General features: G+C 37.4%; 9 protein-coding genes, 4 long non-coding RNA genes and 1 pseudogene across 31 annotated transcripts; 6 read left to right on the top strand and 8 right to left on the bottom strand.

The window, feature by feature from the left end:
* Positions 1-10,980: 10,980 nt before the first annotated feature.
* LOC148868743 (L-type lectin-domain containing receptor kinase IV.1-like) lies at positions 10,981-13,396 on the top strand. 2 transcript variants are annotated; one of them, XM_088971891.1, is made up of 2 exons: positions 10,982-11,406; positions 11,707-13,396. In XM_088971891.1, the coding sequence occupies exons 1-2, from the start codon at positions 11,034-11,036 to the stop codon at positions 13,161-13,163; spliced, it is 1,830 nt and encodes a 609-aa protein (XP_088828017.1). In that variant the 5' UTR covers positions 10,982-11,033; the 3' UTR covers positions 13,164-13,396. The 2 variants fall into 2 exon arrangements, with proteins under 2 accessions (XP_088828016.1, XP_088828017.1); XM_088971890.1 differs by having other exon boundaries at positions 10,981-13,396.
* Positions 13,397-22,586: 9,190 nt separating this feature from the next.
* Positions 22,587-23,612, bottom strand: LOC148868742 (uncharacterized). Its single transcript, XR_016106707.1, has 2 exons — positions 23,402-23,612; positions 22,587-22,912 (listed from the first exon to the last, which is right to left on the bottom strand). It is a non-coding gene; the product is annotated as an uncharacterized LOC148868742 (long non-coding RNA).
* Positions 23,613-33,064: 9,452 nt separating this feature from the next.
* LOC148868741 (uncharacterized) lies at positions 33,065-33,951 on the bottom strand. The gene is made up of 2 exons (XR_016107711.1): positions 33,786-33,951; positions 33,065-33,561 (listed from the first exon to the last, which is right to left on the bottom strand). It is a non-coding gene; the product is annotated as an uncharacterized LOC148868741 (long non-coding RNA).
* Positions 33,952-34,779: 828 nt separating this feature from the next.
* LOC148868740 (uncharacterized) lies at positions 34,780-39,332 on the bottom strand. 2 transcript variants are annotated; one of them, XM_088972167.1, is made up of 5 exons: positions 39,189-39,332; positions 37,148-39,018; positions 35,449-35,653; positions 35,143-35,342; positions 34,780-35,068 (listed from the first exon to the last, which is right to left on the bottom strand). In XM_088972167.1, exons 2-5 carry the CDS (start codon positions 38,922-38,924, stop codon positions 35,001-35,003), a joined length of 2,250 nt encoding a protein of 749 aa, XP_088828293.1. In that variant the 5' UTR covers positions 38,925-39,018; positions 39,189-39,332; the 3' UTR covers positions 34,780-35,000. The 2 variants fall into 2 exon arrangements, with proteins under 2 accessions (XP_088828293.1, XP_088828294.1); XM_088972168.1 differs by having other exon boundaries at positions 37,148-38,964; positions 39,189-39,327.
* A 295-nt stretch (positions 39,333-39,627) lies between these two features.
* LOC148868739 (uncharacterized) lies at positions 39,628-48,503 on the top strand. Its single transcript, XR_016107710.1, has 2 exons — positions 39,628-39,776; positions 48,104-48,503. It is a non-coding gene; the product is annotated as an uncharacterized LOC148868739 (long non-coding RNA).
* Positions 48,504-51,386: 2,883 nt separating this feature from the next.
* On the bottom strand, positions 51,387-55,733 carry LOC148868738 (uncharacterized). The gene is made up of 5 exons (XM_088972166.1): positions 55,596-55,733; positions 53,489-55,425; positions 52,117-52,318; positions 51,832-52,031; positions 51,387-51,724 (listed from the first exon to the last, which is right to left on the bottom strand). The coding sequence occupies exons 2-5, from the start codon at positions 55,338-55,340 to the stop codon at positions 51,606-51,608; spliced, it is 2,373 nt and encodes a 790-aa protein (XP_088828292.1). The 5' UTR covers positions 55,341-55,425; positions 55,596-55,733; the 3' UTR covers positions 51,387-51,605.
* Positions 55,734-56,065: 332 nt separating this feature from the next.
* LOC148868736 (glucose-induced degradation-like protein) lies at positions 56,066-67,649 on the top strand. The gene is made up of 8 exons (XM_088972181.1): positions 56,066-56,139; positions 56,913-56,968; positions 60,494-60,637; positions 66,169-66,242; positions 66,416-66,470; positions 66,538-66,600; positions 66,688-66,815; positions 67,360-67,649. Exons 1-8 carry the CDS (start codon positions 56,094-56,096, stop codon positions 67,436-67,438), a joined length of 645 nt encoding a protein of 214 aa, XP_088828307.1. The 5' UTR covers positions 56,066-56,093; the 3' UTR covers positions 67,439-67,649.
* On the bottom strand, positions 64,854-74,431 carry LOC148868734 (uncharacterized). 10 transcript variants are annotated; one of them, XM_088972171.1, is made up of 5 exons: positions 74,120-74,319; positions 73,965-74,011; positions 73,611-73,842; positions 72,906-73,480; positions 64,854-64,970 (listed from the first exon to the last, which is right to left on the bottom strand). In XM_088972171.1, exons 1-5 carry the CDS (start codon positions 74,235-74,237, stop codon positions 64,917-64,919), a joined length of 1,026 nt encoding a protein of 341 aa, XP_088828297.1. In that variant the 5' UTR covers positions 74,238-74,319; the 3' UTR covers positions 64,854-64,916. The 10 variants fall into 10 exon arrangements, with proteins under 10 accessions (XP_088828297.1, XP_088828300.1, XP_088828301.1 ...); XM_088972174.1 differs by having other exon boundaries at positions 64,855-64,970; positions 74,156-74,317; XM_088972175.1 differs by having other exon boundaries at positions 64,861-64,970; positions 73,611-73,838; positions 74,120-74,138.
* LOC148868737 (uncharacterized) lies at positions 66,343-67,378 on the bottom strand. Its single transcript, XR_016107712.1, has 2 exons — positions 67,215-67,378; positions 66,343-67,100 (listed from the first exon to the last, which is right to left on the bottom strand). It is a non-coding gene; the product is annotated as an uncharacterized LOC148868737 (long non-coding RNA).
* On the top strand, positions 69,024-71,438 carry CYCD7;1 (CYCLIN D7;1). Of its 2 annotated transcripts, none has more exons than XM_088972169.1 (7): positions 69,024-69,248; positions 69,346-69,652; positions 69,766-69,852; positions 70,021-70,119; positions 70,214-70,418; positions 70,579-70,712; positions 70,806-71,438. In XM_088972169.1, the coding sequence occupies exons 2-7, from the start codon at positions 69,368-69,370 to the stop codon at positions 71,133-71,135; spliced, it is 1,140 nt and encodes a 379-aa protein (XP_088828295.1). In that variant the 5' UTR covers positions 69,024-69,248; positions 69,346-69,367; the 3' UTR covers positions 71,136-71,438. The 2 variants fall into 2 exon arrangements, with proteins under 2 accessions (XP_088828295.1, XP_088828296.1); XM_088972170.1 differs by having other exon boundaries at positions 69,122-69,248; positions 69,343-69,652.
* Positions 74,432-78,589: 4,158 nt separating the features above from the next.
* On the top strand, positions 78,590-79,279 carry LOC148868733 (syntaxin-111 pseudogene; annotated as a pseudogene).
* Positions 79,280-84,176: 4,897 nt separating this feature from the next.
* Positions 84,177-94,285, bottom strand: NDP1 (Tetratricopeptide repeat (TPR)-like superfamily protein). 6 transcript variants are annotated; one of them, XR_016107708.1, is made up of 14 exons: positions 93,875-94,260; positions 93,667-93,799; positions 93,462-93,535; positions 93,323-93,369; positions 93,078-93,231; positions 92,939-92,983; positions 92,654-92,849; positions 92,484-92,545; positions 92,113-92,213; positions 91,725-91,779; positions 86,669-86,716; positions 84,967-85,177; positions 84,573-84,834; positions 84,177-84,467 (listed from the first exon to the last, which is right to left on the bottom strand). XR_016107708.1 is itself a non-coding variant. In XM_088972164.1 (12 exons), the coding sequence occupies exons 1-12, from the start codon at positions 94,071-94,073 to the stop codon at positions 84,656-84,658; spliced, it is 1,293 nt and encodes a 430-aa protein (XP_088828290.1). In that variant the 5' UTR covers positions 94,074-94,285; the 3' UTR covers positions 84,435-84,655. The 6 variants fall into 6 exon arrangements, 2 of the variants coding, with proteins under 2 accessions (XP_088828290.1, XP_088828291.1); XR_016107709.1 differs by having other exon boundaries at positions 84,435-84,467; positions 92,939-92,980; XR_016107706.1 differs by lacking the exon at positions 84,967-85,177 and having other exon boundaries at positions 93,875-94,285.
* An 18,606-nt stretch (positions 94,286-112,891) lies between these two features.
* Positions 112,892-120,042, top strand: TOC75-III (translocon at the outer envelope membrane of chloroplasts 75-III). The gene is made up of 7 exons (XM_088970419.1): positions 112,892-114,306; positions 114,422-114,643; positions 114,787-114,894; positions 114,987-115,178; positions 115,283-115,531; positions 117,920-118,174; positions 119,454-120,042. The coding sequence occupies exons 1-7, from the start codon at positions 113,098-113,100 to the stop codon at positions 119,691-119,693; spliced, it is 2,475 nt and encodes an 824-aa protein (XP_088826545.1). The 5' UTR covers positions 112,892-113,097; the 3' UTR covers positions 119,694-120,042.
* Positions 120,043-120,411: 369 nt separating this feature from the next.
* LOC148868730 (Chaperone DnaJ-domain superfamily protein) lies at positions 120,412-130,173 on the bottom strand. Of its 2 annotated transcripts, XM_088968996.1 has the most exons (5): positions 129,449-130,170; positions 123,121-123,274; positions 122,352-122,384; positions 122,119-122,213; positions 120,412-121,062 (listed from the first exon to the last, which is right to left on the bottom strand). In XM_088968996.1, the coding sequence occupies exons 1-5, from the start codon at positions 129,821-129,823 to the stop codon at positions 120,826-120,828; spliced, it is 894 nt and encodes a 297-aa protein (XP_088825122.1). In that variant the 5' UTR covers positions 129,824-130,170; the 3' UTR covers positions 120,412-120,825. The 2 variants fall into 2 exon arrangements, with proteins under 2 accessions (XP_088825122.1, XP_088825123.1); XM_088968997.1 differs by lacking the exon at positions 122,352-122,384 and having other exon boundaries at positions 129,449-130,173.
* Between the last annotated feature and the right edge of the window lie 1,735 nt (positions 130,174-131,908).

Here is a 131,908-nt window from a genome sequence, read left to right as displayed (position 1 = left end):
CTTTGTTTCAATTGAAGATGGGGTTGGAATTAGATTACGTGAAGGCCAAATATTGTTGGTGTGGAAAATTGGAAATGAATTGGGGGAAATTGTTTTAAACCAAACTTAGAGCTTAATTAATTAATCATGGGTTGGGAGATTGTTTTAGTATAAAACCAACCAAACTTGAGTAGTGAAACAGATTGTGTGCTTGGTTTGAGTTGTAGGTAACCGCTTTGCATGAACACAAACGCTAAGGGTATGCTTGGGAAATATGTGGTTGGCTAAATAAGTACTTAATGTTTAGTAAGTCTTTTTTTTTTTCAAATCACGTGCACTTATTTAATGTATTTATTTTTGTTGCATTGTTTGGTGAAGTATTTATATTTTCGAAAATGATAATTATAACCCTAACATAATATAGGCATATATTTGATATTTATGAATATTATAGTGACACACTTTACTGAAAAAAGAAAACAAAGCAAAATAATAAATGCCACCAGTTAGGGTCGATTGGGTGCTGAATCTGTAAAAATGAAAGCAAAACAGGGTGTTAGATTCAAAAAAAAAAAAAAAAAAAAATCAAGGGAAGATAGAAAGGGATAGGACAAATAATGAAAAATGGAGCCAATGTAGCCAAGGGAAGATCGAAAGGCATTAGATATACTTGTTCATCGGTGGTATATTTTTGCTTGGCGTAAATGGCGTGAGCCCATTAAAAAGAATGTTATTTGGATTGCGTTTCTTGGAGGGCGAACCGTGAAGCAAATTGGCCCAATTCATTTTTAGGCTTGGATTTTTCATGGATACTCTGAATGCGAGGGCCCGAGATAAGCTGAAAAAACCCATTAAAACTGATTTGCGGTCATCTCATGCCTCAGGTTGCCGTGTCAATAGTCTATACGGTCTTAAGTCTTAACGCTCAAATGATGGAATTGAACCCGACTTCTGTAGTTGTAAGGCCAACCAAGGAGTTTGGCATCGAGAAATTACTGGTATGTAATGTACTCTGTAGTTGAACCCGACTCCATTATTCAAAGTTATTATTAATATTTAAAATTTTAATAATTATATTTTTATTTAATATTGATTTACAGAAAGTAATCATCGATAATTTAATATGAATAAATATTTTTTAATAAATTTAGTTTTATTAATAATTTATAGCAATTTTAATAATATTTATTATTATTTATTATTTTTAAATAAAATTTTGATTAACTTTAAATAAATAAAAATAGTTACAAAAACTAACATTTTTATTAATTTCGCTAATAATTAACAGTTATATAGAAATGACAATGGGTGGATCTAGGGCAGGGCACCAACATCCCTGTCCCTGCCCTATCGTCAAAACACTCTACCTCATTCCTGTCCCGTCCCCAATGTTAAGCAGGTTTAAGACAAGGCAACCACTCCTCAATGTCGGGCGAGTTCAGGGGCAAGAGACCCCACTCCTCATCAAGGATGGGGAGTCCTCAAATTTCCCTCGTCCTGTCCCCAATATTGGGTGAGTTCAAGTAAAGGTGTAAATCGAGTCATGCTGGGCTAAGCCTTGGGCGAGGCCAGGCCTTAAATCAAGCTAAGCTATGAGAGGTCCATTTAAAAAAAATGAAAAAGATGTTTAAATTTTTATTTCATATGATTTTTTATGTATACAATTGTTTATATATACAATTAGACCTATTCATGGGCTAAGTAGCCCGATGGCCCAACCCGGCCTGACCCGCTATTTTTTAGGCTTGGACAAAATTTTAGGCTCGTGGGCTCAAGCTCGAGCTTTCTCAAATAAGCCCAGCCCGATACTATTACATATATAAAAATGTACTTATGTTATATATAATAAATCATATATATATATATATATATATATGCTTCTTAAATTATTAATAAATATCAATTTACTATTAGGAAATATAAATTAGTTTATTAATTTATTAAATTATTACTAAATTAATATAATATTAGTTTATAAAATGTATACTGAAAATAAAACATTTTGTGTATAGACCAGGCTTCGGGCTCAGGCTCATGCTTGAGCTTCGGGCTTTATATAAGGGCTGGGCTCAGGCTCAAGATCTAGGGCCGATGGTCAAGTTGGGTTCGGGCTCAAGCTTGCACATTTTCTATTGATAAAGAGGCTCGTGCTAATTATAAAATTATGATTTTTTATAAATTAATTTTTTTATTTAATTCTAGTCTAGTATAAAAAATATAACATTTCTATATATAATAATGTAAAATTTTTTATTTAAATATTATATAATAATACTTACCATATATGCATATAACTTCCAAGTTGAGCTTATTAGGGGTTGTTTAGCTTGGTCCCTATCCGCTAAAGCTATCATTGGACTCCAAAAGTTTGATACCCAATTAGACTTTGGATCTAATTATCCCTGATAATGTGTGGGCATGGCACATATCTCAGGTAAACCTAACTCAAAAGAAAATAGTTACTTGATACTGCAAATTTATAGGCCTAATCGGGTTAGGTTAAGTTATAAACGATTTGTTAATTTATATTATTAATTATTAAAATATTGTTAGCCGTTAATATTTTATAATTATTAAATTACTATATCTATTTAAAATACTGTAATTTATGGAAATTATCATATTTTCAAAAATATTGCTAATTTCTTGGCTAAAACTAAATAAATGTAATTTTCTACTATTTATAGCTTAAATTATAATTATTGTTAATTATAGTTTAAAAATAATTGTTTTTAATTATATTACCATTGATAATGAAAATAAATTATTTTTTAATTATTATTCAGTATTTTTGCAATAAAATACAAGTAATTTATTTTTTAATTATTTTTAGTATTTTAAATAAGTTTTAGGTTTTTCAGAATTTTAGGATTTTTAATTAATTTTTGGTGTTTTTTTCATTATTATTCAACATTTTTTGCATATGAGTATTTTTCAATAATTTCCAGTATTTTCATAATTTATTTTTACATACTGTTCACTACAAAATTAATTTGCATTTGCTTTCAGTAAACATAATTAAATAACTAAATAAATACAATAGTTATTAAAAAATAAAACTAATTTTCAATATTTTTCAATAATTTTTGGCTTAAGTAAAATTTTAATTATTTTTTTGTATTTTTTAATAATAAAATACTATTAATTGTATTTTAGTATTTTAATTATTTTAAGTAAATACCCTTATTAATATAAAATATTGTTAATTTTCAGTATCTTTTAATTATTTTTAGTATTTTCATTGTGTTTAAGTTTTTTAGAATATTTCCAATTTTAATTAATTGTTGGTATTTTAAAACTATCAATTAATATTTTTATTAGCGTTTATTAAGGTCTCAACTCATAAGTTATCTAATAATATTATTATAACTATCAATTAATATTTTTATATTTAAATTTCTTATTTTTATTAGCGTTTATTAAGTTGGATTTTTAAGTGGAATTGAAACACATTTTTAATATTTGCTAAGTTTTGTTCATATTTATTTTTAGTGAAAGTTTAGTGGATTTTTAAATTAATAATTTTTTGACCGTTTAACCACAACCTATTTATATAATTTGATTTATATCATGGTTTTCAAAACTGGACTAGACCGAAAAAATCGGGAACCGGTCAAGCGATCGGTTCCATTTTACCCCAGAACCGTTACTTCACCAAAAATCGTTGATTTGGTCAGCAAACCACTGACCTAGGCGGTCAAACCATTTGAACTATCCAACGATTTTGGCCATTTTTTATTTTTTATTTTTTGTCAGAATGGGCCATCCATTCAGTTTGAACGATTGGACCTTTCGACCCAAGAAACGGACCTCTAACTGGTTTGTTGTACAATTCGATTTTAAAACCCTTGATTCATATTATTATTACTCTCTCTCTCTCTCTAATGTAATAATAACATGGATTAAAATAAGAGGCCTTAGAAAAACCAAAGATGTCTCTAATAGTGTATAGTTTTATTAATCTATATTATTGTTTTATATTTTAAAACAAAAGATATTAAAAAAAAAACAAAAAATGGAGAAACGGTCTATACGCGCAATCAATTACTTCCAATTGCCCAACCCCAATTAATCGGAAATCTAGGCAAGTTATATTGTTGTTCCACTCATTGGTTGGCTTGTAAAGGACCGAAGAAAATTGAGGAGTGAGAAAAGGGACGTTAAAAAGGAAAGTAGAAACTCCTACTTTGTCTAAGCAAAAATACTAACAGTAACAGGTGAATATCTAGAAACTCATCTCTATGGTTCTAATGGAACTACCAACACCGACAACAATCTATTCATCTCCAATTGGGTAGGCAGTAGGCTATCCTCAAGTCCTCATTACGATCTATTCATCCATCGTGGACAGGTTGTGTCAGGTTGCATTTGCAGGGAAATTTTCATCTTCGTCTCTCCAACTCCAACTCAGGTAAGTCGTTGTGGGGGTCTATTTATCTTCACATGCCTTGGCTGTTCTGTCGGTAGTTGTTCTGGTGACCAAAGACAAAGCTCCCAATCCTCTTAAAGGCCTTGATGGTGTTGTGCTTCTAAAATCTACAATTGCAGCAGATATATACTGTATGTTACATTCAAATTCCACTTAGAAAAATAGAGAATAAAGATTTGAACTACTACTAACTAAAGAAAAGAGATAATGCATAGCAAAAAATTGGGTCTGGCTGCAACTGAAGAGACTTGGTTTCTCAAACAAAATCAATGAACTGTTCACCTAAAACTGATATTAGAAGAGATAGATGAACTGTTTGAGATGGTTTCTCAAACATTAAAATAAAATGATATTTCACGGATAGGTAGAGGGAGAATGGGGCGGAGCCCTGTTTTGCCATCCAAAATGTGATTTTCGAACAGAGATTTTACCTGAAACGAAGGTTTGTGTTATGGTACATGAACTGAGTTGTTACTACCACTTGAATAACCTGTTCATGTAAAGCATTAAAAGATCGTCATTCAAGGATAGGTTGAAAGGGACAATGGGGCGGAGCCCCTGTTTTGGTATCCAAAAGAAAGACTTCAAACCTGAACACAGTCTGTGTGTATGTTTCTTGTACCTCCATATGATGGTGTTACTCCAAGATGTATAGTTCCTCATATACGTAACAGAGGAAAAGTTTTGTACCTTACCTGTCTTGAAGAATGACTGGAGCTTTGATAGTGAAATCAAAGCTTTGAGCTAGAGCCTCTATCTTGGAGAATGGCTAACAAAACCTAATCTATTTGCAAAACCCAAACGAAATCAGGAAATGAAAAAAAAAATAAAGAATTGAAATTGGAAGAAGATTGGCACGTCCAAACGTCTGGCATTCCAACTTGTTAAACGAATTAATAAGGAGGGCAGAAGATGTCACGTAAGTTCAAATGTCTCTCGCCTTTCATTGGGCTTAATCACAATTACGTGGAATAAAAAAAGAAGAAAATTCAAAAAAACAAAAAATTAGGAAGGGTTTCCTGCAAGAGAGCTATGCTGACATATTACATTCCAACGTATTACAAGTTTGAAGTTTCCTCAATATATAGCAGTGACTAGTGAAACTTTAAGCCGTGTTTGGCTTGAAAGAAATGTAGCTTACCTTTTCTTTCAAACCGTTAGAGTTTTACACTACATTCACGTCTAACGAGCAATTGAATTGCAATAAGGAACATGGGAATCAGAATCCGAATCAAAATAGTTTATTCTCATAATCTATTTGGTTCAGACAAGAATAAGAACGAGAATTAAAATAAGCAGAAAGGAGATTTTATTCCTAAACGAGGGACATGGAATGGCCATTCCCTCAAATGGGGAATGCCATTCCAACAGAAATGAAAATAGAATTCTTATTCCACCCAATCAAACAGATAGCCGATTCTGATTCCGATTCTAGACCACTATTCTAACGAACCAAATGGAGCCAAGTTAATTTTACTTTTGTCTTCAGAGTCCAAAGTAAGAGTTGACAGGAAACCAAAGAATGATGGGATTTTAGCCCTGTTTTCTATTACTTTGGCTGGAAATTGGAAAGTGGAATATAACTGAGAGGCTGCTCTTGATTTCTGAGGAAATCTTTGAAAAGGGGAAAGCCGAGCAACTTTTTTCTTTTTTTATTTCTTAATAAATTTCTCATAAACCAGATGCAGCTTATGGAAATTAGCCCTGAATTTTCACTTTCGCCCACAATTCAAATATAGCTTGATGCTTGGGATAAACTCCCCCCACCACACCAAAAAGAAAATAATAATGAGTAAAACGCATGCCCTCCAATTGTCAATTTTAAAGTACTATCAAGGCTTAAAATTTTCATACGGGGCGTATCGTATGGAATCTTTGAAAAATAGATATAGAATATACCTAGAAATTAAATGTTTCATCTTTTTTTCATGTGTATCGCATCCGTATTGGGGTATATCGATAGCGTATCAACGAAAAAGATACAGTCAAAAACTAAAAATAAATTACTGGGGGAAAGAAAGCTTCTTTTCCCCAAAATAAGCCTTCTTTCACCCCCCAAATGACTTTAAAACTACAAACTTCATTTGTAGAGTGCTAGATTTGCAAAAGTTTGCGAAAAACAAGTGTGAATCATTATTTTTTTAAGATTTTTCAAAATTTGAAAAAATATGGAAAAAATAGGTAATTTTTTCAAATTTTTATAATATCTTGTGATTTCTTTTTTTCTTGGATATATAAATTTATGTTGATCTACATTTCTTACATTCAAAATCACAATTTTTTTTGTGTTATCAATAGATTTATGGAAATGTAATTTTTCTTTGCCTATAAAGACTAAATATGTTTAAGATCTACAGATTTGTCTATAATATCCATAGAGAATTAGAATTAAAAATAAATAATAATTAATTATATTTTATCATTTGACCACAACAACTGAATATGTTATAATTATATGGATGATCTATCATATCCACAGACCAATTGAAATTTCTTCTTTAATAATTATTTTTTATTTTTTATTTTTAGAATTAAAAATAATAATAAATTAATTATATTTTATTATTTGATCACAATGATTGAATATATTATAATTCTATGAATGATCTATCATATCCACAAAGCAATTGAAAATTATTCATTAATAACTATATTTTAAATATATTATATAATGTTTATTTATTTTTATAATTTTTGGAAATGAATAATAAATAATAATTATTTAAATAATAAATAATTATTAATTATATTTTCACATAGAAGTTGTGCCAATGCATGTTTTATGGTTGGAAAGGAGAGTTGGGTTTTTCCCATCCCATAAAACATTAAAACTTAAGAATTATAATTTGTAAATTATAGTTAAGCATAGGATTTTTAATGAAATTACAGTAATTTAATGTATATACACCTCATTGAGGTCTTATATTTAGTGTTTTTGATGTTTTTTTTTTATGATTTATTAAAGTATTTATAATGTTTCCAAGCGCATCTTTCCGTATCTTAGTTTTTCTCCGATACACATGTGTATCCAAGTCGTATCCCAATACGTCTCTTAAAATTGCTTTTCCGATAAACTTGGTGTTTCCGATACTTTGAACCTTGAGTACTACACCGTGAATACTTTTTTTATATATTTGAAAATGATTAAAGCACCTACAAAATCAACAAGTTTGAGACATAATAAGTTACAAGTTCTTCCGACAATATTGTATTAGATAAACAATATTATGGATAACATTATGTTAAAATTGCATAAGAATTTGTATCATCCTATATTTTATATTCTTATATAAAAGATATCTTTATATTTATTAGAAGATGATGATGATGATGATATATTTGTATTTAGGGAAAATTCTCGATTAGTACCATGTACTTTGGTCCCCGAACTTTAAAACACGATAATTCAACACCTGGCCTTTCAAAACATCCCAATCTAGTATCTATTGCTAACCAACCGTCAATTATGTGTATCACGTGATGACATGTACGAATTAAAATTTTTAAAAATGTCAAATTATCCTTCGGAACATTGTTCATCATCTTCTTCCTCAAGAATTAAGATTGAACCAAAGCAATGGTGAACAACGCCAAACCCATTGGGAATCCATTAAATAAGACCGAGAATTCTGCAATCGCTTCTTTTCCTATGAAATAGAAGAAAAATGAAAAAGAAAAAAAAATCCAAGAGCCCATTGGACTTATATCTAAATTTCTTGTGATGAGAATAGGATGGGTAGAATCATGGTCCTTTTGGCATGGAAGCAAGGATTGGTTGGAGGTAGAAGATGTGAAATCCTCAGTCACATTTAATTATAGAGAAGAAGCTCACCAACTACATCACTAGATCTTCACTCCTCATAATAGGTCATTGTAATCTTATTCATCGTCATCTATAGTCATAAATTGAAGAGGATAGAGGAGTCCTAGAGCATGCGTTCTTCTCCTCAGAGTTGCTATCCAATGACAAAATGCTTCTTGCATACATTTTGGCTGATAAATTATATGAACCAAATAACGCAAGATGTGGGGAAGAGACTACCGGTGAAACCAGTAAAGTTCAAAGTACTTTAGAGATCAAACATTTGTGCAAATGATCAAGCAACAATGTGCAAGTGTCGATTTATAAGAAAGAACACTTAATTTGAATCACTAGCTACATGCTAAAAGCTCGTCGATTCTTCCACTATGTTGCTTTCGAACAACAATCTTAGTAGTATTGAAAAAGATGTTTAAATTTTTATTTCATATGATTTTTGATGTATACAATTGTTTATATATACAATTAGTAGCCCGACAGCTCAGTCTGACCTGACCCGTTATTTTTCAAGCTTGGACAAATTTTTAGGCCCGTGGGCTCGAGCTCGAGCTTTCTCAAATAAGCCTGGCTTGATGGCTGGGGCGAGCTCGAGCTTGGGCTTGCACATTTTCTATTGATAAAGAGGCCCGTGTTAATTATAAAACTATAATTTTTTACAAATTAAATTTTAATTTAATTCTAGTATGGTATAAAAAAATATATAACATATACATATTAATATAAAATTTGTTATTTAAATATTATATAATAATATTTAACATATATGCTTATAACTCCCAAGTTGAGCTTATTAGGGATTGTTTAGCTTGGGCCCGGTCCGCTAAAGCCATAATTGGACTCCAAAAATGTAATACCTAATTAGACTTTGAATATGATTATCCCTGATAATGTGTGGGTGTGATGCATACCTCAGGTAGACCTAACTCAAAAGAGAATAGTTTCTTGGGCCTACAAGTTTATAGATCTAGTCGGGTTAGGTTAAGTTATAAACGGTTTATTACTTTTTATTATTAATTATTAAAATATTATAATTATTAAATTACTGAATTTAATTAAAATATAGTAATTTTTGGAAATTATCATATTTTCAGAAACATTGCTAATTTCTTGGCTAAAACTAATTAAATGTAATTTTTTGGTAATTAAATTTAGTTTTCTACTATTTATAGCTTAAATTATAATTACTATTAATTATAGTTTAAAAATAATTATTGTTAATTATATTATTATTGATAATTAAAGTATATCATTTTTTCATTATTATTTAGTAATTTATGCATATAAGTATTTTTTCAATAATTTTCAGTATTTTCAGCATTTATTTTTGCATATTATTCACTCCAAATTTAATTTGTATTTGCTTTTAGTAAAAATAAATTAATATCATAGTTAATAAAAATACAGCTAATTTTCAAAAATTTTCAATAATTTGTGGCTTGGCTATTTGATATTTTTTAATAATAAAATACTATTAATTGTACTTTTTAATTATTTTCAATAAATACCCTTATTAATATAAAATATTGTTAATTTTCAGTATTTTTAATGAGTTCATAATGCGTGATAAATGTCTTAACTCATAGAAATTATTAATTAAGTAAAAATGCATTCATACAAAGTTATCTAATAATTATATTAAAACTATCAATTAATATTTTTATATTTAAATTTATTATTTTTAATTAATTTTTGGTATTTTTTCATTATTATTTAGTAATTTTTGTAATAAAATGGGTTCTACATTTTAAATTTTCATTAATTTTTATCATTTTTAATGAGTTAATTATGAACAATAAAGGTCACAATTCATAAGTTATCTAATAATATTATTAAAACTATCAATTAGTATTTTTATATTTAAATTTCTCATTTTTTTAGTATTTATTAAGTTTGATTTTTAAGTAGAAGTGAAACACATTTTTAGGATTTACTAAGTTTTGTTAATATTTATTTTTAGTGAAAGTTTAATGGATTTTAAATTAATAATTTTTTGATTGTTTAATCTCAACCTATTTATATTATTTGATTTAAATTATTATTCTCTCTTACGTGTAATAATAATATATTTTAAAATAAGAGACCTTGATAACCAAAGGTTCATCTCTAATAATGACAACTTTATTATTTTAATCAAAATGAGTAATGACTACTGTATAATATTTTTGAAACAAAAGAAAATAAAAATAGATATTATATGTAGTACACGTTATTTGAGAACCTTGTACCAAGTCGGATCAACTATTGTGAAAACCATTATGAAGTTGGCGGGCAGTCGTCGGCTTCATACATATAATAAAACATTAATTTAATTAAGTATCAATTGAAATTAATTACTTCAGTTGGCATGAACACTAGGTCTTGTCCGCACTCTTGATATTTTATATTTTAAAGGATTCGCCAATCTACCTTTCGATGGGTCCCAATCCCAAAGAGATATTAGGTATATGATAATTTTGGATAATCTAATGTATTTTAAGCCGTTTTATTTTATTTGATTTGGTCATTATTTTCTGCAGCTCTGATCTCTTTGGTAAATAGGAAGGAAATTTTCTGCGCTGGTGCAAGTGATTAAATTGAGTTTCCTGTATTAATCTGTTGTGACTGGTGATAACTCATAATTGGATCCCATCCACATCTAGTCAACTGGTGGGCCTTGGGACAACAGCCCATGCTCCATCCACATCTCTAGGCTCTAGCTAGTGCAGAAGATTAACGGTATAAATTGGTATCGCCGTATAGAGCTGAGACTCAAGACTACTGCAAGTGACCGAAGGAATTAATGCAGAGCTAGCTACCAAATCATTCATGCAGGACGCAGCTCTCTTGAATTCTTCACTCTGCGGACGGAATACAAAGAGTTGCGCCCCGTTCATCAGAAAGCTCAGCCTCGTGCGGAAGAACCAGAACCTCTGTGCGTACTCGGTGTGCTTAATTGCAACGATCATGTTGCATGTAAAGCGTGAACGACCTCTATTTCTGCTTCTGCTCCTGTCTTTTGCTGCCTCTGAAGGTTCTAGCTTTACCTACAATGGCTTCCAAGGCGTTAACTTGAGCCTGAGCGGCAGCGCGCAGATCACATCGGGTGGCCTCTTGAGGCTGACCAGCAGTACCAAACAAAACCTAGGCCATGCCTTCTACCCATTTCCACTCCACTTCAAGAACCCCGGATCGGAGCATGGTAATGTTTCCTTTTCTACCGCTTTTGTATTTGCAATTGTTCCCCCGTACCCAGATATAAGTGGTCATGGAATGGCTTTCGTGATCGCACCTTCAAGAGCTCTGTCGGTAGCTCAGTCAGGAGGCCAGTTTCTTGGCCTCTTCAACAACTCCAACAATGGTAATTCGAGCAACCACGTTGTAGCTATTGAGCTCGATACCGTCAAGAGCAATGACTTCTCTGATATCAACGACAACCATGTCGGTATTGATATTAACAGCTTGAATTCTTCTTTATCCGCGCCGGCCTATTTTCATACAGATCATAATGGAGGTCGTCAGAATCTAAGCCTTATAAGCGGAAATCCTATGCAACTCTGGATCGAATATAATGACCAGAAAAAGCAGATTGATGTGACATTAGCTCCGTTTAATGTAGATAAACCCGATATCCCGCTTCTATCCCTGAAGTACGACCTTTCTCCGATCATGAAAGACCAAGACCCCATGTACGTGGGCTTTTCCGCGTCAACAGGCTCTTCTTTTGCATCTCATTACGTGTTGGGATGGAGCTTTAATCTGAATGGACCCGCGAAAAACCTCACTCTCTCTCGACTTCCCAAGCTTCCTCGACCGAAAGAGAGATCGAAGTTTCTGACCATTGGGTTGCCGATTGTCATCGTAGTTTTTGTGTCGACCGTGGCCTTGGGAGTCCATTTTTTCGTGACAAGGAGGAGAAAGTTTGCAGAATTAGTTGAAGATTGGGAAATCGACTACGGGCCTCACAGATTTAAATATAAAGATCTGTACCTCGCCACCAAGGGGTTCGGGGACAAGGAACTTCTAGGTTGTGGCGGATTTGGCAGCGTCTATAAAGGTATACTAAGCACCTCCACAGTGGAAGTTGCAGTAAAGAGAATCTCCCACGACTCAAGACAGGGGATGAGAGAATTTGTGGCAGAGGTGGTTAGCATCGGTCGCATGCGGCACCGGAACTTGGTTCAGTTATTGGGCTATTGTCGACGTAAAGGAGAGCTCCTTCTGGTTTACGATTATATGCCCAATAGAAGTCTGGACAAGTTCCTCTTCAACCAACCAAGGTGCTTACTAAGCTGGAGTCAAAGATTTCGAATCATCAAGGGTGTAGCGTCTGGTCTGTTATACTTGCACGAAGAATGGGAGCAGGTGGTTGTTCACAGAGACGTCAAGTCCAGTAATGTATTATTAGATGGCGAGATGAATGGAAGGTTGGGAGATTTTGGATTGGCAAAGCTATACGATCATGGAAGCGATCCTCAAACTACCCACGTGGTGGGAACCGTGGGTTATATGGCACCGGAGCTGACTAGAACCAGCAAGGCTACACCGAGTACAGATGTGTTTGCCTTCGGAGCCTTCATGCTTGAAGTGGCTTGCGGGAGAAGGCCAATTGAGCCACGAGCGCAGGCTGCAGAGGATTTATTATTGATGGATTGGGTGTTCTCGTGTTGGAGTAAAGGGACGATTCTTGATTCGGTGGATCCAAATTTGGGGTCTGAATATGTTGTTGAAGAGATGGAATTGGTATTGAAATTGGGCCTTATGTGCTCTCACTATAGTCCAGCAGATAGGCCGAGCATGCGACAGGTGGTGCAGTTTTTGGGTGGAGATGCCCCTCTTCCGGACCTGTCGTCGTCGTTTGGTCGTCTAACATTTCAGCACGTCGGGGAAGCGTATGGCGACTTTGTCATGTCGTATCCTTCTTCTCTGGATAAGACGTTCGCTCAAACACAAACATGAGCAGCAGACTCCGTCGTCTCCGCAGGTCGTTGATTTTATGTACAATATTATAGCTAAAATCAGCTTTTCTTAATGGTGTTAGCGCTATGATGTAATTAATTTGTTAGGAATTTTACTAGTTCAGTATGTTTGAGTGTGGTTACAGACTTACAGTAGTGATCGTTGTAAACCAGAAAATAACCGAGACCAGTAATGGCCGAAATGCCGAATGGAAACTTTTGTTGTTAAGTGTTCTCAACGGTTTCGTGGCTATGTGGCTTGTCTCATGATCGAGCAGAGTAACAGCCTATCTCGGTTATGCTTCTCACTTCACCTGACATAAGCAAGTCAAAATTATTGTGTTACTATTATATTATTTTCATTATTTTCTTTCTTTCTGTTTCTCTACTATCAATCATTTATCCTGGGGTTGTCAGAGACCGGAGGCTAGGAGATTTAACGGCCGGCAAAGCTACCAGAGGGGTTGTCAGAGACCGGAGGCTATCATAGATCAACCAAACAAGTTCACTAATTGTCTTGCAAGGGTTCCTAGCATGATGCTTGCATGCATAGAAGAAAAAGATTTAACCTTCAAAGTATAAAGAATTGGGTTGGGATTTTGACATTTAACGTCCGTTAGCAGTACTGCTAACGTTAAACTTGTATTACTTAAAAACTAATGACGTGCCACAATTTTATTGAATGTGGTCGACAGAAGGGTCCACCGAATAGAGATAACAGGATTGTGGACTCTCCCGTGGTTTTTCAATGAAAGAAAATGACAAAATTTTATTAATTTAACTTCATCAGCTTTAGTGAAGTATTCTGATTGAATTAAACCACACATGCTACCAGCGTTCAAAATTTAACAGGATGGATTCATTTATTTAATAAAGTGATTACACCTTTACATTTTGTTTATGGTGAAATTCAACGACAGAGTCCGTGGTTTGAAGTTTTCAGTTCACTCAATTAAATTTTATAGGTGGATAAAAATGATTTATTAATCCGATTTGGATGGGCGAACGACTGTAGCCATGGCTTTCGATCGATCAGTCCACCAAACATAAGAAGAGAGAGAGAGATAGAAAAAGATTTTCGAACAAAGGAAAAGGATATATATGGCAAGTGGGAAGTGAAAATTGGTGTTGCATCACATGTATATGGGCTGTTTTCATCAATGGCAATGGGTATTTAGAAAAACGATACAACAGCTTCCTTCTTTGAAACTTGCATCAATGGGAACGAGAATACAAATGGGAGAGAGGTGGCTACTCTAAGGAGATGATGTGATTGACATTCATATACGATAGAAAATTTAATGTAAGAAGGTATCCACCCTATAAAATTTAGCATAATTTGTTTAATTGGAACGATGACGGTGGGGGAACGAATCAAAATTATTTAAGCGGTTAGTGAAAGATAAAAATGTGGGTTTAAAAATGTATTTTTTTTATTTGAAATCTGAAAAGTAGGATAAGTGTTTTTTTACATTTCATACGCCTCCGAATTCATAGGTTTGTTTGTGTTGGATCAACCTTTTATCATCTGGAATTTACTATTTTACCCCTATAACATACTATTTGGAAATATTGAGTTAAATTTGCATTACCTCATAAAAATATTTTTCAACCTCAAAATAATATTGAAACAATACAAATAAAAATAATAAATTAATAATTAATAATTTACACAAATAAAAATTAATGAAATAATTACAAATTACTATCTAATAAAAATAATTAATAATTATTAAATAACACAAGTAAAATTAATAAAAGTAATTAATGTTTAATAAAAAAATTAAAATAATTAATAATTAGTAAACTAATTTATAATTAATAATAATAATAATAATAATATTAATTATTATTATTATCTTAATATTATTACTCACCCAACTGTTGCTGCTGCAAGTTGCAACGACAGTGGTGATGGCAGAAAGATAGGGGATCAAGAGAGAAAACCTCCGCTGCAAACCCCCATCTCTGGCCTCCCTATCTTTCTCTCTTCCTTCTTTCCTCTTTATTCTTTTTTTTTTTTTTTTCTCTCTTCTTCATCTTCTTAGACTCACCAGAATACACTATTCGACATTGTGCATTCACCCCTTCCTAGCAACAACGGCGGTGAACTAGCAGTAGGTCTCCGTCCCTTCTCTCTCTCTCTCTCCTCTTCTTCTTCCTCCCAACATTTTCCTCCTTCTCTTCTCATGTTTTTCATCATTGACACTGCAAGTGTTGTAGTGGCAGATTCGAACTCGACAGTGGCTACCCATCTTCTCCAGGCCATTTCTCCCTTCCTTTCTCGCCAACATCTCTCTCTAACTCTTTCTTCCTTATCTTCTCCTCCTCCTTCTTCCTTAACAGTCTGCCCGTCCCTCTCTTCCACTCTCTCCCTCTTCTGTTTGCCCATAAGATCTCTCTCTCCCTTCCACCTCTCTCTTCTCCTTGTTTTCGTTTGCCCATCAAATTCCGCTGCAGTTGCAATGCCCCAAAGTAGGTCGCAAACCCCCTGTTCTATGTCTTCTTTGCCAGCTAGGTAGACTCGAACAACAATGACCATCTGTCGGTATTCGTTTCTCAGTTTTAAATCGGAATCCCATCGGAAGGCCGACATCAAACATGGGGCATCCTCTTCTCAATTCAGGTGTCGAGACTCGCACAAGAATCTTCTCACCGGTGGTGGGAAGCGGGAAGACAGGGAGAGAGTAGCTGCTGCAAGTTGTAGCGGTAGTGGCGAGAAGATTGGGGAAGAGAGCGAGAGCGAGAGAGAGAGAGAGCAAGAGAGAGAGAGAGAGAGAGGCATTCTTCCTCCCTGAGAAAACACGAAAATGATTAGTTTTTTGGATTTGGGGTAATCAAGGGTAGCACGCGTCATTTCCAAAAAATTAGAAGGGTAGATTCGACATTTTGGTTCCTATTATTTTCATTTTTTAGTACTATATTTTCATTTTGGGTTCCTATTATTTTCATTTTTTAGTACTATATGTCTATATCCAATATTTTGGAGAAGAAATTGGTTAAGATTTTAAAATTTAGTGGTGTTATATTTAGATGCAAAATGCCCGCAACAAGATTAGAAGAATTGGTGGTGAAAAAACAAAAACACTTGAAACATCAAATGAATGTTTCTTGCAATGGGCATGACAGGTAAAAATGTTTTAGGTGATGTAGCTCTGACTTGGATGAGTTTGAGAGATTGATATGGTGATGCAAAATTTATCGGAAAAATAAAATTTTGATAAACTATATTTTAGGGAAAAAAATACGAAAAATTACAAATACGTACCCTATACTTTCTGAATAGCTTGAATGTTCAAATGTGACACTTGAATACCCTGAACTCCTGGAAATAGACACTTTGGTCCAGTGTCATTGACCAAACGTTATAATGTGTGACAAAACTACTGAAGCGCCGATATATATTTTGAGTTAATGTAAAACAAGAATTTTAAATGACCAAAACAACCCTATTTAAATGACCCATTTCTCTTACCTGAGAATGACCGTAGAACAATCAAACTTGATGATAAAACCTAAGAATCAATATCTCAAAACTACAATTTCATAGAGGAGAAAGGACAACACGGTTTCAAAATAAGAAAAAAACAAACCTGAGAATGAAACCCCCCTTCTCTTTCTTTCTTGATTAATCCATATTTTCTATAGTTCAGGCTTGAGAAAGAAATCTAAGAAGAAACTTAAGGAATTCAAAATAAACCAGTGTTTTTATGGAATTCAGTGTACTCAAGTGTTGCATTTGAAGGTTCATGGTAGTAATTTGTCATTACCCCGAAAGTACGGGGTACTCAAGCGTTGTATTTTGAAATGGTCTAAACAAACAGAAAAAGGGTAGTTTTGAAAATTTGAAATGATTAAAGCTGCTTATGATTTATTGAAAACTTATTGGAATTGACACACTTAAGAGTGATACACTAGTTGAAATTCTTGGGCTTATTTTTAGATTTCTCCTTAAATGACTAGATGAGAAATTGGAAGAACATAGCTAATTCTGCTAAGGTCTAAAGGGTTTCTGATTCCTCTTGAACCCCTCCTCCCATTGGGTTCATAAAACTGAACTTCGATGGTAACAGCTTTAGGAACCCATGGTTGTCTTGTATTGGAGGAGTTTTCAGGAATGATGAGGGACTTATTCTAGCCATGTTCTTAGGTCCTATTGGGGAAGGAGACTCTCTTAGGCTGATATTGCAGCCCTGGAAGGTGCCCAAAGAGCAAGGGAGTTGAACATCAAAAGACTGGTTATTGAAGGTGACTTGAAGGTGGTAGTGAGGTGGCTTAGGGAAGACAACTCTGGTATATAGAATTACAACAATGAAAAGAACAACTTGCTGCATTTGGAATTAGTGTAAAATGTTATCAGTGTAAAAATACATCATGAAAGTGATCGTTGCTTTTTGAAAAAATTGGTGTGGTATTCACATCGATTATCGATTTAAAACTTTATGCTTGGTGAGGTTTTATATTGTTTCACGATGTAAAATTCCACTTCATCCAAATACACACAAAACTGAACCGAGTGGAGTTTTATGTCAATCATAATTACACGCTCCTTCCAAATGCCTACAAAATTGAACCAATGTTACATCAGTTCTTGATTTATATTGCTTCCAAATGCAGCCTTAAGTGGCTGATTATGGATATTGAGGTTAAATATAGTTGAATAAGGAGAACTGCTAATTCACTTGCCAATGGGCTAGACAAGCAAGGGGTGAACAAATGTTCCTTTTTTGGGGGCTCATTTCTAATTTTACTTCTTTTTTATCTTGTTGGGGGAGTTAAGACAGTTTGCATCCCTCTTTTGTAATTAAGGTTTCATTATTGGACTCATTACTAATGACTGGATTGGATCATTGGAATGTCTATTTATGGGAATTTAGGGTACTCAAGTATCGTAGTTGAAAGTTTAGGATACGTATCTCTCACTACCCCAAAATATAGGGTGCATATCTATAATTTACCCCAAAAAAGTAATATTACTAGTTTTTTTTTTTTTTTGACGACTATTATCAATTCTGGCAACCATACTGTCTCAAACAGGTACACCAAAACCAGCAATATTACCCATTGAAATATGCTAAAAAAATCATCCATATTCAGCCGTTTATTTTCAAGCAAAGAAGAAGATGATTTGGGTTTTCATACCAAACATGGTCCTGCTTGAGGGTCAATCCATAGAGTAAATTTAGAGCTCAAAGCCACAAATCAATACATCAAAATCTTGTTGATGTATGCTTTTTCTTGGGCAAATCTTTTAAAGTACCCTTTAAGTTTTAAGACCTATTCACCCCTTTTGTTTAGAAATTGTCTTAAAGTGTCCGTAAGTTTTTTGGCAATTGACTAAATCTTCCTTAGTGTCCATTAATCTCACATATAACATCACATGATATAGAGAATTTTTTAAAATCCAATATTACCCTTTTGTGACTGATTTTACCCTCCATTATTTTTCGTATTTTCAAAGTCCCAACTATGTATTTTATTGCAGACAAACAAAATGTCTCATCCCAAAAATCATATTGATGCAAACAAACACACATACAATGAATTCTATTTTTGAAATGATATTCTCAGAAAGAAAATCCGGCAATACCCTATGCACTAGATATGAGAGAATTGGGTTTCTGCGCTTCCGTTGGTTTTGTTTTTATTTGGTCCTGCTCATGACTAGTTATTAATTTGTAGGAATAGGGGCCTGGAACCGGAATGGCTATTCCGATTCCAGCTGTTTGGTTGGGTGGAATGAAATCCCATTCCCATTCCTGATAGAATCACATTCCCCCATTTGAGGGAATGGTCTGCCCCTTGTAAATGAAATTTCTACTAATTCTAATTCACATTCCCATTCTTGTCTGAATCAAACATACTATAAGAATAAATCATTCCAATTTCGATTCCAATTCCAAATTTTACTGCCAACCAAACAAATCCTAAGCTTTGACATTGTTTCTTCCATGAAATCTCTCCTTTCTTATTAGTTAGGTCAAATAGTTTCTGGGTCTGTCGTCTCTACTCTAGGTAGGTCAGCCCGATTCTTGATACATTAAAGTTACATTTGGTTTGGTTTGAAGGAAAAAAGTAGGGAAAGGAAAGGAAAAGGACGGAAATCTTTACAAATTTTGTAGATGTTTCCCTACCATTCCCTTCCTTTCCTATCTTTTCCTTCAAACCAAACATAACCTAAAGGTTGAAGCTTTTTCTCTAGGGGGAGGGGATTTTTTAAGCCTACTTTCCGGTCCAGAACTGTCACCTAGTTGCCTACCAAATACTCTTTTGGTGAAGTTCTTACTGCATCTGTTTGTCTCTTTGATTTTGGAATGAAAAGAACCAACTGGTCTCACCTTATTTCCATTTCCTTCTGCCTCTTGTTCCTACTCCATCTAATATTTGCAGTTGATCCATACATTCCAACGGACAAAATCCTTCTGAATTATGGTGCTACCTCAGAAACAATAGATACTGATTGCCAGAAATGGACTAATGATGTTGGGTCCAACTTCACACCTTCATCGACCGACACATTAACCTCTACATCTTCCACTCAAGGATATTCCGCCCCGAATTTACATACACTTTCCCAGTTGCATCTGGTAGGAAATTCTTTGGTCTTTACTTCTGTCCAGCTTCTTATAAATGCCTCAATGCTTCTAATGAGCTTTTCTTCGTCACTTTGGGACCCTATACTCTTCTCAACAACTTCGATGCTTCACAAATTGCCGATCTTCACAAATTGCCGATCTTCTAATTGACTGTGTTCATGATTCTTCCAGCTCTTGCCATTTCTTATTCTCACTTCTACCGGATCTATCTGTAGCTTTCATTCACTGCAACAAAGAATGGAGATGGAGAGGGAAAGCGAGAGTTGAGATTTAGAGATTGGGTTTGCAATCTTAAAAGATATGTTTGTAGCTTTCAGTCACTACAACAAAGTATGAAGATGGAAAGAGAAAGTGAGAGTTGAGACTTAGAAATTGGGTTTGCAAATTTGAATATTTGAAGAATAATGGAGAGCAAACTTAAAATTAATTAATTTGAAAATTTAAAGAAGAATGATGGATAAAATAGTATTTTTTTTCATATTTCTGTTAATGGAACTATGATTGGAATATTTAGTCAATTATCAAAAAATCTAGAGGTACTTTAAACCAATTTCTAAACACTAGGGTGAATATGTAAATTTTCTAAAACTTAGGGGGCATTTTTTTTTTCGGATTTTGAGGGAAAAAAGTTAGTTAATGGAATTTTGGTTCCATTGATCAAGAATCTCATGCCTTATCAATTGAGATGTTCTTATGGGGTGGCACCCATACCAAAATTGAAGAAAAGCAACAATAAATTAGCCTTAATATTTGATAAAAAATCCGCCACTAGATTGGCATATCACACATTACTAATCTATTGGTGTATCACATAAAATCCAAACCAATACTTTAATGTTCATACCAAATAGAATTTAACTTCAGCTCATCTCTCCAACCAAACAATATATTCTCAAAGCGTTGGTTTGTGCTTGAAGTTTAAATGGCATTTCATCTCAACGTTGTGCAAACACCCACAATACCAAATACTACCTATATTATTCGTCAACAATTTAGGAGGGGCAATTAGGCGGGTTTGGGCCTTTGGGTATAGCTTCAATCCACTAATATAGCCCATTAGCCTGCTAATGTCCTAATTAAATGTACAGCAAATGGGTTAACCTGACCCAAATTTTTACCCACAACCCAACACCTCCAACCCATTATTTGCACTATGCTAGAATGCCATTTTTGTGATCTCAAGGGAGAAAGGGGAAGGTTTAGTGAACCCATAGAGGGGAGAAAATTGCTATAATATTGATATGTATGTATGTGGCATCTTATGATTCGGTAAAATTTTAGACTAAATAAGTGGCCCAATAATTTATACTGGTGTGGAATGGGCCTATCAATTCCTTGGTGTAAAAGTACATCGATGGCATTTACACCAAACCGTGTGGAAGTGGCTGTTATATTTTGAAAAGTGTCATGAGAAAAGGGTAAAGCTTTATATCAATTTTATCAATGCAGTATTTATATCGATAATCCATGTAAAACTTACATTAATTCACAATGTAAAACTCTGCTCTATCTAAATCAGAGTGGAATTTTACATTAATTTTCATTTACATTCCATCTAAGTGCCAAAAAAACCAAATTAGCATAAACTTTTACATCGTTCTTGATTTACATCACTTCCAAACACAATCTAAATATGTCAACTACATAAATGGGGATAACTAGCGGGGGCCCCTACGATGCATGGGATGGGGCACCCCTCCTTGTCCCTCAACCCCGTAAGTCAAGACACTCTACTCCATCCCTGCCGGGGCAAGGGACTCATTCCCTGGTCACCTAAAAAATCTAATTTATAATATTTTACAAATAAAACTATGAGAATTTGGGAATATTTTAGAAATTAGATCATAACCATTTGTGGATATTTTATAAATGAAATTATGTGATTCTAAGATTATAAGAATATAAGAAAACTACAAAATATTTTAAAAATTAACATTAAATCTATGAATATTGTTACCAAACGGTGATAGTGGTAGCGGTGGTGGCAGTGGAGGAAGCGGTGGGAGTGGTGGTGAGGGGAGAATAGGAGGCAGGTGGTGTTGGGGATCCTGGTGACGGTGGAAACTGGTTTGGGAATTAGCAAACTGAAGCAGAGCAGAACCGATGCCTCGGAGGGATCGAAGATATATAGTATGTGCTGCAAAGAAGGCTTGTCTGGCCTTCACAAACTAATTCATGTGTCTTCTTCGAGCCCTGCAACGCGAAACCATTTCTTTTTTTTCCACTCTTGAGTAACAGCATCCCATCTTCTTCTTCTTCTTTACTCCCCCGTTTAAAAAAAAAAAAAAAAAGATTTGCTATATGGTTAACTTTTCAGTCAAATTTGTATTGGAGCGAAGATGGGGTGAGTCGTTTTTGTCTCTCTCTGTTTTCAACTACTCCCACTATTTTTTCTTCGCAATGCTCGTGTGGTTCTTGTTCAAAATACATAAAAACATGGGCGATTTGCTCTCTTTGTCTGTGAGGCTCTTCTGGGTGCACTGTTGCCGTTAGGTGTGAAGTCGATCTTAATTCCAGAACAGAGTTTTTTAGTTAGCAACTGTCCCTGTGTTTCTTTGTCTTTTGTTTGTTCTTCTGTATGAGTTTGGCTGCATTTGTTTGTGGTATAAATACAAAAATACACCGATGGAGTTTAATAATGGTCAGATTTTTTTAGTGTAAAAAGCAAACCGACTTTATACTTATTTTACACTCTTGTGTTTGGATGATGGATGTAAAAGGTAGCATCGTTAAAGCCTTCGATTGCTCAATCCCTCTCCTCTTTTTCCACTCCAGCATTGAGCATTATCTTCAAAAGTCTAAGTTGCAGCTGGGATTAAATGCTTTCATTTTCACCTTAGAACAATAACCCCTATTTTTCTATGATTAATCAGTGGATGAATCGATGTTAAATATTTGCAAGAAATTAAAAAGGAAAATAAGAGAAAGAACAAGAGCTTCAAGGATTTCTAGACGAAATGTAGTAACATGAAAACCCACAGAAAATCTATTTGGGATTGAAATCTACAGCATATGTGACAAGAAACTCGTAGGATTTAGGCTTATAGATTGAGACTCTTGTTTGCCGCTACTCTTAACCATGTAGTACTAGAAGCTTCTCTCTTGTCCAAGACATGTCCAGCTTTTCACCGCCGATCAAGTGATTCCATGAATCCTGGATGTTACATCGTGGTGGCTACTAATTAATAAGGGTAGGTTCGAGACAAGCCAAGCAAAATATTTGATTATTCGAGCTTGACTCGCTGAAATTGTATTAGGCTCAAGTTTTGCTCGATTTAAAGATCGCAAGTTCAAGTTTGGCTCAGCTTGAGTTCAATTGCAAACCAATTTTTTCTAAAAATAAAAATTATATATATAAATTTTTTTATTTTATATACAAAAAATTAAGAATTATAAAAATTATTTATTATTATATATATGAAAAAATAAAAAATATACATACAAAAATATTTTTATTTTACATACGAAAAATAAGGATTACAAAAATTATTTACTATTATACATAAAAAATAAAAATATTATATATAAAATAGGGCAAATTTCTTAAACTACTTCAATATTGTCTTAAAGTACCTCTATTGTTTCTAACAATTGTTATCTTAAATCAGAACAGAGACACTAGAAAAGTTATTTTTTCCCTTACGTTGACCCGACAGAAGATTGAAGGACGCCCTTTTTCTTGGTACAACGGCGGCAAACCGGCATTGACCCTCTTCACCTTTAACCAGGTCCCTTCCCCGATCTCTCTCTCTCTTCTTCCCTCTCTCTTTCCCCCTCTTCTTCTTCTCTATCTGCGTCTTCCTCTTCTTCTCCTTCATCTTCATCTCCGTTCATCATCTTTCTTGATAGTGAACAGAGAGCTACCACCAACAAAACCCTATTGGTAGACCAGAGTTGTACAGTTCATTCCCCTTTTTCCTATTTTAATTCATTGAAAATAGGTAGTGCATAGTGGAATGCAAAGATTAACATGTCGGTGTTTTTTCAATGAATTAAATGCTACCTATTTTAATGCTAGTTGTCCCTGGTTCATCCACCTTACACCTTATTGACCAAAGCATGGAGTGTCAGATGTTGTGTGCCAGAGTGAAAACAACACTACTCTCTGTTTCTGGTCGGGTTGAAATTGAAGGGGTGATGGCATCAGATACTGCATGTCGGAGTGCGAGACCTCCACCACTCCAGTCCAGGCTCCAACATGCTCAACGCTTGACGCTCCAGCTCAACGCTCGACACTCCAGGCTCCAAGAGAGTTTGATGAATCAGCGTTTCTTTTCCTTTCTTCCTATTTTATTTTAAAATTTTGAAGAAGAATAAAGGGTAAAATAATTTTTTTTTTGCCTTTTTTAATGCGCACTAACAATAAGAAAAGTATTAGTTAATTGTCAAAAACAATAAAGATAGCATTAATCAATTTTCAAACAATAAGGGTACACTTATTATAAGTGTTTTTTTGGTATATTGAACCAAGTAAAATTTATTGGTATTTCAACCATGGGTTGTATAGAGAAACTCTACACCTAACCAAACTAGGAATGATTTTCGTTTCTTATTTCTTGCAAATAATTAACATTGATGACATATTGTATCTAAAAGACCTACCGTACCTGGGGGAAAAGAGACTTAATAAAATTTTAACACATCCAAGAGTATGGGTTCACTTGGATAGTTTCCTACTTGGTCAAATGGAGAAGGCAACTTGTTGTTGCGCGATCTAGCTATTCCTAGCTGGAGGGCGATTTGGCTTCCAATCGAGCAACGAGCTGGATCTATCTGCAAGACAGTGGATTAGAGAACCTGGGTAGCTAACCCAGCGAAGTCACTCCGATGCTTAAGTTAGTAATTCTGCTTTGCGAGCTAAAAGGTTGAGAATTTTGAGAGCTAGTGAGTAGAGTAATCACGCATACCTTTGGCCTTGAGGTTCCGGTCTTTATATACTGGAGTTGTCGTGGATCTCACGAAAGAGCTCCGGGATCTTCAAGGTGTGGAGATATAGTTCGTTTCGCTTCTGAAGAAGTGGTATGTAGATATGGCATATTGTTCCACTTTCGACTCTGGTGGAGCCGGGATGAGTCCTCATAGTGATCTCGGAAAAGTCGGGATATGTTACCTCATCGTGATCTCGAAAGATTCAGGATCTGCTAGAGAGACCTCTGGAGTCGGTTACGTGGCGATTCAGGTTATTAGCCCCGAGCTGATTCTTCGGTTATTTAATTCCGAACTGGATTGGATGCCGAGGTGGCTGAATACCCAAGCTCAAATGTTGCGAACTAGGCTCACCAGTGCTAAGCTATGATCCTTTAATCAGGTCGCGTCCACGTGTCCCCTTCTCGCTAGGTCGGGCCAAATCACCCTTCATCAATTGCCCCCCACTCCCCAAGCCATGGGTCTTAACCCGGTGTGGGGAGTTCATGACGAATCCAGGTGGATTTGGCATAGGGTCTAGGCGGCTCGACGGGTGAGTCATTGGTCGGACCTATTCAGCCGCCTAGCTCCACCAGGAATGACCTAGGTCGCGTCTAGTTTACGCGCAGACGTCAAAACACGTGCTAAACCGATTTCAACCTCGGGGTTCGTGCAATCGGTTTTCCTAGGAGCCGTTGGATCGTGTTGATCTCGACTATTGATCCCCGGATACACTGGCTATAAATAGGGGCCAAGGGGCTCATTTTCTTCGCCATAAGCCTACTAACCCGCAATTTGAGGTCGCGCTCGAGTCCTTCAGTTTGGTGTCTTTCCGAGGTCGCCTTTCTTTCTTCGGTCCTTTTGGTGAGTCCCCCTTTCCTCTCTCTTTTCAATTTCGTGTCTATCATGTCTAGTTTCAGTTTTGACAATCTTTTAGACGGGAACAATGAATCCACTAGAGCCGAGGTGGCCGTAGATCCTTGTCCTACCGAGGAGGTTACTTTGGGTCAGGACACGGTACCTGGTCCCACCGAGGAGGTTGCTTCGGGTCAGGAGCGGGAGGCCTCGGCTAACCTGGCTTCCACCTCACATCGAGGTCGGCAGCTAGACAACTTTAGCCCGTCGATCGTGACGACGGACAGGCTCCTAACCCTAGTAGCCCGGTACAGACTTCCTAATGACCTCGTCTATAGCATTCCCTTAGGTAACTTCCCTTGGGATCATGGTCACAACGAGATCGTAATCTTTGAGGAGCAGCTCGCTGCTGGTCTTTGCCTTCAACTTCACCCTCTCATAGTCGAGGTCATAAAGTTGTTTAACATCACCGTAGATCAGTTTCACCCGAACTCCATCCGCAACGTCATAGGGACCATTTCACTTTTCCACGACTACAACCTTCCTCTTGACCTTGACATTTTTTCTTCTATTCTTTCCATTAAGAAGAATTCGTCTTGTGTTATGCCCGAGCACAGGCGAACTTACTATCTGTCACCTAGTCCTGGCTTCAAACTCTTGTATGAGCTCCAAAACAAGGTCTCAGCCTAGAAGAGGCGCTATTTCGTGGTCTGCAACACTAAGGGGTGGCCTTTCCCAACTCATTGGATGTCATCCATCCAGGACCCCGGCGTTAGATTGGACCTGAAGACAAGGGAGGTGCTCCGATCCTGTGCAGAGCTTGGCCTGAAGTTCGAAGATCTCGTGACTGAGAAGAAGCTTGTGCAGGCCGATCTAAGTCCTAGTAGGTCGGTGTTTGCTATATTTTCTCTCTTCTTTACTTCGGTGTTGTTTTTGATAGCTCATTTTTTGTCGCATTTATCATGGACATCCCCGCCAACGAACTCTTCGAGAGTATGAAGAAAGAGAAAAAGAAGAGAGCCTCAAAAAGGGCTCGCGTTGAGTTCCCACCAGCTGTCGTTCCAGAGCCTGAGCAGCCACCAACTGTCGATCAGCCTCCAGTAATAGATTTGGTCGAGGTAGGAACGATGAGCTACCGCAAAGGATTCAAACTTAGCAGGTGGCTGACCCATCGTGAATTTCTCCAGTTCGACCTTAGTGTTATAACCACTTCAAGGATCATAGAGGAGATGGCCGTCGAAGTTGCCCAAGATCTGGACTCCGAAGCAAAAAGAGATGGCGACCTGCTTGATGAAGATGAGGAGACCGGTGCTGGCGAGAGCCGCATGGAGACGGATCATCCTGCCGAAGCCTCCAGTAGGGATGATGAGCCTCGAAGTGACTAGATACCTCTTTTCTTGGAGCCCCTTCTATAATACACCGAGCTCGATCTATTGTATTTTTTTTTTATCCAAAACTCCATATCAATGAAATACAAATGTTTTTGCAATTTTTGTACTGGAATTCATTTTTTCTTCTAAGTGTAGATATCTCCTAAACTGGCGAACTAAACCAAATAGGAGTGAATTTTTTCTAAGTGTAGGTTACCCCGAATTGTCGAGATAACGAGCTAGACTCCAAGTAGGGATAACTTCGTATCGTTGTACGTCGAGGTGGGCAGACACTATAGGGTATATACCCGACCTGTCTGCACACGGGCTACTCGCTTAGGTGTTGGTTATCCCTTAGTGTCGAGCCATCGGGCCTGACATCAAATGGGATTAACCTGTTGTTATACGCCGAAGTGGGCTAGACGTCGTAGGGTTTGTATCCGATCTGTCTATGCCTCGGGCGTGAGGTCTAATTTGCCTATGTCGAAGAGGCGACTAGGACTTATCTGCCTATGCCAAAGAGGCGACTAAGATTTGTCTACATATGCCGAAGAGGTGACTAGGACTTGTATGCATATGCCAAAGAGACGACTAGGACTTATATGCCTATGTCGAAGAGGGGACTAGGACTTATCGCAGTGCCGAGGTCTTCTGTCAGTTCGACACCATGGCCCTTAGGTTTTTGAGAGTGACTCACAGTCCTCTCTCCAGTTCGATGACCCTTTTTTACCAGTTTGGTGGTCACAAATAGTACTTTCTCAAGTTGTCGATATTCCATGCTCGCTCATCGGCATATTCCATTGGTCGCTCGAGCTCGACATCATCCGCTATCTTTGCTTTCCTCTTGAAAGCAACTACATAGCATTTGCGAGATTCGAGTTGGTCACCTCGCACAACTCCTACTCCATAGTTCGTTGGGAACTTCATCGCCAGATAGTAAGTGGATACTATTGCATGTAGGATGTGCGTAATGGGTTGACCTACTATGGCGTTATAGGGAGAGAGAGTCGCGACCACCATGAATGTGTGCTCAAACCTTGCAATACTTAAACACGTGTCGGGCTCTATGGGTACTATGACTCGTCCGAGAGGTCTGACCTCCTCGCCACTGAAGCCTACCAGAGGAGCGTCTGCCGGTTTTAGATCGCTCTGTTGTAGCTGTAGCTTGTCAAAAGTCTCCTTGAATAATATATCCGCTGAGCTACCTGAGTCCACCAGGATGCACTTCACTTCGAAGTCATTGATTCTCATTTTTACCACTAGGGCATCATCATGAGGGTTCTTCAAGCCGAGGTCGCTTTGGTGGGTTTTCCTCTTCATTTTCTAACTCGTAGACTGAGGTCCTTCCGGCTGCTGATGTGCACCCCACTATGATGGATCTGCCGGTAATCATGTTAATTACCCCGTGGATTGGTTTCTCCTCGGGCAACTGTCGCGGCGGTTGCTCGTTCTGCCTGCTGGTGTCAGGGGAATTCCTTCTCCGGTCCCCCTGTCGATCCGTTTTCCAATCTGCTTGGTTGCTCTCTTCTCGTTGTATGAAATTCTTTAGGTATCCACGACAGATAAGCTCCTCGATCTCGTCACAGAGGTTCTTGCAATTCTCTGTGTTGTGCTCATGGTCTCTATGGAAATGACAGTAGACGTTTCGATTCCTTGTTGCAAGATCTCCCCTTTACCTGGGAGGCCATTTGACGAAGGATTCATCCTTAATGGCCATTAGGATTTCTCCCCGCTTAGCGTTCAATGGCGTGTAGTTCGTTCTTTCGACAGGTGGGGTCTTGGAGCACCGACCTGATTTGTGAGTTTGCGAGGGAGACCGACTTCTGGATTTGTTTCTTCCCCTACTTGGGGACTTGCTCTTCCTTCTTTTTTGTCTGCCATTACTTCTTTCTTCATTGTCTCTTTTCCTCTTTTCTGTTGTTGGGTTCTCGGCCTTCTGATTGATTTCCTCTTCGGTACCGATGAACTGATCAGCTAGCTTAAGGAATTCGGTGATATCTTTTGGTTTGTTGACCACCACATGCCATTTGAACTCTTTATGGATTATTCCTTACTTCGCTGCAGTGAGTCTTACCGCCGGGTCGAGGTCTAGTATCTGTAGGCAGTTGTTGTTGAAGCACTTAATATAGCTTATGATCGATTCTCCTTCCCTCTGAACTACGTTGAGAAGGCTTTCCTGTGACTTCGGGCACTTCTTTCTAGTGGTGAAGTGCGAGGTAATAAGTCCGAGAACTGGGACCAGCTTTTGATGGAGCCTGACGTGAGATTTCGGTACTAGGTGCAGCTAGGTGCATTTGAGACTGGAAAGAGTCCACATGGTCATTGGGGTCGAATGACCCATCATACTTGTCTAAGGGAGGCATCTTGAAGTCTTTAGGCATTGGAGCCACCAGGAGCTCGGGAGACAGAGGGGACGACTGGCAAAGTAGTGGAGGCACGGTCTTCGTAGTGACCGAGCTCACTTCTTCCTTCCCTTTGCTTTGTTCTTCTGGCTTTGCTGGCGAACTGTTCCTGACTGAGGTACGACGTGTTTTGCGACGTCGTTGTTGTTGCTTCTTCACTGGTACGGCGTTGGTGCTGCTGACTTCGATATGCTCTGTCACGAGGTAATTCCTAGTTCCTTGGGGGATTTTGGGGCTGGCTATCACGAGGGATGGAGAGGTCCTGTCTCGAGTTCACACCTCAAACCCCAATCTGGTTACCTGCTAGTGAACCATCATTTTCTTGCTGTGAATGCCAAGGAGGATTGGTCCTATTAGGCTGAGTATCCCCGGACCTGTTTCCAATATTTCCTTGTGAGGCTGGCGGAGTGAGCTGACCATCTCTTCTCCCACGTGGTGAGACCTGGCCGATTTTGACTCTGATGGGCCCCTGGGTGCCGAGGTGGAACCGACAGCTGGTTCTGTGGCAGTGGAGGGAACTGATGTTGATTTTGTTGGTACTGTTGAAACTACTGGACCTGTTGCATCTGGATCTAGATAGCTCGGACGCACTGAACCAGGTCATTGAATTGGGACTGCCCGACTCCAGGGGGAACCACAGAAGGCTTAGAAAAAGTTGTGCCTACCACTGGGGGAAGTGGGGCGCTCACCTGTGTAGTGTTTGGTGGTGTGGTTAGTGTTGGAACTCCAGACGCAGTAAGCGGGATGGTGAATTGTTCGATGCACACCGTAGGGGGTTGGGGTTGCCCCTCGGAGACGTTCATCTCTTTGCTTTTCCCAGTATGACTGGAGGATGCCATTAATGTTGAAATCAAGGTTGGTAGCTATGAAGAATGGGGGTGACCTTTTGATCGCTTCCCACAAACAGTGCCAATTGTTGTTGCGCGATCTGGCTACTCCTAGCTGGAGGGTGATCTGGCTTCCAATCGAGCAGCGAGCTGGATCTATCTGCAAGATAGTGGATCAGAGAACTTGGGTATCTAACCCGACGAGGTCGCTCCGATGCTTAAATCAGTAACTCTGCTTCGCGAGCTAAAAGCTTGAGAATTTTGAGAGCTAGTGAGTAGAGTAATCACGCGTACCTTTGGCCTTAAGGTTTCGGTCTTTATATACTGGCGAAAAAACTCTAGGATCTCCAAGGCGTGGAGATAGAGTTCGTTCTGCTTCCGAAGGAGCGGTATGTAGATAAGGTATATCATTCCACTTCCGACTCTAGTGGAGCCGGGATGAGTCCTCATAGTGACGTCAGAAAAGTTGGGATCTATTACGCCATCATGATCTCAAAAAATTCGGGATTTGCTGGAGAGACCTCTGGAGTCGGTTACGTGGCGATTCAGGTTGTTAGCCTCGAGCTAATACTTTGGTTATTTAGTTCCGAACTAGATTGGATGCCGAGGTGCCTCGATTTCGAGGTGAGTTTTAGGCCGAGGTGGCTGAATACCCGAACTCAAATGTTGTGAACTAGGCTCACCAATGCCGAGCTGTCATCCCTTAATCAGGTCGCGTCCACGTGTCCCCTTCTTGCTAGGTCGGGCCAAATCACTCTTCATCACAACCCTTTATGAATTTTGAGAATTGTGGGTAACTCCCTTTTTTACTGAAAATTAATCTACAACCTCTATAGGCTGCAATTCTCTATAACTGGTTCCTTTATACATTAGGTGGTAGGCGCTGTAAGTTTAAACATGTTTAAGTACCGTAAGGTGGCCCATGAGTGCAAAAGGTGCAATTTGGCCCTCACCAATCTCAACAGGGAAGACCAATTGATGGTGGGTCAATTGCTTAAATCTCTGACTCGTTGTAGCGGAGACCTAGAATCAAAGTGGAGTTTAGGATCATAATAGCACTTAAAATTTTTTATTAATGGGACTAACCGTGTAGTAGTTTCATACCCAATCAAACACCTCCTAAGGCAGGATTTGACCCGAATTTCCGCCTTTGATGAGATTAATAAGAGTAAGGTTTAGCTGAACACTTTAGTTGTTTAGCGGGCTATGGAACCAATGATAAGGTTTTACATAATAATAAAATACATGGGCCTGCACCTTTTACTGTGGAACCCATGAATTTATTACTTGTGTGGAATCTCATCATTGATGAACAACCAAAGCATTCAGTTAACCTGTAATGGATTAATGGCCCTACTGTCACCCTAATCTCTTTGATGAGATCGCAAATCAAGCCCATGTTGGACTTCCATGTGGATGAATATGGAACTTACAGCTGACTAAACTGAGGACCACCATTTGGCATAAGCATGAACAAGCTGAGGAACTGTGATGTGGTGCACTTCAGTATGGCTGGAAGGTTAACGTTGGTGCATGCTGAAAGCCTGAAACCCCTGAACGAGGTGGGGACATATGGCAAATGCTGGACATTCCCAACTAACCACTAGAGTTAAAGTCCAGATCTCCTACCCGCAAGAACTCTATCCACATCTATCCATATAACATTGCAGTCATAAATGGGAAATATCTTATTTTCCTACATAGTATTATGTACGGGGAAATATTCTCAATGCACAGAATTAGTGTATTGTGGATACATGTGAGCAGAGTTCTTGTGGGCAAGAGATCCGAAGTCCTAAAATCAATGCCAATACTTCCGAGTTCCTTGTCACGCTCTCCGTGGACTCTCAACAGCTCGGGCATTGGCCAATCCGGAGCTTAACATTCGTCCCACAAAGGAAGAGCACAATGGCATTATTCGGCACTTATATAAGGGCATCATGCTACCCAAGGTGAGACTCTTTATGTTACCAAGACTTTAGAACTCTCTACATCTTTTTTGTTCTCTTGCTCTCTAAAGTTTTTCAGCTTAGCTTGGCTTAGCCAACCACCTTACTCTTTATACAATATTGTAGGTGGGGAAGATTAACCAAGTTCTGAACCTGTTTTAAGCATACCGTGACCAAAGTGTCATTGATTGGAAGGAGGAAAGGAGCATGGGCCAATCAAAACCACAAGTGTTTGTGTATCCATTGTCATGTAGAGTAAGTTCAAGATCCATTTAAATATGGACGGCCCACCATTAAGGGTATCAATTACACCAGATTTGGTCCAATCTGATCTGGTCCAATATGAATTCATTATAGATGGACCAGGTCTAATCTAATTTAATAAATATTCTGGACCACTTTGGATTAATCCAATTCAATGCCTGGACCATTCAATCTATTCAAATTCAATGCCTGGACCATTCAATCTATTTTAATTTAGATTGGTTCCAATCCAAACTTGGTCTATTGATACCTGTGTTCTTACATTTTATCAATGGATCAGATATTGATTCAATCTAATATAAAAACATTAGAGATGGACCAAGTCCAACCCAATTTATTACGGATGGACCAGTTCGTTGACACCGCCCCTACCCACCATCAGAAGAATCCTCCCAAATACAAGGGAGAGAAAACTATTTACGAAACCAGGGGAACTAACTTTTGTTTGTTTTTAGCAACACCATAACGAGAGTGTCCTCAACTAGGTCTCACCTAAAAGATTACCTTGTCAACAATAGTAATAATAATAAAAAAAGCATTACGAGTTTTTTAGATTTTGAAAGATGTTTTATTGAATTTGTTCAAGGCTATGTTTGGTTTAAGGAAAAGGTAGGGAAAAATGGGAAAATTCATTCAAGGTTTGTAAAAGTTTTCTTATCTTTCTCTTTCTTTCCCTATTTTTTTCCTTCTAATCAAATGTAGTCTAAGGCTCCGTTTGATATATGGGATGGGGATGAGAAAAAGAGAATATTTCAAAAATATTCTCTTTTATTATATTTGTTTCGGAGGTAAGAGGGGGATGGAATGAGAAAAAAAAAATAAGATGTCAATCCCAAAATCATGAATTTAGGGTCGCACCAAAACATTCGATTGGAACTTGGTATTGGTATTCTTCTATCTCCTTCCTCCCTCCCGCATTCCTCGTCCATTCGATTGGAACTTGGTATTCTTCTTCGTCTTCCTCCTCCCTTCCGCATGCCTCATCCATTCGACTGGAACTTGGTATTCTTCTTCGTCTTCCTCCTCCCTCCCGCATGCCACGTCCTTTGTCGCAGTTTCAAGCTTTGCTGGTTTCGATTGGTGTTGTGATAGCTTCGAGCTTCGCTAGTTTCGCAGGCTGCCGCTGCCAGTAATCGGAGGAATAATTAATATGCAGTTCATTCGCTGGTTTTGCAAGCCGCCGCTACCGCATGCCTCGTCCATTCGCTGGTTTCGCAAGGCGCTGGATTTGCTGGTTTTAGGAAATAAAGAATGTGGCAAATGAATTGCCGCTGTCAGTAATAGGAAGAACAAGGCTGCTGCCACTGAGAGCTGCAGCTGCAGTGAGAAGGGAGGAAGAAATAGGGACGGAAAAGTGGTAGGAAGTCGGATGAGGGAGGAGAAATAGAAAATAAAAGAAAGAATAGAGGGAGAGAGGGAAAGAGAGAATGAGAGATCGGAGAGGAGAGAGATAACCGCCACCACTCTAGTTCGAACGGCGAGGAGAATGAACAGTAGATTCTCTCCAATACTTCGGTCCTTCGGTCCTTCCGTCCCTCTTACACTTTCCCATCCCATTCCATCTCGATAAAACCAAATAATATAAAATTAAATTTTTATACTTTCCCATCACATCCCACCCAAATCTTCCCGAACCTAAATGTCTACAGTTTGGAAAGCATTGACGCTGTATAATATTGTAATTTAATTTTTATGGCCTGGACGTAAAGCCAAGAGGCCCAAGACAAGTGTCGGCAAAGCAGCATCCTGAGTTCCCTTTCAAATTTTAATAAATACATTGGGAGTCTTAACTTTATAAACAATTAGTCTCCATACTGTTGCTACTTGCTACCATCACATGTTTCTGTCGTTGTCTGTGCTAATATATAAATTGTATACACAACTACAAACTGTATCTCTCACCAAACTCATTATGAGGAAAATAATATCACAGAAACACTGAATTGATAGAAATGATAACATAGAATTAAAATGCCAAAGATCATATAGAGGTACCAAAAAAAAAAATTGCTAGGACATCTTTTCCATGCTGTCTAATACCTGCACAAACTGTACAATCCCTCTTGGCCAATGAATTCCAATAGCAGTAAGGACCAAGAGAACTCAACACAGTCATAACAAAACCAATGAAGCTAATAAATCCTTTCCTCTCGAAGTAGGCTGTAAAGTAGCATAGAATAATTTCTTTACACTGCATCAGATAACAAATTCTGCAGTCGTATAAACTGGTCCCATTCAAGGGCTTGAGAGAGTAGTGTGAACTTTTTCTGTAATATCAATACGTTTAAATTTTTTACATAGAATTTGATTTCTTTTTTTTTCTTTTAATTTTTGTTTACTCTCCTATCATTCTACATGGTCTTTGCACCGAAAAAATCAAAAACCATGATTCAAAGCTAAAAAAGAAAGTAAAAGGATCTTCATTTTAACCAATCAATAAGCAAGAAACTTGAAAATAAAAATTATTTTGATAAATGATTCTGACCTTATTGCAACTGTAAACTCCAAGTACAGACATGTAATTTACATAGATTTTTCTTCTACTCATTTATAACATTAGGAGGTAACATCTCATTGACATGGATTATATTCAGACCTGCCAAGTTTCAAGTCAGGCCTCATAAATTTGCAAAGAGTAAGTTTTCCCAGATGCTTCTCTAGCAACGTGATCTATTGATTTACAAGGCCATTCTCCTCACCATCTTTGACTCCATCAAAAATCTCATCGTCTTCAAATCCTGTTCAATATCCAAGTTAACTTAATTGCATGTGCATCTTTAATCAAGCTTACAAATTAAAGAACTGACATTACCTGCATCCAAGCCATAGGCCTCATCATTTGGGGAAGGTGCCAGCATAGCATTAGCTAAAGGCTGGTCAAGTGCCATCCAATCTGACCTCCCATTGTCCACCGTCATTTCTTCCTTCTCTGTGATCCAGTCATCAACTGTGTCAATGTTGTCAAAGGAGATCGGATCCATAGCATCCAGCTCTTGATTCTTTCGAAGAATCCTGTACATAATGATAAAAGAATATTGCTTTTTCATTTCAAACACGCATCACTAACTGTTCAGAATATGATTAGTAAACACCATAAGGTGCAACCATTTTTACTTACCTTTGACGCAACCGCAAGTTGTATTGAACAAAAACAAGGTTACTGAGCCTTTGATGCTCAAGACGGTTTCTTGTGATGTTATGAATTTGCTTGAAGGAAATCTGATTTTGCTTGAACCCAGCTGCACTGCAAGTTTGATTGAGAATACGAATGGCCAAACGTGCCAAATTTGGACAGCCCCCCCCATAAGTAGACCACCATTCAGCTAGAATGATCAAGATTTTGAAAGAATCAATTATGTGAGAATAAAATATAGAACATAATGATAAAAAAAAGGTAATGCAATGCTTTAGAATGAGAGAAAATTGGATCTTAGTTCTCCCTCTTTCATGCATGTTGCAGTCAATAAAAGGAACAAGGCTGATGGGTGAGGAGAACTGCCAACAGCTTGGCAGATGGCTTAACCAAGCAAGGGGTACATAGAACACATATGTTTTGGGCTCAAATGTAATATTGAATTGGGACAGCTTCTAAAGCTGGTTTCTTTCACAACTTGTTGTAATCCTGTTTTCTTCTAATTAATGAAATCTTTTTTCTGTGTTGCTGATCAAAAAAAAAAAAGGGGGCCAAGGCCCAAAAACCTAGATATAATAGAACAAACATCAACCCCAGCAGCTGAGTCACTTGAGATCCCCCCCCCCCCCCAATGTTTACAACAGTTTCCTATCCATTGAAATAATATATTGAATGTTAAATTTTTTGCTTGGGTTGCTACTGAAAATAAGTGCTTTTTGAAGGAAATGCATGAACTTGCCAGATAGCTTCTGAGTGCTATGCAGCAAGGAATCAGAGACACCCAACCATTTGTTCCTTCACTTTGAGTTTTCTTTCAGAATATGGTCTCACTTTTTTAAGGCTATATCTTACCAAAGCTGTATGCCTAGCTCAGTCAAATTCTCTTAAAAAGCTGGAAAGTTGAGAAAATGTGCAAGGGGAGGATCCTATAGTCAGCAGTACCTCTGGCTGTGTTGTGGGCTGCTATTTGGGGCAAATTAAACAGGAAGATTTTTTAGCAGAAACACTATCAAGAAGAAAAGCTGATGAAGCTAATAGTTGATGATCTCAGAGGCTGGTTAAGTGCTAACATACTTTTCAAGGAGGATGTTTTAACTTCATCTTTTTTGACAGTTGACTTTTTGAGGGATCTTAAGGATGTTCATTTGTACAGTGAACTGAGATACATGTATACCTAAATTTTTTATTAATACAAATTTACTTTACTGCTTCAAAAAAAGGAATACATTGAATGGTTAGAATCATTCGTCTGTGCAGATTTTTGTTGGAAGAAGACTCACCTAAATATACAGAATTAGAACATAGAAATAATTTATAAAAATAGCAATACTACCACAAAAATGTTGTGAGAAATAGAAACAGAAAATGTCATCTTGATTAAATGGTTAAGCTAAATCAAGAGAAATATATCAAAAAATGTGTTCTTTTATTACCAGAAACAAGTTTCTGAGTCAGTGAAAACCACCTCCCCCAACAAAAAAAGATAAAACAAAAAACAGAAATCCCATATCTATTGGGTATTGACTTTTAAGAGTAAAGAACAATACCGTTTCTGCCATTACACTGCAATATACAAACAGGCTAATATAAGTAAACCAACAAACTAAATTTAGAAAATGAATACAAGCAATAACAGTAAACACAACATCAAAAGTATAACTACATCTGACGAAAGAATCCGTACCAGGAAGCATGGTATTTCTGGCTCTAATTGCCATCTTCCTCCCAAAATCACCAACAGCATTCTTGTATGAGCTCAATTCCTTGGTGATTTTATCTTGGGTTTTTATCTCGGGTACTAATCTCTCAATACAATCCAACATCCCTGACATGATTTCATTATGCACATCTCCTTCAATGCTGTAGAAAAACTTGGGATTAAGGTAGAAACCTGCTGCCTGGAGAGGGCGAGGAAGTTGTCGGTTCCATCTTTGATCTATAACATTCCAATAAACCAAGTAATCCTTCTTCTCAACCAGTTCTTTCTTGATTGCCTCTTTCACTCGGTACATGCCTTCATAAATGTAGCCCATCGCAGGCCTTTTCTCACTACCAACCATTCTTAGAACTCGCAAGAGTGGTTCTGTCAAGTTGACGATACTGCTGCAGGAAGACCAAAATGATTGACTGTAAATGACATCAATCATCACAAGCCCTTCTGCCTTTTTAGAATATGGACAGTCCATCCATTCCTGTGAAGTAACCATGTCCTGCAAATTACTTTTAAGACTGACCATATTTTTCAAGATTGTAAAGTCTGTTGCAGAGCGGGTGACTGCTGGTTGTATTAAATCTTTCCCATATGTATATTTTCTCAGCATATTCAAAACTTCAACATGATTATAAATAAATCTTGTCATTGATTTAGCATGACCCAGTACTGCATTTATCCACTCAAATTTTCCAATATCCTCAAGCATCAAATTTATACAATGAGCTGCACAAGGTGTCCAATACATAGTAGGAAATGTCTCAGTTAACCTTTTCCCAGCAATGGCATAGTACTCTATACTATCTGTAATAACTTGCAGTACATTTTGAACCCCAACTTCTTCCACCACTTCCTTAAGCAATTCATACAGAGCATCTGGTGATCTAACTATATCTGATGCATCAACAAATTTCAGAAACACAGTCCCTTCGGGGCAATAAACCATGAAGTGTATCAAAACTCTACCCGTCTCTGTTGTCCATTCATCAGCCAGTATGGAACATCCAGTCTTTGCCCACGTCCCCTTGTATTGGTCCACTAAACTCTTGACTTCTTCAACTGACTTCTTCAAAATCCAGCCTCGAATGTCATGATAAGATGGTGCTCTTAGCCCTGGTCCTTCTGATACAATAGCATCAATCATTGGTTGGAAATAGACAGAGTTGACTGCATCCAAAGGTGCTCCAACATCATAAAGAAACCGACCTATTGCCATATGCACATGATCCTTTCCCCTTGGTAACCCTAAGGTAAGGTTGCTAATGGGATGAGTATTAGAAGTCATAAGAGGAGAAGGATTCCCCGTTCTCCCTATCATCCTATCTGAAGTCGTTCCTTCTTCCTCCTTTGCTAATAAGCTCAATGGTTCACCCGTATCAGGGGTTGAGAGCAATTGAAGTCCAGTGATTGCTTCATCGTGAGTAGCCACTGTTTCCAACTCACCAGGGCCCAGGAGACGTTGACCGTCTTCTGTTCTCTTTTGTTTTCTCCTCGATTTTACAATAGACCCTTCTAGGCTCTGTCGCATGATACGCCGAACATCTGGATGGACTCTAGGGCAAGTAGGCCCATTTCCCTTCTGACCAGCTAAGTGTTCTTTAATTCTATGTATCCCCCCACCCGAAAACATTTTGCCACAATAGATACATTTGAGTCGGGTTCGATTTTCAAACTTAAACATTTGACAGTGCTTCCATGCTACATCGCGTTTTAACGCACCAACAGGTACAGGTTCTAGCTCAGATTCCATTTCCAACTAATGATTGATTCCTAGAAGCAGTAGTAGCGACCTAAGTGGAAGAGCAATGTAGCAACTAGTCCATAAGACAACAAGCACTTCCCCTCTTCAAAATAAATAAAAATAAAATTAATTAATTCACAGGAAACTTAAACATCGATGTTCGTTGTGAATAACATAATAATCAGTACATGGCATTCCCTGCAACATGACATTTCACAATCCAACTACCAGAGAAAGAAAATATATAGCAAGAAGATTTCATATGTTACTTACCTCTGATCTTGTATTTCTGTCTTTTCACCTCCGACGATGGCCGAAACAGAGAGAAAGAGCGAGAGAGCGAGAGAGATAGAGAGAGAGAGAGAGGGGAAGGGGGAAGAGAGAGAGAGAGAGAGGCTCTTATTTTATATTCAAAGGGGGAAAAATAGAACGACAGGCTGGTTCATTGTTTATAAACCATCGGAGAAAGTGGACGTTTAACCGGACGAACCAGTTAGATCTGTGGGCAACGGGTTTCTATTTTACCTCCGACCAGATCGGGTTTACCGGATGGGCCGGTATCTACTAGTCAAACGCTCCTCTTGGACCGGTTCTAAGGAGGTGGAACGGACATCCGGTGGCCGTGGTAGAGCCGACGATGGTTCGGATTCCGGTTAGACCGCCCGGTGAACGGCGTTTTCGGGGATAAACCAGTGTCATACTGGAGCTTTTTGACAGGTATGCTTTTCCTTTGGTTGGTTATTTCTGAGAACTAGCGAACAGCAGCTCGAATTTCTTTTGCTGCTTTGATCGTCCAGATCTGGTCGACCGGCGAAGCGCCTGCCTGAGTGATGGACAGATCTGCACCTTCCCGAGTTTCAGGTACCGTTAGAACCCTGTTTTATTCGTCAATTTGGTGTTTAAGTAAGAGAATTCTATATGGTGGTCCAAAACTCCAACCTGGTTCCACCATTGTATAATGCTTCCATTTAGCTTCTTCAATCTCCATGATCTCTGAAACTGGATGATTTTTTTCTTTTCTTTTCATGAATCGGTTCTTCATGAGTATTATGGTTAGCTTAGGGTTAGGATTAGGTCTTTGATGAGAATATCAATTACGAGACCCTCATTTGTTGATCCCGAGCTTTTTGATTTCACTGGAGATTACCCTTCCTTTCTTTCTTCTGAATTGAATGATATAGACCCAGTCCATTTATCTGATTCCTGGGAAAGAAAATACCACATAAATGTTTGATCAGCAGGAAGAAATTTGTGTTAAACTCGAAGAAATACTAGCCTTCGAGGTGATTAGAATGAATAAGAAATCTCCTTTACATCAGCTACTACGCTGCGCTTCCAAAATATCAACCACCAAACCTGTCAAATAAATAAACATCCTTCATGAGACATGAACTGCAAAATCAAAACAAACTACAATCACTCACTAGATAAATAGGCCTACCACATTACTGGTAATGCTGTATAATCTTGGAATATTTCAGTTTACAATTACCATAAGTAGAATAGAAAAACGAATTAAATCATGCTGAATTTGTAGCTAAACAATTTAAGAATGCATCAAACTGAGGCAAGAGAAGCTTTGTGGTGAGAAAAAGGGGTTATGTAGCAGACTTTATATCTTTCTTCTGTAAGGACCAAACTGCAAACTAACAGAGGATGAAGAATGGTGATGCTGAGAGAAACTTGAAAAAAAGTAGGATTCCCAACCCCACCTTGAAATATAGTCACCAAAAAAAAGAAAAGAAAAACATCTTGGGGTTGATATTTCTCTCTTATAATGGTACTGCTGTTCTTATCCCTTTTATGAAGTCCAAGGCTTTTATGCAGAAGGCATAAAAGCTATCCTGGGATTTCTGTCCAAACATTTTGTCCTCTCAAGCTATTGGATCCCAAGGCTGGCAAATGCTTTGTCAGAAATGTAAGCAAAATCTGGATTGAATTGTATTAATTTTTTTTCCTCTGGTTTAATAGATTATGTTATTATTTTGTTGTGTTGGAGAATCTATTCCAATATATCGTGTTTCCTTTCTCCATTTCTTCGGGCATGCTGTTCTTCTTGTACTCTTTTGTTCTTCTGCTAGTGTCAATGTCTACAGTTATCCATGAAGGGTCTGCTTACATGGAAAAAAAATTGACACACAATTGATTGCTTCTGTATAAAATACCATCTTCAAATGTTTGGTTTGTGCACAAAGGTAGACAGAGAAGAAAATGTTCATGGAAAATGCCCTTTATAAAATACAATGATTTCTTGTTTTAAGTAACTCATTTTCTATTAAGATAGTCAAGTATTTCAAATTACACTCCAAGATATCTACTGTGACTCAGTTATTCAACGAATCTACTTCTCTTCCTTCATCCCCCCCCCCCCCCACCATTCTCTCTCCGTCTCTTGTCTGCAACTACTGTGATGATCTCCACAGACTGCTGTCTCAGCTTGAACTACAAAAACTTCAGTGGTTGTTCATTTCTACCATGTCTAAGAAGATTTTCCATTGTTCCCCAACAAGAGTGGTTCCTTGGATGTTCTAAATTATGTAATTCAATCCATCTGAAAACCCTGTTTGTTTTTGTTACTTCATCATATTCTCTTTGATTTTGTACACCAAATTCAGATCTTGACCTGGACTGTTGAAGTAACTTGGATTTTAGTTTGTTTGATTTCATATAATACCTTCTTTAAAAAAAAAGTATTTTTTCTTGATTTGCATAATACTTATCACTTCGCTCTTTTATTATTTTGTTTTGTCTAGGAGAGATTAGGGTTTTACATGGTCAGATCATGAGAATACCTGAAGATCAAATTTCAATTTTAGAAATATTCTTGTTTACCATTTTTCTATATGTTTATGTGAATGTGAAGTTCCAAATAATAATCTTGTCAAGACACTTATATTGCAAAGAGTTTAATAATATTATTGTTGAGAAAGATCAAGTTCTTGTGTTTTCAGGCAAAAAGCATAGCTAATATCTATAAGCCCAAACCTGTGTTTTTAGTATTCTTCTTCTGGCTTATCTTGTGATTCCACATAAACAAATCATCAGTTTAACTGTGTATGCCTACTTCTCAAGAGATACACAATTTCATTGTACTATTAAGAGAATATCTTATCACTTAAACTGGTCAACATAGACCATTTGTCGGTTGTTGTGTGCTCAAGAACTAAGTCATGAGTTTAGAGCTCAGTGCTTGTAGCTATAGGTATTTAGCAGACAGGCATCTCACATTAAAAGCTTTTCCAATCCTTTATTTAGCTTCTAAAGTAAATAATATTTGATCTTAAGACCTTATTTCGAATAACCACTCTGATCATGCTTAGAATTATCCAGTTTGGCTAGATGCATTTAATATTCAGATTGTATATTGATTAAGCTTTTGGAGTCAAAAGTGATTTCATGGGCATATCAGCCTCTATTGGAATGAATCGTCATTATGTTTTCATTTGTGTTGTTATCATTTGGTCATTCTGCTTGGAAACAGCCTCTCTGTATACATGCAGGGGTAAGACTATATACATCTGTCCCTCCCCAGACCCTGCATTGGCAGGAGCCGCATGCACTGGGATGCCCTTTTAAGTTATCATTTGGTCATTCTAATTCCTGATCTGAATCTTTTCATTTATATATAGATATTCCTGATCTGATCTGCTTTCACCAAGATGACCAGTCCTATGGTTTACTTTAACATGATCCTAACAAACTGAAAAACTAAATAAAATAAAACAAAACAAGTATTTTGAAGGTTCAATTGCAGCTATGACATGAGAGTACTAATAGACGGTGGACCTTGCCACAATGGTTGGGTTGTTCCATTGCGACCTGGTGACCAGGGTTCAAACCTTGGGAACAGCCTCTCTGTGTATCTGCAGGGGTAAAGCTGCGTCTGCCCCCTCCAGACCTGCATTGGCAGGAGCCTTGTGCACTGGGCTGCCCTTTTTTTAAATGAGAGTGTGAATAATATTTGTGACCTTTTACCATCTTCCACATGACAAATTCCTACCACATCATAATCTAGTTCCCATAAACCTTTCTTCTTTTCAGTGTTCTCCACAGTCCATAGTTGATTTACGCTATGTTTGGTTTGAAGGAAAAAGTAGGGAAAAGAAGGGAAAGGTAAGGAAACCTTTACAAAGCCTGTATAGGTTTCCTTACCTTTCCCTTCCTTTCCCTACTTTTCCTTCAAACCAAACACTGTGTTAGTGAATCCATGTTTTAGATGTGTTCCACTATGTCTTACTGCCAATCATTTCTTTGAAAAGCAACATGTCTTACACATATTGCCTCCTTTCCATCTTCCTCTATAAGATTTTTTTTTTTCTGGTAGCATCTCAAAACAGAAGCCATTGGAGATAAAGCTTGTACACTTTTCCCAACATTAGGGATTTGATCATTGATGACAACATATTTATGTAATGGATCTTTATATGATTCAATCCAATTAGGCCACTGTAATATAAAATATTAGGGCATCTTATTATTAAAGCCTTACTTCTATAAACCAAAAAGGAAATGGCTTGAAGTAGTAGAAATGATTTTAAGAGTCCATAATTCATACCAGATATGACACTGATAGAGCAGAATGGTGGAACAGGATTCATGTAGCCAACCCTATATAGCTGGAACAAGGCTTAGTTGAATTGTCTAATTAATCAATTGTATATTTTTGTGTGTATACACATGCACTGTCAACTTGGAACCTCTGTATATTTTTGCCTATTTAGCAGGTGGTTTAGGCTATAGTGGTGCTAATGATGACCTGAGGCATGGCCATTCTTCATCAATGCAGGCATACTAAAATTGGAAATAGAACATTCATATTGCCAACTTATGGTGATTTAAACACCTCACCAAATGAAACTGAGCTTAAAAGATGAGGATCCTACTTCAGTTACCATCATTCCACCTCTGTCAATACCATAGTCAGAAACATATCTTGCCTTGCAATCCTTGACTAATTTTCATTTCTGGGATTTTATGACCTTAATTATATTCACCACCACTACTCACATATTTAGTATTGAATTTTTCATTTATCTTGCATATTTCAGTTTTGTTTTCCAAAAAAAAATTGTCAGCTTTTTGAAAACCGGTACATTAAACTGTGTTTGTTTGTGGTGTAAATACCGGACCTGTGTTATATTACACTCCGGTCCAGTTTTGTAGCCATTTGGATGGAGTGTAATCAAACACCAAAAATTGATGTAAAACTCCATGCACATCGAGTTTTACATTGACAATCGAGAGGAAATGTAACTTCGATAAAAACGATGTAAAACTTTAATTTCAATTTATTTTCATTAATAGGTAGAAAGGTATTGTGTTTCTGACTTTATTCATGCACAAGCAGTGTTTTAAAAGGCGTGAGAGGCGTACACCTAGAGGCGCGCCTCCAGGCGAGGCGCTCCCAAAACGCCCTAAGGGGTATGCCAGAGGCACTGACACCTCTGAGGCATACGCCTCAGGTGCAAGAGGCGTACACCTCTTGTGCTTTTTTCATGAGGTGTGCTAGAGGCGTACGCCTCATGCACCTCATGCACATCTGATATAATAAGACAGAAAAAAAGAAAGAAAAAAAAGTAAACGAAAGAAAAAGAAAGGGAAGGGAAAGAAAAAGAAAGAGAAAAGGAAAGGAAAGGGAAGGGAAGAAGAGATAAGGGGAAAGAAAGTGGTTTGCCCCTTGCCCCTTCAGCTGGGGGGCGAAGCCCCCCAGACCCCCCCGCCCCGTTTTTGATGCAACCCAATTTGTTTTTTTTGAGTTAGGGGGGTCTCGCTCCACTTCAACAAGACCCCCCCCCCTTTGAACTAATGTTATGCAGCTTTGTTCTTCTTATTATAAAAGAATTTTATTAAAAATAAAGAAAAAATGAGATCCCCCCCCTTCCTCTTCATCATCCTCCTAAACCCCCCTTCTCTTAAGGAGGCTTATACCTCCTTGTGTTTGGGAGGCTTACGCCTCTTGCGTTCTGAACTACACCTCACGCCTCTAGGTAGTGGAACGCCTTGCGTCACACCTCCGCATTTTAAAACATTGTGCACAAGATAAGGGATGGCATTTTTGTAGTTTTGGTGAATAGTGTTCTGGGTCACACAGTCACTCTATAAATAGATGTATTCTCTTCCTTTTGATTTGAATGAATGAGGATTTTGTTAGAGTTCTCTTTCTGTCTTTTGATAGTTTATTCCAGCCCTACTGCATCAATTTGTTGTAAGCATTTTGGGGTAGATTGTTTTCATGGATAGGAAAATACAGGGATAGTCCATATGGCACTTGTTTTCGTTTTAGCTCACTTTTTGTTACTATGCATACAGGATAGACAATGTACGAAAAGGTCTTGAGTTCTGCACGGTGCCTTGTTGTGCAGGGATTTGTAATCTTGCTTTTGATAGGAGTAATGCAATACTTTACCAAAACATTTATCTTATGCTAAAGCCTTTTCCACATCAGTCACCTTTTTTGCAGTGAATTCTGTTAAACATGGACTCATGATCATGACATTCTGGATAATAGAGTTTCACAATGTTATGATCATAACTAGACCTGGCAATTGGGTTGGGTGGGTCAGGTTCGGGTTGGGTCAAGACATTTCGGGTTGCTTTCAGGTCGGGTTGAATTTCGGGTTGGGTTATCAAATGCTAGACCCTAACCCTAAATGTTCGGGTTAGGGTTGACCCATGGGTCAATTCGGGTCATCCCCCCAAAAAAACTGAATTAAAAAAAAATAAAGAAAAAACTGCATGAAAATGCCAAAATTAAAGAAATAAACCTTAAGTTTCCAAATATAAAATTAAAAAAAATTGAACATTTAACAATTTAAAGAGTAAACAATAAAGAGTAAAGACTAAATGGAAAAAATTAAGGAGTGGAAACTTCTAACAATGCATAAATAGTTCCAATTAGACTTGACAATCGGGTCAGCGGGTTTACCCATGACCCAACCCAGCCCAGTTTTTCTGGGTCGGGTCGGGTCATTCTCACATTTAGGTAGCTAAGTATGAGACCCTAACCTTGTTTTTTCGGGTTGGGTTGGGTCGGGTTCGCGGATTAGGTCAACTTTTTGCTAGGTCTAATCATAATGGATGATGAGAGAGGATAACTTGCAAGTAGACCTGTTCATGGGCCGGGCTTTTACTCATCATTAATGGAAATACGCTAGGCCCGAGCCCGAAGCCCGACCTAATAAAAAAAATTACAATTTTCCCTATTCAAATTAGAATTAAAAATTCAGATTGTTTTTTTTTTTCCTATTTAAATGAACAATGGGCCTACAAGATGGTTTTTTTTCCCTTTCTTTTACGTTTTAAAACACAGCTTTACATTCTTAAATCAAAAAATTTATTCAAATGGACATAATCACATAACTCATTTTAAGTCTGATTTTAGGTCAAGTCGGGCCGGGCTATTTTGACAAAACCCAAGCCCGCTCGAATTTATTGTGGACTGGGCTTTTTGGCCCGAGTTTAAGACTGCAGGCCTATAAACATGTTCAAGCCTGTCCAAGGGTCGGGCTTGCAAGCACCTCCTTCTAGGGCTGTCAACGGACTCTGAAAGTTCGAATTCCAATCCAAGTATCCTAGATTCAGATGGTATGTTTACATAATCAAATTGAATGCGGATTTAACTCTATCCAAAACCAGTTATATTAAAACATATGTATATATATATATATATATATATATATCAATTTTAAAATATAAAATTTGCATAATTATATATAAACTATAAAAATATAATTCTATATATTATATTATATACATATATATATAATAAATTCAATATTTCATATTTATATTAATTTATTATATACAAGTTAAAAAGTAATTTCTTTTTTCTTTTTTCTTTTTTTATCAGCTTCTTTATTTTAAAAAATGAAATGGAGTCAGATTAAATCCAAATCCAATCCAAGTCTGATGGGATTTGAATCTGATTCGAGATCTTCAAATCTGATCAGATTTTGGATCAGATTCAGATTTCAATTTTCATAAACTTGCTGAATCTGATCCGTTTACAGCCCGGTCATGGTACCTCACCTAAGATTTATATCACGACTTGATGGGTAATTTGATGTGCCAGTGATTCTTTTTCCATGTCTAATAACATGGTTAACCAACTTGTTAACTAATTATAACAATATTTGGCCATGGAACTAGTGATAATGTATTGCAGGCTTTGATCATTTCCTTTTTGAGAATACACACACACACATATCATCATCATTTGTTCCAACCATATGGGTCAGGTACATGAATCCTGCTTTGCCATTCTGTTCTGCTCAGTGCCATATCCATCATTAAATGATGGTTGCTTAAATCATTACTTGTTACTTCCACCCAAGTCCTTATTGGTGTGCCCCTATCTCTTCTAGCCCTTCCTACTTGTAGCAGACCACTTTTTCTAATAGGTTCTGTAGATGGTCTTCTACATATCCACACACACAAAATTCTTCTTTTTCCAAAGTAGGGTATTGTTAGCTTTGAATTATGGATGGTTGGTTTTAGGTTTTCTTCTATTTGAAAAATGGATTAAATTCCCCCATTGTCTTCAATGTGATATTGAGGATAAGTATTATTATTCTTTTCCATGGACCTGAATTTATGTTGGACAACACATGGTTCCATGGACATTAGAGTGATATTCTTTCAACCCACCTTGCTACATCTGACAACAAGTAGCACTTAAGATCTAGAAATGAAGATGCCAAGTTTGACTACTGAAAATGATATGGTACCTAAAAAATTGATAATCGTCAACTTTGTGTTCACTCAAATTCATGTCAGTGATGAAGTCTTTTAGATACCCAACTTTTTTGGTTCCAGAGAAACTGCTCAGTATAATCTAGACTTACAGTAAATCAAATTAGAACCATTTAGATGGACTATAGAATGGTGTCCATCCTTGCTCTGAATTGAATGGCATGAACTTCATGAGATTTGGCAGTCTGACAATACAATTCCTGGGAAATGCAGTTTGTAATTGGGTCATATGATTTTATCTGCAAAGTTACCAGGTCAGAGTGGTTTCATGGCATGTATAGTGGCTTCTTAAATGCTAATTCCAGGCATCTGCAGATGCCTATCTATTGCCACTTGACACATAATTCGGAGGTGCATCAAAACGGTCAATTAAACTGTAGTATTTCTCATGTGACTTAGTTCATTAATGGTTCCCCTTCCATTATTTATTTTTTCAGGGCTTTAAGAGCATTGACTACAGAATCAAATACATCTCACATTGAAATTTTGGCAGTTCAGGCTTCTGCAAGAATTCAAAGTGATGCCTGTTACATTGGTTATTACCAGTATAGACGCTTCATTCAATAGTACCAGTATCATCACTTTTGAAACTTTCCCACTTTCATGATAAATTTGTTCATGGCTTCCATACAAGACTCTAGCTCAACTGTGAGAGCACTTGGGAAATGGAGTTGGACTCCATATATTCTCAAGTTTGTCTCTTTTTCATTTACTTGATGTGGGTTTCAATACATTTTCTTAATGACTCAATCTTATAAACTTCAATTAAATGGATAGTGACTATAATTTATTTGGTAACAATCCACTCCAGTGATAGGGGGTGTGGTTTTCCTTCCATTTGCACCCTTTTTTGTTTGGTTAGATCAACCGTTCCAAGGTAGGTCAGCTACTCGTCGATCATCTTTGGTTGTGGCAGAGAACATCCCTGTTTGTAAATCACCTGGCCAAAAAAAATCAAATTATCTTGCTTTATAAATTTATTTATGTATTTTACTCTTTCTGGTTATAAGTTCTGGTCTGAATTTATCAAGTCAGTTTGCTTGGACTCAAGTCATTAGTGAATCCTGATTTATGTTTTTAATGATAAAGAATCCTGATTTTATTTGGTTAGGCTTGACCAATATTCATCTGAACAAAGTTCCTTTGATGAGACAAAAAGTCTTGGACCTTCCTTTTATCCAGAATTGAAACATCACCACGACTGGAAGCCGGTGAAGAAACATCATCCTCAGTTGTTCACCAAAGCAAGAAAAGTAATGGTAGGCAGCAGGGTGTTATTCAACGAAGATGTCAAATCACGAAGACGTTAAACATAAACACAGAATTTTGTTCAAATCCAGGGGGGTGTTAAGGAAGGCGGTGGCGGTGCTATGCCTCGTCCTTTTGGGATTTAAGAGGCCCATCATGGCCCGCATTGTGATGCTAACATTCTACGGTTGTACCTGCTTGCAAGGTTCAAGGTAACGATAAGATACATCCAATTGGTTTTCATGGTCAGTTTGGTGGTATATAATGGGAGTTGGGAGATTTGAATTTGGGAGTTATAACTGATAATGACAACTTTTGGGCCCTAATATTAATAAAAATAATTTTTTTAACATAATTTTTAAAATAGATTATTATTTTTTAAATATATCAAATAAGGACAAAAATGCTGTTCATTTTCCACTTCCAAACACTGTTCTTCTTTTTATAACACCGTCGAAAAGACTGCTATGGCTTACTACTAGGAGGCCAAGAGAATCCGAGGTAACAAAACGAAGCTCAATTTCTCTGAAATGAAGCTTGTATTGGTTCCATCACCACAACCACTACCAGCCAAGAGACGATGTTGCTTCTTCCCCAACTCAGTCCAGAAGAGTTTTTCGGTCACAGTAGGACAATTGGATATGGCCACGGGCACGTCTTTTCCTTTCAAAGAGGAAATATTCTACAATTAACACACCAGTAGTGAAATCAAACTGAAAGAACAGATCTTTAGTTTGGAATCGTTCCCGAAGCTTGAGCCTGAAGCAGTGGAGCCAGTGGGGAGTGTGGAATCGGAGGTGGGGAGATTTGTCCGGTGGTCTGAAAGGAGGAAGGAGATGAACAGTGTTTCTACCTTTTTTGATATTTTTTTAAAAGGTTACCTTATTGTAGAAATTATGTTAAAAAGATTATTTTTACGGATAATAAGACCCAAAGGTTTCTCTTATCAACTATAATCCCTATGCAATGCTTATGTACGAAAGAGTGGTTTCACCAAATTATTATTTTTAATTATTTTTATCTTTTTTACCTTTTGATTTGATGTTTTGATTGGGTCTTATATGTATCGATGTTTTGAGCTTGAACCTTGGTTGCAATGGAACAGTGCTATCACCATAAACGCAATCCATGATGGAGATTTTGAATTACAGCTTCACAAAAGAACAAAGCATAACAAAGAATTTTGATTAGAAAATATATAATAAAAAAACCTGTTTGCAGATAGAAGCAACAATTAAGTAGGCTTTCCTACAGGACCTCTCTTATTATTTCTGCCATGGATGTATGTAGCCAATCCAAATCATCAAAGCTTAGTAGAGAGCCCTTTAAATTGGCCACATTTGGAGGGTGTTTGGTAATTGATATCTAGTGTTGCACAAGTATTGTCTTTGTACATGATTCAGCTTTCAATTGTTCCAACTTCCAATGCCATCCTTCTACTGCCGCTATTTCAACTCTGATTGCAGCTTCTCATGTTAGCACTCGGGATCTGCTGTTCACACTGTTATGTATCGTGGGTTGGCGGTGCGGCAATTTGGTTCAAGTGTTGCCCATCCATGCCAGACTGGTGGTGCCTGGTGCGGCAATGGATAGGTTATCTTTGAAACGAAATGATCCCTACAGTTTTGAGTTTTCACAAGTCACAACTGTTCTGTTCTGTTTGTTTTTCTATGCAATTTGGTTCAACAACAAAAGCAGGTACATTTCAATTCAACCCTGCTTCATAATAAAGACTTCGGTTAAAACTTAAAAATGTTACAACCAATACATAAATCAGTAACAGCTATCATGTGGAGAGTCGTCTGCCGCACTTGAATCATGTGAACTAAGCAGTCAGTCCGTGGGCATAGAAAGAACCTTTATATAACTTGCCACGTGGCAAATATTGAGAAGCTCATGACCCACAGAGGGCAAATACAAAAAATAAAAATAAAAATGATAAGATCTCAAGTTTTCAAAGAGTTTAAAGTGAACTTTGACCACCGTCCGTATATTTGCTTCAGAAACACATTTTGGATAATAATTCAAGCTGATTTTTTTACTCAAGTTGGGAGGGGCCCATTGAATGTCAAGTCCTGATAATCCTAATCTAGGACAGCAGCCAAGTATGTGTGGGACCCTCATACCGGTGGTTAACGGTTAGAGGTCCTGTCCTGTGCCCCAAGACCCAAGCGTTTTTGCCAACATTATGATCCAAAAAAAAGGCTTTTTTGCCTACATCAAAAGTACAGCTACTTAGATTTATATGGGATGATGTTAATACACTCACTCTACTAGTTGGATTTCAGATGAAAAAAATAAAACAAAATAGAATGGCCTCCAATTCACCAATATTGGAGAAAACCTATCAAATTAATAGAACAGAAGGAAAGAACCAGTTTCTATAGTCTACACCTTCCTAACCCCTCCCCCCACCCCCCTCTCCAAATAAAATGAAATAATAAAAAGTAGATCATGCTGTTTACACACAGATTTGTAAAATCTTCTTTAGACCAATTAGTAGTCCTCGCCATTTTACAGCAATTTAGGTTACTAAGGTTAAAACTATGAATCATGAACCTCTAAGTATACACTATTACTTCACCATGCTTTGCCCTACCTAGTTGTCATGTGAGAGGGTAGGTAAGATCTAAGATGTCATCAACCCTCCCAGACTACAACAGCAAGCCTTGCAAATTAAGATATACTCTATCATGTCTGCCCCTCCAAATTCCCATCACTGTAGCCTTCCTGCTGACATTGAATTTGAACATCCTCCTCCTCAACATCATCATCATTGACTCCATCATATATCTCATCATCTCCATACCCTGTTCATTGTCAAAATAACTTATTTTTTATAAGATTGTCAAAATAGCTTAATTATCTGAGTGTAAATATCCTCATTCAACTTACTAAATAGAGGAAATGGCATTACCTTCAACCATGCCTTCATCCTCATTGTTTGGAGATAATGACTGCATAACATTAGCTACAGGCTGGACAAGTGATGTCCAATCTGAATTCACATATTCTCCTAAGAGTATTTCCTTCTCTGCAACCCAGTCTTCAACAACATCAATGTTGTCAATGGAGATAGGGTCCATTGCATCTGCTTCTTTATTCCTACGAAGTTGCCTGGAAAGTCAGAAGATGATATTAGTTTCTTTCCCTTTCCAATTCCCTTTATTTTCCTAACTCGAGGTCCAGTTGGTTTACTTACATTTGCTTGAATCGCAAGTTGTACTGAACAAAAAGAAGGTCATTGAACCTTTGGTGCTCAAGGCTGTTTCTAGTTCTGTTTATTTGCTTGAAAGAACTCTGATTTCGATTGATTCCGAATGCACTGCAAGTTTGACTGAGGATACGGATGGCTAACCGTGACAAGTTTGGACAACCTCCACCGTAAGTAGACCACCACTCAACTAAGAAGAATAAGATCATGCAGAAATCAGTTGAATGTTTTGAACGTATGAAACAATAACAAAACCACACAGAGAAAATCTTTGCATTGGTAGAGAACAGGAAGTAATTGATCCTTCATCTGTCAGATGACACTTTCAAGGGGGCTTCCCCAACCCCCAGTGCAGGTCCAAATGCACAGAAAGCAACCATAGAAGATATATTATGGATTGTTAACCAAAACTTATGAACTTTCAAACGGAATACCTTGGACAATTAGAATCATTTGATTGTATTGACTTTCACCTTCAAAGATCTTGAGGTGGTGATACCCATCAAATGGTGAGCCTCAACCCCCATCTGAAACCCAACTCTGGCATGGGATAAGAGGCAATGTAAACAACCTCTTACCATCATTCCATGGTGATGTCAGCATAAGTTGACTCTCTAATAACTAATAATAATTGTAGAAAGAAATTCTATTAGTTATCAGAGATTTTTATTTCAAAGTAAATGCTACAAGAAATCCATTGTGTAGCTTCTGTGTGCATGCATCATACCATCCTTTATAAGTAAATGCTTCAACTCATTTTTTTCTTCACAGATGTATCTTCATTCACAATTATAAGAAAATAGTAGGACTGTAGGAAAGCAAAACAAGATGGTTGTCCAACTCATGGATCTTGGAAATAGAAAATACTTTTGTTCCTTTTCTTTTATTCAAATAGGGATGATAAAATACACAGGATAGGTGGATTGTCCCTTGAACCTTTTTTTTATTATCTTGTGATGTCAATTTTTAAGAAAATAAAGGCTAATATGGCATTTATTTTAAAGAATAATTAAAACGATGTTCCTTAAGGAACTTATTTTTACATACTTTAGTAATTCACTTGTCTTATATTGAGCTAATATTATTTATATATATGAGGAAATATTGTATATAATAATATATAATACATTTTAATATCTAATAGTACACAAAATTCCTAAAAATTATTTAGTAGATATTAGAGAATTATAGTAGTAAAATATGGAACCAAGTTGGTTCTTCGAGATTTTATTAAGTTATAGTAAAATAGGGGCTTACTATACTTATATGTCATTAAAACAAAAGAACAAATAATTACAAGAAACAGCAAATTTTAAAAGAAAATAGTAAAGACAACTTACATCAACAGAAAGGATCTTACCAGGAGGCAAAGTATTTCTAGCTCTAATTGACATCTTCCGCCCAAAATCCCCTGCAGCATTCTTGTATGAGCTCAGCTCTTTGGTGATTTTATCTTGGGTTTTTATCTCAGGTACTAATCTCTCTATGCAATCCAACATCCCTGACATGATCTCATTATGCACATCTCCTTCAATACCATAAAAGAAACTAGGATTTAGGTAGAAACCTGCTGCATGAAGAGGACGACTTAGTTGTCGATTCCATCTTTGGTCTATAACATTCCAGTAGACCACATAATCCTTCTTCTTGACCAGTTCTTTCTTGATCACTTGTTTTGCTCGGTACATGGCCTCATAAATGTATCCCATTGCAGGCCTCTTCTCACTAGTTACCATTCTCAACACTCTCAAGAGTGGATCTGTCAGACGAATGATAGAAATGCATGAATTCCAGAAAGACTCACTACAAATGACATCAATCATGACAAGGCCATCTGATGTCTTTGAGTGTGGGCAATCCATCCATTCCTGTGAAGTAACCATTGTCTGCAAATTATTTTTAAGACTAACCATGCTCTGTAATGTAGTAAAGTTCGTGGCAGAGCGAGTGATTGCTGGTTGTACCAAATCCTTCCCATACGTGTACCTTCTCATCATATTCAAAACCACAGGATGATTGTAGATAAATCTTGTTATTGACTTAGCATGCTCAAATGTTGTATTTATCCACTCAAACTCTGAAATATCCTTGAGCATCAAATCTACACAACGAGCTGAACAAGGAGTCCAATACATCGTAGGGTATGTTTCAGTTAACTTCTTCCCAGCAACAACATAATGCTCTGAACTATCAGTAATCACTTGTAATACATTCTGAACTCCAACTTCTTCCACAACTTCCTTAAGCAGTTCATACAAAGCATCTGTTGAACTCAGTATGTCTGATGCATCAACAGATTTCAGAAACATAAGTCCTTCAGGACAATAAACAAAAAAGTTTATAACGCTTCTACCTGATTCTGTCATCAATTCATCAGCCAGGACAGAACATCCAGTCCTTACCCATGACCCCTTATATTGATCCACTATACTCTTGACCTCTTCAACCGAATTCTTCAAAATCCATCCCCGAAGATCATGATAGGATGGAGGTTTGAGCCCTTGTCCTTCAGACAAGATTGCTTCAATCATTGGTTGGAAATAGACAGAGTTGACTGCATCTAGAGGTGCCCCAATATCATATAGAAACCGACCTATAGCCAAATTCACATGTTCCTTCCCCTTTCCTGGTCCTATGGTAAGGTTACTACCAATTGGAGGTGCATCAGGAAGTACAGGTGGAGGAGAAAAGTTCTCCATACGCCCTCTCTTCCTCTTATCTGTACTTCTGTCAGTCACCTGACCCATTTCTTCCTCCCTATTTGCTAACAAACCCGAATTCTGTTCTACTGTATCTGGGGCCGGGGCTGTTATCAATTGGAAACCAGAAGTTGCTTCCCCAGGAGTGGCAAACGTATCTAACTCGTTAGGTGGTGCCGGGGTAGTAGTGCCCTCAAGAAGAAGAGGAGATGGGCTAGCATCCGTCTTCTCTTCTGCTATCTTTAGTTTCTTCTTCCTTTTCAGCACGCCCCCATCTAAGCTTTGCTGCATAAGCTGCCGGACCTCAGGTTGCACATTAAGGCAGGTTGCTGCATTGCCCTTCTGACCAGCCAAGTGTTCTTTAATCCTATGGATCCCGCCACCCGAAAACATTTTTCCACAGTAGATACACTTGAGTCGGTAACGGTCGCCATTTCTGAACATTTGACAATGCTTCCACGCCGGGTCATGTTTTTGCGAGCTAACAGGTACCGGTTCCGGTTCAGATGCCATGACCAAACTTAAGAAAACAATAGGTCTTAAACCGGACAGAATGACTCTTTACAATTTGAAAACACTGGTGCGACTGTTCCAGAGTCTACAACAAAAGCTTCCACTCTTTAATTGAAAAACAAATAAATAAATACAATAAATCAACACAGGAAAGACCCTTTTGCTCGCAGGCATATATTTTGCGGAGAGAGTTCCAGTCCAGAAGCCAAAAATAAGGGAAATTAGCCGGAAAAAAAAGGGGGCCACGGTACTTACTTGTAACTTTTGAAGTCTTCGAACGCTGAGCGCGCGGAGGGGCGGATGGTGGAGGAGAGAGAGAGAGAGACCCCTTTTCCCTGTTGAAGAGAGGGAAAGAGGAGGGTGAGGAGCGGGTCGCTGCTTATAAACCGCGGAAGGGAGTCGAAGTCTAACCGGATGAACCGGTTAGTTATGCCGAGGGCAGCGGGTTTCTCTCCTTCTCGAGCCGATCTTTATTTTACCGGCTCAGCCGGTATTTACGCGGTCAACTTCCCAGTGAGTCTTGGGCCGCTTGCAGAAGGAATAGCAGAAAAATCCGGTTGCCGTGCTGGAAAGCCGGAGACGGTTCGGAATCCGTTCAGACCGCCTGGAGAACGCCGTCTTTCGGTTGAACCGGTGTCTTCATCGAGGTTTTCAGAGCTTGCTTTTATTTCTTTTGTTGCCCCTGAGAAGACAAAGAGGAAGACGTCGACTGACTGGGTTACTCTGATTGGTGAGATCCGATTGATCTGCGGAATGCCTGTGAGAGTGGTGGAAAGTTCGGCACCTTCGCAAGTTTCAGGTACCGGTTAATTTTGACTTCCATCTGTCTTTTCTAGAGAGATCCAGATATGATTCTTATATGAAAAACGATTTCCTTTTTCTAATGGTCTTCTCCATGTTGGGTTTCTGTTTTTGAATCTCTTTAATCTCCGAAGCTAAAAATATCTATTGTTGTTATTGGATAATCAGAACTTACAATAACGATAAAAAAAAATCATAATAACTTATGATGTATTGTCATTCATGGGGCTACAAGAGGAGATAAGGGTTAGATTTAGGGTTAGGATTTACATGAAAACATCGATGAGCCGTCCTTGATTTGTTATTTTATCTAGGGTTACCATCATCGGGTTGGTTTCGATATGATGAGCCCACTAAACCTTACCGAAGGTTGAATCCCGTATTTGATCGACAGTAGACCTCTGAGAGAGACAAGACATAAAATTTGAAGGAATCTACACGAGCATGCAACCAAGAAAGATATGAAATGCATCAAGCAGATGGAAGTGGGTTGTTTCTTGGAGAGGTTATTATAACCATACAAACTGACACTATATTTCTACTAACATAATGCAAACAGGAAAAGGCTTTGATGTTAATTAGGATTAGGATACCTATTTAGCATTGATCTTCAAGTTACTGTAAGTTCTTTTGAATTTAGTGAAGAGCAAGCTAGTTTAGTTGAGAATTCTCATCAAGATTGTTTTGCTAATATATTCCTTCTCAGGTCCACTATTGTTTTGCTTATAAAATTCTAATAGAAAGAATTCTAACTGTAACTTTCCATGTAAGGTGCGAGTTCTGGGCATGTTCTCCCTCCAGCTTGTACACTTCTGAGCGCAGGACAGGTAATCCGAACATTCGTTAGTTCTTGGAGCTTATAAAGTATTATACAGTAAAATTATGGTTCTCTCCGTTAAATTGTTTTCTAATGCAGACGAAATTCTAGATGTGGGATTCATTATAAAAGCCATTACCTAATGTTTGTACTGGCTATTTGGTGCCTTAGGGAAGAGGGAACTGGATAAAGGTTTAAAGTTTGGTAATTTTACACAACATGATCACTCTCAGACTTGAATGCACATTCTGATGCTTGTCAGCCCAAGATTTTACAATTGCACCAAGCATATTCGCATATGTCATCAAACCAAAAAGTCATATAAGGCCTCCATGGTCATAATATCTTGCTACTTTTCAATTGATATCTTTCAATGCTAGGAACATGCATTTGTGCATCATATAAAAGATATCATTTTGTGATGTAGACCCTTTTCAGTATTAAAAGTCTCCTTCTCAGCTTCACATAAGCCTCCCAGAAATCTGATAAACAGATATTGTCAAATAACTTATGTTTATGACTTATAAAAAATAAGAAGGAATATATTAGCATTATTAGCAATAGGAATTTGGTAAGGGGTTGGAGGGTAGGTAGGAATTCGGTGGCTGAGATTCCTGTTATGAGCCCTTGTCATTACCTATGGATAAAGACAAGCTGTGGACAAAAGCTATCATTAGTATTCATGGGCTTGCGGCTAATGGCTGGGATTCCCGGATTTTGGCTAGGGCTTCTAGAGTATCTCCTTTGAAGTCCATCCATGCAATCTTACCATCCTTCTTGCCATTTGTCAGGTATAATTCTTGCTCTAGAAATTGCGTCAAGTTCTGGGATCATGTGTGGTTGGATAATTGTCCTTTGGAATAGCAATTTCCCTCTCTCTACGTCATTTTCATTGTGCCTATAATTAGCCGTTTGGTTTTGATTGGAACTTGGGTTCCAAGAGAGAGCTTCATGAGTCAGAAATAAGTGTTGTTTTGTCTATTCTCCAAAGGTCGGAAGGGGTTTTTCTGGATCCCACCATAAGGGATAGTCAAATTTGGACTCTCTCCTCTTTCAGTTCGTTTTCTTGTCCCTCTTTCTTCTCAGTCTTAGTTCAGCCAAGGGATAGTTTGGGGATACCTTTTCCTATTGGGGGTTTTGGTGCAAGCCTGTCCCACCTCGTGTGGATGCTTTTTGTTGGGAAGCCTTTCTGCAGAGAATTAACACCTGTGGTTTACTGCAAAAAAAGAGACCAAATTGGTGCTTATCCCCTAACTAGTGCTCTCTTTGTAAGGCTAATGGAAAGTCTTGTTACCACTTATTAATCTCCCACCCTTTTATTTCTTCAATTCCATAATGCTTTCTCGCTTCGTTTGGGTGCAGGTGGAACCCCCAGCCAAACGTACAAAGCTTCTTTGCCTCTACCTTTGTTACCTGGCCAATGAAGAGGGCAAGATCTTTATGGAGGTGTACAAGGGCAGCTGTGTGCTGGACAGCTTGGGAAGAAAGGAATCGGTGGATATTTCTTGATAAGGAGAAAAGTAGGGATGCCCTGATCAAGGTCATTACAATTAGGGTTATCCACTAGGTGAAGTCTCTTGATCTTTTTGAGGGAGTCCATGCAGATGATTTGGTGAGGAATTGGAAGGTAGTTGCTGACTCAGCTCCTAGCAAGGTTGTGGTTAGACCAACTTGGTCCCCTCCTCCATGTGCTTTTATTAAATTGAATTTTGATGGAAGGAGTGAAGGAAATTCAGGCCCTTCAGGTATTGGGGATGTCTTTAGGAATGAGGAAGGAAGAATCATTTGTCTACTTGGGATCAATTGGCATTAGTGAATAGTGATTCTTTGTGGGCTGAGATTATGGTTGTGCTGGAAGGTCTTTCTTCAAAGGGCTAGAGAGATGAATATCCAGAAGCTAGTTCTTGAGGGGGACCAATGTTTTGAAAATTGTAATCGTATCGTAAGTCGTAGACAAAGTTGAGTCGAATTGAATCGTGAATCATAAGATCATTTCTACTTTTTATAAACCTGTCAAAATTTTAAATATAGTTATGTTAAAAGGCTAAATATATATAGGAAAGTGGCTTTACCATACTTTTGATCTATATATACCTAAAATAATAGAATTTACCACTTATACAATAGAAGCCTGAGATGATATAATCAAGTTTGACTTGAAAGTCAAACAAATCCACATATATTGGCTCTTTAACTTACATATGATGCAAAATTAACTCAATTTCTAGTCTTAAGTAACGTAAACAAATCATTTTCTAGTAAGGGCTTTATAAAATCTCCTTTGACAAAACTAAATATAAACAAAAACATAACAAAGTAGAAAACCAATTCTTAATTGAATTTATTTAAACTGTAGTGAATTGTAGAAGTTGCATCAATCGTAAGATTTATGAATCAAATCGTAGGATTCAAACAAAAATTGTAAGATTTTTGCAAAAAAGGATTTGGACATAAGATTCGAATCAAAGCTCTTGGGATTCATTCTTCAAATCATGAATCATATCGCAAATCATAAGATTTTGGCAACATTGAGGAGGACTCAAAGTTAGTTATTTGAGTGGCTACAAAAGGAAGAGGAACCTGAATGGTGGTGCTATATAAATGAGAAAAGGAGTACATGGCTATCTCAAGGAATGGAAATCAATGTGCAATGGGTGAAAAGGGATGCTAATTCATTTGCAGATACACTAGCAAAGCAGGGGGTGGAAAGGGACCATTTATTTTGGGTTGTATTTTAATTATGTTGTCTGTCTTTGGGAGAGTTAAGAGAGTTTATCTCTCCCTTTATCACCTTTGTACTCTCTATTAATCCAGTATTCCAATAAATCAGTTTTTGTTATTCATCAAAAAAAAAAAAAAACTTATCAAAGAAAAGTAATTTATGTTTATTCTTTTCACTTATTTTGCCAGGAAAAAGTTGAATCAAATTCAAATGAAAAAGAAAGGAAAACCTTCTGAGTTTATTATAATGTTTCTGTGAGTTCAAATAATTATTGGTAGATACTTCATTAGGTCTTCTTATACAATAAACTTTAAAAAGTGATTGTCCAGGTTATCAGGCAAAAAGTAAACATACCAAAAACATTTAAAAGGTCCTCCGAGATCAATTTATCTTAACAGCGTCCTGGGAGCCTCTAACATATAAGTAATTCTCTTTTGTTAACAAAAAGGGTTTCTATAATCACCTTTACACTACTTCATCTGAATTTTATTCTCATAGGATGTGGTCAGCTCTACAGCTAAAAATATTGCATGGTTTACATGACACCTACATAATTTTTTTTTTATAAGTTGAACACCTACATAATTAAAACAATGAAAAAGAGGGTAGAAAAAACCTTGGCCTCTTACTGGTAACCATGGTTTGCTTATATCTGAAAACAATGTAGCATAATTGAGAATTTCCAGATTTCTTCTGAGATTAATACAATGCAGAAGTTTTTGCAGATGGATTGTCCTTAAGCTGAAAGCTTCTTGAGTTAGGTTTATGTTAGTTTTCTCCTCTTTCACCATATAGTCTTGCTTCATTTTCCAGGCTTTTTCTGGGACTCAAAATGTTTCTAATCTACAAAAAGATGAAGCATGGAGGGTTAATGTGCGAATCCAAGGTTGTGACCTTGATCATGGTTATCTATGTGGCACTATGGAGGCCCTTAATGTTCCTTTAGCAGAGACACCAGTAAGCAACCATTTTTCCTTCTTTTTTTCTTTTTTGAATTTTGTGTGACTTCTCTTTTTCCCTTTTCCTATGCATGTCATTCTACCATACTCTTCACTTACCTTGTCTTGGTTCTATGAAACTTGCATCACTGATAGTGCATTTTCCCATTCATTTACCTATTTAGAATTTCATTGTTAAATAACCATGTTATTCACAAAATAAAAGGCAGACCTAAAATCGCAGGCATGTGCCAATTTTCTTTTGTTCATCTAATTATCTTTGTGTTCATGTGCCTGGATATTTTAAAGCATGTGAAAGTTCTGAATGCTTTAGAAAAGATAGTTTGTTACACTATGAAATTCCTCCTGATGGTCTGTTCCCATCTCTTATGGCATGCCAGTATTGATTTTTTTTACCGTCAACAAACAAGAATTCAATTAATATTAATAAGATGTACATCAGATGTGGATATCCTTAGGTTAGCCACTGCTAACTGTACTACACCAGAAAGTCATTACTTTACCACACCCCAAAACAAATTGTCCCTTGTAGCCCCCTGTTTGGCTAGCCCATCAGCTAGATTGTTTGCTGCCTGAGGTACCCAACTGATAGTTATCCTCATTGGTCTTATCAGGATTTTGATTTCCCTGACCATATGCCTGTAAACTCGTGCCCCTTCCTGATTTAACCACCCTGTGACAACCTTAGAATCTCCTTCAGTGCAGCCCAAAGTTCTGCTCTTGTTGAATCTCCTACCCCATTGGGCCTGAAAACATGGCAATTATGTTTCCCTCACTGTTCCTTATCACTTCACCACCCCCTGACAAGCCCGGGTTGCCTAGACTGCAACCAAAGTTCATTTTAACAAGTATGGAAGTGGAGGAACACCATTACAGCAGCTGTTGAATTCTTCCAACTAAAAGATTCACATGGTGATCCTTCTGATCCTCTTCCCTGCCAGGCTGTTCTCACCATGTACATGAAATGCATTTCCTTTCTTACAAGTGCATTATTCTCCCACGTCATGCTACAAGATTTTGCTTGTTCACTTTGCCCTTTTCATTTGTTTACAGACACATGCATAACTGAGGGTGGACCTTGGTGCAACGGTTGGGTTGCTCCATTGCAACCTGCATGACCAGGGTTATCTTGGAAGCAGCCTCTTTATGTATTGGCATGGGTAAGGCTGCGTACATCTGTCCCTCCCCAGACCCCACATTGGCAGGAGCCTCGTGCACTGAGTTGCCCTTTTTTATTTGTTTACAGACACATCTTATGCTGTAAGCTGGATAGCTAACATATTGAGCATAGCAGGCTGTGTATATGTTCTTGAACCCAGCCTTTTTTCCTTCCACTACCTCTTGCATGAGTTATAAAAATAAGAAGAAAAGGGTTATTTTCAAATGAAATAGGGATATAGATTATAGACTTGCATTGAACTATGCATTGCATACCCAACTCTATATTCTTCTCCAAGTGTCCCGCATTCATGCTGCTTTCCCCAAGCTGCAAAAAACACATTAATACTGTCTTGACATGTAGGTGTGCAAATCAGGTACCTGATTTGAAGAAACTCCATTTTCCACTACATCAAGCCTTGACACTTGGGCTAGCCCCTTCAAAATTTAACAATTGGTTAACTTCTCACATCATCTTTGGACTTTGGCCCTATGATGCATTGGAGTGCAAAGCAGTCTCCTGGAAACAGTGCTGTAATTAATCCAAGGATGGAGACTGCAAGGCTTAAGTAGTAGAGGGAAGGTTCTTTGGGAATATTGCCTGCTGCAATTATCTGGACAGCATGGAGAGAAAGAATCTTGCACATCTTTGACAATAAATTCTCAGACATGGATACAATAAGATGTAATTTAAAAGGGCTGCTATGTACATTGTTAAGCATTCAAAAACCCTTTCAGGGAGTCCAGGCAGGTGCAAATTTGCAATCAGCCTTGGCATTCTCCAATCTATCTCATTCTTGTTAACACCCTTCCTTGCTAGAGTATCTGCTAATCTGTGAATTCATCTGAACAAGCAATTCAGATTGAAAGGTAACACAAGTACATCTCTAACCATATATCTTAAACTTTAAGGTCCTTCAGAACTTGATTGCAGTACCACCACCTGTTAGTCACCTTTGATCACCACTCTTTTCCATCCATTTCCATATACTTATTTCAACCCTTGTAAGGGATCTAACAGTTTAGCTCTCACAGAGTTACCAAGCCTAGTTGGTACCATAACTCGTTAAAATGCTCCCATCATGGCCTCGGACAACCCCTCCCACACCTGATTGACCTGGATTCCCAAGGAAACTCCCATACAAAATTTAGTCGAATTTACCAATTGTAGATGTTTGTCCAATGTACAGATATTACATCTCTTGGGGAAGAAAATCTGCCCACAGCCTGTTCAACTCTTAAGATCAAGTTAATTGTAACTCTTTTAAACTCATCTGTGGTCTTCACCCAATGAAAAGCCCTAACCACACTAAGATCAATGAGTAGCAGCTGAAGAATATAGTTCATATGGATATTCTTGGGCAGCAAATCCTTTGAACCAAGGTCATGGTGAAAATTGGGTTTTATGCTGGATTTTTCTGCTGGTTCACCCAGGTTAGACTTCAATAGTACCCAGGTTTCCCCCCAACCGCAAGATCTAAATTTTTGTAACTTGTTCAGTTCACTAAAATAAATTAGATTTGCACTTAGGTTGGAGACCAAGAGATAACTCAATGTGACCTCTTCCATTGCTTCAATTAAATAATCCATATCTATATCTATACTACTATTTAAAGTATGAATGAGCTTGTGGAGCTTTTCTTCTTGACTAAAATACCCCTTAGAATTTGGTCACTCTTTAATTGTGAGGGCAGAAAATGTAATTTGAGCTATTACTGTTCACCTCATTTAATTCCCTCTCATTAAGTCTTATATTTTAAGGCAATACAGTAGACCCAAGAGGAGGCATGAGTTGTTACCTCTTCTAACAAATATTACATCAAACTAAAGCAGAATTGACCAGAATTAACCAGAACTAAAATTACAAAGCAGCCTAAAATAAATGTTCCCTTGAGGCCCCTTGCTTAGCTAACCCATCCGCTAAGGCATTTGCTGATCTTCCCACCCAATGAAAGGTAACAGCTATGTCTTTTGTGATCCAGTTGACTTTCCTTAGCATATCTCTATGTCGCCACATAGCTGAAGCTGGTTCTGTCAGTCATCCCACAACAATCTCAGAGTCCCCTTCAACTACCAAGTGCTGGACTCCTAACTGTTCTGCAATCTGAATACCTTGTACTGCCGCTAATAACTCAGCTCTATTGGAGTCTCCTATTCCCACAGGGCCTGAAAACAATGCTAATATTTTGCTTTCATTATCTCTCAGCACCCCTCCTATTCCGGAAGGGGCTGGGTTTCCTTGGCTGCTTCCATCAAAATTCAGCTTTACCCATCCTACAGGTGGAGGTATCCACACAACAGAATTCCTGTCCTTCCTTGTATGGCTGTTAGCCACCGCTAACCAGTTTCTCCAAAAATCATGAAAGGAGAATGTATAAAATAGGTCCATAGTTCTCAACCAATGAATGGCCCTGTTTAATATACAGTCCTCAACAGCATATTTATGATATTTTTCTCACCAATAAATTCTGCTAATTAGATGGAAAATCCATGTTTTTTACAACCAAACAAAAAAATGGAAGTTCTTTTGTCCAGATGGCAAGTAACCAATTCAACCATCTAGGTCAAATGGGTCAACCCATGATTTCATAATTGCATAATAATTTTTTAAAATAAAAATAAATACAAAATTATAGAAAATAAAACATTTTGTAGAAACTTTATATTAATCATATTAATGAAAAGTAAGTGTGATAAACATAAATTGTTTTTATTGATGATAGAAATGAAATACAAAATTCAAAAAAGACCGAAAAATGAAATTTTCTTGTTTGGTGGCAGGTCAACACTTCAACCATTCTGTGATAACCCTTGATGTCATAATTAAATAATTAAAACTAGAAAAAAAAGATAAAAACACAAAAAATGCAGAGATTGTGTAGAAAGCATTTGGGCACATCTCTAATATTATATATTCATCATGTTAAACAAGAGTAAGTGTGATAAATAAGCATTATTTTCATATGATAGAAACATAAAAAAAATGTAGAAAATTTTGGAGATATATTTTTACTGTAGGGCCATGGAGTGTGGTCTATACCTTGAAAGTCTGAGGAGGATGGTCTGAATTGGGAAAGGGAGGAGGAGAGAAGATCTGGCCAAACCCCTGGAGGGCCTGTCTACATACCCTCCAATGAGGGACCAGGCCTCTGTAGTTCGCCGAAGCTGGAATTCTGGTAAGAAAGGAAGATGAGGAAAGTAGGTCAGTAGTGGTGAGAGAGAGAGAGAGCGAAAATGTGTAGGAGAAAGAGTAGATGGGTCTGAAATGAGAGATGGGTTAAAAAGGTTCTGAATTTGGGTGAGTTACTTATTTACAAGTCAAATGGGTCTCCTACATTCCAGAACTTTCTTAGACTTTATCTTTACCATTTTACCCTTTATTTTTCTGGAATGTTCTCACACTTAATTAATGCACATGCTTTTAATTGATATTATGGAATGCTCCAGCGCTAAGTGTGCCTTTGAATTAAATATATAACATAAGAACAGATTGGTCTGACCTGGGTTTAGGCTGAATCAGCCAGGTGAGCACACTTTTATGACTCCACCATCTTACAATTACTATGACCATCACCATCATCATCATCATGACATCATCTAAATTTTCTATGTGAAAAGCACATGCACATTTACTAGTCCATAACAAGAGAGAGATTGAGGAGGATGTCAAAGATAGAATTAGAACATGGATGGATAAAACAGGAGTTGCATCTGAAGTCTTATGTGATAGGTGGCTCAGGCTCAAAGGAAAATTTTACAAAATTGTTTAAGGCCAGCAATGTTGTATGGAGAATGGTGTTGGCCAGTCAAGAAGCATGTCCAAAAAATGAGTTTGGCGGAAATGTGAATGTTGAGATGGATGAGTAGAAAAACTAGAAAGCACATGGTCAAAAATAAACTAATTCAAAGGAACATATGAGAAGCTGCAATAGGTGATAAAATGAGGGCAAGTAGAGCATCTATAGAACCTGTAAGAAGAAGTGGTCTATCACAATTAACAAGTTGAAAGGGCTAGAAGAGCTAAGGCTAGATCAAAATGGACATGGGTTGAAGTAGTAAGAAATGATATGATGGCTCATAATTTAACAATGGATATGGCACTGAACAGAACAGAGTGGCAAAATAGGATTCATGTAGCGACCCATATGGTTGGGTGTTGGGAGTTGGGACTAACCTTAGATGACGATGATGGTGTTGTTTAGTTCACTTCAAAGATTTCAATTCCTGTAAAAAGGTGATGATATGTGACTTCAGTCAAAGTTCTAAAGACTCCATCATTAGACATCTGCCCCCCTCCCCCAGCCTGCCCCTGCAGATGTGTACCACTTTTGGGGTACTAACATTCTCTCTCTTCTTTTTTTGGTAAATCAGGTAGTAACATTCTGGGAGGGAGAAATTGTTGATACCAAGAACTATACTTTCTTCACTGGCAAGTGGGAAGCAACGTATGAACCTCTTTTCCAACCCCTTGAGCAAGCATGACTGAATTAAATATCTGAAGATAATTTCTGGAATTACATAAAGATATATTAGACTCTACAAAGGTTTTGTTCAGTGATTTCCAACTGTGTTGATTGGAAAAAATATCCACATATAAACATTCTACTTTTTTTAACAGGCCAGAGCATGATGTACGGCACTGGTCCAAGTTTCCATCATTCTCTCCTCTTTTGGTAAGAGACCAATATTTCGTTCACAAGAAAAGTTTACATTAAACGTAACAAATATGTTCCTTTTCAGAGTCAAGTAGAGATTGATGGTGGTAAATCTTTGGACCTCAGCAGCTACCCATATATATTTATGGTATTGTACTCTCAAATGTTACACGATGAAAAGTAATTTAAATTCCATTATATTACAGCATCATCTCACTTGGTTTTGCCTTTACAGAGATGGAAAGAACAGTACTTTGTGAATGTTGGAATCGATTGTGGCTTGACTATTGCTGGATTTTACTATGTGTGCTTCTCTTGTAGTGATGGCTCCATCAGTGGCTTCTATTATGACCCTAACAGCAGGTAGGGTGCCTTGCTGAGGATGTTCGTTTTTATCATCCACCCACCCCCTCCTTACACACACACACACAGAATAAATGATGAAAAAAGAGTAAAAGAGTCATTAGGCAATGATGATCCAAGCTATTGAGGGAGAGAATAAATGATGCCCCCTTCTTTTACCCTTGAGATTTGCATGTGTACATTAAATTTGTACCTCTCTGAATGAATGATTGCCCAGAAATTGCCAGGATTATAGTCCTACCAATGCAACTAATGAAATTCTCCATGAAAATGCATCTGTATAGACTGCATAAATGCAGAACACCCAAAAGGCAATAAATAAACAAAAAAGAAGTAACTTGGGCACTCCCCTAGTGGAAAAAAAATCTGACCTCAGACAATTATGATGAAAAAAATTACCTTAGGAGACTTCTTTTGAATGTGAGATCTGTTTTAGTTCACAGGCCTTTGGAGTTTCCAATGTCATCATGATTTTTTTTTTTTTGGTTTATTTTTAAATAACAGAGCATGCAGTGAATAATTTTAGTCTCCACCTGATTTGCAGCCCATTTCAGAAGCTTGAGCTGAAATCCACAAATGAAGGAAGATCAGGTTTCAGCTTCTCATCATATCAGTTACAATAGAATGTTTTCATTCGGTTTCATGTTGGTAAAGACTAAGAGTTTTAGCTATTATTTTAAGATGCTGTATTCTTATGAAATATAAGAAAACTTATAGAACAATGAAATTTACAAGCATAAGATTTCACTATTGTGATTATAGAATTACGCCATGATTATTATGATGTGTATGCTCAAGTTAAAAGTTACAATCAGAAACATCATGATTACCAAACATGTGGTGATAGTACTTAGCTCCATTTCCATCTGTTTGAGGTTGTCATGGTATTCATTAGTTGGTAAAAGGGTATAACCTTCTCAGCACGTTCCAAATTCCAAACGGATGAAACTCTGTATCATGGTTGATGGTTTAAAAATTAAAACTCAGACAGGAAATGGAGGCAAGTTATCCCCCTTTCGGCCTTTCCTTGAGCATATTGACACATGCATTCCAGTGATGTTAGCGAACAGAGTTGGACATCAATTTTGGTTTAATGAAGTGGATGTATATACGATATATCGAGAAGAAGTCTGCATCTGGTACCAAGTTAAGTAGATGTATAAGTGGTCTGAAATCTTAACAAAATGGGAAAAGATTAGGAGTTGTCACGGGGTGCATAAACTGAGTTCACATCTCCGCCCCACATCACATCCTCGTCATGTATTGGGAACATCTCCCGATGATAGTACCAGTTCCAATGATATTGTCATCGGGAGATGTTCCCAATACACGGCTAGATGTGATCTCGCATGAACTCTACCAGCAAGCAAACTTGTGGACTAAAATCCATACCAGAAGTAATGTTATTTTCTAAGGAGGTTCAACTGTCAAGTTTCCCGACTGCCCTGGTGGAATGCACAGAATTGGACCAAAACACATGCATCATAAGCTGAAAATAAATAGGCCCAGCTCATAGCGTCCGGAAAAGGGGAAGACGTGGAACAGTGGTCCAGCAGTATCATAAGCCTCCTCTTTCTCTATGCTAGCTAACTCACTTGCTGTTATCTTTCTTTATGCTAGCTAATTCACTTGCTGCTATTAATGTGTGATTGTCACAAATTCACAATGCATGTATGATCCGTCAACACTCCCCGTGAATTTTGATGAATAGCACAGGTTACCAAGGGACATTTTACTAAACTATAACGACTATACATCTCTCTCTCTCTCTCGTGTGTGTGTGCGCGTTTGATCCGTCAACACAATCCAAAGTGGGGGACCCCACTAAAATTCCCCTGGTACACTTGGGAGAAAAGAAAGATAGATAGATATACAACAAACAAATACAAAGATGAAGCGAGTTGGCGAGTTGCGCAATTCAATCAATAATTGTACATCCTCCCATCCTCGTGTGCTCACGCGATTGGTTACTGTTTGGTCAAAACCCCATGCTTCAAATAAAACCATCATCTCTTTGCATTTACCCCACTTCATGAGGGAGGTGGCCCCTCTTTTATGTCCCCACGCTCTCCTCCCTCCTCGCCATTTCTCATTCCCGACCCCCTCGTTCTCTCCCTATTTTAATTAACCCTGGTTGAGTTAAATCCCCAACTCTACTATTTTCTATTTCTATTTAGCATCTCTGATCTCTCCTCCAACAACACCAACGGGAGTGGTAAGTGGTTCTCTCTCTCTTCTCCCTCTCGTTCCCTGTTTGTAAGCTAAAGAAGAAAACAAACAAAAGTTACAATGTACAGTCTTTGCAGATTTTTCATGTCAGACAATTTCACTTGTCCCTTCGCCCCTTAGATTATTATTGAATGCCGACGGGTACATGCACTTGGCCGCATCTTCAACTCCTTCCCTCATTTGTAGCTGCTAAACCTTCCTCAGGTTCTTTGTTGTGTATTTTATTCACTCACTCACTTTGGCTTTGGAGATTTATTAACTAGACGAGCTGATCAGTCTGCCTTGACCTTGAGAGAAGTAGAGAGCTACCGACGAGCCGACGCATGGATAGCCTCTTACACTGCGACGAGGACTGGCTTTTTACCACTCCTACAACTACGCCTACGCCTACCATCTCTCTCTCTCTGCACCGCGAATTCAATCTTGAGAGAGAGACCCCCGCCGGTTATTCGTTCTACTTCTACACCACCACAGAGGACCACCACTATGCTCTCCTTCTCTCTCTGGAGAAGGAGATGACTTACATGCCTGACCCCGGATACTTACAGCATCTCAAGTCGTTGGACGTTGTGACTGCTCGCGTCAATGCCATCAAATGGTTTATCAAGGTCCTTTATTACATCTTCTTTCTATTCATCATCATCTTTTGCAACTCTCTAAAGTCAAATCAATTTTTTTTTCTTTTTGCTAATAAATTCTCTTCTCCTTGTCAAATTTTCAGTCTCAGCGCCGGTTGAATCTCTCTTTGACCACGGTTTTTGATGCCGTAAATTACTTCGACCGCTTTGTTTCCATGGAGTACTCCAAGGTAAAACGCCTCGGGATGCATGGTTTAATTTGTATGTAGCCACTGTTACAAGACTGTGTCTGTTTGTTTGTTTGTTTCTAGCTCAAATATTTCAGCATGAAATATATATTTATATATATATAATATTTTTCTTTCCCTTCTTTCTCATTTTTCTTCTTTTTTTAGCAGAAATGGAAATATTGGATGATTGAGCTACTGTCCATTGCATGTTTATCCATTGCCGCCAAGTTTACTGAGGTATCCATTCCTCCACTACACGACCTTCAGGTAGGTTTTATTTTTATTATTATTGTTTTGTTTTGTTTTTTGTTTACACGTTAATGAGCTTCTAATCAAGCAAAAGGGGTGTGGGTGATTGAAGATGGAGGATCTGGACCATTCTTTCCAAGAGAGCACGATCCAACGGATGGAGCTGACGGTGCTTAAGGTGTTAGATTGGCGCATCAATTGCGTAACGACCCACTCGTACGTGGATTTACTAACGTGGCACCTAAATTCCCTCCAACCTCTCCTTCACGAGGCCATAACGTCTCGCCTAAATGAGTTGCTTCTCGGCTCTCTTTCAGGTAATTAGAGAAAACAGACAGCAGTATATATATTATATATCAGTCAGTCCTCTCTGCTCTCTACTGCAACTTAATTACAGAGTCCCACCAATTTACTTTTCTTGCAAGTTTGTTCTGAGATTGCTTGGAAAAACAGATAAGTGATGAAATGATTGAACAGATCCCATATTCCTCGAGTTCAGGCCATGCATTGTCACACTATCAGCATTAAAATGCTGTTTGGAAGAATTGCTTCCATCAAAAGCTGATGCCCATATCTCCAACATTAGCAGTTTCGTCCCTCAAGTTCAGAAGGTACGTGAGTTGATAAGAAGACTCAGACTCAGAATCTACATGTTCAATTATGATTAATTAATTTATTCCTTAATAAAGTGCGGTTCGATGCAGGCCGATATAGAGAAGTGTCACAAGATGATGGAAGAGCGAGTGGCAGACCCATCATACAGTAGTACTTCTTCAATGGCTTGTGGGTGTGGGCGCCACACCTACTGCCCTTCAAGCCCCACTACTGTATTAACAAAGAAGCAGATCGACACGAGCGATAGCTACGTCCATGATCTCTGTATCTTCAGGATGTCTGGTTCGAATATCAATTTCCAACGAAACGGAAAGAAACGAAAGATAGAAGATTATGATGACCCCATTAGCAGCTGCAGTAGTAGGGACTCCAACCATATCACAGTTCGTGATCCTTCACCCGATTGTGTGCAAATTTAGTTTCTGCGTTTTAATAAAGCCCACCAAGCGAGTAACCTTACTAGCTCGATTCAACCAAAACTCATATTCCATTATTGATTTTCTTCTGATCACTGTCTATATTAAGTCCATGAGGATTTCATTAGCTAGCACTGATGGATGGATGGATGGATGGATGAAAGGCATATTATTTAAAACTCCAAAGGGGTTTTGTCATCTATGATTTATTTACTTATTATTTTGATGTAACCCAGGTGTGTAGCAGGGAATTCATAGGTGTAACTTTTTAGACCAAATTCTGCTCGAAGAAAACAAAGTTATATAGATGGAGCAAAAATTTAACCTTTGGAACTGTGGAAATAAGATTGGAATCTACGCCCTTTAGTACATAAATTAGGACCTCAAGTGATTAAAAAAAAGGGTATTCATCAAAAAGGGGGAAAAGGGGAAAAGTTATAAACAAAAGGGGAAAAGTTGACCAGCAACAATATGTTCGTCGAATGGTGCCTGCCTCTTCATTTGGTCTGGAATATCCTTAATTACCTCGTTCTTTTTACCAACCACTGTAACATAATATAAACAAATATGAATTACTAAACCCCGAAGAACGTCGACGTGGTAAGGATATTGAGGTTTAATATATCAATAATAGGAAAAAGGAATTTGTTTCTTTTTTCACCAACCCGGTTCGATCTAATCCGAATTGTTTGATTTTTCTTTAGTATCGGTCGGTTTTGGGTTATAAAAAAACATAAACCGATGATTCGATTCAGTTTTAGTTTTTATGCATAAAAACCGAAACTAAATCGATCTTAACCGAATTAGATAATATATATATATATATATATATATATATATATATATATATATAGCTTTATTTCGAAAATATACATATTATATATAAAATTTTCTGATATATAAAATTTCAACTTTGCTTCTTACACTTAATCCTTTACCGTTCCCACCGAGAGAATCTTTGACCCAAATCGACTAAAATTGATCAAATTGGTTTTACTTAGTACTGAATCGATTTCAATTTCATTTCTAACTAAACCGATCAGACCGGATCGATTGAAAAAACGTCAATAAACCGACCCAACCCAACCAGTAAACAGCCCTATTTCAAAGCCATTTCAACTAAAGCAGCTATAATGGTATAAAAGACCTGATTTACAGATGGGATGGGAAGAACCATCCATTGAGGACGCCCCGCCCCATCAAATGGTGTGATGTCAGGGAATGCAATCAAGGGTGAGGAGGTGGATCGTCCAGACTTCAATCCCAAAACTAGTACTTAAACTAACAAGGTTGAGACTTGAGAGAGAAACTGATGAACAAAAAAACCAGGAAAGAAAAGAAAACCAGGAATATTAAAAGCAAGGTTCTTTTTGCTGTATCTATCTGTCCGCCGGGTTATCTGATTGGGATATATAGGATTGATTGGTCGCCCGGTCGGTTCCTAAAGCGATTTTGGGTCATTGGAGAATGGAGATGGAGAGAAGTGAACCCCATTACGGATTCAGACATGAGATCAGAAATTTGGGGCCCGACCCACCAGACACGCGTGGCAATATGGGGCCCAGATTAACTAACCTGGTTGTTGTTTGGAATACGTCAACCCAGGCCAGCATGCATCCTCATCAAAAAATGAAATAGAAAAAATAGCTTAAATTAGAATTAGTTCCATGATCACCTGATCAGAAGTGAGGAGCGCCGATGGGTGGTATTATGATTTATGGGTGGGGTGCGGCTGTGTTAGAACAACTTACTAGATGAAGCAAAATATAATACCTGTATAACCGTGCCAGCGATTGGAATATTCATGCCGGTGCCGGAGGGCATATTTGTTGTGGTTCTTGTGGACGACGATGAGGATAACGATGATGATGACGATGGCGATGACGGTGACGGTGACGATGACGACCCATTCATCCCGAGCAAAGAAGAAACAGCCCCCCTCACCTTCCCCACGACTCCCGTTCCTCCAGGGTCTTCCCCTGGACTTATTGCATCTAACGTCACCTCAGAAAGCGCTCTCTCCCCTTCCTGCCCGTAGCTATTACTCTGATCAATCACTGAGGCTGTTGTCGCCGAGCCGTGAACTTTTGAAGTGATCCTATGGGTGGCCTCCGTAGCAGCACCCTGTGCCGGTGCATGATTCTCAGGCAACACAGTTGCAGTAATCATGGCATATGATGGTGCAACGGTTTCCGTAATTGTCTTTCTAGGGGTGTTCTGCTTGTCTTGTTCGTTACGGAGGACGGCGCTGGTTATCAAAACATTCTTGTCAGAAATCACAGGATTCGTTCTTGGGTGCTGCCTTGCAGTCTCTTTGCACTCTTCTGGTGCCATCTCTGATTCATACACTGAAAATGGAAAGAAAAGAAATAAAGAGTAAAGCGAGAGCGAATCTCGAAAAATAAATGCATGTCTTCACTGCTTGAATCATTTAGGTAGAATTTAAACAAATTAAAGAATTATTGAAAATTTGCTTACTGGGGGCTCCAAGGTATTCTGGATCGTCATCTTCAAAATCGTCATCGTCCAGACTTACACCCCAAGAGGGAGTGGCATCGTCCTTCTTCTTGGCAAGAGTGTTTTTCCATTTTTTTGCCTTCTCTTTCACCTTGTCCAGAACAGATTTCTTGAACCGGTGACCATCATCTTCCTCTTGATGGTTCACTAATGAAGGTATCGTGGGTGCAGCCCACGTCGACTGATCATCTAGCTAACAAAATTTATGTTCAGTACCATATCATCATAACACCATGAAAAAAAAAAAAGCAATCATAATCATCAACAAATAATAAAAGAAAAAAAAAAAAACTGAAAACGTGCTTAGAAGTTCACCTTGAATAAGTTGATGATGAACCATGGGTGAAAGGGATCTTCGCAATCTGGGTGTCAACCAGGAGAATTTAAGAGTGTAATTTCATAGCAAAAAAAAAAAACAGAAAAAAAAAAGAAAAGAGAAAAACAAGAAGTAGGATATCAAAACGACGAACTATGAAAAGCATCAGCCATCGGGAGACCGATGCTACCGGTGTTCTTTTCCGGATTTTGGTATATGAGAACGGCAGAACGCCTCGTATTATTTGATAAATCATCAATTGCTTTGTTCATGGCATTCCTATTCACAAGTGTCGGCTGGCTTACTTTCTTCCCTTCTTTCTCACCATGTGGTTACAAATCGACGGTCGATACTGGCATAACCGCCGTCGCCGTCGACTAGGTCCTATTGTCCAGACCAACCGTCATCCCGGTCCATATATAGGCTGTGGGTCTCGTGTTTTTTCTTTTCTTGGACGAAATACTAAAATCTTCCCTCACCTTTGTCGAATTGAGTCGTATTTAATGAGGATGAAACTAAAAAATAAAGGGTAAATCTACGATGCCGGAAAGTATGACACCTGAACAGCTACTGGCATGGGAATTGTTAACGATATTATTATAATTATTTGTATAATTTCTCAATATTTGATGCATTCTTATGTCAAATCCCAAAATTTTAACATATGTAAGGTGTAAAGTTAAACATGATACTCCTGATCCGACTGTTCAGTACAAAGTTTATTTTTACTAATTAGTATGCTTTCTTTGTTGTTATTTTCTTTGATAGACTAATTATATATATGTAAGGAACTTATATATAAGAGTGGCCCATAATCCAATAGTTTAAGTTTTTGGGTTGTAATTTGTGTCCATCTCTTATGTATAAGTCTTACCTGTGCATACATGTATGAAACCCCCAGTTTTGGCAACTCTTCATGGTTCGTGACCCCTCTCAAGACCCAACATCAACGATTAGGGTGGCTCAAGGCGAACTCTTATGGTAAAGCTATGGAAGGCATGGCCTATGGGGGTTGATCTCTAAGTTGGGCATCCTAGATGATTTTTAAGTTGCCTTAGGGATGGATTCACTTATGCCCCACATCAACTCACTATTCATCTTAGATGAGCATTTGCCTTTCATGATTCCAATGATGACCTCTAGGGTACATGGGAAGCAAGTTTCAGCTCTACGATATTATGAGGACATGAACACCCCCAAAACCAATGCTATGCCAACAGTAGAGAAAAACCCCACACTCCTGCACCCTCAACTTTCACATCAACGAGGGATCAAAATGTCATCAAGAAGCAGTCTTTGCCCAAGCCATTCAAGCTTAAAAGACTTAAGGAAGACCCAAGGCCATCTCCAATAGCAATTCCATAGCTACTACAATGCCAATTTGGGTGAGAGAGTGACACCTAGACCAGTTAGGGACCCCTTTCATTCAATGCCTCGACCAACCACTGTAGTAGCCTTATGAGAAGCCAACCATGGGGAACACTCTATGGGAACCAGTACCCCACAATCCAAAATCTCCTTTTGTCCTAAGTCTAGCATCAACTTGCAATATAAACAAAACCAAACTTAAATGTCCTTGAAGTCAGTTGTCAAGGACTTAATTCAAGCTCTGGTCACAGAATTCCCCAAACCAACAAGAGCATTCAAACATACCACCCAAGTATGTGCCCAAGACTTGGGAAATTAGATGTTCGTGTGGAGCAGTTAAAAGAATTCTCTTCTTGTACCAACAACGCCAATGATCAAGTTGAAGAAAATCTCCAATGTTGTAGATTGAATAGAGTGGGGGTGATTGTCTTGATTGATTTCATCAACCACACTACCAATATGCCATCAAGGTATCACCAAGTGTGTCTTGGGTGTGGCATTGCCTATCTTTCACGTATAAGTGAATGCGAATAGCATTATTGTAATTATTAGTTGATGTTGTTCAAGTATGAATAAATACAATGAAAGAAATTTGCTCAAAAGAATAGAAAAGAGAAAAAAAGAAATTGAATGGAAATTCATTAATATGAAATGGCTTACAAAATGTGTTAACAATATTGAAGACTCACTCACCCAAAGGGGTTGGGGACTCGCTCAAAGAAAATGAGACACATTCACCTAAGAGAAAATTCTCTCAACTCTCAAAAGCTCTAAGTTTCTTAAAACAAAGAGAATAATTATGCCTCTAGCTTGATATTATGAGGCTTTATATAGAGAACTAATAAAAACTAGTTGTTGAAACATTTAATGTTGCAAAACTAGCCCTTGAAGCATTTAATAAAACTAGTTGGTATAAACTCATTAATAAATTAGTTGTTAGAAGTCCAATAACAAACTAGATACTAGAAACCCACTAACCAAAATGGTTGCTCAAAGCCCATTAGTGAGTTTAAATGTAGGCACACTTGGTGTACCCTTTTAAATTGATATGGTGCTTTTCGCGGCATGAAATTGAACGGCATCATTAATATAACTGTTATGTTTGTGCCTTGAACTCTTTGTGGTGATTCGTTTCATGAATCCGCTCTGAATTAATTTGAGAAAACCTCAAAGGCAAATTTTCATAATAGTTTGTGGTGGATGCGTTTCTTCTCCATTACCAACTTCATAGTGGATTCCTGATCCTCCTTCGCCCATGGATGTAGGCTATAAGCCGAATCACGTAAATCTGCGTGTGCTCTCTTTGCCTATTTCTCTTTATCTCTGTTTTACTTTCATTTTGAGTGCCATTTGAATCTGTTTTCTTAAGTTTTTCCACAACAATAACTCATCAACATTTTGATATATCCTTATGTTAAATCCCTCAAAGTTTAACATCCTCTTTAGAAAAAGGTGAATTGTCCTAAAGGAACTAAGGTGAAAAGGTTAAGCACAAGGGTACCCAAAAATAGAAAAACGAACGGCGTCATTTTCACTGTCATCTCTCCTCCTAACCCAACCAAATCCCTACCGCTGCTCTCCTAACTAGTAACAAGCCATCATTATTGAAGAATGGAGAGACATGGGAAAGACGAGAAGGAGAGATTTTTCACAACAATACTTTGAATGAGGGATGGTTAACAGCGTTCATATTAACGCCCGTTTATCATCCCCCACGAATGGCCTTGTGCAACTGTAAGTTCTCTAATTCTCCTTACATTACACGTTTCTTTTCTTTTATTTAATCTATTGTCAAAGTTTTCATATTCGTATCACACTTAAATGAAAAAGAAAAGGATAATTTATCAAATGGGTTGAAAATATTTCAGGTGAAAGTGATAAAGGTAAAGCCGAAGTTTACAGCCTCTTTTCTTGGATTTAGAAAGACGACAGAAATATGGAATTCTAGAGCCTGTATGATCGGCCTTATATAGTAGAACTAGTGAGTGCTTCTTGCTTCCTTGTCTAAAGTTGGATGGATTTCATTTCATTAGCATTATAAGCACTAGAAGATAATCAGCTAGCATTGTTCTAATCTCTCTGATTCTTTAGGTCCCTGCCCGTCCGTTCCCAGATATTAAAGAAGGGATGTGGGGAAAGGGTTTGATCTTCCTCTATCATTATTTATTGTAGGGTAAAATATAAAAACCTCTCCTAACGTTTTTTATAATCATAAAAACCTCCCTTATAGTTTTTATTTTAACAAAAACCTCCCCTAAATTTTTAAAGAATTCGACAAAAACCTCCCTTTCAGCAATGACCCAAAGGGAAAACATCAGACCAGTACATCAGTTTTGTTCCAAATTCTCATTTTACCCTTTTTCAAATTAGTTTACATACATTTTTACTGAAATACCCCTGCCGACCTGTTATCCTCTTTACCTCTTCCATCAACCTCTTTTGTCCTCTGTCCTATCCCTGAATCCTATCGTCTAAAGAGGAGGAAAGCGACAACTCTTTTAATCTTTCATCCAAACCCAAATGGAACACAGCTCTTTCCTTTTCTCCCTGAACTTTCTTTGCCGATTTCTTCCTCCTCTTTCAATCTCCCATGAATTTGTAATTTTGTTTTCAGTTATGTTTCACCTGTTTATTGCCCTACTTGACTTAGAAAAATGTCTATTTATTGAAGCATGAAATTTTAATGTATTTTGGAGTTATGGACCTGTTGAATGATATAGAGTATTTTTCTTATAAAAAATCTTCAAACCAGCAGCTGTTTGTGCTAATGGAACGTTGTTTTCAACACAGAATTAATTAATGTTCACCATTCATTGGCCTAGGCGCCTGGCATTGACAGCTCCAAGGTGATGCAAGATACTTATGGTGGGGAATAGGTTGATATTGATCATCCGTATGAAGTTCCTATAGCCAATCATCCACCATTACCAGTCAAGGAAGCTAAAGGGAATGAGGGCTCATTCTCATGAGTTTTTTGTACACGAGTTTCCAAATCATAAAGCACACAGTGTGTTGTATACTTTCAGCCCCAGAATTTTCTATATATAGGTTTCCAAATCATTTTTCTATATAAATGCATCACTATAAGTCATTTGTATATAGATTTCGCTTCTATGAAGGAAATTATTTCCAAAATTGGGTCCTTTAAATCGAAAAGCCTCTCATATAGCCATAATCTACTCTCGCAGCTGAAGCGTTCTCTCTTCCAAAGTTTTGTGATTCCAAGTTTCAACTGAGATAGAGAAAACAGAGCAAGATGAACAATTTGATAACAAAACCATTCCTCAACTATGTGGATCTGAAGAAAGAAGCCATGAAGGATCTGGAAGCTGGCAACGTCAACCTGAAGATGGTAGTGATGGCGACGCAAAATCAAATAGACCATAGGAGGCCGAGATGGTGAAAGAGATTAGTTTCATCAGAGACATCCTTGGCCGACTGCAGCAAGCCAACAAAGAGAGCAAGTGCCTCCACAAGCCGGAGGCCCTAAAATCCCTGCACACACGGACCAATGTTGATATCGTGACCATGCTTAAAAGGTGAGAAGCATAAAGTCTCAACTCGGGGATATGGACTGCACCAATGCTGCCAATAGGAGGTTCTCTAAATACAAAGAAGGGACACCGGTGGACTGCACAAGAACTTCAGTCACCATCGGACTGTAGAAGAAGCTAAAGGAGCTTATGGACTTCTAGGAGTTGAGGCAGCGGATGATGGGGGAGTATAAAGAGATGGTGGGCTGTTAATATTTCATGGTAACAAGGGAGTACCTGGACGAAGAGGTGATAGAGAAGATTATATCAAGTGGGGCAGGAATGGGAGGGGAGGAGTTACTGCAGAGGGTGGTGCAAGAGCACGGGAAGGGAAGGTTCTTGAGACAGTGTTGGAGATACAAGACAGGCATGGCGCGGTGAAGGAGATTGAGGGCAAATGTGGTACTTTATAAATTAATTGAATGACACTTGAGGGTAATTTTGTAAATGTCGACATTTTTCGTTTGATCATTTACAAAAGGGAGATTTTTGTTGAATTCTTTAAAAATTCAGGGGAGGTTTTTGCTAAAATAAAACTATAGGGAAGGTTTTTGTATTTTACCCTTCGTTTTATTTTAAAACATTTGTATCTATTTATTTGGTGCTTGCCCTTGAAAATTGAAATGTACCTATTCTTCCATTGTTCTGTATCTATATTTTTTTTTTCCATGTAAAGTTTAGTGATCAACTTTTGGGGGTGTTCTCATCAAATAGCTAGCAACCCATAGCACAGAGAAGAAGGTGGTCTGGCCTGGTCTGCTCTGACCTTTCACCCCTTCTCATTTGTTGAAACAATTTGATAGCAACTTTAGCGTACCCATGTTGAGAATGTCCGATATAGCAAAACCCCATCAAACCAAATCAATTTTATTCCTCTTAACATTCTCAAGTTTTACTCTTCCTCTATTATAGAGATTTAAGTTATATTTGTTTTTGTGATGTCTATAATTTTATCGAAGAAAATCAATTTTATCCTAAGCTCAGAAAAATAAAAAACGCTTTTCTCTAGGTAGAGTAATTTTCTCATCCGGTTGTTGATTATGTGCATAGGGCATACCCCCTAATAATGGAAGTTCAGGTAATAACATTCCTATCATGCATTTGATCGAATACTCTCTGCTCGAATAGTCCATGGACCATGGTAGAACAAGCTAAGCACACAAGCAATGCCATCCCAGCAACAATTTTAGGGCAAAACATAACCTTCGAACTAGGACCATGTACCTTAATTCCATTCCCAGATTCCTGCTAGAAATACTCATTGTGAAGAACAGTATTCGAAGATCCACGGCAACAATAAGAAAAAAAATTACAAAAACACTCTGTGAAGAACAGTATTTGAGTATCAACAACCGCTCTTTAAAGGCACTGAAGATGAATCACTCATTTAGCAACGATTTTCATAGAGGGTGTGAATCACTATCTAAGTATCAACTTTTGTTGAAAGAACCATGTGAGTGTAGTAGGATTAAAAAAAAAAAAAAAAAAACCTGCACATGACATGTGCTGAAATCTAGAAGTATCAGGACCTCCGGGGTTTTTGTCATAAAACTAAGGGGTACTAGAGTGTTACAACCCCCAAAATATAAAGCAGGTATCTGTAATTTATCAAAAAAAAAATTAGCAAAGGTTAATTCTAAATCCAATCAACCCCTTAGTCCAACATTCATTGGGTAATTGGATCATGGTTTTTCTATATCAACAAGAAGAACCGATAAACCACGTTAAAATCAAAACTGAGATATGGAGTGGGTTTTTTTGGTACTCGTGTTCCTAGGGCTATTAAACAGGGACTGAATTCAATCTTCACAAAACGTTTCTCACACCCGGCTCACAGCCTTTTTGCAGCCGTGCATATAGAACATCTCCCTATTTGTATGAGGGGGAGATATTTCCAATGTACAGCTGCAAGTGGCGGTGAGCACGGCAGTGGTGGGAGCCGGGAATTTTCTTTTGGGGGATCAACTCAAACAAAAAATATGAGGGAGTAGAAGAAGTAGGGTTTAAGGGAAAATGGCCTGAGAAGGTTTGGGTTTTTTTAAAAGAAAAATAGACTTTTTTTTTTGGCTCTGCCCTTAGAGCACATACAGGTGTAATCGGGCTGTGCTGCACACAGCCCGGCACAGCATGGTACAATAACATGTGGGCCATGCCAGGTCCAACATGATGGTCCAAGTTGTGTTGGGCCTAGGGTTCCAGGTCCACGGGCCACTCTTGGCCCACCTGATTTCAGCTTTTGGGGGGGTTTACAAAAATACCCCCTCCCCTCAACAGTTATAAACAGTTATATGGGGGTATTTATGTATTTTGGTTTTGGGGGGAGAAAGAATGACACAAATGCCCCCCAACAGCTATACAACAGATAGTTCGGGGGGCCATTTTGGGTAAAGTGATAAATAACATTACAACAACCAAATGCCCCTCCCAACAACTAAAATACAACTAGAGAGAGAGAGAGAGAGAGAGAGAGAGAGAGAAACAATACACACACAAATTAGGCGGGGGGGGTTGGTTCTTTTAAATATTCTCAAGAAAAAATGAAGCAAGAATTAGCACAATACATTGTACATGCTAAACAACTATATTTTGTTAGTTGAAGATACTAAACTTGAAAAAGGGTTGCGTAATTCTATAAATCCACAATTTAAAAAAAATCTATGAATAATATTAGATCAAATGCTTTAAAAAAATTTTATTCATATATACAAATTTTAATTTATAAGCTATCAAATATTAATTCTAAAGTTGCAATTTCTTCTAATGTTTAGATTTCTAAATTTAACAAAATTTATATTTAAGTTATCGGTTGTTTTATTGATGAAATTTGGCTTTTAAATAAAAGAATTTTAAGTTTTACTAAGCTTGAACGGTCACATACTAGCCCAGTTATTGCTGCAAGTATTTTAAATACTTTACATGCTTATAGAATTGATAATAAATTATTTTCTATTAGTTTTGATAATGCTAGTAATAATAATTCAACAATAAATATTTTAAAATCTCAATTAAAACCATATTTAAATGGTAAATTATTTCATATCAAATGTGCATGTCACACCTTAAATTTATGTATTCAATATGCTTTAAATATTATTTCTACTCATATTTCTAAAATTAGAAATTGTATTATATATTAAAAGTTCTGCAACAAGAAAACAAAAATTTAAATATTTAATTCAAAATTTTGGTTTAAAATATAAACATTTTATATTAGATGTTAAACATAAGTAGAATTCTACCTATGCTATGTTAGAAAGTTGTGTTTCTCACAAACAAATTCTTAGTAATTTTTATAATGCAAAAATGCCTACTGATATTATATTTGAGAAAGACTGAGAAATGACAATTTGTATAAGAGATTTCTTTTAACATTTTTATAATGCAACTAATGAATTATCAGGTATTTATTATCCAACTAGTTGTAATTTATATTATCAATTAATGATGATTAGTGATTGTTTTACAAAATATAGAAAGAATAAACAATTTAAAAGTATTGTTGAAATAATGAAAAATAAAATTAAAAATATTAGGAGAACATTTCTCCTCTTATTGCTTAGCTACAACATTAGATCATAGGATTAGGAAAATTGGTTTAGATATTTTACTTGAAACATATTGTAAAAATATGAATATTGCAATTGAAAAGAAAAAAGAATAAATTAATAGTTTATTATTTGAAATGTATAGTTTATATGAATCTGAAGTAACAAAGAATAATAAAAATTCTTCAACTTGTATAGTTGCATCTTACACTTTTGAACTTGAGTCCAATAATGGAAGAGAAAAAACTTTTTTATTTAATAAGAGGTGTAAATCCACTTAATTTTTATTTACAGTTTTTTTTTACTTTAGGGATTCTTCCTTCATGGCACGTGATCTACTAACCCCTCTGGTACCTACAGTTCCACCAGAGTCTTGCTTTAGTGTAAGTACTAGGGTGTTGGATGACAAGAAAAGTTGTATGAATTATACAAGTCTAGAGATGTACATATGCTTTAAAGATTAGTTAGATGATAAAAATAGATTACAAGACAAAAGAGGGCATGACACTACACCTGATGTTTCACCTGAAGCATATGATCAAAGTCAAAAATAATAGGAGAAAATGGTGAAGTCAATATTTTTTGTATACTCGATAGTTGTATAGCATTTTTTCAAATTTTTGTAAATCTTGTTTTAATTTTATTTAATTTATTTGATATTTTTTAGTAATGTAATTTTTTATTTTAAATTTGTAACTATATTGTATTTTTTATATTTTATTAATTTATTCCATTTTCCAATTTTCATATTTCATTCATCCAACCATTGTATGCTTTGTATCATTCATATTTAAATGAAATAAAATTCCTATTTTTCTTCCAATTTTTTATTCACTTTGAGTATTTGTCTCTTTGACTTATTTTGTTAAGTATTTTTTTTCATTTCTTTGTTAGATTTTTTATTTTTTCAAATAGTTCCCAAAGGTCAAAGGAAAATTAAATATTTTAGTTTTACTTAGTAAAGAAATAAAAATTAAAAAATTTCAAAAAACAAAAAAAAAACAGTCTGGCGCGATTCGACCCATGCCGAAGGCCCAACCTATGGCCCAACCCGACAAGGCCTATAACCCGCCTAGCCTATGGCCCATGGGCCATGCCAAGCCAACCCCCCAAATTATCCCTAGAGAGAGCGGCATGGCCTAGGACGGCCCGCACTTTGCACGGGCCACAAGCAGGCCATGTGGCTAGGACCATGGTGTGAGGGCAGTTATGATGACTGAATCTGATTTTTATTAAATGGGGTAACCCAACCCATACACCATCCTCAGCACACCCCAGCCGTGCGTTGGAAACATCATTCCATGAATGATAGCATCATGTACGAGAGAGATTCTCAATGGCATGCTTGCGATGAGAGGTTGGTGATGTGAGGCGCACTCTATGAGGAGCAGATCCGATGTCCATACCCTTACCCCCCAACCTTGATGGCAGCTGGATTTGATCATAATTCACAAGCCACTGCTACAAATAGCCGGAGATCCCACCAACTGAACCACCATCAGTTTCTTTTTTGTTTGTTTTTCACTTTGTTTAGCTTCATGGGGCTACACAACCCGGGGGTAGCCCATCCCACATCCCCTTAAAACCCCCCCTAACCCTGGTGACAACGAGATTTGATCTCAAGTCTCTTCCATCAGTTGTTATTGTGGAATGGATTTGTTCACCCATTGACAGAATTGAGGAAGAATTTGTTCTCAACCACACAATACATGTTACCTTACCACAGACAACCTGCAATTAGGGATACAAGGACACAACAAATATCTAGATGGTAAGATGTCTACCGGATTAATATGTATTTTGAGTTGTTGATGAATGCTGCTCAGTTTTTTTGCCTTGGATTAGCATATTACTCAACTTTTCCGATGACCATGGCAATTTCTACTAGAAGTTTGATTTGCCTTCAATCTCTATGGTAATTTAAATTCTTTTATGCAGCCCAACTTCCTGAAATTATGACAAGAGTAGATCCCGGGATGAGGAGCGAAGCTTGTGATGATTGATGAAAACTTAGGATGACGAATTGCTCCTTCCAATTGCTGCCTCCCTCATATTTCTGATAAAGTGATAATGAAAAATTCATGTATTAATTTACACATGGAGATACCGATGGATGCCATGCATAAATTACTGTACATAGGTAATAAGTTACACGACTCACATCTACCAACGTCTTCACAAGGAAAGAGAAGTGCACTGCTTTGTTTGTAGAACGTGCCAACAAGCGTTCACCAGCATACAGCATTACAGCACTCTGCTAATTCGAGCATCTATAACAGGCACCTTGGAAGAATGATCACAGAGTTCCAGTGCTTCTGCCAGTGACAGCCGACTGTTTTTCCATGTAGTCTCCGCCCACTTCTTCATCTTCTCTCCTTCTCCTTTTCTGTTCTGTTGCACACATAGAGTTTCTGCATACCCACCTTAAAACAGGCAGCAATATTAGTTTTGCACCAACAGCAACATTAGTAGCCTCAAAACTGTAACACATGAAAGAAAATTTGCAGATAGAAAGACAAGTTTAAACACCAAGTAGGTAGTCAGACAACTATTACCACACTTAGATTTTGAGTTGTGAAGATCCGGCAAAAACCAGGCACAAGCAAGCCTTTTTGGGGAATCTTCATACTGGCCCACACTCTTGACTTAAAGACTTGACTTCTAAAAACAAACTGACTCATTGCCAAGGATAGAAGCAGAAGACTGTAAAGCTTGAACAACCAGCTGAGAATCTTTTTTTTTTTGGGTAAATAACCAGCTGAGAACCTGAACAAATAAACAGATGAGTCTATCCCTCAGATTTGGTTATGTTAGGTCAGGTCAAGGGAAAGCCATAACCTGACCCCTATCCTCAAGGTGCTCAAATGACCTCAGAGAAGTATAATTTACTTGCAGTCCAGATCTCCTACCCACAGGACACCACAGCCATACATCGGGAACATACCCATGAATGACAACATAAGTACAGGAGATGTTCCCAATGTGCGGCTGTGGTGTCCTGTGGGTAGGTTATTCAAATGCAATTTACTCGGTTCGGGTTCAATCAGGGGAGACTGTAACACAAATATCATTTGGTGAAAGGTCCAATATCACTTCAATTAAGAAGTCCAACAAACCAATAAACCTCCATGTGCCCACTTAATTTAGGGCTTAAAAGGAGACACTATGTTCCCTTGTCACATCCTAGGCTTTGTTCATGGAGTAAATTTGAGCAAAAAGACCTCAGCATATGTTAAACACAAGTCCTCCCTAGACCTTGCCATGTTCCCTTATGATGCCTCTATTTCTCAGTTTCTTATTCAATCCCTAGGCATCAAAGAATAAATTTTAGCAGAAGGCCTTGTCATGTTCCCTCAACGTTTTTTCGCACAATGGTTGCTTCAAATTAAAACATGCATTCTCATGCTTGTCAGCCCAATATTTTACAATTGCTCCAAGCAATGGTCCCAAAACTATCAGACAAAAAAGAGAGACAAACAAAGCCTCTCTATATAGTGTAATAGATACAGTCCTTTTTTTGCAAAGCCATACAGTATCATGCCTCATACTTCCACATTTTAAAAGTTGAGGCCAATGTTAGGTAGGATGCTAGCATTAAGTAGATAATAATCTGATGGAAAAAAAAAAAAAAAAAGCTCCTTCATATGTGCCCTCATAGAATCAATATCCAATAACTAATCCATTTTAGAAAGAGCAAATGTCATGAGAAACCATACAAACAGCAATCTGTAATACTTGAAACATGACATGATAACTTATGTTTTGTCAAAATAAGTGCTAACAGATGGCTGATGCATGCAAGCAACAAGGTGACCAAGATGGCTAAATTCAGGAAATATATACATAAGATATCTTCAGGGTAAAAGACTTACACATACCCATAGTTCTCATAAATTGACTTAAACATACCTGAATTTTTAAAAAAGACTTAAACATACCTTGTGACTCTTTTACCCTTCATTTTTTTCAAATTTTCAAAATATACCCTGAATTGAACCAGCCGAAGTTACAACCCTTTTAATGATAGCAGCCACCTATTGGAAATCAGGCTCATACCCATCCAACAATCATAACAATCCAGGAACTTTATCATTAGGGTCAATAAATTAGTGCAAAATGTGTGGTATAGGATGCACAGATAATTATCCACTAAGTGACTAATCAAACAACTTTAGAACAACTTTATGTCAACATATTATCATGTCTAGGATGTTATGCATGAAGCATGAACAGAACCATCTAGATTATAAGTTTTACCTCTTGCCAGGGCTGTTATATCTCTTCTATCTACCTTCACTTCTGCATCTGTACCAAACAAAGCAAGTACCATTTTGGATTAATATTACAAAATGGAGAAATAATTTCTAAGCAGGTCAATTAGGAAACCTACCTAGATGATCTAAATCATTTATAGACATGGAGGAATGCTTTGGCCAATAGAACAGTAAATTGAATAGGGGACCTTCTGCATCAGCAATGTGTTCATTCACCAAGTACATATAAACCCTATGCCCCACATTGTAATGGAGTTTTTTATCAGTAACAGTCAAACATTTTATTGATATGGCCAAAAAGTACAGCAGTGTGCCAAGCACACCTCTAGGGTAGCTATCCATGATCCACCCTTATATATTTTGTTATGATTCTGGAGCTTTGCATGCATTGTTATGAACTTTCCAAAGTTGTAATATTTTAAATTGAAAATTGCCAACAATAAGGGGCTCATTTTGGGGAAGTGGGATTTTTACTCTGAACTAACCACATGAATTGAGAGAGGCAAGAGCATAGTTGTCAAAGGCAACTCCTAGGCGGACACCTAGGCAAGAAGGCGCTCATGAAGGATCACCTCACTTGATCACCAAGATATTTCTTACACAATACTCTTGGATACTGTTATATTCTTAACTTTTTGAATTATAATACATAAAATAGACATTATTAAACTAAACTATTCAATTTAAGTAAAAAAACTACTTTCTTTTTTATTATTTTTTCTCGTTTGTTAGAGTTCAATTCAATCATGTACACTACCTTGAAACCTCAAAGACTTCAAAACTTGAACTAATTAGCATGGAAGAACTCCAAGTTTTATCCAATCAACACATATTAGTTATTTTCATCATCATAACCTTCTTCTTCTTCTTCTTTCACCCTTTCTTTTCTTTTCTTCTTTTCCTAATACAAAAATAGAGGTCCAACCCCTCTATTTTCTGAAATTTCTTTTCATGCTTCCATTTTTTCATGAATATGTTGATTTTCTATGTTTCAACTGTAGCTTATAAATTTTTTTTATGAAGATTATAGACAATTAATAGCAAAAGATGGTTGTTGCTTAATAAGGAGCCTAACGAATTACCCTAGAATTCATGGATTTTATTCAAAAAAAAACACCTAGGAAACTAGGTAACGATTAATAGTGAAAGATGGGTTTTATTCAAAAAAAAAATCACCTAACCTTGCCTCAACGCCTTAACCTCTAGGGTCCACTGTCATACTTTGACAATCAAGAAATTAAAATGTGGAGCAATGAGTTGGCATGGTCACAACACTTTCTTTTGACCCTCCAATAAAACACAACATGCTATCAATCAAATGAAAAATCAAATCACCTAATGAGTGCTTGCCTATGTTATTTGGTTTCAATGTGTTCACATGGTTACAAAACTTCCTGCGATCCTATAATAAAACACAAACATGCTATCAATCAAATGAAAAACCAAATTATCTAATGAGTGCATCTTATTGTTGCTACCCACTAACATATGGTGTCAGCACCCATTTTTTGCTCAATCCCCTCTCCAACCCACTTTTCACACTTCGGACACCCAAACATCAGCTCAAATACCCTTAAATACACCATTAAATCCACAAAATTCCCTTCCAACAGTCACAATTGTGCCACATCACCCTACCTCTCAAACAATCAGACCCCGTCACATGAAGAAAAACCTTTAAACAACCAATCACACCAAATTCCAGCCTTAAATTCCTTGATTTTGTCACTCATCCATCAAAGATTCCATTTCGACGAAGTTGATACTACGATGCTTCTCAAACCTAAAGCATGCAATCCATACGTCCCTAACATGATCAAACCCTCTAAACAGCCTCGTAAATCAAATTCATGCCATTCCACCAAAGTCCAACTCAAAATTCCTCCATCTGCCCATCCATCAAACGGAGGTTTTCTTCTGGGCTCTCTCGCATGTCCAAATGCCTGTACCAATCAAGCCCTATCAATTCATCCAAGACACAAAAACACCATCCTACAAAATTTCAGCTCAAAATTCCTCCATCTGCCTGTTCATAAAACAAACATTTCATTTCAAGCCTTTTCAATGGTTGGACCACCCATACCTCTAATTCCCCTAACTTAACACATTGGAGTGGATTGCCAATTCGTCCAAGGCCCTCAGAAACACCATCCTACAAAATTTCAACTCAAAGTTCCTCCATTTGCCCATTTATCAAGTGAAGATTCCATTCCGAGCTTTTTCATTAAACGAACCGCCTGTACCTCAAATCCCCTTGATCTAAGCACTGTTGGACTAATCTGACCCCAACAATCAATCCGGAATACCCAACAACCCCACCTTGCCAATTTCAGCCAAAAATACCCCCGTTTGCCCACTTATCTAAAAAGATTCTATTTTGATCAATCTCATTGGCCCAAACGCACAAAACCTCCATGTACACTCACACCCATCTCAACCCTTCACACTTGGACCCAGAATCCCCACCATCAAATCAGAATTTCAGTTTGACCTCTCCAAAGCCCAAATGACCAAAATACCCCCTACAATTTCAAAAATTACCAAAAGACTGCTAAAATTCTCCAAATTTGTGAAAATGCCCTAACTGCACTAATATAATTAAAAACTGAATCCACTATTCACCTCAGGGGGGGGACCATTTGACACAAAAACGAACAAAGGTGGTTTCTCTCTATCCGAATTCTTCTCTTCGAGTCTTTCCCACATTTGCTTTGTTCTCTATCTTTCTCTTTCTCTTTCTCTTTCATTCTCCTTGAAATACTAGGATAGCCTAACATCTTGAATGGTGAATTCGCATGACTACAACACTTTCATGCAACCCTCCAATGAGACACAAGCATGCTATTAATCAAATGAAAAACCAAAGCATTGAATGAATGCATGCCTAGGTGATTTGGTTTTGATGAATTCACATGGTCACAACACTTTCTTGCAATCCTATAATAAAACACATACATTCTAACAATCAAATGAAAAATCAAATCACTCAACGAGTGCATGCCTTTTTCCTACCCTAATACAAAAATAACCTACTAACATATGAAAAAATGGAGACTACCTCTAAGGTCTACTACCTTGCCATGATAATCAAGAAATGCCAAGGTTGCCTAATATGAGTTGTGATTTGTTCACATGATCACAATGTTTTCTTGTAGCCTTCTAATAAAACACTAACATGCCATCAATCAAAAGAAAAAACAAATCACCCAGTGAATGCATGCCTAGGTGATTTAATTTTGATGAGTTCATGCCATCAATCAAAAGAAAAAACAAATCACCCAGTGAATGCATGCTTAGGTGATTTAATTTTGATGAGTTCACGTGATTACAATGCCTCCTTGTAAACCTCCAATAAATCATAAACATGCTAACAGTCAAATTTAAAACCAAAACACCTTGTGAGTGCATGCTTAGGTGATTTGGTTTTTATTAGTCCATAACTCCACATGGTCACAATACTTTTTCACAACCCTCCAATAAAACAAACATTTTATCAATCAAACAAAAGACAAAATTACCCAGTGAGTGCATGTTTGTTATAGCTAATCCAAGTGATACATTACCCACTATCATATTATAAATTGGAGACTACCTTTAGGATCCACTACCTTACTAGGAATCATAATAATCATAATACTTTCTTATGGCCTCTAAAAATCTCAAACATGTTATAAGCCAAAGGACAAACCAAATCACCCTGTGAGTGCATGTCTGGGTGATTTGGTTTTCATGCATTCACACAATTGCACAATTCCTTCCAACTATCCAATAAAATACAAACATATTGCTATCAATCAAATCAAAAACTAAATAACCCAGAAAAGGCATGTCTACTATTGAAGACCAACTGATACAAGAACAACCCACTATCATATAGTAGAAATCACTGATTGTAGATTTAGTTGAATTTCTTGTGAAAGGAAAAGGGGAGGAATATAAAGATTTCAGTAGTAGAGAAGAAAAGAGAGGGAGAAAAGAGTAAGAAGTCAACCAGGATTCTTAAATTAACCCTAGCCGCCAACCCCTCATTATATTTATACTTAACTTAAAGGATGAGACATTACAAGGATGCCCTTAGTAGGGCGGCTACTAATGTAGCTGAACAGTCACAACTTAAAAACATAAACTAATGGGCCTAAAGCCCAACAACTTCCTAACTAAATAGCTTAAAATAAGAATAAAAAACAACTAGGCCCAACTCAACACATATAAAATAGAGACTACTTCTAGGATATACTACCTAACTATGACAATCAAGTAATACCAAGGTATCCAAACATGTAGAGTGACACCTATGCAATAAGGTGCTCATGAAGGGTCACCTCATTCAATCAACAAGATATTTTTTACATACTGCTATTGGATACCTTTGTACTCTTAACTTTCTGATATTAATAATAATAAGAAAGGAATTACTAAACTAAATTATTGGTTTGAGTTAAAATACTAGTTTCATTTTATTATTTTTCTTATTTGTTAGGGTTCAATCAAGATGTATAATGTCTTGGACCCTTGAAGGCTTCAAAACCTGAACTAATAAGCATGGAAGAACTTAAATTTTTGTCTGATCAACACATATTGATTTCCTAGGACAAAAATAGAGGGCCTGAGGCCCTCTATTTTCTAAAATTTCTTTTCTTTCTTCCATTTTTCATGAATATGTTGGTTTTCTATGTTTTAAATGAAATTTATACATTTTTTATGAAGATAATAGACAATTAATAGTGAAAAATAGTTATTACCAGCTACGGAACCTAGGGAATCACCCTAGGATTCATGTTTTTTATTCAAAAAAATCTCGCTAGGTGGCAAGGCACCCCCCCAAAAAAAAAATTGCCTAGTCTTTCCTTGGTGCCTTGAAAACTATGGGCAAGAGAAACTGGCCCTTTGTGGACTGACTGGACTCCCACCATGTTGCCACATGGAAGGTTCCTAGATCATTTAGACCAACAAAAACCTAACTAGCAAAACCTTCTTCTTATACAGTGAAAGATAATAAATAAATCACAAATGTTGAATTGCTAAGCCAATCAATATACCTTCGGTCTCTATAGGTGGAGCTTTTAGCAAGCCTATTGCCCTTCTGTAGAGTCCCTGTGGATAACATTTTCAATAAAAGATTAATAATATAACCCACCATTATAAGCAGAGAATTTAAGAACTCAAGCCAACTGATGGGAGTTTGTAATCAACTAATTGAATTAACTGAAGAAGTATCTAGAAAATAAATTTAGACATCACAAACCACAACTGTGCCAACTCCAGCCTATCAACTAAGCTTCTGAATTGGAATTGATGAAACCAGTTTACAAGAGATAGCTTCATGTGACGAAGTGTAATGGTTTTTTTTTTCTTTTTTGGAAAGATCCAGGAAAGAGAAATTAAATTTTAAGACTTGTGATGGTTAAGGGAAGCATCAATGTCAACCTCTTGAATCAAAATAGAACTTGAGTGCTCCATCTTTGCTTTCTGCCGGAACATAAGAGCTATAGAAGTTAGGATGACACCAACCTTTGGATGATGAGAGCCTACATCAAATGATGAAATAATTCAACAAATAATAAAGAAAGAATGGCATCTTAATACACATCCAACATTTTATTCTTTAAATAGCTACTTTTTCAGATATGGTGTGGATGCATACTCCATTTTAATGTTGAAGTATCTCACACCATTTTTAAGTATCAGATTGTCAGAGTAGCATTGACAAAATAGGACTCAATCATAAAATGCCAAAAATGATTCAACCAAAAAAAAAAAAAAAATCTCATTAACAACACCAAGGTAAAGTGACAAACCAAAATGCTGTTCAGCTTTTGTTAATGCTCTTGTCAGTATCTCCTCTGCATTAGCAAAATTTCTGAACGAAAAGCATGATTAGACTTTAAAACCCATAAACATTAAAAAAATGACAGAAGACACAAAAGTATAAACCACAGCAAGGTTTAATAAGTAACCTGGGGCTTACCCAACATGTGCTTCAAGCTGACCCAAAGCACAGGTGGCCCCTATGAGGACTTCCTCTGATTGCATATTAGAAGCTCCTAAAGCAAATGGACCATCAATTTCAGACACCCCTTGAATTGCCTTCTCATAAAACTGCTTTGCCAATGGAAAATTTCCAGTGGCATGTAAGAGTTCTCCATATGGGAGAGCAACATTTCCTATAAACCACAAAATCAAAACATGGTTGAGAACAAAAATAATGCATTTTGTCCTCCCCAAGAACTGAGCTCTAACAAAAAAAACTCACCAGAGCAACCTTTATCCTCCTGAAATCCTGAAAAGTAAGGCTCTGCTGTAAATCAGAAGCAGAAAGCCTTTCAATCATATATACAAACATGAAATGCACAATGCAGCAAAACAAAAGAAGTCAATGTTTAGGTGGTTACCTGATTCAATATTACCAAGCACAAGCTGAACTAGACCCTTAACGGCTTTAGCCCGAGTTTCTAGAACCCCAGATTCATCCCTGTCACCATTTTCAGGCCCGTTTCTTTGCAACAATTGCAAGCATTTATCCGCGAGCACTGACGAAGTATCATCCTATATAGGGAGATGGGTTGCCAAATGAAGTTATAAATTATAAAAACAGATTATGCAAAGAATGCTAGCTGAGACAATTTTAACGACGAACCTGCCCCATCTCCAAATGGAGTCCGATCAACCCTTCCAAGGCAGCAACTGAACAACGTTCAATCGTAATAGATGGTGAATATCTAACTTCTCATCCGAGAAAAAGTAAAAATTTATAAGGCCGATTGGAAGAAAGATACCTCTAATTTCCAAATAAGAGTGGGTCAGATCTTGAACTTTCTCGAGTTTCTCTATGGCTTCATTAATACTTCCTCTATGGATATGGAATAATAGTGTTAGATATCTTAGATATCTTCTAGTAATTTAACGGGAAAAAGAAAAGAAAAGAAAAGAAAAACAAAAGGCTGTATCAACGTAGTGGCTTTTCGGTTCATTGACACCGACCTTTCCGATAGCAAGGAAGACATGGCAAGGAGAACCATCCCCCATGCGTTCTCACTTGAATTATCCGATCCCTCGCGTAGGTTAGAGGAGAGACACTGCTCCAAAACCAGAAGACCTTGTGCGTACGATTCATCTGCAAGTGAAGTGTTTCAGTTATTAAAATTATTAGCTTATAGAAAATGATGAGGGAGATGATGAGGGGGAGGACCTGATTTCTGAGTTCTAGCATGAGCGAGGGCGTAGTTGATCATCTGAAGAGCAACGGGATCGACATTCGAAACGCTGGTTCCATATAATCTGAGGGCCGAAGGAAAGAGAAGATAATGATTCTGGAACGACAGCCTCGACTGTAAGGTTCGAGCTGCCGTAGTTGCGGCTCTTCCGAGTCCAGCCGCGATTAGAAGCATTCCTTCGTTCTCTAAAATTCGCGGATTGAAGGGTTGTTCTGTTTGTGCTCCACTCTGCGTTGCGTTTTAGATAAAGAGACTCTTTGATTTAAAGTACTATTGTTCATTCTCATAATCACAGATACAGCTTCTATTGCCCGCACGCATACATGATACAAGTGGTGGCAACTGGCAGCTCTGGGCATAGGGCGACTCTTGAAGTTTCAACTTTCAACGTTAACTAGAGCTACTAGGATTTGGGTCTAAGGACATCAACGGGCCGGGTTCAGTACGGATTTCTCGGACTCTTCACCCCAACTCAATCACCCTAACCTAACTCGACCCTCTGAACCCTGATGTTCCCTAACGAACCCGATCCAATCCGACTCTATCATATCTATGTTTAGTACGGGAAAGTTAATTATATATATATATATATATATATATATATATATGAATAATCATTAATGATTTTTATCATTGTTTATAAAGTGTCATTTTTTAAAATACTCATACACTATACGGGCCCACATAAATTGACACTTGTATGTCAAACCCATAAAATTATACGGGTCACTAAATTCAACTTGAACCATTTATTATTTTAATTGTATCATTCTTCTTCTTTTTCTTCTCCTTCTTCTTGTTATTTTATTTTAGTATTTAATTTAAATTTTTTGTTACATAATAATAATATTAACTAAATTTGTAATTATTTAAATGTTTACTTAAAATATTTTTTCCAACCGACTATAATAATTATATAATAGATTTGTTAATTCACATTTGGCATTTAAGAATAAACATTAATGATTTGGCTTAACAATTTTAATGACTATTTATAAATATTGATTCTTATTTAAGGTTTAATTACTATATTCGGTAATTATTATGGGGCATGCTTTGAATAAACATGAATGACAATTGATGATTGCTATTTCGTTTTTTATTATTTACTTAATTAAGTACTTGATGATTATTATTATTAATTATTTCTATAAATATTGATTATTATTATTATTATTATTATTTACTTAATTCAGTAATTTTCAACAAGTAATTATTTCACTTTATATGAATTATTTCATTTTTTAATTATTTATAATAGACATTTAGGGTAATCTATTTATTTGACTTAATAGACTTACCATGTTTTATATATACAATGATCCCATAGCCCATAGCAAGGGTAACTACAGTATCATTTAATTTGAAATTTACTATTTAACAATAAAAAATCAATGTCCTGTTGAGCAACCCAACCCCAAAAAAGTATCATTAATCTATTCATAAAATAGCAAAATTAGATGGATGTTTACAACAATGTCACCAATACTGCTTAATATTTAGGGACATATGAATGGATAAAAAGCATTTAAATAATAACCATTCAAAGAGGCAAAGAAGGAATAAAATCATTCAAATAGCTGTTAAGAAGAACAATTCATGTCAAACAACATTTGCAGATGCATCCACCCTCTGAAGTAAGAGATGAAAAATATATGACTACAATCAAATCATCATGTATGGCTACAATCAATTGATAATTAATCAAAACTCCAAATCCCATCCAACAAAGAAAACATGAAAGAAAAGAGAAGAATGGGACTATCCTAAGTATGGAAGTCACCTCCAAGTTAGGTGGCAACGCTTCTTTTGGTTGATCATGGTTATGGATTTTAAGTTTAAACTCCCCATAGTGCACGTAGACCGGCTATAATTTATCTTTAGGAAAAATATAGGGAAACATGTACATAAACATAATGGTATGTTTGAATTATGGGAATTGGAAGATAGAAATAGGAAATATAGGTTGAAATTGGAATTTTGGGCATGTTGATGTATCAAATTCAAGTCAATTAGAATACTCATAGATTTTTAGTTCATTCATTTAGTAGCAAGTTGAACATTTTTTTATTCCATGTCTTTGTTGAGTAATATAGATTAATAATATACTAATAGTTATGAAATCAATAATAGAAATAAGTATATTATTATTACTATTATTTACTAATAATATAATCTTATTATGTGTGTATTGATTTTGAAATTAGTAATATTAAAATAATAATAATATTAATATTAATATTATTATTAAATAATTAATTTGTTATAATTATAATTTTTAGTCAATCCCCAAGATAATAATTGTTTTTATATTTCTCTTAGTTTAACAATAATGGATAATTGAAAGTTTATAATTTAACTTTAACCAAATGAAATATTTATTAGAGAATAATAATAGTATTAATTATAATTACTTATAATAATATTAATATAAATAAGTAACAATAATTATATATTTATAAAATAATTATATGAATTAATATAAATATAAAATGATTTTATCCCAATTAGTAATTAACATTATTAAAATACTTATTAATTATAATTAATTAATTAACATTCTAAAGTAATAATTATCATTATTATAATTAAGGATACTTATATTAATTAGTATAATTATATATTTATATTATTATTATCAATAATTATAATTAATTACTACTAATAATAATGATTTCTGATAAAATTTAATTACTGATAATAATAATAACAATATAATTAATTATTTCATATAAATGTATGAATTATAATCCTGATAATAATTATAATATAAATAATTAACATTAAATATTTTTTTCAAAATAATTAATATGAGTTAATATAAATATAAAATGATGATTTTCGAATTATTAATTACTATTATGAAAATCTTTATTAATTACCATTCTGAATTAATAATGAGAAATATTATCAGTAATTATTATAAGAAATTATTATCAATGAGTTATTATTATTAGTAATTAATAGCTGAAATTAATTAATTAAAAGTCATTAATTATTATTAGTACTCCTCTCTTTCAAAAAGTTACTCATCATCATCGTCATCACCAATACAACAACTTGATAAATACATAATTTGATAAAAATAGGTAAACATAATTTTTTTTTTCATCTTTTGAAAAAACTAAATAAGAGAAAAAGAAAATGGTTAGCATTGCAAATGAAAATTTATTTGAATTTTTGCAAAAAAAAAATATTGAACATAAAAGCAATTATTCAAAAACAAGGTTGTTAATCAAGGAGTATTTAAAATTATTCAGTAAATAATAATTTTAAGAAATTAAAATTATTAATTAGTTATCTGTCTGAATTAAAATGGGAAATTTCAGAAAATAATTTAAAGTAATTAAAATTTTCTATTAACGTTTTTTAATAATAATCAGTATTATTAATAGGTTAATAATATCTTAATAATTAGGAAATCAGTAATAATAATAAGTATATTATTATTATTTACTAATAATATATTCTTATTGTGTGTGTATTGATTTTGAAATCAGTAATATTAAAGTATTATTATTATTATTACTACTACTAACTATTATTATTATTATTATTATTATTTTATTTTTATTTTTATTAAGTAATTAATTTGTTATAAATACGATTTTTAGTTAATTCATTAAATAATATTTGCTTTTATAATTCTTTAAGTTTAACAATATTGAATAATATAAAGTTTTATAATTTAACTTTCACTAAATGAAGTATTTATTAGAGAAAAATAATAATAATATAATTAATTATAATAATAGTATTAATTATAATTACTTGTTATAATAATAACGTAAATAAGCTACACTAATTATATATTTATAAAATAATTAATATGAATTAATATAATATAAAATGATTATATCCTAATTAATAATTAACATGATTAAAATACTTATTAATTATCATTATTTAATTAACATTCCAAAATAATAACTATCATCATTAGTATTAGTAAAAATTAATTATAATTATTGATAATAATAATATAATTATATTAACTAATATAATATTATTAATTATAACTACTTATAATAATATAATTAATTATTTCATATAAATGCATGAATTATAATTTCTGATAATAATTATAATATAAATAATTAAAATTATATATTTATTTTCAAAATAATTAATATGAGTTACTATAAATATAAAATGGTTATTTTGAATTGTTAATTATCATTATCAAAATATTTATTAATTATCATTAATTAATCATCATTTCGAATTAATATTGAGCAATATTGTGAGTAATAAATTATTAGCAGTAATTATTATAATAAATATTTTTAAGTAATTAATTATTATCAGTGAGTAATTATTATTAGTGATTAATAGCTAAAATTAATTAATTAGAAGTAGTTAAAAGTAATTAATTAATAATAAATAATATTTATTATTAGTAATTAATAGTTGTAATTAATTAATTAGAAGTACTTAATAGTAATCATTATTAGTAATCAATAGATGAAATTAATTAATTAGTTTAGTAGTTAACATTAGTTAATAATACAGTTTCTTTTTTTTTATGAAATGATTGAAAGTGGGAGCCTCCCACTTCTCACAACTCTGGTGGTAGGCTCCACTCTCCATGTTAGTAGGCTTTTTTCTTGAACTACCACTAATAAGAATTTGACATGTGTCTATTTTGTTTAAATCTTTGGAATGATAGGTACAAAGGAAAATGATTTTTTTGAAAATCTAGAAAACATCAATTTAAATTGGAACTAGGGTCTGTATGATTGTAAAGGAAAATGAGTTTTTTGATTTGTGCTTTTAAGCTGAAAAGCACAAATCATATGCAAATCATTTGAACATGACATCAAAACTTACGTTGTGTGTTTGGATAAGTTTCGTTTGATTTGTGCATCTAAGCTGAAAAGCAAAAAGCCTTAATTTTAGGCTTTGTGTTTTGGGACTAAAATGTATTAGTGTTTTTAAAAGCAATTTTTAGCAAACAATTTTAGAAATAATTTTTTGTTTTTTGTTTTTTTTTTTTTTTTGATAGCCCAAAGCCTAAAAGAGAAAGGCTTATCTAAATAGAGTTTTTTTTTACCCCATTAAGGATGATTTGAATAGAATCTGTCTCATAATTGCATAAAATACGAATCCACCCCTAGCTACTCAATTTTGCTTGATTTAAATACATATGTTTATACATACTTAAATTTTCTATTTTATCTATTTGTAAAGTTGGTTGCTTGGTTTGAATGTTTTGTTTTTACTAAATTGTCGTGGGTTCTTGTTTCATGCATGTTGTTTTTTACTCATTTTATTCATGAAATACAATATCAAAGTCCTTTTAGTTTGTTTTATTAATGATATATGGTATTTTGATCTCTTTTAATTTTATTTATTAGTATGATTCAATATTTGTTACAATCGAAATTCAAGCTGATTTTGATATAAAATTGATGGATATGATCAGATTTGAATTCAAATATGAGCTTGGATCTACCTATATTTCCACCCATCAAAGCCTTTGAATGGCTCAATCCTAATGGCCTCGTTACTTTCCCTTTGTGTTGCTCCCAAACATAATTCATGAAAATTACTCCACATGATGCCGACAATTAATTGCTAATGATGCTAAATTGTTTTGCTAATGGTAATACTTAAGAACATGGTCTTAAAAATATATTTTTTCGTTTATTGGTATTACATATACATATTACACATTATAGGGGTGAAGGAATGGAACAGAGCGTGAATACGAGGGCCATTAATTTTTACCATAAATAGTCTGTAGTTATATGGATTTACAATAAATAGTTTAAAGGGATGCCTAGGCATGGCAACGAGGTGGGTTCAGGGTGGGGATCATATTCACTATCATCGATTATGATTCTGAAATTAACCTCATCCCCATCCCCAATTTTTGTCAGGGATAAAATTGTTCTTCCATCTTCTATCCCGATGAAGATGGGTTCCCTGTAGGGACCCGAATCCCCATTTTTTTTAGATAACAATGTTTTTAAATAAATAATTTTACTTAAAATAAATGAAAATTTTAAATTATATATAATGTTTTAAATATGTTTTGATTTATATATATATATATATAACTTGGGTCCTCAGAATTGGGTCCCGTCGAGGATGGGGAAAATTGCCATCCCTAGGGGTGCCAAATGACTATCTTGGCATGCCTATATTTTAAACTGCTAGAGACATGAGCATCACTACTGATGATGCGCGATCCGGCCGGTCTTAGCTGTCAACGACCTTGCTTCTGAACTGAGTAGCAGGGAACCTGAAACGGAGGAGATGAGGAAGCTCCGGGGGGAACCCGGTGTAACGGCTCCAAAGCTTAAGTTAGAATCCTTCAAAAGCAAGATAAAACCAGATAGCGCAAAGTTTTCATACCTTGTTTGTTGGGGGCAGGGGGCTCTTATAATCACTTCGCGCACTTGCTCCAAGGCCCTTGTCAGGTTGGGTATGATTACCCTTGCGCTTGTCAATTCGGCCGTCGTCCTTTCTGCTGGGACAGAACCATCACTGCCTAACTGTCTCTCTAACTGGAGATGGCGGTGTCAGTGGCGGTGGCAGGTGGCCGTTTAGAGTGCGGCCGCCAACCGTCAGATCCCAAGTCAGTCAGGTGCGGCGCCCTCGGGCACGGACTTCCTCAGTGTTAGGCATGGTACGACTTGTTTGGTTTTGGTGCCCAGAAGGTGACACGGAGTGGTGAGCGAGGTGAAGTCTTGAGTTCGGAGGTATCTATAGGGCAGGTCAGTTCGGCGAGATGTATCCCGAACTGTTACAAGGTTGGCCAGTTCGGCGAGGTATACCCCGAGCTGTTACAAGGTTGGCCAGTTCGGCGAGGTATATCCCAAGCTGTTGCGAGGTTGGCCAGTTCGGCGAGGTATACCCCGAGCTGTTACAAGGTTGGCTAGTTCGGTGAGGTATATCCCGAGCTGTTGCGAGGTTGGCCAATTCGGTGAGGTATATCCCGAACTGAAGGTAGGCCAGTTCGGATTACTTTCTGGTTTTGGGCCAAGGGTGAGTTTGGGCCCCCAGTAGGGAGTTCGGTCCGCTGGTGTCCCCTTGATATTCACGCCTTAGGCTTGCTTTTTTGCCGAGATGTTGTTTTTGCCACGTGTTGCATAACTGTGAGGTTGGGCCAAATCTTCCTTCATCAATTGCCCCCCACTCCTCGCACCAAGGGTCTTGCCCTGGTGCGGGGAGTTTCGCGAGGTGGTAGGTGGATTTGTCCCGTCCTTCGAATCTTGACTGCGCGAGTTGCTTTTGCCAGGGTTCTTCGGTTTCTGAAAAGGCGAGAAACGTGCCTACTACTCATAAATGTTGATAGTTGTGACCGCGCGTTTTGAATTTCAAAAATTCGTGTCGCTGGGACGTGACAATGGGTCATTCAAACTTGAAAAAAGCGTGCCACTGCTGTATGTGCGCGAGCGGTTGTCAGGGAGACGTGCGGCGCAGTCGGCGCGACGTCGGTTTCAAGAAGACGTGCGCTGATGTTTCACTCTTTTTGGAAAGACGTGCGCCAATCACGTCTCGACCTCATGGGACATGCGGTCAGCGCAAATGTGGGCTGTCGGATCATCTTTGATCTACACGGTCAGTTCTTGGTTACTGTAGCTATAAATAGTGGGGACCCCAGTCGATTTGTCACTTTTGCGGTTTGCCTATTGAGCTCGCGTCCAACTTTTCAGCTCGCGTCCAAGTTTTTTCAGCTCGCGTCTAGGCTGGTTACATAGCCTCCAAGGTTTTTTTTTGGCTTGTTCCCATCTCCAGAGCCTTCAAAACTTTCTTTCGGTGAGTACCTTCCTGAATCCACCTCTTTTCCTCAATGTCTAGCTTTGATAGCTCAGACGTCTCTTCAAGTAGGGCTGACGTAGGTTCTACAAACCGAGCCGTATCCCCCGACTGCCTCAGTGATCCTGAGGTGGAACTCGAGGACTATGAACCAGTAGGCCGAGCCGCTTCGAGCAGTTTGGCGTCTACCTCTCGCCGAGGTCGGATGCTAGACAGGTTTGGTCCCTCGACCATGACGCCTGAGGGGCTTCAATCTATACTTATGTCTTACAACCTTCCTGGGGGGTATACATATTTTATTCCTTCCTGTAGCTTTCCTTGGGAACACGGTCTTGATGAGATCGTGATTTTTCAAGAGTAGCTCGTTGTGGGGTTGCGACTTCCTTTCCACCCCCTTCTCGTCGAATTCATAAACCACTTTGGTGTCACCATTGGCCAACTTCATCCGAACTCTATTCGGAACTTGGTGGGGACAGTTTCCCTTTTTTGCGAGCAGAATTTCCCCTTAGACTTAGAGATATTCTCCTCCATCTTGATGCTCAAGAGACAGGCGGGTTCTCTTCCTGGGGGAAGATGGGCGTATTACCTTTCTCCTCGCCAGGGCTTTAAGCTTCTACACGATCTTCCTAATAAGGTCCCGGCGTGGAAGCAGGACTACTTCGGTGTGCGAAGTGCACAAGGATGGCCCTTTCAGACTAGGTGGGGTGAGGCCGCTTCTGATTCAGGTGTTACTCTCGATAAAGAAACGGTGAAGGGCCTCCGGCAATGGGCACGGCAAGGTTTAAAGTGCCATCACTACTTAACGGAGGCCAAGCTTATTGCGGTCGGCCTGGGTTCGGGTAGGTTTCTAGCTATGCGGTTTCTTGCTTGCTTTGTTCCTTCATTTTTTCTGATGTCGAACTCGTTTCTGCAGGTGTGATGGACGCGGAGAGAACTCGTGGGGGGCGTCTGTTCCAAGGTATGAAGATGAGGAAGCGGGTCGCCAAGCGAACTCGTACCGAGCTGCCCCTGGATGAGGAGCCCCAAGTTCCAGACCACACGCTGGAGGATCTGCCCAGGGAGCCCGAGGTGACTCCACCGATGCATGAAACTGCCGGGGAGCCTTACGCTGAGACCACTCATACGGGCGCTCCTACATACTCAAGTGCTCCTGCTCACTCTAGGTCCGCTCATACGCGAGATGGGTCCTCGGGTTCGGGAGTTCAAGGGGAGTTCAAGAGCGTGTTAACGCCGAACCACGCTCTTCAGAAGAATAGGGAGGCTACTTTCCCTGAGGAGACCGCGGCGTAGACCGATCTTCCTTTGAATCAGGTCGCCTGCCGCGCCGTAACACATGCTATGGTGGTAAGTTAGATTTTGTCTGCCTTTTTCATTTTTTGTCGCTTTTGCTGTTATTGCTCACTTGTTTCCTTTGGTAGGTGAATTCTTCGATTCATGCCTTAGCAGCCCAAGTGGAGAGGAGCTCGCGACAGGCGCGAGCTGCTGAGGCTGCCGCTCATGCTGCTGAAGAAGCTTTCCGTGCCACAGAGGCAAATACCCGAGCTGCTGAGGCGGCCGCTTATGCTGCCGAAGAGGCTGCTCGCGTCGCAATGGCCAGGCAGGCAAGGTCTCAACGTGAGGCCGAGGCCATGGGGGTAGTTGTCAAGCACATGGCGGACTTGAAGTTGGATTTGCATCATCAAGTCGAATATCTTTAGGAGGACATCAAGGAGAGAACACAGATTTTTTCCCAAGGCATTGAAGACGCCAAGAAGAAGGCCGTTGAAGACTACATTGCCTCTCCGTGTTTTGACAATCTGATGGTGGATTCTTACAGGAGGGGGTTCAAACTGAGCAGGTGGATGATCCGGAACACGTACCCCGACCTCGATGTTAGTGCCATATCCACTTCGCGTATAACTCAGGAGATGGCCAATGCTGCCGATGGCGAGCCGGACTCTGAAGGAGAGGCAGGGCCTTCGGGTGTTGTTGAAGTGCCTTCTAATGGCAAAGAAGTAGTTCCGGGCATGTAATATAGTCCCTTCTAATGGCCAATGTACTCCTGTTTCTTGCAACGGAATAGATAATCTTTTTGCTCGTGTTCCTTTTCCAAGAACTGATTCTTTGTCGAACTGAATACGCCACTTTCTTGTCCGGGTTATTATACTTCCGCGACCTGTTTTGCCACGAAGGCTTTTGCAGTGAACTGATTTTTTGCCGAGCTGATAATATGCCCGACTTTTCTTTGCTTGTTTACGCCGAGGTTCCTCTTGGCTCTGCATCATGGCCCATAGGACCTGATTTCGTCCACTTCACTTGGTGGTTTATAGGTAGTATCGCCTTAAGTTCACAATGTTCCACGCTCGAGGTACTTGTTTGCCTTCCAAGGTTTCGAGTTCGTATGCCCCCCGAGCGCTCTCTTTACTTTATAGGGCCCTTCCCAGTTTGGTCCAAGTTTGCCCACGCCGGGTTCGGGCACCATAATCTTATGAAGGGTCGCACTTTCTAACGAGCTTGACAGATTCTACCTTCATCGTTGGCCAGTAGTATCCTTGTTGAAGTGCTTTTTGGGCGAGTGCTCTGCCCCGCAAGTGTCCGCCACATAGGCCTTCATGAGTGTCGCGGAGTACGAACTCGGCTTCGGCAGGTCGCAGGCAACGTAAGTAAGGGAGCGTGTAGGACCGTCGGCATAACCGTTCGTGTATTATGACGTATTTGGCTGCCTGCCGTTGCACCCTCTTGGCCGCATTGCATTCTGCAGGGAGGGTTCCGTCTGTCAAGAAGCTCGCGAGTGGGTCGATCTAGCTCCGCTCTGCTTCTAGGATGGGAGCGACCTCCTCTGTCCCCCCAAGAATACTAGGCCGAGGTAAGTCCTCTATGTAAACAGTTCTCATGTTGTTGTGACTTGTGCTGGCTAACCGGGACAGAGCATCGGCCTCAGTGTTCTCTGACCTCGGGATTTGCCTGATGAAGTGTGACTGGAAGTTGAGTAGGGCTTCTTTTACTTTCGCCAAATATGCGATCATGGAGAGCTCGCGTGCTTCATACTCGCCCGTAACTTGGTTGACCATGAGCTGGGAATCGCTGCAGATGACCAAGTGTTTTGCCTTTACCTTTCGTGCTAGGTCTAGCCCAGCTATCAGTGCTTCGTACTCTGCCTCGTTGTTGGATGCCACGAAATCAAAGCGTAGTGCGTATTCTAATTTTATGCCACCCGGGCCGCATAAGACTATTCCAGCTCCGCTGCCTTGCCGGTTCGAGGAACCATCCACGTGAAGGATCCAGGGCTCCTCATCCCAGTTTGCGTTTTGCCTGACTAGGAGAGATGCCACATTGGCTGCTACTTCACGGGGTTCAGACTCTATTGACTCGGGAGCTCCGGGTTTGCCTGAACTGGGGACCTCGGGCTCGACCTGTAGGGCTTCGTGGCTGAAAGTGCACTCGGCGATAAAATCTACCAAAGCTTGGGCCTTAATAGCAGTTCTTGGCTTGTACTGAAGGTCATACTCGCTGAGTTCGATGGCCCATTTCATCAGTCGACCGGAAACCTCGGGTTTGAGTAAAACTTGTCTCAGAGGTTTGTCAGTCAGGACGATGACGGTGTGAGCCTGGAAGTATGGGCGGAGTTTCCGAGCTGCTGTCACCAGTGCGTATGCTAGCTTTTCTATCTGCAGGTACCTTGTCTCTGCTCCCTGCAAAATTTTACTAACATAAGAGATGGGTCGCTGGACCCGGTCTGTTTCTTTTATTAGTACCGAACTGACCTCCTCGTCGCTTGCCGAGAGGTACAGTTCTAAGACCTCACCCTCCTCGGACCGGGCTAAGGTCGGCACATTAGCGAGGTAACCTTTTAGCTTGTCAAACGTGAGCTGGCAGTCCTGGGTCCACTCGAACCCTTTGCCTTTGATTGCTTTGAAAAAAGGTAGGCAGCGGTCTGCCGATTTAGACATGAAGCGGCTAGAGCAGCTATGCGGCCATTTAGCCTCTGAACTTCTTTTACTTTCCGAGGTGGTCTCATATCTAGAATGGCTTTTATCTTGTCCGGGTTGGCCTCAATACCGTGCCGATTGACAATGTACCCTAGGAATTTGCCCGAGGTGACGCCGAAGACACATTTGTTGGGGTTCAATTTCATGCTAAACTGACGCAGGATTTGGAAGACAGAATCTAAGTCTTGTATTAATTTTTGTGAAAACTGAGTCTTGACGACCATGTCATCTACATAGCACTCTATCTTTGTGCCAATCAGGGGCCGAAATAGCCTATTTACAAGTCTTTGGAAAGTCACCCTGACATTTTTTAATCCGAAGGGCATGACCTTGTAGCAATATAGGCCGAACTCGGTTATAAAGCTGGTTTTTTCCTCATCGGATGGGTCCATCCGGATTTGGTTGTAGCCCGAGTAGGCGTCCAGGAAGCTTAGCAACTCATGTCCCGCGTCCATTAGGCGGTCAATTCTGGGGAGGGGGAAGCAATCTTTCGGGCAAGCTCGGTTCAGGTCGGTGTAGTCGACGCACATGCGCCACTTGCCGTTTGCCTTTTTTACCAACACCTGGTTGGCCACCCAGCTAGGGTAATGGACTTCCCTTATGAAGTTTGCTGCGAGGAGCTTCTCGACCTTCTCGTTGACCGCCCTCCAGCGTTCTGGGGCTAAGTTGCGTTTCTTCTGTCTAACGGGCCTGACTACAGGGTCAGTATTAAGTTTGTGAGTTATCAGGCCGGGGCTAATGCTAGACATGCCAGCCGCGGACCAGGCAAAAATATCTAAATTTTGAAGTAAAAAACTCACCAGTTCGGTTCGTAGGGGTTCCTCAACCGAAGCTCCGATCTGAAGTGTGCGAGTTGGGTCCGTAGCCGAAGTCGGGATTGTGGCCGTTTCCTCTGTGGGTGAAGCTCATTCCTCACCTTGCTCCCACAGACGGCGCCAATTGATGATGCGCGATCCAGCCGGTCTTAGCTGTCAACGACCTTGCTTCTGAACTGAGTAGCAGGGAACCTGAAACGGAGGAGATGAGGAAGCTCCAGGGGGAACCCAGTGTAACGGCTCTGAAGCTTAAGTTAGAATCCTTCAAAAGCAAGATAAAACCAGATAGCGCAAAGTTTTCATACCTTGTTTGTTGGGGGCAGGGGGCTCTTATAATCACTTCGCGCACTTGCTCCAAGGCCCTTGTCAGGTTGGGTATGATTACCCTTGCGCTTGTCAACTCGGCCATCGTCCTTTCTGCTGGGACAGAACCGTCACTGCCTAACTGTCTCTCTAATTGGAGATGGCGGTGTCAGTGACGGTGGCAGGTGGCCGTTTAGAGTGCGGCCGCCAAGCGTCAGATCCCAAGTCAGTCAGGTGCGGCGCCCTCGGGCACGGACTTCCTCAGTGTTAGGCATGGTACGACTTGTTTGGTTTTGGTGCCCAGAAGGTGACGCGGAGTGGTGAGCGAGGTGAAGTCTTGAGTTCGGAGGTATCTATAGGGCAGGTCAGTTCGGCGAGATGTATCCCGAACTGTTACAAGGTTGGCCAGTTCGGCGAGGTATACCCCGAGCTGTTACAAGGTTGGCCAGTTTGGCGAGGTATACCCCGAGCTGTTACAAGGTTGGCCAGTTCGGCGAGGTATATCCCGAGCTGTTGCGAGGTTGGCCAGTTCGGCGAGGTATACCCCGAGCTGTTACAGGGTTGGCCAGTTCGGCGAGGTATATCCCGAGCTGTTGCGAGGTTGGCTAGTTCGGCGAGGGTGAGTTCGGGCCCCCAGCAGGGAGTTCGGTCCGCTGGTGTCCCCTTGGTGTTCACTCCTTAGACTTGCTTTTTTGCCGAGCTGTTGTTTTTGCCTCGTGTCACATAGTTGTGAGGTCGGGCCAAATCTTCCTTCATCAACTACCTTTTCCTTCATGTTGCTAAGCATCTCTTTTTCTTTCTTCCTTTTGACAAGTATACAAAATACACTTCAATACTTTTCCTCTTTGTTGAGCAAATGAATAGGTTCTACCAAAAATTGAATGGAACTGCACCCACTTAAGTTGATTCCAAGGTCTAGTGCTTTACTTTACCCAAAACACATTGATTATGTGAAGATTTGAACCCAAGCATTGATGGTTACAAAGACCATGGTGTCATTTAACCTTTTACACACTTAAGCAATTTGGTCATTTTTATTCAATTTAACATTTGAATGTGTATAATAAGTAATGTAAAAGGTAATAAATACAAAATTTAAATTATAATGATAAATTTTGAACCATATATTAGTATATTATGACCATCTATAATTTAAATTACTCAATTTAATCAATAAAGATAATATAAGCTTTGAACTTAATTTCTTAAGCTACATTTACTGTTTAACTAATTAACTAATTGACTAACTCTACTCTTACTATTTACATATTGTCTTAAAGTACTTCTAAGTTTTATGATAATTTACTAGCCCTATCCTACCGTTAGCATTATTAAATGATCGTCAAAATCCGTACACATGTGACACCACATGACATATACTTTTTTAAACCCAATATTACCCTCTTCTTCTTTTATGGGAGAGGATGTCCATGTTTCCGTCGTTGTAGCAGTTGGTGTTGCCTTTTTAAATAGGGCCTAAGATTACCCTTACACTGGTTTTCGATTTACAATATTGTTTCCTTTCCTTCTACAACAAAGAGAGATAGTTTCATTGGATTCATCAGCACTGACCAAAGTGATTCAAAATCAGAGGGCAAGACCTTTTGATGGGGTTGGGTGCAAGCATCCTTCAATATTTATTGATGATGGACATATAACCACCAAGGTCACTGAGGGTTCGGTGCCTCAAAAGCACAAGCAAGGGATGCTTTTCCACTAGACACCCATGCAGTAGAAAATTGTCTCTTCAAATGGCTTATAGATGAGATCGTACAGATTCCCATCATCGGGCTGCCACCATTGACACTTCCAACCACTCTACCAGCTTGTAGGGGAGGTGGAGAGGGACAACGAAGAGGGGAAGGGGGTAGAGGAAGAATAATATCACTGTCACTGCTGAAATTGCAGCGGTGGTAGTGATTTTGATCGATTCTCTCCCTTTTATTATAGGTGGAAAACAGAACATAAAGTTGAGGGTGTTGACAGAGCTCTCTATCCTCTTTCTTGTAGTGAGGCTTGCGTTACAGTGGTTTTCATTTGATCAAACTCAAACCCTAGTCCCTAGATTGTTCTTAGGGGTGGCAATTTTCCCCGTCCTCGATAGGTATCCGGGCTCTTCAACCCGATGAGGCCAGGTATGGGGGATACTTTAGCAGAGTCAGGGTCGGGGATGGGGCTATCCCTGAATCCCTGATCGAGTTTAGGGACGGGGATGGGGAATGCAATCCCTGCCCTTCCTCGGCCCCGATTAATAAATATATAATTAGATAATTAATATAATATACAATACTATGTATTATTTATATAATATTTATATTATTATTCATTAATTTTTAACGATTAAAACTTAAAAAACACAAACACTCAACAGACACAGACAAAGAACTCTGAATCATGAGTCCATGAACCCTAGTCTTCTTCTTCCTTCGTCTTTGTTGCCTTGCCGACCACCATCGCTATCGCCACTCGCTTGTCGGAGGTTGGATGTCTATCGTCACCGACTACCAGTCTACCACTCAAGTCTCGACAGAGGACAAAGATATTCAAAGAAGAAAGAACTGAAACTCAATTCTTCAATCTTCCTTCGACCTTTGACTATCATCGTCGACCACCATTGCCGTCGCTCGTCGGATTCTCTCTCACTTCGCCGGCCTCAACTCACAACGGTCTTTTGTCTCTTTCTCTCTCTCAGCATTAGGCTCTCAGACTCAGTCTCTATTTCTCTCATTTGTTTATGTTTTCAGCATTTTTGCTTTGTTAATGGCTATAAACTTGGGAATTCGAGTCTCCAACGAGGAATTCATCCCCATCAGGGTCAGGGATGAAGGGGGATTTCTTTCCCCGATGGGGATGGGGGGTGATTTAGGGATTAGGGTCGGGGAAGGGGAATGTAATCCCTGCCCCATTGCCATTCCCAATGCAGACAATGTAAAAAAATTCCTTTGCCAAATCTTTTAGAAATAAGAAAAGAAAAAAAACCGATCAAGATAGGGACCAACCACCTACAAACTGAGCACCAAAACTGAGCTGTCGCCTAACAAGTTGTGATAGCTATTACTCATGCTCACGCTAATGAAACCATACAAAGAACTATGCTCCACGTCCAGGGACTCTGACCTTGAACCGTAACTACTAATCTTCTAGCTATCTTGACGGCATCTAACCAATCCGTTGTCGGAGCTGACAAAGAGTCGTAAAGAAAGAACAAGTACAATGACAAGTAGGCCTATAAACAGATCGAATTTGAACCGAATCAGACTAGATTCAAATTTGAAACCAATTATAAATAACAATATTCGAATTTGATTCGATATCCAACGAATATCAAATATATTAATTCAAATTTGATTTCGACTATTAAATTGAATATTCGAATTCGACCGATTACTTGACTTTTTCGAATATGAATCCAATTAGATTTGAATAAATGTTTTACAATATACAAATTTTGAAATTTAACTGGTTCTAAACTTCTAATTTTTCTCTAATACATAGCCGTATCTTGATCAAATGATATTAGGATTAGGATAAAAAATCTATAGCATAACCATAAATCAATAAACCATTATCTAAATCAAATGGTGTTAGAATTAGCATAAAAAGTCTGTAGCATACTATCATAACCATAAACCATAAAATCATTATCTAAATCAATGTTAATCTAGGAAAATGAATATTTTTCATCAACATTCATAAATCAACTAATCGATTTACCTTGAAAAAGAGGCAAGGAATTGAGATGGAGATTGTAGACTCTGTAGACGGTGGGTCAAGTGTGAGTGTTTATAGGCGGCAGTCGTGCGTTCCCTCAATGCAAATGCGATGGCAATGTTGGCAATGGTCGGTGATGTTGGACTATTGACACTTGGCACTCTTGCAAACATACAAATGCAGTATTAGCTAAACTTGGGTTGAGGGCCTTGAGGCGTTGAGTAGTGGCGAAGGAGATGGTAGTGCCGTAGTGGCCGGTGATCAGAGCTCGACCGTTATCACTAACGTTGTCGTCGGTGATGGTGGTTACTTATGCAGCGGCAATGAGACTAAGAGATATGGAGAGTGAAGACTTCAAATGTCTCATTTCTCAATTCTAAAATTGTATTTCTACTTTTTTACCTCCTATATATATATATATATATATATAAAGAGAGAGAGAGAGAGAGAGAGAGAGAGAGAGAGAGAGATAGATAGATAGATAATTGGTTCGGATCAATGCATATCCGAATTCGATCTGATAATTCAATCGGTAAACAAATGGTCTTTGAATTCGATCGAAAATCCGGATTCGATTATGCTGAATCTCATATTCGAATTCATATTTCTGAATACCGTTTACAGGCCTAAGGACAAGGGTTCGAAACCTTATTTTCAAGGATGATTCAAGTCACTAACTACTCGCCAGATAGAGCTCATTGCCATTGGAAACTATACCAACAATTTATCCTCCATCGCCACCGGAAACTAAACTTTTTGGCTTCTCATATTCGTCTTTCCCGCAAATTTTCTCTTAACATAAGGGCAAAATTGACGTTTCACCCTTTTTTGTTACAATTTAACAACGATGGTAATTATAAAAAAAGTAGGGGTGGTTTAAGACAATAGTTAAACATTAAGTGTATAGTTGGTCAATTAGCTAAACAGTAAGGGTAGTTTTAGAAATTTGCCCTTATTATTATTAAAAATCAAGTTTTTAAAGAAAAATTTATGTTTTTTCGGGGGTAAAGGAAGAATGAGCTCCATGAGTAGACCCTATAACCATGGTTTTCAAAATTGGACTAGACTAGATTGGCCAAAGTGGTTCAGTTTCTGGTCCAATTTTTCAAAACCATGGCTGGAACCACTAGTGCTATAATTGTCATATAATCTACCTCAATAGGATAAGTTTTGATTCCAAAAACTTGAAACCAAACCCTACAATATAGTTTCCCAGTTCAACCTTGGAGCCAAACTGAAATGACCCATGCTAACCCTTACCTTGTAGTATTTGTAGGCCATTAAGCAAAAATAAATAAATAAAATAAAAATGATAAAAATATAAAACGATGCAAAATTTCTATAATTGCCAAATTTTAAAAGAGGTTAATTATTCAATTATATTGTAATCTTTATTACATTAACTATAAACAAAATCAAAGAAATCTAAAAATCTGTAATATATCTCAAAAGATTAGAAATCTAAAAGAGAAGAGTCCAAACATGCTATTCCACTTGAAAGTGTCATTCTCATCCCCATGCTCAATATTATAACACTTGGTGGTTTGAGCCACTAATCCAAGAATGCTGATACATTTTCTACTTAAAGTAAAAACAAAAAATAGAAAGCTATAACTTCTAACAAGTGCGAGTGTATGACAACCACATTTGCCTATCAAAAACTATAAGGATTTTATATTGAACTACATATACATAATAAAATGTTATTATATAGTTTTACTATAAAAATCATTTCTACGTGTTAATATATGCGTTTTTGTTAATTATAATTACAGAAAAATTACAAAGCGAATTATATCTACAAAGGCTTTTTATTTAAAAAAAAAGAGTAAATTGCTAAAACCTCCCCGGAGTTTGGTAATGGCAATCACTTCCCCTATGATTTCTGACTTAGTTTTACTATAAAAATCATTTGTATGTGTTAATATATGCGTTTTTGTTAACTATGGTTACAGAAAAATTAGAAAGGGACTTATATCTTAAAAGGATTTTTATTTAAAAAAAAGAGTAAATTGCTAAAACCTCCCCCAGAATTTGCTAATGGCAATCACTTCCCCTAAAATTTTTGACATAATTGCAAGTAAACTCCCTTTGTTAGAATCATCTAAAAAGAAGTATAAAAATATTCAAAATGCCCTTATCGTTACTCTCAATGAAAATGTTTCTTTTCTAAATTTTCTCTTTCAAGCCCTCTCAATATCTTTTCTGAATTTGATTTGTTTTTCCAATTTGCCCTCCATATCAATTAATGAAAGGTAAAGCTACAACTTTTAAATTTTCTTTTTTTTTTATTCTTTATAAAATTTGAATTATTATTTTTTTCAATAAGAACGAGACTTTGTACGAGTGTTTTAGATATTTTTATATCTCTTATTAGCAAATTCTAACAAAAGATTTTATTTATAATTGTGTTAGAAAAGATTTCAGCAATGATTAGCATCTTCAAGTGAGTTTTAAGCAATTTAGCCAAAAAAAATCAAAAGGATTTTGAAAATCTAAGCCTCGCCTCTACGGGCCATTTCGCCTCGCCTCTCTTGACCAGATCGCGAAGACCTATGTCAGTATGTCCTTGCCTCTCCCCTAATCTTTTTTTTTTCTTCTCTCTCGCTCCTCTTCCTTATCTCCACCCACTCAATGGCGTTCTACGCTCCCGGGCAGCTCTTGAGCCCAGGCCTCGGCCCATCCCTCCGATCTCGGCGTAGAATAGCCACTGCCACCACCACCACCGCCGCCACCACCATCTCCACTAACAACAACAGCGCAGCTATATCCTCCTCTATTTCTACTATCAAATGCCAAGTCTCCTCCGCGCAAAACCCAGAAGCCTCAAAATCATCATACAAAACCCTTTCCTCCATCACCAAAACCCTAGGATTCTCTGCTGCCAGTGGTCTCCTTTTCCACCTTTCCTCCATCCGTTCTATACTCCCTGTCTCTGGTAATGGTACTGGCAATGGCGATTTCACCGGTGGCGGCGACAGCGGAGGCGGTGGTGGTTGGAATGGCGGTGAAGGTAACGGTAATGGAAATTTCTGGTCGAGGCTATTATCTCCCTCTGCCATCGCCAAGGAAGAAGAATCCCAATCTCAAGAATGGGACTCTCATGGTCTTCCCGCCAACATTGTTGTTCAACTCAACAAACTTAGTGGGCTCAAGAAATACAAGGTATCCGAGATTCTGTTCTTTGATCGACGGCGATGGACGACTGTCGGCACTGAAGATTCTTTCTTCGAGATGGTCTCCCTCCGGCCTGGTGGTATCTACACTAAGGCGCACCTTCAGAAGGAGCTCGAAACCCTAGCTACGTGCGGAATGTTCGAAAAAGTTGATCTTGAGGGGAAGACCAAGCCCGATGGAACCATTGGTGTCACGATATCTTTCACAGAAAGCACTTGGCAGTCGGCCGATGCATTCCGTTGCATTAATGTTGGATTGATGCCACAGACAAAGCCGATCGAGATGGATCCTGACATGACCGATAAGGAGAAATTGGAGTATTTTCGGAGTCAGGAGAAAGATTACAAGAGGAGGATTGAGAGGGCGAGACCTTGTTTGTTGCCTCACCCTGTTCACAGGGAGGTCTTGCAGATGTTGAGGGAGCAGGGGAAGGTGAGCGCCAGGTTGCTGCAGAGAATTCGGGACCGGGTCCAGAAGTGGTACCACGACGAAGGATATGCATGCGCTCAGGTGGTGAATTTTGGAAATCTGAATACTAGGGAGGTTGTCTGTGAGGTAGTGGAGGGAGATATTACGCAGTTGGTGATACAGTTCCAGGACAAGCTGGGCAATGTCTGTGAGGGGAACACTCAACTTGCAGTTGTGAGGAGAGAATTGCCCAAACAGGTAACTGTTTTTGGTTTCTGAATGCATATTTCTTTAGATTCACCTGGATTGATATCTTAGTTGTTTGTTTCTTTATATGTTTACTAACCCAAATGCTGAACGCTCGGTTCTCTAGCTTCGACAAGGCCATGTCTTTAACATAGAAGCTGGGAAACAAGCCCTCAGGAATATAAATTCGCTTGCTTTGTTCTCCAATATTGAAGTGAATCCAAGGCCGGATGAAAAGAATGACGGAGGCATCATAGTAGAGATAAAGCTTAAGGAGCTTGAACAAAAGACAGCTGAAGTCAGCACGGAATGGAGTATTGTGCCTGGGCGTCAAGGTCGCCCTACTCTGGTATTTAAATAACATCTCTTGAAATTTGTTGGTTATATCATAAATTCACAATTGCACATTGTGAAGGTTTTACAGCTCAATAAACTATTATACATATCTTCCTTTTGCTAATTATGGATAGTGTTGGAATTTTCCTTCTTCAGGCTTCAATCCAGCCTGCAGGAACTGTTTCCTTTGAGCATAGGAATATCAAGGGGCTAAACAGATCCATTCTTGGTTCAGTAACTACCAGCAACTTCTTCAATCCTCAGGTAGTTTATATATTTGAAATGTACATAATATGTGTTAAGTTTTTACATGCCCTTAAGAGCATGTGCCATGATTTTCTTGTATACTTGTTCAGGATGATCTTGCTTTCAAGCTTGAGTATGTCCACCCATATCTTGATGGTGTTAACAATCCCCGAAACCGTACCTTTCGTACAAGCTGCTTCAACAGTAGGAAATTGAGTCCAGTATTCACAGGTGGACCTGGCGTGGATGAAGTTCCACCTATATGGGTTGATCGAGCAGGTTTCAAGGCCAATATCACAGAGGTGGGTTGTAATGCTTCCATTATAATATCTTATTAACCATACAAGCTTGGAAGATGTAAACTCAGGCAGTACAGTGCCATTCTGAATTCTCTTGCACATTGCAGAACTTTACCCGCCAGAGTAAATTCACTTATGGAATTGTGATGGAAGAGATTACAACACGTGATGAAAGCAGCCATATTTCTGCACATGGGCAGCGGCAATTGCCAAGTGGTGGAATCAGTGCAGATGGGCCTCCAACAACCCTTAGTGGTACTGGTATTGATCGAATGGCATTTGCACAGGCAAACATTACTCGCGACAACACCAAATTTGTCAATGGGGCAATCGTTGGTCAGAGGAATGTGTTTCAGGTGAATAGTTTATGTGATCAGACTGCCTTTGTTACACTGATTTCTTTACACCTTAGAAAAATCATATGAAAATTACTCTGTATAAGTTGCTCAATTGAAAAATAACATGCTGGTAGAAGTTTTTGTACTTTCATAAAAGAAAGTCTTCTAGGTTTTGTACTGCTCTAGCAGTAAAAAGCTTACTAGGGACATTGAAATTTCAAAGCTATGTTTAGCACAAAGTTAGAAAGGAGGCACTTTTATTCCTACGTAGATCCCAAATGGGCTATTTGATTTGTCTCTTTATTTCTCGAAAGCAGAGCTTCTAACTGCTCTAGGAATTGTTTTTTTCCCTCTGAGCAGCAGCATCAGAATTTTAAGGAATTGTTTGAATCCTTGAATTAAATATATGGGTATTTATATATTTTGTGGTCAATTACCAATAAAAAATTATGGTAAAAATTGGCCTGGAAACTGCAAATTGCAAGCTTGCCTCCTGTTTTGTGATCCAAATGTTGAAAGAATACAATTCCTGTGGAGTGGAATATGAATTGATACATTTTAACAGCCAATATTCAGTTAATATCACTATAATAAACTATGACACAATTCCTGTCGAATATGCCTGGACAAAATATAATGGATGAGTTAGATGAGTAAGGGAAGTGGAAGCTAGCTAATTGGGTTGCTGCTTTTATCGTGGTGTTTGAAATTGGTAAGAGTAGGTTTATGTTGAGGATATCATTTGTCTAGTTGGTTGATGCCTCGGTTGGGTTTGCATGGTTCTGCATTGCTGGATTTGGTTGCTTTTTATTCTTTATCTTGCTTGCGCTTAATTATATTTGTAGGTTCATTCTGTCTGGTTGAAGAATCGGAATTTTGTTGTGCAGGGTGCAGTTGTTAGATTAGAGTGCTGGTTTGATACCATGTTTGCATTTCAATTACTGATAAAAGAATGTTAGCATTTCAATTTGTGTTCTTGCACCTTGGTTGGGAGTTTTCTTCATTTGTAGCTGGGGCCAGAATGGTTGTATACTTGTAGACTTCTTTTATCCATTTATGAACATTTTGTTTTATTATAAAAAGTGGATACTATAGTATTTAAAAATATTCCAATTGTAGAAAAACAAGGCCTCTATTGTAAAACCTGGAGGTTTTCCAATATACTAAGGTGCTAGGTGTAAAATGTAAACTAGAAAACAAGAGGCATAAGCGCCCCAAGCATGATGTTTTTAATTATAAATAATAAATAATTAAAATAAATAAATATATATACTAAATGTCCCAAAATGGAAAATTTTATGAGAAACTAGAAAATTTTATATTTGTGGTTTCTAGTAATAAAAGCATCATAGTTGAATATAAAATTGAAGTATCATATCCATACTTCCATCAGCCATCAACACATCACTTGCAAACTTGCAAATCAAAGTTTTAGAATTAACGGTTCACATCAAATTGCATAACATTAACATAAACAATTGTAATCTTCATCCTCATCCAAAACTTAATCCTATAGGGTTGGCTACATGAATCCTGTTTCACAATTCCATTTTGTTTTATGCCATATCCATTGGTAAATTATAGGTGCTTAGATAAAAAAATGTGTTGTTTCATATTCAAATAAATGTAGAGCATTGAAAGCAATCAAAACAATGGTGCCCCGTTTTCATTGGAGGGTTTTCTTCCTCTGTATTATGTTAATATGTAATGAGGAACATGGTGAAATGATTGATCAAAAAAAAAAAAAAAGGAACATGGTGAAATGGTGCCCCAGTTCTATTTATGATGTTTTTATTTAAAAAAATTGGCTTAAAAGTGCAAAGAGGTGAGGTGTACACCTTTCTAAGTGCCTCCAGGCTAGAGGTGTGTGCCTTAAGTGTGTTTGTGCCTCTACACATTCTCTTAGCACCTCACCAGGAGGTACACCTCCAGGTGTAAGCTTCCAGTGCTTTCTAAAACACTGAACAATGCACATTGGATTTCCATACTATGGTAGACTATTATTATTGATGTCATCGTAAGGCTGTTCATTTTTTGTTCTTATGGTGTAAATGGCAACCAATATAATGTTAATAATGGCAGACAGCCAAGTGTTTTGTCAGATTGGAATTCCTCTATAGAATTTTAACTGTCATTCTTTTGATTGGTAGAATTTTATCTGTTATTGCTAATAGCTATTTCTGTTATAATAATGGCTATTATTTTTGTCCGTTGATATTAAAAGGTTTAATCGAAAGACAAGTAGTTTAGTTAGTGTCATAATAATTGATATGATAATTGTATTGGTAAATCATGTTATCCTTGGTTCTCTGTGAATTTAGTCATATTCAAGTTTTCCTATAATTTATGCAGTTACTAGACCATTTAGTTTCTCTATTAATATGCTTGTCCATGTATAAACTGCAGCTGGATCAGGGCCTTGGTATTGGCAGCAAGTTCCCATTCTTTAATCGCCACCAACTAACGGTGACCCAATTCATCCAGTTGAAGCAAGTAGAGGAAGGTGCTGGAAAACCACCACCCCCTGTATTGGTCCTTCATGGCCATTATGGTGGTTGTGTGGGTGATCTCCCAAGTTATGATGCTTTTACTCTTGGTGGGCCCTATTCTGTGAGGGGTTACAACATGGGTGAGCTTGGAGCTTGCAGAAATATCCTGGAGGTTGGTATTATTTTAAACCTAGAATGGATTCCCTATGAATTGTAAAATGAGTGTCAATTGACAGTACAAGGCATTGGTAGGCAAAGGTAACAATTGTCAATTGTTGCTCAGAAGGCTTCTTTTACTAAAATAGACCAAAATGAGACACCAGAATCACCCATTCTACCATTTTGGTTTAGATGTTACAGATTGTACCTCAGGTGCTATCATCATGGTTCCAACTAGGGCCATCAGAACTATGCAGTCTGCAACATTCTTTGAGATGGCCAAGGAAACATGTGAAATAAAATAATCCAATCCATGATCGGACATTTACCTTTTTTGGAAAAATTTTGGACATTCACCTTCATTCAATTGGTTTTGTTCCTTAGGCTGTGTTTGGTTGCACTGAAGTTTTATTTGCACTAGTACAAATGCATGGGAGTGCAAATAAAATAAATACAATTCTCGTGTGATTTTGTTTTGGGTTTTACTTTATTCTGTTTCATCTCTTAATTTACTTCATTTGTAATGCAATCAAACAAAATAAGCTATACTTTGAAACCAGAATAGGTTAGAACACTGAAATCATTTGCACTGCCACAGTTTCGCATCAGTGCAAATTTATTTGCATTGCAACCAAACACAGCCTAGGCTCAGTTTGGAAGGAGTACAAATGCAAATATGTATAGTGCAAAACCTTGTATTTTGTTTTTGTATTATTTTGTTTGTATTTGTAGTGTACATATGCATTTGTACTCTTTCCAAACTGAGACTTATGTTGGCTCCAAATCTAGTCCTTTCAAAGATCAAACCCCGGGTTGTCTGAATTTTTTCCCAGCAAGGAGTGAATTGTATACTGGGGCTTTGCACTTCCATTCAGTATGCGATGTGTTTCCTATTACAGTGTGTAAATACCTATCCATTTGAGGCCACACTTGTGATCAGACACTTGTCATAGACTGAATGGAAGTACACATGTAAAAAAGACGGTGATGTAAATTTTACATGAATTATTTCATTCACCCAGATGGATACCCATAACCCAACCCTTTTGATTGGATTCAGTGTGTCAGTCAACCCATATTCAACCCCACATTTTAAATGATTGGGTTTGGGTGGGCAGGTGGATGGGTCAAAAGTTTCCACCCCATCCCCTACCTGAGTGAAGGCGGGAATTGATCTCATGTCTCTGCTACAACCAAACAGGCCAGTTGGCACCTTCACTGTTCACTGACACTTCAAAATCATTAATTTGTATGGCATAAATACGTTTTTAACTCTTTTATCCTGGATGCAGCTTGCCGCTGAGCTACGGATACCTGTGAGGAAAACACACGTTTACGCATTTGCAGAACATGGAAACGATTTGGGAAGTTCAAAGGACGTCAAGGGGAACCCAACAGAGTTCTACCGGCGAGCAGGTAATGGCTCATCGTATGGTGTTGGCATGAAGTTAGGTCTAGTACGAGCTGAATATGCTGTTGATCATAATGCTGGCACCGGTGCAATATTTTTCCGATTCGGAGAGAGATTCTGAGGAAGAGTATCGTATGATTTTAAGACATCTAGTTTCAATTTTGCTTAAGATTAATTTCTATTGGTGCGGTAGGCGAGAACAGTTTATCTAGAGCCCACAAGTTGAGTGAGAAACTTTATATTAGATCAACTTAAAGTTTTTATTTTTTATTTTTTAATTTTAGGTTTCCCGTAAGATATGTTCATATGCATTTTCATTCTAGTAAAAAATCTCGAGTACTAAAGTGTTAGGTTTTCTTTCTGTTGACTGTTGTCACTTTAATTTCCCTTTTTGATTGTAGCAACTTCAACTTCATTTGTATTGCTGAGCATTATTGAATGGAAACTGCCTTTTTAGGCATAAAAAGAAACCCCAGTACTATAATATTAGACATCGCAATCTGATATTTAAATCACCGATGTGGTAAAAGAACCTGGCAAAAGAATGGATGGAGACTCACACTGCGTGTTTAAATTATTTTCACCGAAGCATGAACGGGAAGCCTTTCCTTTCATCTAGATTCTAGAGAGTGGAGATTTACACTGTTTTGCAATGCCAGCATTGGATACCAGCATTATTAATGGATTCTCATGCGTCTGCAACTTGATCTGGTTTCTGCAGGAATTCGTGGCCAAACAATTGAACCTAAGCAAAGATGTAAATTATGATTAAACTGAAAGGGTTGTGGAGGCTATATCAAATTATTTATTTATTTTAATAGTATATCGACAAGTTAATAAATTCCGAAACAAGGAACTTTCGATTAGGAATTATTGAATTCTAGACTACAATAATAACATACTTGAGAAAGGACTACATCATTTTAAATATACAAGTGATGATGCTTCATGGGCAGAAATGATTTAGGCTCGTTCCCATGACTATAGATTTCTGGCTGTTTAGTATAATCTACTTGAAAACAAATGGAGATGATGCCCGTATGCATGTGTGTGACTATATTCCGCATCACAAATGCCTTCCCCACCTCGCCTCCTGCCATATTCCCAATGGATTTGTGAAAAGGGAACCAAGTTACATTCTGAGAACCACGTGTTTCAAAAACCTTGCAAGTTGCAACCCTTGTGAAGAGATACAAACTGTGGCAAATTTCTTTCTTCTCTACTCCAACTCAAAAGTGGCATAGCTGCATCTTTTAAAGCCCCAACTCCTTTTTTAACTGGGCAAGAGCGGCTTCAATTTCGTCAATGTTGTCCTCAATGCTACTACTCTTCTCTGTTTCATCTCCAATATCTTCTTCTTTTGTCTCTGCCCCAGATTTTGCAAATGATCCACCCTTAAGAGGCCCTTCATTGCTGTTTTCTGCTTCGCCATTCAAATCAGTGATGTTTAGCTCTTTCTCCAGGAACTCCACAAATTCTTCCCCTATATCCTGCCAAAATAGAGATTATAGTAAGCAGTGATATTCTTATACTAGATCCTTTTTTCTTGTTTAAGGTCCTATCAAGGTTCAAAGTATCAATATGAATCACAGCATATCTTATGATATGCATCATTTTTCAGGGTTAGCAATACGGCAATACCTAATATCATGATAATTTTACCTTTTTTATTGTTTTGGATGTGGCATTTCCTTTACCAAATTATCAAATAAAACAATAAAAAATGAAGAAGATTATCAAATGCTGTAAAGTAGGGTGATCATGGGCCGTGCCTGCTTTGCACCTATGATAAGGGCCGGCTATATAGCCTAGGCCCAGCCCTAGGTACCGGGACGGCTGGGCTGAAATGATCACCCATACTGTAAATTCTCACTATGCTAATTTATCGATACTCTGAACCTTTGGATCCTATACAGACTTCTTGTCCGTGTTTTATACTAGTAAACCAGCATGTTAGCCAATAAGATAAAAATACTGAAACTTCTTCCCCCTTTATATTTTAAAAAATACTGAGCTTCAATCAGTAATGAATGGACTCCCCAAAATGAATGAAGTGTGCATGTCAGAATATGTTAGATTGGCACTCCATAGATCCTTTAAGGACACTTGGCATTTATTATTTTATCTTTCTTATTTGATATAAATGAACAGCTAATGTACAAGAAAGGATCTCCTGAAAGCAAAGACTGCGAACAATGAAGCACAGGCATCCAGCCGGACGTTGGGAACATCTCCCAATGAATTTAACATAAATGTGTTGAAGATATTCCCGATGTGCAGCTGGGTGCCGTGCTCTCAGAGCTTTTGCTTTCAGGAGATCCAGGCTCCTGATGCACGTGCCTAGAACTAATAAAGATAAACTTTAAGACCCTTTTCAAGTATAAGATGTTATAGTTCAAAAACCATGTATATACTTTTATCTGTACATGTCATTCAGTCATTTCATCTTGCTACATCAGATATGTCTGATTCTGATTCCTATATCCACGTCCATTTAAACTAACTTCATATGGAAAGGTACAATTACTAAAATGAAAATATCTCACCGCCAGTTCTTCCCACAAGCTCTTCGGCTTCTGTTGTGAACCAGCATTAGATTCCCAATTCTGAAGTTCTGTTTGGAGATCTCTAAAGAAGTCCTCTGTCATCATTGAAAATCAGGTTATGAAACATACGAATATGGGTTTTCTCTAGTAACAAAGATGAAAATACCATATAAGATTTAAGATTGATACGAGAAAATTTATAGTTACATGTGATCACATGAAAACAAATCTACCTATTGTTACTTGAACATTCCTCAAAAAGTTACCTGCAGAATGAATGGGTTAAGCATAAGAAACTAAAAAAACCTGACCTTTTTGAGGAAAATATACAAAATGGAATGACGTCAGAATACCATGCCCTCAGGTAATATTAGGCACAGGTCAGCAGTACATGTAACTCACAAGCAGGGAAATAGGACTCGGTATTTGATGGATTACACTAAGGAGATCTCTACTTATTTATATTTTTTACTTTTTCTCTGTGGTGGCCTGATGGGGTGAATGGCACAACTCATCAGCCAAGAGTTCAAAGCTCAAACTAAGTTTTTTATGTGAATCTTGACCATATATTCTTATTGTCAAAAAGCATCGAGAAATAGCCAGATAGAGTCAACTAACTCATCTAATTTTTGCTCCATAAATTTTCTATTAAGTGTGATCCATAATGACATGTGATCCACATATGCGTGTGATGCTAGCATCCTAATTCCATTTGATGCTGTTGCATTGAAAAGTTTTGTGTTGAACTGCATGCAATGTATATCATATGGGAAAACCTATGATGTGACAAAGATATGGTATGGAAAGAGTTTTGATCAATCAAAAGCCACCCATGAATCTTGATAAATAACACCTGATTTGCTACCACCTTTATGATTCTAGTTTACTGGTCAGTTGCTTTTCTAATATCATATTCTTTTCCATATCATAGTTGAATCCATATCATATAATTCAAAACAAGTATGCCATAAACCATATGGGTTTCGGTAAAGGAGTCAATACCAAATCCATAGAACTCATCATCTTGGTTTCTTTCAGCTTGCGATCTGGAGTAATTGTATGCCTGACTTCCAGAATCATAATGCTTTCGAGTTTCAGAATTCAGCAATGTATTGTATGCATGTTTTATCCTCATGAATTTCTCCTGAGCATTTTCCTGTATAATCAAACGGAAGCTGTTGACCTAAATGGAATATAAGTAGTATAAAAAGAAATCAGCAGCAATTTCTAGATAAAGTTATTTTGTTTCAGTCTAATGGAGTACGGAGTACCCAAAGGGCTATGCCTAGCTATACAACTATACAAGAACCATCCATATGATCTAAAATTTATTATACCAAATCTAGCAAAAGGAAACCAAGGCCTTCTTGATAAGACGGGATACCCCATCTAATAATAACTTCTTTAAGCATTTCCTGGTCCAAAACTTCCTTTGTTGGATAACCATCTTCATCATTTATTTATAGATGGCTTTTTTTTTTTTTGATTAGCGACTCGAAGAACTTTATTAGAGCTTAAAATGAGAAGAGTACAAGTTGTTAATGTAGAGATGTAGACAGGGATATTTAATTGTTTTTATATATTTTATATGCAGTTATATGCTCCCCATCTTTATTTGTAATTATTCCAGGTTGCTGTTCTTGTTTTTCTCTTTTACAGTCAACGGGGGTATTTTTGTCATTGTATCATCTTTTTATTAAGTCATATAATAGCCAATGAAGGGGCGGCAGAACCTATTCATTCTGCTCTCTCTTCCTATCATTCTTTCTTCTCTTCTCCTTTTCTTCTTCTTCCTCTCCTCTGTTCTTTTTTCTTTTTCTTTTCTTGAAATTTTGTACTAAACCTAGGACTACTACAGCAATCTTTCGAGTGTTAAAAATAACACCCATTACAGCAAATAATCCCACCACCCAACATTGAGCCCAAAACAAATGATGTCTATTCACTCCTTTTTTAGCTAAAAACATCTGCCAAACCATTAGCAGACCTCCTAACCCATCTTAACTGAATTTGCACATGCCTTGATAGCATCTTGAACCGCCTGAATTCATTTCTGAAGTGCCATAATACCCCTTCTTTTTTCAGCCAGTCAATGATTATTTTTGAGTCCCCTTCTACAGTTCTACTATCATCTTGTAATCCCCATTTCCTTGGATTTTTGCACTCCAACAATAGCCACCATGAACTTGGCTTTCATTGAACCACCCTGCTCAATAGGCCCCAAAAACAAGCCACAAATGTTCCCACTCCCATCCCTAATCACTCCTCCAATTCCAGAGGGACCCGGATTATCAAAACTACTTCCATCAGAATTAAGTTTCACCCAACCTTCACTTGGGGGAGACCAACATCCAAGACCTTTTGACTCCTAGAAGAAGAAGGGGCAATAGACCCCAGTTTCAAAAAGGTCTTCAATTGAGAAATCAGAGAATAGTTTCAAAGTCTTCACCCAATGAGCCACTCTAACTGTAACAGTCTCCAAGATTACTTCCTTGCTTCTTTCCTTATCCTCAAAGATTCTTAAGTTCCTTTCCTCCCAAAATGATGGCTCTCATTATTTTCTTCACCATCCAAAATGATGCATAAAATGATTTTTCTTATTTCTGCATTTCTTTTGATGTACAAGGGATATAAAAAAATTTCATAAAAGAAAAGTATAGCTAAAAACATTTATTCTCAAGACCATTCTGCTCCTTTGTTATTATTCCAACTCATATTAAGGACTTACGGTGGGATGCATACAATGGTGGATTTGGTTAGAAAAATTAGATCTGGATGATTGGTGGTGCTTTATAATAAAATTTTCATAAAATTACAGTTGTGTTCCTATCTGTTTCAGAAGGCTCTACAGTTGAAAAGTTACAACATAAAACGGAGACCAGTAGAGAAAGCAACTTAACAGTTCTGGAAAGGTCGTGATTTTAATGAATCAGAACTACCAGATTAAGTGAAGCAGTGTCTCTATTTTCTCAGCCAAGCTTCAGATAATTCTGACAATACTTGATATATTACCCCTTGCAAACAGTGTTGCATGGACAAGGACTTGTGAGTTGGAACTCAACATGTGTCCAAGATTCTGACTCATCAAGATGATAAAACATTCTGTCTATGGAAAAGTATATACTATTAAAATAGTTCATAATTTTTGAATTCTAACATTATATACCTAGAAAAGGATCTAAATGTTGTCTTTGTTACCAAGTAATGTTTTATACAACAAAAGGAACTTAAGAATAGAACAATTACTATTGCAACAACAAAAAAAGGGTGAAACAATAAAAAAACAAAAATGAAATTACCAAATAAATGAAAAGAAAAGAATGAGGAAAACAAAAGAAGAGAGTATTTTGTAAATTTATTTTTTCTATGTTTTATTTTTCAAAAAATCTAACCAAATAACCCTCTCTCTCTCTCTCTCTCTCTCTCTCTCTCTTGTCCAGGTTATTTACTGCTTTTTGTCCTTTTTTGGAGTTGTAGCTTATCATAGATTTTAATTATGTAAGACAAAAATAAACTATACAACTTCAATTTGGAGGGTAACGACATCCTCCAAAGAGAATAGGGAAGTAAAGAAAGAAAGAATATGAGAACTAGTCCTCTTGCTACTCTCCCACAATTAACATATAAAACCCACCTAAACAACTCAAATGCTATGGTAGGGCAATGGCTCCCAATATAGCTACTTTGTCTGCATTCCCCATCTGGTAAGGAATCCACCATATCATTTGCAATTTTGCAGATCTCTGTACCCATAAGAAGGAAGCTTGCAGATTACATGCCAAAGATATTGCTTCTATAATACATACAACGCTATTGCTGCCATGGAATCAAGTTATTTCTCAACAAACCAATTACAACTTGGAATATCCCTTCACCTGTGTACATGAGTAGCCAGATGAACACCCTAGCCTAAGGCCTTAAAGAAAAGATAGTCATCCAGAACATGAAGACTATCCTATCCCCACAGGACCAGAAGTTATTTCACCATTATGGTTTCTAAATACCCCTCCTATTGTTGAACCCGGATCTCCTGCAAGCAAAAGCGCTGCCCACATAGAATCCAGCCACACATTGAGAATATATCCCATTCATATATGTTAAATTCATGGGGAGATGTTCCCAAAGTGTGGCTTGCACAGTGTGTGCAGAATTTCTGCTTGCCGGGAATCCCATTGCCTTATTGCCGAGTTCCCAGGTTTATCAAGGCTGAAACCTTCAAAATTCAACTTGCAAAGCCCAATAGATGCAGGAGAAATGGTGTATTCTTGCCTTCCTGCCTTTTTTTTAATATCTGATATTAGCAAGATCTAGCTGTCTTTCCTGTAAGTCTAATTGCAACAATATGGTGTTAGATTCCCAATTCTAAAGGAGGAAGAAGATAAACCATTGAATTAAATACCATTTCTGTGTTGCTAATGACTTCAATCTTATAAAAATGAACTCCATTTTATTCCCTTATAATTTTAAAGTAATGTGGAATTACCAATTTTTTTTTATTGCATTCATTAGAGTATTTACTTTCAGCCTCTAATTTTCTTTTCCATAGTCAATTTAGTTCTATGGAGTTTATATAATAAAATTCTTTTATATATGACCAAAACATTGTTTTTACATTTAGTTATGTAGTTAGAAATGTCCAGCTACATCACTTCAACAAGAATAATACCAACAAGGTGAATAAGAATAAGTGACTTGGAATATGAAGTGATCGTCTTCTAAAATGTAACAAATTAAAACATAAATATGTACATTTGATTGCTAAATAGTTTCTAGTAGAATGTGGTAGTCCATGATGTAATTACAGTGCAAGTATTAATGCATGATTATTTAGCATGGTATGAGCACTAAACACAATTTTATGTTTTAAACGTTATTGTTTTTTTTGCTCTCCTTTCTTTTATCCCTTTCTTTTAGTCGGTAATCTTTTATCCCAATCCCAGTTATTTTCAAACTACTTAAGATTTTGTTTTAAGATAACAAAAGAAAATACTATAGTTTCATTTTTTTAATCTATTTTTACTTGAGAACAACATTCCAGATGAATGCCTACTAGAATTTTCTTTTATCAATAACATTGAAAAATTTTATTTGTTAAAAATACTTTAGGATACAACAAGAAGTTACAAAAGAAATCAGCATAGTAAGCTGACCCAGTACAGAATGACAAATGTGCCCAAAACATATATGTTCTTTGAGCCCCTTGTTTTGCTAAGCTTTCTGCAACCATTTTATCACAGTTTTTTAGTCTCCCTCGATGACCAGTCTATTTATCCCCAACTCTTTAGCCTTCTCAAGCCCATATACTGCAGCTAGAAACTCTGCCCTTGTCACATCACCCACCTCCACAGGACCAGAGTACAAGGCAATGATGGAACCATTTTCGTCTCTAATGGCCCCCTCAATACCTGAAGGGCCTGGGTTACCCACACAACTCCCATCAAAGTTTAGCTTCTTCCAACCATCTGTTGGAGGGGACCAAGTCTCAACAAACTGTCGTCTCGTAGATGATGAAGCAGCAATAAGTCCCCAAACCCTGAAGAAGTCTTCAACCTTAAAAGCTGAAAACAGCTTCAAACCTACTAGAATTTCCTATCTACAAATATTAACGTAACAATCCCTGCCAATTTTGCAAAATAAAGAATTTCCTATAGGAGTTCTAAAATAAAAGCATTAAACCAGTGGCTAGGATACACTGAAGACACAGAATTGACACTGCAAACATTGCCCATATAAAGACTACGCAACTAATCAACAGTTTTGATTAACACACCCTTTCCTTCCACATTGCAAATGATCTATATGCCTTCCAAAGTTCCAGTAAATATATCCACTTACAATAAGTGCCCATTCACCTTTGAAATTCACCATAGCCTATACACAGTATCACATGAACATGGACACAAATTAGAATCTAACATGTGTCAAAGGGTCTGACTTGGCAAGATGAGAAAACATAGACTTGCAGAAACATCTATGGAAAAGTATATAGCACTAAAATAGTTCATATTTTTGAATTCTACATTGTGTATCCACAAAAAAGGAGGAAGAGTTACCTGCGGCCAGGGCCACAGAACAACTCAACGACCCCCAGTGGCATGGTGGAAAAGACAAAATATCATGTCACACCGGTACCTGATTAACACACTGGCGTGTTAAAAAATCACTGGAGGGTAGTTGAGTTGTTCCACACGCAGGTAATGTTTTCTCACAAAAAAAGGTCTAAAATGTTGCCTTTGTTGCCACATAATGTTTGATGCAAAAAATGGCACTTATCTTGCACACTAGCTGGTCATTTATATCTATACTACATATACACCATTGGTTACTTCAAGTACTCTGCCTTAAATCTAATCCCAACCAATTCCTAGGGAAAGGGGCTTCAAAAAAACATAAATCACTCCTAGGTAAAGTAAAATATATGGTCGGTTGATTGTTGTAGCAGGTTGATGATCTTTCATGTGGTGGAAAATTTGTTTTCATCAAAGAATACAATGAAGGGCCATGTTTTAGAAGTCTGAGGTGGTTCCTGTTTAAGCTTTTCATAGATCAGAAAATGCAAAAAAAAAAAAAAAAAAGAAAAACAAGAAAAAAAAACTTGCTGCTCCGTTTTTCCTACTTTTTCAGAGCAGCTAAGTATCCATAGAAAGAGTCGCACTTGTTAGAGTATATGTGGTGAAGGAGTGACTGGTGAAACCGATGGAGCACATTCAACAGTAGGAAGCAATTTTGTAAAACGCCGAGGCATGATGGAGTTCCACTACCTAGAGACTACCTAGAGGCGTGAGGCATAATTCAGAAGGCAAGTGGCGTAAGCCTCCCGAACACAAGGAGGCGCAAGCCTCCTTAAGAGGAGGGGGTTAGGAGAAGGAGGGGGAGGAGGATGAAGAGTAAGGGGATCTCATTTTTTCTTTATTTTTAATAAAAAAAATTTATATTAAGAAGAATAAAGATGCAGTGATTTGTAACGTCGGAAAAGAAGTTCAAACTATGTTACTGTAATTTCCTCTTATTTCCAAATAACTATTTCATATCTAATGCATTTATCATGTGGAATTTTGCAAAGGTTCCTCTTGATACCTAATTGAAATCATATAATTACCGAAATGAACTTTTACCCTAAACTAAAAGATTTCAAATACGAATTACATATAGGCCTCATATCCTAACCCAAGAACTAAGGGGGTTTCTTTAAACTTGGATTACCGGGTAAAGCAGAGATCATCCGAGAAGTAGAGAGAGCCACAAAACCTCAATTCCGGGTCAGAAACATAGACATATCGTTGGAGCATTCGATATAACTAAATTGAGAGCTCATAGGAGGAGTTCGTACCTCTTTGTTGACATCAGGGTGGAACTTCAGAGCAAGTTTACGATAAGCCCTTTTGATTTCTCCAGGGGTTGCAGAGGGAGAAACACCTAGCACCTCGTAAGGAGACTCTCTACGGCTCGCTCTCAAATGAACATGGTTACTACTTCGCTTCTTGGTGTTGTTAAAACTAGGAGAAAGGGAATGTGGAGCGAAGACAAGAAGCTTGAAACCACTCCTATGGCCATATGTGGAAAGGGGTATCGAAGCTATTGCTTGCTTCGTGAGGTAGAGAAAACAACCCTGAGCAAATTGGGTTGAAGGCGGACTACGACTACGAGAGAGTGTGATAAGTGGTACAGTAAGAGGGACAGAGATTCCATGCATATTCATGGACATGGGAGTGGATGGATTCTCCTTTATCTCATTCTTCGATCAAATATCGGGTTCGATCCGGGGGATGATGTCTGACCCGTTGCCTTTAGGCTTTGGCTTTACAGTTTGCAATACAAGCCTCAGCCTCATGCGATGTATTTAAATTCGTGGCTCTGTTTTGTTTAATCCCGCTTCTTACCACCTCTATGGCTCTCTCTCTCACCATCAGGATTCACGGAACATCCCAAAAAAAAAATGGTCTGTCGAGTGTAGATCGGATTCCGATCAGGTAGAGTAGGAAACTAGGAATTCAAACATAATTCTAAGGTTCACGACTTAAGGTAGATACGGGCTCCTTAAAACTGGTTCTCAACATGTCTCTTTTGATAGAAATTATTTATATATTTTTTTCTTTTTTTTGATTTTCTTAATTTTATGTTATTTTTTAAACAATCAATGAGAAACACTTTCTCAATAACCTAAATAATCTCCTCCTAAAATTACTTCTAAACTACCTCCCCCATTATCCCTCATTTGCTCCAAAATTATCTCTAATTCCTATTTATCTTCTAAATTATCTCTAATTCCTATTTATCTCTAATTTAGTATAGAGTTTATCTCCTAAATTATCTCTAATTCTTATTTATCCTCTCCCCTACTTTTTATCTATATCTATCTAAAGAAATTTTGGATTAAAAAATTAAAAATTATTTAAATATTCTAACAAAATCATAAAATAACTTTAAAAATTTTATTAAAAATACAAAAAATAATTTTATATTTTCATAAAATATATCACGAAATTATGTAATAACAATTTAAATTATTTTTTCGAAATTATCAATTTTAATGTTTTAAAATAATTAATAATATGTAATGGCTTTAAATAAATAACATTCAAATAACAAAAAATAAATATAACATATAGTTAAATTAATAATAATTTAATATATTACAAATTTAATAATGAAATTATGTAATCATAGTATAAATTATGATGTTATGGATAATTAAATTCAACAAACAATTAATATTTAAAACTTAAATTTTTTACATATTATTTAAGTATTTAAATAACTAAATATTTTAAATAAAAAAATATTTATCATAACTAGATTTTAAATAGTTAAAATAAATAAATTTAAAAAAAATCTAAAAAGTAGAAAAATAATTATAACATAATATCAAAAATAATAATAATTTAATATTTTTACATAATATTGTAAATAATTAAATTCACTTATATCAAGTAATAATATGAGAAAATAACTTTCAAAAAAATAATATTTATTAATAATAATTTTAAACTCTTAATCTAGATTTATTATATAATTATATATACTAAAATTAATATTTATTGTCTTTTGTGATAATTGTATTTTCAATAAGTATGTATAAATATATTTTGTTTAGTTATTTAATAGAAAAATCAATAATTATTGGAGATTAAATTACTATTGTGAAAATTTTAAATTTAATTTATTGTACTTATTGTATTTATTGTGTTTATGTTATAAGTTATTGATTAATATTTAGTAGAGATTAAACTATTATTTGAGATTATACTATTTATTGACTAAGTTAATATATTTTTAGTATTTATTGTATTTTTGTAATTTTTATAATTATTGTAGTTTTCATTATATATATTTTCAATAATTGTGTATTTTTGTTATAAATTTTCAATAATTATTGGAGATTAAACTATTGTTATTTATTAGAGATATGACTATTAATTTAGCTGAAATTATGAGTGTTCATGAGTTGGTTTAATGCGGTCGTAGGCTATTTCGTCACCAAATTGACCTAGTCAGGTTAGGGAGTTGGTTAGCTGAAACCGGCTAACCTTTTGTGAAAATCGACCCACTTAAGTTGTATTGGTTTGGTCAGTCTGTTTAAAAGATTTAAACTTAAGAATTTAATTTAATTTTAAAAATTATAGTGTGTTTATTAAATAATAAATTTAAAAATTAGATTTATGATATAAAACATTTTAGACTAAGAAATATGGGAAAGTTCCCACTTTTCATATTAAAAATTATATTTGAAGAATTGATCCAACTTGGTTGAAGTGGGAAATTTTTTAACCAAAGCCAACCTAAAATACTA

This window comes from Nelumbo lutea, chromosome 2 (genome assembly GCF_056320005.1).
Source record: "Nelumbo lutea isolate HS-2025 chromosome 2, American lotus-T2T, whole genome shotgun sequence".
Taxonomy (NCBI): Eukaryota; Viridiplantae; Streptophyta; class Magnoliopsida; order Proteales; family Nelumbonaceae; genus Nelumbo; species Nelumbo lutea.
This window is presented reverse-complemented; position numbering and strand designations above follow the sequence as displayed.

What these genes read in the sequence shown, in the direction of transcription:
- LOC148868738 (XM_088972166.1), bottom strand. Translation starts at nt 55,340, where the DNA reads ATGGCATCTGAACCGGAACCGGTACCTGTTAGCTCGCAAAAACATGAC. An exon ending in AACTTGCGATTCAAGCAAAT is followed by an intron (nt 52,032 to 52,116) that starts GTAAGTAAACCA and finishes CTGACTTTCCAG; the next exon opens with GCAACTTCGTAGGAATAAAG. An exon ending in GGATGAAGGCATGGTTGAAG is followed by an intron (nt 51,725 to 51,831) that starts GTAATGCCATTT and finishes GACAATGAACAG; the next exon opens with GGTATGGAGATGATGAGATA.
- LOC148868734 (XM_088972171.1), bottom strand. Translation starts at nt 74,237, where the DNA reads ATGAACAAAGCAATTGATGATTTATCAAATAATACGAGGCGTTCTGCC. An exon ending in GATGGCTGATGCTTTTCATA is followed by an intron (nt 74,012 to 74,119) that starts GTTCGTCGTTTT and finishes GTTGACACCCAG; the next exon opens with ATTGCGAAGATCCCTTTCAC. An exon ending in TCGCTGGCACGGTTATACAG is followed by an intron (nt 64,971 to 72,905) that starts GTATTATATTTT and finishes CTTTCTTACCAG; the next exon opens with AATTCCAGCTTCGGCGAACT.
- TOC75-III (XM_088970419.1), top strand. Translation starts at nt 113,098, where the DNA reads ATGGCGTTCTACGCTCCCGGGCAGCTCTTGAGCCCAGGCCTCGGCCCA. An exon ending in GTCAAGGTCGCCCTACTCTG is followed by an intron (nt 114,644 to 114,786) that starts GTATTTAAATAA and finishes TTCCTTCTTCAG; the next exon opens with GCTTCAATCCAGCCTGCAGG. An exon ending in TCAAGGCCAATATCACAGAG is followed by an intron (nt 115,179 to 115,282) that starts GTGGGTTGTAAT and finishes TGCACATTGCAG; the next exon opens with AACTTTACCCGCCAGAGTAA.
- LOC148868743 (XM_088971890.1), top strand. Translation starts at nt 11,034, where the DNA reads ATGCAGGACGCAGCTCTCTTGAATTCTTCACTCTGCGGACGGAATACA.
- LOC148868736 (XM_088972181.1), top strand. Translation starts at nt 56,094, where the DNA reads ATGCCTGTGAGAGTGGTGGAAAGTTCGGCACCTTCGCAAGTTTCAG. An exon ending in TTCCTTTAGCAGAGACACCA is followed by an intron (nt 60,638 to 66,168) that starts GTAAGCAACCAT and finishes TTGGTAAATCAG; the next exon opens with GTAGTAACATTCTGGGAGGG. An exon ending in CATCATTCTCTCCTCTTTTG is followed by an intron (nt 66,471 to 66,537) that starts GTAAGAGACCAA and finishes GTTCCTTTTCAG; the next exon opens with AGTCAAGTAGAGATTGATGG.
- NDP1 (XM_088972164.1), bottom strand. Translation starts at nt 94,073, where the DNA reads ATGCTTCTAATCGCGGCTGGACTCGGAAGAGCCGCAACTACGGCAGCT. An exon ending in TGCTAGAACTCAGAAATCAG is followed by an intron (nt 93,800 to 93,874) that starts GTCCTCCCCCTC and finishes CTTCACTTGCAG; the next exon opens with ATGAATCGTACGCACAAGGT. An exon ending in TATAACAGCCCTGGCAAGAG is followed by an intron (nt 84,835 to 86,668) that starts GTAAAACTTATA and finishes GCCTGTTTTAAG; the next exon opens with GTGGGTATGCAGAAACTCTA.
- LOC148868740 (XM_088972167.1), bottom strand. Translation starts at nt 38,924, where the DNA reads ATGGAATCTGAGCTAGAACCTGTACCTGTTGGTGCGTTAAAACGCGAT. An exon ending in CAGAAATACCATGCTTCCTG is followed by an intron (nt 35,654 to 37,147) that starts GTACGGATTCTT and finishes TGATCATTCTAG; the next exon opens with CTGAATGGTGGTCTACTTAT. An exon ending in GGCCTATGGCTTGGATGCAG is followed by an intron (nt 35,069 to 35,142) that starts GTAATGTCAGTT and finishes GATATTGAACAG; the next exon opens with GATTTGAAGACGATGAGATT.
- LOC148868730 (XM_088968996.1), bottom strand. Translation starts at nt 129,823, where the DNA reads ATGTCCATGAATATGCATGGAATCTCTGTCCCTCTTACTGTACCACTT. An exon ending in GAATGTTCAAGTAACAATAG is followed by an intron (nt 122,214 to 122,351) that starts GTAGATTTGTTT and finishes CAATGATGACAG; the next exon opens with AGGACTTCTTTAGAGATCTC. An exon ending in GCTTGTGGGAAGAACTGGCG is followed by an intron (nt 121,063 to 122,118) that starts GTGAGATATTTT and finishes CTATTTTGGCAG; the next exon opens with GATATAGGGGAAGAATTTGT.